The sequence below is a fragment of the Phascolarctos cinereus genome, unplaced genomic scaffold, assembly GCF_003287225.1.
Source record: "Phascolarctos cinereus isolate Bilbo 61053 unplaced genomic scaffold, phaCin_HiC Scaffold_5;HRSCAF=322, whole genome shotgun sequence".
In the NCBI taxonomy this organism is placed as follows: domain Eukaryota; kingdom Metazoa; phylum Chordata; class Mammalia; order Diprotodontia; family Phascolarctidae; genus Phascolarctos; species Phascolarctos cinereus.
Window position 1 is genome coordinate 445066287 of NW_027555958.1, and position 111693 is coordinate 445177979.

The window sequence follows — 111693 nt, forward strand, 5'->3', positions numbered from 1 at the left end:
GTGAGAGCAAAAACATGGAGTCAGGAAATAGAAGGACCAGGAGCTGGGGAAAAGGAAGATGCTAGCTGCCTTTGGAGATCTTGCAGGTTCCAATACCAAAGGGATTAGGATCCAAACAGGAGGCAAACCTGTCCTACGTGTGGGTTTGACTAGGAGGCCATTAGCTCAAGAGAAGAGCCCAACCAGACTCTTCCTGGCACTTCCTGGCCAGCAGGAAGGAGAACTCTGAGGGGATAAGGATGGCCTTTTTCCTAAGTCCCCGGAGTTCCAGCTCAGCAGCCAATGAATGAGGACCCATGGCTAGCAGAAAGCGTGCCTCCATCATGCACACCCAAGGGCGTGCTACACCTAGAATGTCTTCCCTTTCCCCTGTGCCCCAGAGAATCCTTAGCCTCCTGCAAGGCTCACCTCCAGTGCCCCGTCCTCTGGGAATCTTTTACTGATCTCAGAAGTTGGTAATATTCTGTCCATCCTCAGCTGATATGGGTCTTCCTTTCAAGGATAAAGGTTGAATCTCTTCAGTAGAATATAATCTCCTTTAGAGCAGAGTTTCTTTTTCATTTGTCCTTGCATCTTCATTTCCTAATACAGTTCCTCACACATGGGAGGTGGTTAATAAATGCAGGTTGAATTGAACAGAATATACATGAAATGTGTTCTGTCCTCAAAGATTACCATCTCTTCTTGGATGAGAGGGAAGACCTGTGGAATTTGTGGAAAAGCAAATTGGGAGGCTGAAGATGAATTGGAAATGCCCAATCAGAAGCAGGCCCATGACTGCATGGCTTTTTTTCATGCATGGTTGTTGATCAAAGAAAACTGTGACAAAGGTTAGTGCATTCGGAAATTAATTTAACACTCAGGAGGCTCAGAGCAAAGACTACTAACGTGACATCGAATATTGAGATAAGTGTTTAGGCAGATACCACCATGTTTTGTATGTGCAATGACAGATCTTCATATACTTAGAAATGTCCTAGTTTTCAGAGGTTACTCACACTATTTAGACACATCACAAAAGTGTTTTTTTTAGCATCAAAAAAAAAAGAAAGAATACACTTTTGATGTTCAGAAAGAAAGAGCAACAGTTCTCATTTCTTCAAATTTTGTTTGAGGCACACCCGTGATCTAATCATTTCTCTAAAGTCGGTAGGGTTTTGTAAACTCTGGCTATGCTTTCTTTCTCCTTCCCCCAGATATCCATAGCTCCTAGCTGTCAATCACTTTGATTACTGTAGCTTTCCACTCCCCTGCATTCTTTTTCTATCCCCTCTGCACGATTCAATATCCAATTTTTCTTACTTTCTTTCCACTTCGATCTTGACACCGTGCTGCCTTCATCTTTGCATCGGCTTTGTCCACGTCTGGATCAAGCAAGCCTGTTTCATCTTCCCGTTCTCTGAATCCCCCTGTGTCTGGGCCCTTGTCTCCTGAGGCTCATCCTGCCAGTTCTGGTACCTTCTCTTAGCATCTCTTATCATGCAAATTTTGCATTCAGATGTTCCCAGTGACATGATTTTTGTTTCATGTTCCCCCTGAACCAGCATAATTCAGGCATAAGGAAATTACACTTAGATTAGATTAAGAATTTAGTATTGTTGTTTAGTTGTTTTAGGCGTGTTTGACTCTTTGTGACCCTACGTGGGGTTTTCTTGACAAAGTGACTAGAGTGGTTTGCCATTTCCTTCTCCAGCTCATTTTACAGATGAGGAAACTGAGGCAAACAGGGTTAAGTGACTTGCTCAGGGTCACATAGTGTCTGAGGCCAGATTGGAACTCAGGTCTTCCTGACTCTAGGCCAGGTGCTCTATCCACTGCACCACCTAGTTTACCAAAGCATTTATTAAGCACTTACTATATGCCCAAGCTAAACATAAGGAATATTAATACAAGCAAGAAGACAGTCCCTGCCCTCAAAGAGCTTACATTCTAATTGGGCAGTTTACTTGCAAAAGAGAACTAGAAAGCAGACTGTGGAGGGCGTAGGGATACTGGCAGGGGGAGGGACAGCAGAAGGGGAAAGGTTGTCCTGGAGAGCCAAGAGCTGAGCCTGGTTATAGGTGAGGATGGCTGTATGAGGCAATGGAGGTTGCTTCTGTTAATTTTGGTAGAAATGTTATTTGTTATTGCTATGTAGAGGCAGCTCGACTTAGTGGATAGTGTACTGGGCTTGTGGTCAGAAAGACCTGGCTTCACATCCGACTCATACCCTTCTTCACTGTGTGGCTTTGGAAACTCCTTCAGGTTTATCTGCTATGTCCTAAGCAAGTTATTTAATTCTTAAGGGAATTACAGGTGATAGTCTGCTGGTAGAGGGAGTTTGCCTTGCTGATGACATCACACAGGTGCTTCATGTGTTCCTATTGCATGTTTGAGATGTCTTGGGATTGCAATTGGGTACTGAAAAACCAGTCACCAAATTTCAAGGTGACGTGAGAGTTCACCTAGTTCAATCCTTATGCAAAATATAAATGAAAGCGTAAATCTCCAAAGAAAACCCAAGGAAATGGTAACTTGAACTAAGATAGCCTTAGTCATTCATGGGACACAAAAGTTTCACTCTTTTTTACACAGAGAATAAGGTAAGTATTGCAAACAACCCTTAGACAAAAACAAACAAAATTAGTGAATGCTCAAAAAATTAGCTCTGGGTTTTAAAAGGAGAAGAACAGGGGCTCAGCTTCCAGTCACTGAAAAGAATTAACATGAGACAAATAGGCTCCAAGATGGTACCTGCCATCAAGGTCACTTGGCCTCTAAGGAAATTACATACAGGGGCAGCTAGGTGGTGCAGTGGACAGAGCACCGGCCCTGAAGTCAGGAGGACCTGAGTTCAAATCCGGCCTCAGACCAAACACTTAACACTTACTAGCTGTGTGACCCTGGACAAGTCACTTAACCCCAATTGCCTAAAAGCAAAAAATAAAATAAAATAAAGAAAAAAAAAAATATATATATATATATATATATATATATATATATATATATATATATATATACAGATGGGGTCTGGCAAACTGTCTACAACAGAGAGAAAAAAGGCCTGATTGAGGCCTGACATTCTAGGAGCCTGGCACTAGAAGTCTTCTAGGAAGAATGAAATAGGCGACTGTAAGATGAATTCAAAGCATCCTAAGCCCATAAGAGGAATCTTCCAAGCCACATTGCAAAGTGACTTCTCTTAGGAGTCCTGGGCCCAATACTCAGAGCTAAGATTCAAAGAGCTGTGGAAGAATAGTAGTATACAGACAGAATTGATGAAACCTCATTCTTTGGGATAATTAAAATTCTAGGAAAGAATCTGTTGCTGAAATTGATCTTCATCTTGTAGTTGTGCCATCATTTCCCCTCACCATTTTGACAAGGGTGTCATTTCTACTAAGTCAATTAGATAAGATAAACACTGGGTTGTCTTGAGTAATTTCTAGCTTTTAAAGAGTATCATTTTTTTTTAAAGAATAGAAGTTGAAAATTTAATTTGATTATCAATAGATGAATTATGGCTTCCCAATAGCTTAGCTATCACTGCTATTTGTAGTAGTCTCCCTCCTATATATCATGGTCCAAAGCCCAAGCATTTGAGGGGTGTTACTAACATGAGAGTCATATAAAAAAATTAACTACTCAACCAGACAGGAGATAGAAGTAATCACAGAAGATAAAGTAGAGAATTTCAATGATGTGAAATTGAAAAGCTTTTGTACCAACAAAAACAATGCAACTCAGATAAGAGAAGCTTTGAAATGGGAGCAAAATGTGGCATGAAATATCTCTGATAAGGGTTTGCTTCTCAAGATTAATTGGGAATTAATACACTAACACAAATATGTAAGACAAAGAATCCTTTCTCAGTGGCTACTTGGTCAATATATAAACATATCAAAAGAAGAATTGCAAACTATTCCCAACAATGAGAAATTGCTGTAAGTCAAAACATCTCTGAGGTTTTACCTCACACCCATAAAAGTGGCAAAGATGACAAAAGAAGGGAATAATTAATGTTGGAGGAGGTGTGGAATGTGTTGTTAGTGGTGTTAGGAACTAGTCCAACCAATCTAAAAAGCAATTCTTAATTATGCTACATACTGTATACTAAAACCCCCATAACCTAATTTGACCTGGAGTCCAGACAGAAAGATTGTGCCTGCACCAAAAGATTCATGGTAGAACTTCTTGTAGTAGCAAAGAATTGAAAACAAAGCAGCTACCTACTGATTAGGGAGGTGCTAAAGCTATTGTGGCACATAAAGGTAGTGGAATATTACTATTTCATGAGAAATAATGTGAATGAAGAATTCAGAAAAGCATTGAAAGACTGATATGAACCGATGCAGGATGAAGTAAGTAAAACCAGGAAAATAATGCACGCAGTGTGTGTAACAATATCAGTGGAAAAAAGAAACTGAAACCTGCAATTATATTGACCAAGCTTGACCTTGAAAAAAAGGATGAAAAAGGCAATTCTCTCTCATGGAACAATGAATATATTGTCAGATTTGATTAATGTGTTGGCTAATTTTGATAAACTTTATTTTTTCTCTGTCTTTTTCATTCTTTGTTTTGGAGGATAATAATATAATGATGACAATGACGATGATGATGATGATGATGATGATGATGATGATGATGATGATGTGGTGGTGATGATGATGATGATGATGGTGGTGGTGATGATGATGGTGAGGATAAGCACAATAGATAGAGCATAGGGACCTGAAGTCAGGAAACCTGAGTTTAAATCTGGCCTCACATACTTACACTGGGCAACTCACTTAACCCTGTTTGCCTCAGTTTTCTCAACTATAAAATGGGAATAATAATAACATATACCTTGCAGGGTTACTGTGAAGATTGAGTGAGATAATATTTATAAAAAGTGCTTAGCACTGTTCCTGGCACATAGTAGGTGCTATATAAATGCTTACTCTTTTCAATATAAATAATCATAATAACATAACAATAGGTAACCTTCATACAGAATTTTAAGGTTTGTGAATAACTCTACATATATCATCTTCAGATGTATGGGGGGAGGGATACACATAGAAATGAGGTGTTAGAAAAACAAATTTTAAAAAAGAAAATGCATCTCCACCAAAGTCCTGCTTGAAAAATCATCATGATGTGGATGTGACCTTGAGTGGTCATGGGTTAAACCCTTGGAGCACAAGCTTTGAAAGGTTTTGCCAAGATGGGAAGGCTTTGTGTTTATGCTATGGACTGTAAGTATCATTTAAAGATAGGTTTATATCAATGCCAGCAGGCTGGCCACTGGATGATAAACTCTTTGGCCATAAAACATTTTAAAAAGAGATTCACTTTTAATTTTCTCTATTTTTAAAAATAAAGATAAACAAATAAGTAAAATAAAGATGAATCTGTGTTAAAGTATAAGACTTCAAGGCACTCAGCGGCACAGTGCACAGAGCGCCAGATCTAGAGTCAGGAAGATTCATCTTCTTGAGTTCAAACTCAGCCTCAGACTCTTACTTAGCCATGTCCCTGGGCGAGTCACTTCACCCCATTTGCCTCAGTGTACTCATCTGTAAAATGAGCTGGAGAAGGACATGGCAAACCACTACAGTATCTTTGCCAAGAAAACCCTAAATGGGGTCATGAAGAGTCTCACAGACTGAAACAACTGAATAACAACAACAAATATAGAACTTCAATGAATAATGTTGCATTGTACAATTCACTGACCTAGTGTCTCCAAATCTTCTCTCCAAATTCCCTTTTAAGATGCAAAATGCAAAGGAAGTATGAGTCCTTGGACCTTGTGGTGAAAGGAGAGGAATCCACATGTTTCTCTACTGAGCCAGTTTTGAAATGTAGAAAAGGCTGCAGGTCAACTGAGACCACCAGACTTCATGTTGGTTTCCATTGCTTCCCCAGAGGTATGTATTTCCATTGTCTCCTTTGAGGAGAAAGAATGCTGGAATCACACAGATATTGGCATGAGAGGCAATACTATGTAATGGAAAGTGCACTGACCTAAAAAAGATCTCTCACTATCCATGCAAATTGCTTTATCTCTCTAAGACTTTGTTTCTCCACCTGTAAAATAGGGAAATTTTAATTTGCATACGGTGTTTCATTTTTACAAAGTAGTCTCCTCCCAACAGCTTGGGGAGGTAGGCGGTAGAGGTGAGAGCTGGTTGATCAGCTCAGGTACCTTGGATAGAGACTGTAAATGGTTAGTGAGGGAATAGCCTAGCAGCAGAGGGCAGGAAAGTTCCAAAGCCAGAATATGAATCCAGGTTTTCTGAATCCAAGACCAATATTCTTTTTGTAGTACCATGCCTTTCCTTTGGGTAATAGAGGTAATATTTGTATGATCTACTTCTCGAGGTTGTTGTGATGGCCAAATAAGAGCAAAGTGTGAAAGTGTTTTGTATCCATAAGTACTATGGATATGCAAGCTATTATAACCAAATCCTAATATTCTGATACTTAAGTTCAAAGGACCATAGATTTAGAACTAGAAGAGGTCATCTTTTTACATCATTTTACAAATGAGGAAATTGAATCCCACAGTGGTTAAGTGATTTGTCCAAGGCCAGACAGATAGCAAACAGCAGACAGAGTTGGGACCCCCAACTCTAAATCAAGCCCCCTTCCCATTGTATCACATTAACTTTTGAGAATCATTTTATTTGTGAGTTAATTCACAATATGATATCAAACTTTGGTTTTAATTGAGCTAGAAAAATAAAACATAATAAAAATGACTTTTGTATAGTGCTACACATTTTTCAAAATGCTTCACACACATTATCTCATTTGAGTTATACTGAAAACACCAGAATTATTATCATCGCTATTCCTCAGATGGGGAAACAGAGGCACAGAGTCTAAATGACTCACTTGCCTGCAGCCACAGAACTAGTCACAGAAGTGAGAATCGAACCCAAGCTTCCCTGACTCAGAGTCCAGCCCTCTCTCTCCTATACCAAACCGCTACCCCAAGATTCCAGTGAGTACGGCCAGTCAGAGTTGCATCAGTGATTGAAGTATTTGGTTTCAATATTATTTCTCCAGTGGCTGCCTCAGAAACATGGGCATTGAATTATTTTCAGACATTCTTCCACTCCCAAATAGGTCACTCTCTCCTTGAGTCATCTTTGGTGGAATCCAAAACATCTTTAAGAATTATGCGTTATGGGGAGGGGAGGGGAAGAATCTCATCTGAAGGTCTTCAGTTTTAAATTTTACTCTACTCTGCAATTTTCTCCCTGCTTCTTAATGCTTTTTACCCCCCTGGGTGTCATCTTGTAGGAATAGAATTAACTATGATGAAGGAGGCATGGCATTTTGAAGACTGTGAAAGAGGAAGGTGTGTTTGGAAGGGCACAGCAGACTCTCCCAGGACCCTCTGAATTACATATTGCCCAGATGATTAGCACCACTTTGTGGTACCAGGAGAATCATATTTGAATCTTTGAGGCCCTGTAGATTTAACTTCCCAACCAGAGGTGGGGAACCTGCAGCCTCGAAACCACACGTCTAGGTCCTCAAGTGTGGCCCTTTGACTGAACTCAAATGTCACAGAATAAATCCCCTTAACAAAAGAATTTGTTCTGCAGATCAATTCCTCTACCACGATACAGGCATGTGTGGGGCGTACATATGGTGTACATGGATGTAGGTTTAGGGTTAGTGTGCGTGTGGCGTGGTTCTCCTCCCAGCCTGGGAAAACCCTTCTCTTTCTTCGTCTAAGGTTCAATTCAGGCTCCACCTTCTCAATGCAGTCTTTCCTGATCAGCCCCCAATATAAATGTTTGCTCTCCCGTCAAACTTCTGGCTCTTTAACCAATATTCTCCTTTATCTCTATTAGATTGTGCTTTATACCATCAATACTAACAATATCAATAGTGTTGTTGCTCAGTCGTTTCACTTGTGTCTGACTCTTTGAGACCCCATTTCGGGTTTTCTTGGCAAAGATATCAGAGTGGTTTGCCATTTCCTTCTCCATCTCATTTTACATAGGCAAAACTGAGGCAAAAGGGTTAAGTGACTTGCCCAGGGTCACACAGCTAGTATCTGAGGCCAGATTTGAAGATGAGCCTTGTTGACTCCAGGTCCAGCACTCTGTGCACTATGGCGCCACCTAGTGGCCTTTACTTGTACCTATTTTACTTTTGCGTTATAATGCAAGCTCTTTCAGGGCTGGGATTGTATGATTCCCCCCCCCATTTTTTTATCCCCAGTATCCGAGTAGATGTTTAATAAATGGTCGTAGTAGTTATTGAGGATGAGACCTTTTATCTAGGTACTTATGTTCCAAAATGGAGCAGTGGTCTTAAATGTCCTTCTCTGGGCACAGTCCTCAAAAAATCAACAAGAAAGGCATTGCTGAATTAAGAGATAAGAGGTTTTTCAAGGGGGCCTAAATGCCTTTCCTATGGAGTAAAGTGCATGGTCTTTATGACAGCTATTTGAGATTCTCCAAAGTCATTATGTGCTCTGAGGATTGTAACTGTGTGAGATTTCTGCAAAGCTGTCGGCCGGATGGGCAGCAATGGCTCTGGAATAGTTTTTGTTCACAGAAATCACCCAGAGATTTTCATTTAGGCATTACTATCTACTTTGCCCCTTAAGAGCAGAGAAGAAGTCCTGGAGACATTGACAACTCAAAGAAACGCTAGCCTAGTACCGTACTAAGCCATCAAACAAAAGGAAAAAAATAACAATTAGAACATAAGTACAATTAATCTGGCAGCTAGGTGATGCAGTGGATAGAATATTGGGCCTGCAGTCAGGAAGACTCATCTTTGTGTGTTCAAATCTAGCCTCAGACACCCGCGATCTATATGTCCCTGGGTAAGTCATTTAACCCTGTTTGCCTCAGTTTCTTCATCTGTAAAAAGAGCTAGAAAAGGATATGGCAAAGCACTCAAGTATCTGCCAAGAAAACCCCAAATGGGGTCATGGAGAGTCAGACATGAGTGAAAACAACTAAATAACAACAATAGCAATTAACCTGGGTAAAGGCGGTAACTGAAGCCATTGGAGTGCACGAGATGACAAAAGCGGAGAGCAGAGAAAAGCAGAGGGTCAAGACAGGGGCGACAGGAAGAGTACTTCCCAATGGCGACAGAGAAGGAGAAGTCACAGCTGAAGAACAGGCAGAAGAGTGCAGTGCCTGGCAGATGGGAGCAAGGCAGAAGGGCAGGGCCCTGCGATAGAAGATGGGCCCTGGAGAGGGGCAGGACCAGCACGGTGATGATGGCCAACTTTCAGGAAAATGTGAAGAAGAGGGGGGACTCACCCCCGTGTGGAAGTTGGAGGGGCCAGAATGGGACCCTTCTGGTTAAAGGAGGGCTTGGCAGGAGAGGGAAAGGATACTTACATAAAAAGAATATGCCCTATGAAGAACAAGATAATGTGAGAATGGGAGCTGGGAGGAAAGGTTTGTAGAGATTAAAGGAAGAAAAACCAAAAAGGTAGCTAGCTGGTGTATAGTTCTACAACACGGCCTTATTCTTAAGACCAGAAACAGTTGCAGTTTCCTGAGGTCCTCGTAGGAGGTTTTCCCATAGCCAAAATGGCAGAAGGTACCAAAGGCCATCCAATGGTTTGCCATTTCCGTGTTCAGCTCCTTTTACAAATGAGGAAACTGAGGCAAACAGGATTAAGTGACTTGCCAGAGGGTAGTATCTTCATTTCATTCACCCAATCCTCATATGGCGTTATCTAGGTCTTTTGTCATCTCAGTTGCCCTGTTCCAGACATTCCCCAGATTTTTAAAGTCCTTCCTAAAATATGACGCCTTAAATTGAACACAACACCCTCAATGTTCTACCTGTGCAGAATAATGCAGGACAACTGCCCCCGTTATCTGCCTGTGTTTACTATACAGCCATCTCACCGGAGCTCTGTGTTGTTGGAGGCCTTGAGACACCAACATACCTGATGCCGTTTTGTTTGGTGGGAAAGTCTGGCATTGCTCCCTATAAATGGGATTTTGAGAGGAGTTAAATTGCCTGGATGCTAAACCATGGTTACTTCATTTTTTTTCCTCATAGATTTGTCAATGAGTCTGGCCCAATGGGAAGACACAAGGGACAAGCAAACCCTTGCAGAAGACGAAGTGGAAGCCGTAGATGCTGACCTCAATTGCACATGTATGAATGACCGTCCTCTAGTGTGAGGCCATGCCAACATCCCCAAAATACACCCTGACTTATGAAGGGAATAGGGGACATTGAAAAAAATAATTTTTAAAATATGCTTGAAAAGCCATAAAAGTTGGTGCAGTTCTATAGAAATGAATGCATTCTGTACGGTCGTCGTTAATAAATGTATTGCTAATTAAATGTGCATTCATAAGTCCTTCGCTCCTTATCAATAACACAATAATATGAGAATATCCAGCAATTCTGCTACTTGCTCTTCAAATGTACATCCCATCCATCTCTCATGATGAAAGATGAAAGCAAATAGAACCTCAGTTAGCTTTAATAATGCCTTATACAAGGTTGTTCCTGTTCAGTCAAATGAAAAACACTATAATCATGTTTTTTCTTTCATGTTTACCAAAAGAAATATAGAATTGCTGAGGGTGGGGGGAGTTAATGTGCTTTTTATACCAATAGCTCTAGAGCAAATTTTAAAGCACAATAGAGAATAGAGGTTAAATCTGATTAGTCAGAGGGTGAGAGAGATTATGATGTAAGAATGGCTAGAGATCCCACCTTGGAGGCAAGAAGACCTGAGTTCAAATACTTCCTCTAACATGCACATCCTGTGTAACCATAGACAAGTCACTTCTCAATGTTATGATGTTCTAAAGCTATAAGTTTATGCTAAACCAGGGATTGTATCAGTGGAATAAATTTCCCATTCCAGAAGTTCCTTGCTTATAAATAATTACAGTCTTGAACCAAAAAATAGTTAAAGCAGTAAAATCAATATTGTAACAATGATAAATTGTGAAAGATTTAGTTACTCTGATCAAGAAAATGAGCCAAGAAAATCCAAGAAAATGATCCAAGAAAAATCCAAAGAAAAATTCCAGTCACGAAAAATGCTGTCCACCTCCGGAGAGAGAACTGATGAACTCTGAGTACAGATTGAAGCAGACTTTGGTCACTTTCTGTGTGCGCGTGTGTGTGTGTGTGTGTGTGTGTGTGTGTGTGTGTGTGTGTATCTCTGTCTCTGTCTGTGTGTGCATGTGTGTGTACACACACACAAGTACACATACAGGTTTTTCCCTTTTGTTCTGATTATTTTTTCACAACACGACTAACGTGGAAATATGATTAACATGATTGTACATGCATTACCAATATCAGATTGCTTGCTGTCTTGAGGAGGGAGGAGGGAAGGGAAGGGAGGGAGGAAGAAAAATTTGGAACTCAAAATCTTGCAAAAATCAATGTTGAAAACTATCTTTACAGGTAATTGGAAAAAATAAAATATTATTAAATAAAAAATCATGAAAAAAATAATAATATACCCATGATGTATATATAAGCATAATTTATACAGAACTTACCGTGTTGTAGGAACCAGATTTTGGTTGCCAGTTAATAGACATAAAATGAATTTCTGAATGCTGAAGGAAGGGACCCGTGAGTTGGGTTGATTGTTTTAACATTCTTCTCTGTGTGTAGGACGATCAAACGGACTCTGCTCCTTTGTAGTGTGAGAAGCCTGGCATAACACCCACTTTGTTCACTGAGAGTTTACTCAGAGCCTTTCTGGAGGATAGCCCCAGAATTTTCACCTCTGAGTGAAGATTTGATTGTGTGTTTTCATACAGATACATTGATCTACCAGTTTCTTCTAATCATTCTTTCTTTCCTCCTTGGAGTCTTTGACCTACTTAATAGAACTTATGCACCTTTATTCCAGCACTCAACTTTATGCCTCTTCTTTGTCCACGTCCAAAACCTGGAATATCAATGTTCCTTATCTCTGCTCCCTGTCTCCTTTTTTTTTTAAGCAGTCAGGGTTAAGTAACTTGTCCAGGGTCACACAGCTAGTAAGTGAGGTTGGATTTGAATTCAGATCCTCCTGACTGTGGAAGGTGGGACTTTAGCTGAGGCTGAACAAACCAAGGAAGCTAGAGAGCAGAGATGAGGAGGAGGTGGAGAGTTCCAGGCATGGAAGATAGCCAGTGAAAACACTAGGAGTTGGGAACAAGAAGGAAGACCATGTTTTTAAATGGCAGAGTACTTTCAGGAGAGTAAAATGTAAGAAGACGGAAAGGGCTTAAAAGCCAAACGGGATTTTATTTTATCCTGGAGGTAATAGGGAGCCCCTAGAGTTTATCGGTCATAGGGGTGATATGGTCAGACCAGTGCTTTGGAAGGTGAGCTTGACAGGTGAATGGAAGATGGATAGGAATAAGGAGAAACTAGAGGCAGGGAGACCAACTCACAGGTCATTGAAATAGTCCAGGCATAAGCAATGAGGACCTATACCAAGATGGTGGCCATGTTAGAAGAGAGAAGGAAGAATGTACAAGAGATACATCCAGGGTAAAATCAACACGACTTGTTGACAGATTGGACATGGTGGGGAGGGCAGGTGAGAGAGAAGAGTTTAGGAGGACACCTAGGTTTTGAGCCTGGGTGACCAGGAGGATGGTGATACCCTCCCCTGCACAGTAACAAGGAAATTAAGAGGAGGGAAGAGTTGTGTGTGCAGGTGGAGTGTGTGGAAGATAACGATTTCAGGTCTGCACACGTTGAGTTTAAGATGCCTACAGGACATCCAGTTTGAGCTGTCCAATAGGCAGTGGCAAATGTGAGTTTGTAGGTTAGTAAAGAGGTTAGGGCTGTATAAACTGGACCGTCTCCAGTCGTCCTGATCTACATCAGGCCACTGGACCCAGATGGCTCTGGAGGAGAAAGTGAGACTGGTAACTTTGCATAGACCTCCTTAACTTAAATCCGATTCACTTACAAATCACGGCATCATCTCCCCGATATCATGGTCCTCCTCTGAGAATGAAGGAGAAACCCCACACACACAATGGCTGGATAAATAAATCTGAGAATCATCTGCTTAGAGACGATAGTTAGAACCATGGGAACTGATGAGATTGCCAAGTGAAATAGTGTATATATATATGTATGTATGTGTATGTATGTATGTATGTACACACATACATATACTGTATATGTACATATACATATATACGTATACATATGTGCATATGTGTGTGTGTGTGTTTGTGGAGAGACAGAGAGAGAGACAGACAGAGAGAGAGAGAGAGAGAGAGAGAGAGAGAGAGAGAGAGAGAGAGAGAGAGAGAAAAGAAAAGAGGGCCCGATACAGCCATGGGGGATATCCACAGTTAGAGGGTGTGATGTGGATGAAGATTCAGCAGAGAGGACAGAGGAGGAGTTGTCAAACAGGAGAGGAGCAGTCAGACAGGCTTGAGAACTGGGACAGAGCAATGCCATAAAAACCTAAAGAGAAGAGAATATTGAGAAAAAGAGGGTGATGGACAGCATCAATGGCTGCAGATAGGACAAGGATAGGAAATGTATTACATAGCTATCTGAAGGTTATCTTCTTTCATCAAAATGTGTGCCTTTCACAGGCAGGGACCTTGTTTTTTCCTTACCTTGTAACCCTAGCATTTAGTAACCATTTGTTCAGTGCTTGCTGTGAGCTTACATATTATGCTAGAGCAGCTAGGTGGTGCAGTGAATGGAGCCCTGGGCTTGGAGATCAGGAAAGCTCATCTTCCTGAGTTCAAATCTGGCCTCACACACTTACTAACTGTGTGATCCTGGGCAAGTCACTTAACCCTTTTTGCCTCAGTTTCCTCATCTGTAAAATGAGCTAGAGAAGGAAATGGCAAACCACTCCAGTATCTCTGAGAAAAAACCCAAAATGGGGTCAGAAAGAGTCAGATATGACTGAAAACCACCCAACAGCAACAAACAGGAAGTATGCTGACTGATGGTCCGTGTTTAGGGGAAAACCCTAAGCTTCTAGTGTTTAGTTGGCAAACACTACAGATACTTGTAGACTCTTCTGTCAAGTTCTGTCATGGAAAATCCAGATCCTGGGATTGGGCCATCTGATATTAAGAACTTTTGAAAGTGAATGGTATAGGGGCAGCTAGGTGGCACGGAGGATAGAGCACTGGCCCTGAAGTCAGGAGGACCTGAGTTCAAATCTGATCTCAGACCAAACACTTGGCACTTACTAGCTGTGTGACCCTGGGCAAGTCACTTAACCCCAATTACTTTTAAAAAGGGAAAAAAAGAAAGTGAATGGTATCTCTTGGGTTATTTGGGGGCTATCTCCCCCACTTGGAACACTGCCAGGCTCAATCCTTTACAGTTAGTCCCTGATTAATATGAAAGATGAATCCTGTGAAGAATCTACATGTATTTGAATTAGTACTATTCAAAGTTATGATTATATAAAATGTGATCACTGGTTCTAACCCAATGCAAATGTGCAGTACAAATTTGAACAATTCAATCACTTCACGGGAAAAAGAAAAGAAAACATCCTTTTGTTTCCAACTCAGAGATTTAAAAATTATCCTTGGATAAGCATCCCACTTGTGATAAGGATATTTGGTTTTATCTGATTCGTGTAGCCACATACTGTATGTTGTTGAGTGCAATATATGAACTGTTCACAAGATGGTGGTATACAAATGTAGTTGTGATTGTTCAATTGTGCCCGAGTCTTTGTGACACCATTTTGGAGTTTTCTTGGCAAAAGTACTGGAGTGGTTTGCTATTTCCTTCTCCAGCTCCTTTTACAGATGAGGAAACTGAGACAAATAGGGTGAAGTGACTTGCCCAGGGTCACACAGCTAGTAAGTGTCTGTGGTCAGATTTGTACTCAGAAAGTTGAGTCTTCCTGACTCCAGGCCAGGCTCTCTGTGCACTATGGCGCCACCTAGCTGCCCCACACAAACTTTCCTTCTCCATCTATGAGAATGCCCATGTTTCCCCATCTGCAATATCCCAAATGGCCAATAGGAGGTGATGGAATCCTGAGCTGCCATTTCTTCTGAATGGCCATATGGACTTGTCCCTTTTGGTTAAAGGGTGTCTACCTCAGGCTAACAACCTCATCTTGAATTCTAGTCTACCACAAGAAATATTAATATTTTTTAAAAGAGAGGCTGCTATCTCAACCTCCCACCCCTTGGAAGAATTTTCTCACTCTCAATTTCCCATCCCTCATACCTGAAATTTTCAGAAAAATGGCACAATAGTGTTAGCATAGGTGAGGTGACCGTGAGAACAGACAAATGCTCCTTCTTCCCTTGTGGGGGCCAAGCTTCTGTATCTCCTCTCCTCCTTCACATTCTCTCCCTGCATTCTGCAGGGGGTTTGAACCTCTCAGATAAAGCAGTGCCTGGCCTCCAAGGAGCTCACCATTTCTGCTTCAGCAGCTAAGTTGTGTTGGTCAGAATCAGGTTTAGAACTGCAGCATCTCTTGGGCTTTCTTTCACCTTTTCTAAGGATGGAATTATCATCTCTCTTATCCTGTCTGCTGCTTTTAACACTGTTGAACATCTTCTTTTCCCGGAAATTCTCTCCTCTCTAGGTTTTTGTGATAATATTCACCCCTGGTTTCACTCCTGCCTTTCTGACTGTTCCTTGTCAGTCTTCATTATTTGCTCCTTATCCAGATCAAGTCCCTTAACTCCCCAAGGCTCTGTCCTGCCCCCCCCTCCTGTCCTCCTCCTCCTCCTCCTTCCTTTCCTTCTCCTTCTTCTTCTTCTTCTTCTTTTCTTCTTCTTCTTCTTCTTCTTCTTCTTCTTCTTCTTCTTCTTCTTCTTCTTCTTCTTCTCTCTCTGTCTCTGTCTCTCCCCCCCACTTTCTCTTTCTCTCTCCCCTTCTCCCTCCCTCCTTCCCTCTCTTCCTTCCTTTCCCTTCCACATACATGCTTTCTCTGCTTCTCTTTATCCCTGGGGCAGCTAGGTGGCAAGGTGGATAGAATACGTCTCCTGGAGTCAGGAGCACCTGAGTTCAAATCTTAACCCCAATTGTCTCACAAAAAACCAAACAAATAAAAGCCTACACACACACACACACCAAACCCAAGTCTCTTTATCCCAGTCTCTCTCTTCTCCTCTTTCTGTCTCTTTTTCATTATCAGCTCCCCTAGGGTTAATTATTAGTTCCATGCAGATGACTCCCACATCGATATCTCCAGCCCCAGTCTCTCCCATGAGCTCCAAACCTACACCAACAATTGCCTATTGTTTTGGCATGTATAATTAACAGCATATGGCTTGCTTTCTCAATGAGTGGGGAAGGGCTGAAGGGAAGGAGAGATTTCAGAACTCAAATTTTTAAAAAATCAATGTTAAAAATAAATCAATGAATGATTTTTTTAAAAATTGCCTATTAAGCATTTCACACTAAAGTCTCAGAGACATCTCAAACTCAACCTGTCTAAAACCAACCTCGTTATCTTTCTCCCTAAATTCTCCCCTCTTCCAGATTTCCTGGAAGGCAAGGCACCACAATCCTTACATTTTTCCAAGATCCCAACCTCAGCATTATTCTTGATGCCTTACAACTACCCTCATGTAGTCAAATCCTTTTCTGCTTCCACATTTTCTACATCCAACTCCTCTCTACTCAGATAGCTACTGGCTACCATGTTAGTTCTAGCCCTCATCACCTACTGCGTAGGTCTTACAAAAGCTTCCTATTTGATCTCCACAACTGAAGTTATCTCATTGCTCCAGGAGAGCCTATACATTGCTGAGTCATCTTGACTTGTGTCTTGCCAATGGACCTCCATGACTCTGGAGGAGAGAGTGAAGCTGACACCTTTGTGCAGCTTTGCCTCCCATAAATCCACTCACAGGCAAGTCAAGACATCATCCTCGTGGTGTCATTTGTCCTCTTCAACAACAAAGAAAGAGCAGCAACAACTTTCTGAAAGCACAGATCTGACCAGGTCTGTCCCTCACTCAATCAACTCCACTGGCTCCCTACTACTTCTAGGATAAAATATCACCTCTCCTGTTAAACTTGTAAAGCATTTCACAACCTTTCTTTCTAGCTTTTTAAACATTACTCTCCCTCCCACATCCTCTGATCTAGCAGCACTGGCTTTCTTCCTCTGCCTGGAATGCTCTGTTCCCTCTCTTTCACTTCATTTAAGACTCACTCAGACCCAGATGCCCAAGGATGGGGCACATACGAACCATAAGACCTGTAGGGGCTCATCTTCCCTCAATGCAGAACCTGCCCCTTCCTGGCACTGGCCAAGTTGGGGGGGGGGGACAGGCCAATTATAAGTACATTCTTCTGCCCGAAACAAAGAAGCTGGCAACCCAGGGAAGAAAAACAGCCAAGCCTATACCAGGGTCCCTCCAGGCTCTAAGCCCTTTGGCACAAGGCTGCTAGAGCCCAAAAAGAGACTTCCAGAGAAAGACTTCATCTTGGGCACAGATGGAGAGAACAGAGAGGCTGCCTCCACTGCCAGACTGCCTTCAGGGATTCCCCATCCTTCCGAGAGGTTCATCTGCACACCTAGTGGAAAGATGGCCTGTAGCCCTACAAGGCTTTCGGGGCTTCCAGGAGGAGAAAGCAGAGAAGAAGGAATATTCCCAACTCTCTCTTTCTCCCCCTCTTACCCTCTTTCTGCCTCCTGGTTTCTGTTCCTCTTGCCTTCTTTTTGCAGCTACACAGGCATCAAACCTCTCTAGAGAGTCCTTCCCCTCCCCCTGCCCCAGAAAGCCATTGTGGGGCTCAGCCCCCACTGGGAGACTGGCTTCCTGGATCCTGCTCTAGACAGTGGGTCAAACTTGCTGAGTGACCCTCAGTCATGCTGGTTCCCTCTCTGGTCTCAGGGTCCATCTCTGTGAAGAAAGTGGACCCTAACCTCACAGAAGTTACACTGGAAGGAGGGTCGGGAGGTGGGGGGAGGTGAGGGAGAGGATGTTAGAGTGTTTAGAAGGATGTAGGGCTTGGACTTTCATTACCTCAGATCTCAAAAATCTGCATAGGACTGAGGGATGGTGCTGAGGAAAGGTTTGGGGAGGGGGGAGTTCTCCAAGGTTCTTATGAGAAGATAATTTTTCTGTATTTGCTTTATGACCACAATTTCCTTAAGAAAGTTAGTCACATAATCAGCTGGAGCTTGAAGAATTTACTAACATCAAATTTTGGCTCCAATGATTAACTGGTTGGTGAATAGAGAAGCTCTGGCTCGGCTTTATTACCTCTGTTTACTTAAGACATGCATACGAAGTAACTCCTGTAGGGATAGCTCCCTACATGTTAAAATGGTTAGCCTACAAATTCCAGCTTTATCCATAGGGTTTTCTGACTAGTTTGTTATTTTACCTGACATAGATCTTCCCTTCTGCTATCTGGTTTCTGATGTGCAAATCTTTATATTCCCTTCTACCATTAGTGGAATTCTATTGTATCCATCCCGCCCTATAACCAAAATCCGTATATGGGATGCTGAAATGGTTGCTCAGGTTCTAGTGATTTTTGCAAACCATGGGACTATGCTGATCATATAATAAATTGGTTATTAAATGTTTCTATGCATTGATAAGTATGATTGGCAGTGTTTACCAGGGGTTTGAGGCAGTTACTAATTACCAGTAGAGTCTGGACTACATGAAGCAGATACGGTTTTATTAGAGGAAAAAAATAGCCATACGTACCAGGGCAACCAAGTATACAGTACACTGGAGGCCTTCAGAGAGAAAGGTCTTTTATGCTCATAGGGCGGAGAAGGGGAGAGAAGAGAATGGGTGGTCTCTTCTTGAGATGGGTGGAACATGGAAGTAGGGTGCTGCCTGAAACAGTTGACCATTTGTTAGGCCAGTTTGGGCTGCCTCAGGCAGGTCTAGAGGCAAACACCCCAGTAAGGTCAGGCCGTGATCATCTACAAGGGTATCTGAGAACAAGCAAGACCAAAGCAGAGATTCTTGGGAAATGAACAGGATACAAGTTCAGCTGGGACAGTTCTGACTGGCTCATTTTGCTGCTAGTACAGTTTCAACTTCTTCTTGACATCTAGGGAAAGTAACTCAAGGAAAACAGGTTAGACCCTGGTGTGCTTTCACAATAGTAGCACCTATCAAAGAACCATTGGACTGTTTTCTATATCATTCTCAATTCTGCAAAGTTATGGGGCCAGAAATAGATGAAAAGTACTTGGGCAGGGAAATTCACACTTGGCTCACTAACAATAAGACAAGAAAAAGAAATTGAAGAAACAGGCAGAGAAGAAATTAAAGGAAGAGAAAAAATTTGAAGGAAAGAAAATAAAATGATCACTGCAGATGATATGATGATATCAGAAGAGTTTTTTTAAATTTCTTTTTTGGCTGCAGTATAGTCATTAGGAAAACCACATAACTGGCTAAAGTTTCCTTATAGGATAGAATTCAGCAGAGACCTCCAACATTCAACTGGTTAGAGGTAAAAGACTTTCTGGCTCAGTTTTATGATAACCATTACTCTAGTTACAAATTCCAGGGTAACTTTTTTCTGTGTCTGCTGATCAATTTACAGCTTGCTCTGATGTAATTTGTCTTTTCTGCATCTTTGATATGTAAACCTCCTTCTTCTCTATACATTTTATAAGTTTACGTTTGAAATGTAAATCTTTCCCTTTTTTTTTTTTGGTGAGGCAGTTGAGGTTAAGTGACTTGCCCAGGATCACACAGCTAATACCTGTCAAGTGTCTGAGGCCGGATTTGAACTCAGTTCTTCCTGACTCTAAGGCCAGAGCTCTATCCACTGCACCACCTAGCTGTCCCATCCCTTTCCCTTTTGACATTTATAAAATCCTATTGTATCTCTTTTTAAAAATTTTATTAAACTGGAGATTATATGGGGTGGCTAGGTAGTGCAGTGGATAGAACCACAGGACCTGCAGTCAAGAAGACTTCTTTTCTTGAGTTCAGATCTGGCCTCAGACACTTACTAGCTGTGTGACCCTGGGCAAGTCACTTAACCCTGTTTGCCTCAGTTTCCTTATCTGCAAAGTGAGCTGGAGGAGGAAATGGCAAACCACTCCAGTCTCTTTGCCAAGAAAGCCCCAAATGGGGCCACGGAGAGTCAGACACGACTGAAAATGATTGAACAACAAAAAGAGACTACATAAATCTTATAACAACTTTATTTGGTGCTTGGTAGCCATTTAGAAACCAAGTCTATGTTCTAACCATGTAGTAAAACCAGTTATAAAATCTTTCTGTGTGTTTATAAGAATGATTGGCTGCAGTACCTATCAATGAATTCTGGGATGTTCCTACATCAGACTGGCAGACCACAAAGGGACAGGAATAGGTTGGAAAGACTGGGTCTTTCAGTTTAGAAATCCTCAAGCACACACCAGCTAAAATTTCCCTGAGGAAGCTCCTAAGTGGAAAAACTTGACTAAAGACAAATTTTCTAGTTCTAGAAAATTGCAGTGATACAGAGCACAGTGTTCTGTGTACCTCTTCCCGTTGTCTGGTATCATCTGTCTCTTGCACCTGAATAATCAACTAAACAAAATGTTGAACTCTGGAGTGCTCAGTCTGACAGCTCTACTGATGTTCTGATGACTGTAAGGCATAGGAGTCAAAAGCCAGGATTAAATTGAGAAACTCTAAGGTCTTAACTGGAGGTATCTCGTATTTTTTTCAAATGCTATGCCCCTTTACTTCATTTTTCCTCAGACAAATGAGCAAGACGCTGTTCTACCTGTTGTTTGTTATTACTGTATGGTCTGGGCTATCATCCCCGAGGCCCCGGTCTAGTTAAAAAAAAAACTGACCTAAAACCCTGATTTGAGTGGTCAGTGGGCAATCTCCTGCTTTTGGTCTGGTTTGATTTGGTTATAAGAATCCAAATCTGACATAAGTCTCAGTCCTAATGGGAGTGGGGATGGGGGGAAGGGGTCAATCATTTGTCTTTGGGAATCTCTCAAGTTACTGTCTGATATCTGTCTGTCAAATTACTGTGTTGTTGTCATAAATCACACAAAAAATTTCTGGTTGCCCATTTTTTTAAAAGGGATTTCTCCGACTGTAGTGATTCCAGGCTGGTAATTTGGTTCAGAAATCATTTTTTCATTCCTCAGGTTCTGCTCTAATTATCCCTGATTGAAATAGCTCCCGATACGGGATATGGTCAGTCTGCCTTTAGGTTGTCTCTTAGCTGTCTGATAATTCTGATGCGTGAGAATCGCCTACAGATTCAGAAATTACAATTACTCCTGGATGAATTTACTCCTGATCTTGGAGCTCTGGTTTAGTTAAATTCTGAGAAAAGAAAAAAAAATTTAAAGGCTGAACTACAGCTTCCTTGACCTCCCCACCCCTACCTCCCCCCCCCACCTCCCACACGTCAGGGTATTTTTTAAATTGAAATCTTGCTAATGCTTAAGTTAAGTAAAGACCTTCATATTTAGGTTATTTGGGATTGTCTGTCTTCACTACAGTTTTAAGATTTTAACGACAACCTTTCCTGTTTTCAGTCGTGTCCGTCTCTTCATGATGCAGTGGGATTTTCTGGGTAAAGACAGTGTAGTGTGTTTCTCCAACATGCCCGCAATTTCACAGATGAGGAAGGGAGGCAAATCGGGTTTAACTGACCCAAACTGGTAGGTGTCTAAGCGCGGTTTGAAACCCTATGTAAAAGGCAACTCTGACCCCGACGTGATTTGAACACGCAACCTTCTGATCTGGAGTCAGACGCGCTACCGTTGCGCCACGAGGTCGTCTGTGATAGTAGGTCTTACTTTCCCATCAAACTGGGACTTCGACCATTTCCCCCCCCCTCCCCCACTTGAACTTTAAGTTACAGAAAAATCTCAAGAAGTGGCTGGAGTGACTTAGGGATTTCCCCTTTGTCCTCCAGCTTTTAATTCTAGTACGCTAACGGGAGGGTGGGGCAATGAGATAAGATTTTCCCCTTTGCCTAACGTACCTTAAAGAAAACTCGTTTACCATATATTAATTATTTATGAAATGTGGTTTGAAAGTGCAGAAATATCTCAGTGGGGCTTTAGGGGCAAATAGGACCTTTTGGTTATTCAAACCACCCCTCTCACTCTCTTTATTGCCTAGAGATCTTCTCCTAGTGGACTCTCCAGAGAATGGAAAAATAATAATAATAATTCTCTAGTGAATACAAACTTTGATTCTAAGGAGAGAATGTTTTGCTTACCACTGTAAATGATTTAACAAAGCAAAGTTGTCTAAATAAATTACAAGCTAAAATAGAAATTGGCATGAAGTTTTGCTTCTGTAAGAAAAAAAAAAGAAGGAAAATATTCTGATCTAGTGTCTGATTCTAGACGCTTCTGGGTTAATTTCATTAGAATATCCAGATAAGGCAGAGGATCTCTTAAAACAGTAAAGATTTCCTTTGAGTTAGGAATATGGTGTAACTCACAACCTGTAACAGTCTCTTTGCACCAGCTCTTTGATCCCTTAGGAGTTTCCATTTTGATCTGTGGGAAACAATGTTGACAGTTTTAGTACAATTGATATGCTCCTTATTTGCAAAGAAGATTTATTCCGGAAAAATATGTTTAAGATATGTTTGGGATGTGAGGGGTGGAGAAAGTGGAGTTTGGGATCAGTGTGGAGAGAGATGCACTTTGGAAGTTTAAATAAACAACATTAAAGGAAGTTGGAAACATTGGAATATGCCAAAGGCAAAGCCTGGGATTTAGTAAAATATTGCAGAAAAGTTTAAGAAAGTTTTAGATCTCTGTAAGATAATAAGAGAATGGGAAGATTTTTATGCTTGTAAATTTGTCAACATTATTTAAAGATATATTTATTACAGTTAATTTTGAAAGGTCTCATAATCTCTGAATTTTATTTCAGCTATTTAGATATTTCTGTTGATAATATGAAAAGAACTGAAATTGTAGCATGATCTATATTTGGCAGAATTCTATTTAGTTATTACATTTGCCAAGTGAAGACTTTAGAAATGTATTTGCAGCATGGAATTACTTGAGTCTAGGGCAGGAGTGGAAAACCTGTGACTTGGAGGCTACATGTGGCCTTCCAGGTCCTCAAATGCAGCCCCTTGAATCTAAACCTTGAAAAACAAATCCCCTTAATAAAAGGATTTGTTCTGTAAAACTTGGACTCACTCAAAAAGCCACACCCAAGGACCTAGAAGGCCATCCTGGAGGCCACAGTTTCCCCACCCTGCTCTAATATTAAAAAAAAAATCTGTCATTGAAGGATCAATAGAGGTTATAGTTCTATCTTTATGAGGGGAATACGTAATCATAATTTCATTACAATAGACCAGAGGCTGTGCTTGCAATTCATTTGTTTGAGAAGATGCCCTAAAATTTGTCAATGTAACACATACTTCAGGAAAGGTTTAAAAGTGTAGGCTGTTGTCTTATCTTTATCCTGTCTGATGAAGAATGTTCAGTTTCTTTTGGCCTTGAGTAAATAGCTATGCTAACTAAAGACAGAGTGGCAGTTTCTTGCTTCTGTCCTCTCCGGTCTAAATGAATATCTGCTTTGTAGGCTGCTGTGACTTTCTCTGGCTCATGAAGCTTCCCATAGGGAAAAAGAAGGATGTTATCTGTGAAATTAAGAGGCATGTCATTGGTGAAACTAAGGATAGGGTTTGTTGTACTGTTTCATGAATAAACTTTGGGTGGAATTTTTTGTTGGCTTAGACAGAAAGCTGCATCAGAGAAGCCAAGTCAGTTCCCAGCAACAGCTTTGCTTATATGGGGCAATGTACTTCATTACTTGTGTTTTCCCTTATTATTGTCCTTTACCCTTTCTATTGTTTGGAGTGTTTGTAAGTTGAATATTCTGCTCACTTCAGGGTTTTTTCAATTAATTTTTTTTTTCATTTTCAACATTCACTTTTATAAGATTTTGAATTCCAAAAATATTTTATCCCTCCCTTTATTTCCTCCTTCCCTCCCTTCCTTCCTTCCCCTCTCCCCAAGACAGCAAATGATCTGATATAGGCTCTATATGTACAATCATATTAAACATATTTCCACATTAGTCATGTTGTGAAAGAAGAATCAGAACAAAAGGGAGAGATTAGTTGTTGTCATTTTTTTTTCCACTGCAGGAACATCTCAAATTCCTTCCTTTTTTTGAATGTCTATATTCTTTCATTGATGATTCTGCTCACATTTGCAAAGTGAACCATTTTGAATTGCAGACTGAGCACCTTTGGTTTTTGGAATATACAGTTATCCTTTCCATTTCATGACTTTTCCCACCATGGTTTCCGTATATCATTGGTCAGCATAAGAAATTAAAAGGAATTTGGGGGGTATTTTGGGGGAGCTTCAGATGACTCACAAAGGCCAGCAGATGACACAGAAAAAGTTTAGAAACTCAGAAATGCATAAGACATATATGTATAGTATTGTATAATAGCAATCTAAATTTTACAACAAGGTATTGTTAACACATCAAAAAAGAAAAAATTCAGACTTCTCTGGTATGAAGGAAGGGCCAAAAAATTTTACATGGATTTTCCAAATCACACACATGGGGTGGGGTGGGGGTGGTGGAGGTGAGAGGGTGAAGGGAGAATGGGGGGAGGGAACTACTCCTAATTCCTAACCCCCAAGATGTGGAAGGGATAACTGTAGTATTCCATTTCTTCCTGTAGTTTCTAGTGAATGCAGAATAATCTTGTGTTGTTTGATTACTTTTCTTCTATACTCAAAGTTCTTCCTCCAGCTTTTAGCTCAACTGAAGGCCTTAGCTAGGGTACTACAATACATTTTTATAAACAGCAGTAATCCTTATCTGGCTTTATGTTCCAAGAAAGATGCTATGCAGGAATCACGTAGACTCTCATTTCTTCTTCCAAAGGACGGAAAACAACAGGAAAGATCTCTCAAATATAGAAGCTGTTGAACTTAGAATCACCCAAAAGGCAACCTTCAGAGCTGATGCTGCCCTAGAAATCCCTTTCCTGCTAGAAGACTGGATTCTGGGATCATGCCATCTAGGGAATTCAGAGTCCCCTCTTATCTACACAGAAGGCTGGAATAAGTGAAGAAACATCTTCTAATCCCCCTCTCAGGACACATGCATGCATGACCATCTGCCATTCTCTCTCCTTTCTCAAAGAGTGCCTCCCACCCTTGGCCTTCCATCTCATCCCACCTTCATCCTGAAGGATCTACCCATCCCCAGTTCATCACCTCCTACTTTTGGCTGGCATGGAAGACCATTTGAGGAGCAGGAGTAGAGAAAGAAAGACTTGAGATGAATAATAAATATGACACCTATGAGATAATTTCACTGGTTCCTAATCTAGATATGTGAAGAAGGCCAGAGATTGAATTTGGAGAGGAGAAATATAGAAAGAAGAGAACATTCCCTATGCCCAGAAATCCTACTTTTAACTTCTGTGACATTGACTTGGATGAAGGAGTCCTAGGACTGAAGGGAAGGACTCAAGATGAAAGATAAGGAGAAGGTATTTGGCAAGCAAGGTTAGCAAGAAAAGTAAGGACAAATGAATTGGTGAATAGATCATATCTGTCAAGCGTTAAGCAAATACACTAGCATGTTAGGGCAAGAAGGAAAGGAAGTGTTATTGAGTCATTTCTGACTCATCTTGAAGCTATTTGGGCTTTTCTTGGCAACAGTACTAGAGTGATTTGCCATTTCCTTTTCCAGCTCATTTTACAAATGAGGAAACTAAGGCAAACAGGGTTGTGGTTTGCCCACAGTCACACAGATGGTACTCAAGTCTGAGGCCAGATTTGAACTCAAGAAGATGAGTCTTCCCAACTCCAGGGCTGGCACTCTATCCACTGTACCACCTAGCTGCCCTAAAGCACCCATTAGTCATTCAAAAAATAAAACTGAGAGTCTCAATCACTATAAAGAACAAGGAATTACATTGTCATTTCTGCCACAGCCTGGTGAACTATCTCAGACTATCTGTCCAAAATAGAGCTCATTATCTTTTCCCCTAAAACTCTACCCCCTTCTTAACTTCTCTATTTCTGTGAAGGGCAACCATCATCCTGCTAGTCACCCAGGCTCATGGCCCTAGAGTGATCTTCAACCCCTCCTCTGCCTTCTGCCACATGCCCCATAAGAGATGCCAAATCTTGTCACCATCCCTCCTGTCCATCTCCTTTTCACTCACCGTGATCACTCCGTACTTGAGATCCTCATCACCTTTTGCCTGGACTATTGCAATACCTCCCAATAGAACTTTCTGCCTCTAATCTCTTCCATCTCCAATTCATCTGCCATACAGATGCCAAAGGGATTTTCCTAGAGCTCAGTTCTGTTATTCCCCTGTTCAAGGAGTTTCTAGGTCCCTGTTGCCTCCAATATAAAATACAAACTAACTTCATTTTTAAAGTCCTTTGAAACCTGACTCCAGGATAATTATCCATTATTTCCCTTCGTGAATGCTTCAATCCATTCCAACTGGTGTTCTCCATGTTCTTCACACAGGGTAAAGAATCTCTGGTCTCCGTGCTTTTGCACAGGCTGTTACCCACACCTGGTATGCCTTGGAATCCCTGATTTCCCTCAAAGTTCAGGTGCCATTAGCTTTAATATGCAGCCTTTTCTCATCCTCCAGCCAATAGGGCCTCCCTGTCCCCTTTCATACACAAACACACAAATTACCTTCTACTTCTGCAATGGTCATTTTGTAATTGGAGGGGGGTAGGGGAAGAGTGCTGGAGGAATCCTTGAGTTTTCTGGTCTAGGGTCTCTCCCATGGAACTCTATGTGCTCTCTGGCCCCTTGATGAAGGATGCACCCTTTGCTGAGATGTCGTGACTGTAATTGGTGGTGTTCCTGGTGACTGAGGAGCCATTTCAAAGATGTCTGACCACTGATCCAGAAAAAAAAAACCTGCCCATTCTATGAGCTCTTTGGGAGATGGGGGAGAGAAGGGGGAATCCAGAGGGAATCTCTCCCCTCACTCAACCCCATCTCTAGCTCCAACAGCAATGACAACAATCCTGAAAAATAGACATTTCCCATCCTGGCACTAACCTCTTGGTTTGTGAATGGGGCACTGGGAATGCAGAGGGAGATGATTTCCCCAGCACGACTCTACTCAAGAAAGCCCGTCATGCATGGGCTGGCCCGGAGATCCAGACCCTGTGAGCTGCCCAAACCTTGCATAAAGTAGCCTTTGGCCACTTAGTCATCCAGAAAGAGCCTGGGGGAAGGAGACAGAGCACAGCTTTTCAGCCCTGCTCCCAGCCCCACCACACAGAGACCAATAAAGAGTTGCTGAATTATCTCGACAAAGTACGTAGCATTTAGCAAATACACCTGCCTGGCTCCATGGTTGAGAGGAGAGAACAGGAAATACAGGGACATCTTGTTCCATGGAATTCAAAGCAAGCAGAGTTGTAGATTGAAAATGGACAGTGAGTTGGAAAGTCCAGATACAGCCCAGCATAAAGGAAAGCTTTGGGAGCACTTTAGCATTCCATGCCTCAGTCCTCTAATCAGAACGGAGAGTAGGGTGAGAGAGATAGGAAGGTGTTAAGTAGCTCTCCAGTGCCCCTCCCAGGATAAGCAGTAACCTGAACACTCATCATCGATCCAAACACGCTCCCTTTCCAACAGCATTCCAGTTCATTCAGGGACTTGTCACTCTTTTTTTTTTCCTTAACTGTCTTTATTTTTACTGTTCTTAGGAGGGACTATGAATATGGAGGAGTGGATATTATGAAGTGTTATTACTGTAAAAATATGGGCTTGTCACTCTTAATCTAAAGTCTTGGATTCTTTGGTTTACAAAGACATCTTATCAGGTAAGGAAGCATCTTGTCACTTTAAATGGGGTGGGGTGATTTGATTGATTCACTCAATCACCACAGCACCCCTACAATTTGATGCTAAAAGTAAAAATACTGTGAGCAACATTCCAGCATGAGTGTCTACTTACACAGGGAACCGAGTCATTTATGTCAAGGTTACGTGACCAGTGCTCACTGAAAATACAGCAGGTCAGAAGAAGCAACTTTAGCTAGAGATTGGAGCTAATTTTGAAAGCGTAGACCCACAAATCCTCACGTCCCTAGACAGGACATGGCCGCACCCTGGAGAGGGGTGGAGATGAGAGAGGAGAGCCTGTCATAACCTGCCGGGTAACCACAAACAACATGACATGTCTGCGAGGGTGCTGGTGAGGCTTTCTGTCTTTGGCAAGTGACTAAACATCGCTGCTTAGTGGTTAGAAATGCTTATTGAGTGATTGATAGTGGCTTCAGGCTGGTCTCCCTTCCATTAGAAGAGATTTAAGGAATACCTCTCCACACTCCAGGTTATTAAAAATCATAAAATGCCCGGTAACACGTATCTCTCTAGCCTCACTCTGGAAGGGATGATACATCATCCCCTTAGTGAATGTTCCCCAGGGCTCTGTCCAAAGCCCTCTTCTCCCTGGATGCTACTTCACTTGGTGATCTCATTACCTTCCAAGGATTCAATTATCATCTCTATGCAGATGATTCTCGGTTTTATTTATCTGGCCTTAACCTCATTGCTGACCTCCAATCTTGTTTTTCCAGCTGCTTATTGGACATCTCCAAGTGGATAGATACCCTATTGACCAAAAGTGCCAAATGGGGGCCACCAGACCTCATGCAGTCAGCTAAATTTCCAGAGAACCAGATTAAAATATAATTGGAAAATGTTTAACAAAATAAATAAAAACACAATACAATGCAGATCATAATAATTTGTGGGGTTTTATGTCAGTAAATAACCAGAGTTTCTATTTCAGTTTGACATTACTGCTGTAGACATGTTAAACTCAACGTGTCCAAAACGCAACTTGTTATATTCCCCCCAAACCTTCTCTTCTTCTTAACTTCCCTGTTACTGTTGAAGGTACCACCACTCTCCCACTCAAAAACTAGGTGTTGTCTTCTACCTCTTACTCTGTCTCTCCACCCCCATGTCCAAATGGTGGCCACGTTCTATCATTTCTACCTTTGTAACATCTCTCATATATGTCCCCTTCTCTCCTCTGACGTTGACACTGACCAGTCTGGTCCAGACCACCATCACCTAAAGCCTGGACTATTGCAATAGCTGCTGGTGAGTGGGGGTCTTCCTGACTCAAGTCTCCCCTCTTAATTATTCTAAAGCACAGATCTGACCACATCACCCTCGTACTCAATAAACTTCCGAATCATATATAGAGCCCTCAGTCTTACTCTTAAAGACCTTCCTAATCTGGGCCCTTCCTATGTTTCCAGCCAACGTAGTGCTGTCATTTTGGTCCTCTTTGAGACCAAAGGACAACAACAGGCTGGGGCTGTCTTTTGTCTTACTTTGTATCCCCTAGCACTCATCACAGTGCCAGTAAGCACTTAATAAATGTCTGTTGACTGACTGACAGTAGCTGTCCTGCAGGACTGTTGTGGCAAACTGCTTAGAGGAGTTTTCAAGCTTCCAGCATCTGTCACCCTCCTCACTTCCTTAGCACCCTCCTTTCCTTTCTCTTACTAATTCTTCTTTTTTAAAATTGCTTTGGCAATTGGGGTTAAGTGACTTGCTCAGGGTCACACAGCTAGTAAGTGTCAAGTGTCTGAGGGTAGATTTGAATTCAGTTCCTCCTGACTCCAAGGCTGGAAGCTCTATTGACTTTGACACCTAGCTTCCCCTCTTGCTAACTCTTACTAAATGTCACCAACTACCTCCTGGTCTCATCCTCTTCCACTTTCTCTCCCTCCTCCACCTCTTTTTACCTCTTCCTTATCCCCTTTTTTCTCCTCCCCCTCTTCCTCCCTTCCACCTCTTCTTCTTTTCTTCCCCTCTTCCTCCTCCTCTTCCTCTTCCTCCTCTTCTCCTCCTTCTTATCTCCCCTTTCTCCTCCTCACTTCCTCTTCTCCCCCTTCTCTTCGTCCTTCTTCTCTTCTGGTCCCCTGCCCTGGTCAGATCTCATTTGATCCACTGTGGTCAGTTCTGGGCATGATGGGTTAAGGAAGATTAGGAACTTGGAAAGAGGCCTGAGAAGAGAACTCTGGGTAGGGAGTCCATGACATGTGAGGATCCCTTGAACGAACTGGGCATGTTTAGGTTGCAGAAGAGACTTGGGGTGGGGGTAGGGGTAGGGGAAGGTTTGTTAGGCTGAAATGCTTGAAGGCTTCTGGTGTGGTTCTGTTTGACCCCAGAAGGCAGAGCCAGGAGATGAGGGAAAAAGCTTCAGGGTCCAGCTGAAGTTTGATGTCAGGAAAAACCTTGTGCTAATCGCGCTGTCCCAGAGCGGTGTGGGCTGCCTGAGGGGGTGGTGAGTTACCCTTTCTTGGATCGGACACATTCCTCTTGTGTATTGGCTGGAGCAGATTCCACTGAGGTTCCCCACCCCTCTCCCCCCCTTTCCTCCCCAACCCTATGGGCCTGGAATAGGGTTTCTGTTTAGCAGGTTATGTGGATTCGAGGAAGATTATTTTGGCAGCCCCAAGGAGGATGTGGGTGTGTCCTGGTGACTGAAAGCACCAAAAACAAGCGTGGAGAACCCAGGGAGGGGCTGCCCGAGGGTAGTTTCCTGGGAAGTTTTGAGAAAGGATGGTAGACAGATGGAATCACAAGAAGGGGAAACTGATTCCATGGGAAGAAGGTTGGATAGGTTTGAGGTGACCTCCAAGATGGTTAATCTCTGTGACAAAACTGGCAAGTAGGAAGAAGCATTTATCCAGCCCCTACTATGCGCCAGGCGCTGGGCTAAGTGCTTTTACAAATATGATTTCATTTGATCCTCACAACAACCCGGTGAGGTAGGTACTATTATTAGCCTCATTTTTTACAGTTGAGGAAACTGAGGCAGACAGGGGGTGAGTGACATGGCCAGGGTCACACAAGTAGTAAGTGAGTGAGGCTGGATCTGAACTCAGGTTTTCCTAACTCCAGATCTAGCACTCTATTCAATGAACCACTCAGTTGCCTCTAAGTTAAGGAAATAGGTAGCTTTGGGGGAAGGAAGAAGGGGAATGACTGTTCAGTAACCACAGGGCATAAGGCATTTAGAAACATATATTAAGCAGAAAACCAATCTACTTCCAGGGAGTTGCTTGTATATGGGACAATGTCACAGGGCTTGCCCCTCTTTCCCCTCTACGGACCTTGGGGTTAAGTGGCTTGTCCTGGACTCCTACTTTCCAGATCTAGGGCTGGAAGAGACCTTTAGTCTAACAGAGGAGGAATCTTAGGTCCAGGGAGGAATCTTAGGTCCAGGTAGATTAGGGAGGTGAAGGGACCCCTCACCTAAAATGTCATACAGGCAGCAAGGGACACCCTTAACACCCTTAACACCAGGCCACACTATCTCCTTGCCTGAGGTGGCTCTGGCGGGGCTGTGGTGTACCTGGGCATGGGCCCCTTGAGGACTTAGCAAAAAGCATGCCATGGTCAAGTGATGCTGCTCCTGGCTCCACTGATTTCCCAGCCTCTCTCTCTCGATGTCACCCTCCCCTTCACCCTCCTGGGGGCAGGGACCGAGGGCTGGAGCCCTGCCAAGCCAACTGATTCAGGCACTCAGACAGCCTTTCCTACCCTAGGCTCACTGCCTCATTGGCAGAAAGTGCTTTCACTTTCAGTTCCTAAGAAATGGAAGCTTTTAAACGGAAGTGAGGGATTTGGTGATATTGAACAAGGTCCCAGAGCAGACCTTCCTGGATTTCCCAAAGGCCAGATTGACCCACTGTGAAGCACTTCAGGTAAGAAGAAGGGGAGGCCACGGTAACCCAGGTTGCAGGAGGGAGAGAGAGTGATGGGGCAGATCGTGCTGGTATTGAGGTTTAGAGTTGGGAGAGCTGGTTCAGGGGTGAAAGAATTTACTTAGACCTTCTCTGTAAGTATTGGGAGTTTTATTGATGCAAAAGCAGCGGGCTAGTCCTGGAAAGAGGACTAATAACTTAAAGAGGGACAGGTTCAGTTTTATAACGACGGGATGAGGAAGATGGTTGCTTACAAGATAGTTTTAGAAGTTTTATGGGGGTTAAAGATTAGAGACAGGTCAAGAAAGGATTTTATGACATAGAATGAGGGAGACGAAGGGAATTCTTTATAGTTTACAGGGCATGAGAGCACAGGTTAAAATTTAAAGGACAGAGGGAAGGTAGGCTAAGGGACATAAAAGCAATTCTTTTGGTACCGGTTCACGATAAGAGTGAAAGGACTTTAAAATGCCTTTCAAGTTACAGAATAAACTGGGGTTTCACAAAGTACTGGAAAAGCAACTTTAATATTCTCTTAACCCTTCGGGCACTGTATGTCTTCCGCTTCGTTCCCCATTCAAACACTAGGCAGGAGAAATCTTTCTGGGGGCGTGGGGGGGGAAGGGGGGGAAGGGGGGAAGGGTCGAAGGTCATTATCTTCAGTAACTGCTTCCTGCTGAACAGGGGCGAAGAGTCTATTTCAAGGTCCAAGAATAGGTTGCAAAGGGGTGGTCAGCGTCGGGGTGCAGAATGCGGTGCCAGCTGAGTCCAGGACCAAGAGAGGAAAACCTCTGGGGGAACACCAAGGGTAAGGGCTGTTATAAAAGTGGAACTTCTGCAGGTGAGAAGCCACGAAGCGAACCAGGAAGTTAAACAAACACAGACCAAATATAAAAGCGAGTAAAATGATGGAGGAACGACGACCCAGGAGGAAACAGGGGGAGATATCAGGCCAGAGTGGATGTCTGGCATCCAAGAGGCTGCCTGTGCTCAAAGGGTAAATTCTATGCAAGGTTTTCAGGGAATAAAGGGAGAGCTATGGGGAGTAAGCTAGTATCCTGGGAATGATGATGACACACTCAGCAATTATGTACTCCGCCGCAGAGTTCCCTATTTGAATTAAGGCATCAGACTTCCAATCCCTAACCCTAGGCACAGGGTGAGGTAGGAACAGGAGAAGTGGTTTAAGGTGGGGCCCAGAACAAAGTAGCGCTAGAAAGCATGCAGGCAAGTCCGCAGGTGAAGGGTTTCAATGCATAGTCTTTGATCACTCCTCTGACTGGTCACATCCTGCATCTTATCCCATCTCTCACATCATGCATCCTGCTTGCTCCATCTGCCTCAGTACTCCTGCCTGCCTCACCATCCACCCAAATGCTTTTGAGACAGGGACAAAGGAGCTCTCTCTGCCTGAGTGGGAGTGGGAAGGGGAGTAAAATGAGGCTGAAGCAGCATCCAGGGGATGAGGAGAGTGTGAAACAGGCATCCTTGTTGCATGAGCATCTGTAGGGGGTCGGCTGATAATCTGACAAGCGAGTTCAATAGGCAGAGCCCAAATAGAATGAGCATTAAAATGACATCAGAATAGAGGAAAACAAAGAAAGAAACCAAGAGCCCCATGATGCTATTATTTGCTTTTGGCATACAGGATTATCTGATCTTGTTGTTTCCTCAAAAATTTCCACTCTGATTCCAATTCTTTTAGGAGGATCAGATGCTGTTGAGGACTCAACTCTACACATATAACAACACTTTTGCAGGTAGAAGCTTTCTACCCTTCAGTTCAGTAGTTACATAAATGAATTTCCTTATAAGAGACTGACTTTTATTGACTTTACAATTATCATAAAAGACTTGGGAAGATCCATAAGTAATTAATTCCCAAACAGTACATATCAGTAAATTGTTTATAATAAATTATATTTGTACCACAGGACACACAGAATAAACAGGTATTATTTCCACAAGAGTAGTAAACTTTAAATGAAGTTGACATAATTAATTAATTAATTAATGCATTGATAATTGCATTATTGCAAAAATTTTGCATAAGTTACTTCCCTCTTAGAAAATTGCATTGAAATCTTTCCCCCAAACTGAAGATGTCTCTGATTTTGTTTCAGTAATTAATAGAATAACAGCTAGGTCTCTCAATCAGTTGTACCACTACCCAATTATTCTTACATCATTTTGAAACATTTAAGGACCTTGTCCTATACAGACATATATATCTAGTAACAGGCAGATGACTAGGCCAATACTCATTTGTTAAGTTATTGAAGATGTAGAAAGGAATATAATCTTAGGTTGAATAGCTTAGATCGAAAAGACACATTTTAATATAGTAGCTCAGAGGTATCCCAGACTTAGTTATAACTATTCAACATTGTGTTTGTACCTTTGTTTCACAAATTTGTTTTCCTTTGTCTAATTATTCCCATATCCTTCAGAAAGAATGTTCTATTCCAGGGATTTAATCTTTCACGTGGCTATGCAGGAGTGTTAATTTACCCAACTGTTTGGGATACGGGATGACTGCACATTCAGATTGAAAACAGCAAGATTTCCCATGCTTGCATTGTGCTCACATCTTTTACTGACCATTTGCTTTGATTACAGAAATTTGCCATAAAAAGGAAAGGCAAGGACATGATTAGATAAAACATCACAGTTTTCCAACCATGTAGTATCAAGTCTACCTCATAGCCAGACTCAGGAGTAGTCAGGTGGGAAACATTACTTTTCAAAGGAACACAATGGGGAAACTGAGCCAGGAGGATCCCATCTTAGGCTGAGGCTAAGACTGTCCTCTCAGCTCTTCCAGATGCAGACCTGCACCTGTAACAGTCACATTCTCTCTGAGTAGCTTGTGGCATATCTCTCAGATGGTGGATTATTGACTATTGATTATCGATGGATTTTTATGATCCATCAGACAATTCATAACACAACTCGCTATGGTCCCATGAGTTTTTACCTCAGATGGCAGGTTTCACTAATCAAAAATTTGCCTGGACTCACATCTTAAATGTAAACTTATCCACGTGCAAAAGCCAATCACTAGAGATCATTTCTATATACTATCGAATTCTCATCAAGCCAGATTCCTTGTTTAGGAACTCCATAATTCAAACAAGATCTCTGGCAAATTTGCAAAATTAAGGAGGATCAACAGCGATCCCAAAAAGGGGGCTGCCTTATCCACTCCATGTACCTTTAGAATTTCTATGGGCTGTGTTTTTTGACTAGCCCTGAGGACTGCTCTTTTCCAACACACACACACACACACACACACAACACACACACACACACACACACACACACACGGAGAGTAATCAATTACCAGCTTTAGGTTTTAGCATTAAAACAATAACCAACAATCTTACAATTTTCATAAGTGATAACTAAAGTGTTCTGGCTGTAACACAAACAACAAACTTCAGGTGACAATAATTGCATTTCCAGATCATATAAAAATTGTTGATAGAAGAATGAGCTGGATTACCAAGTGCAGACGCAGACTGGCTGGCTTCTTTACCTTGACCCATCCATCCCCTTTCACTCTCTCCCCTCAGCTGTGTGCTGAAAGATACTTCCTGCCTGTAGCTGCTGCCCTTCCCCCTCCTTCCTTTGGCTAAGTGGGGGAAAGTGAATTTGCAGGTGGGGGAAAGGGTGAAACTCTCTTTTCCTAGTCTGATCTGGGATGAGAGGGGTTAACGGAAAAACTCTAAGGCTGTTTGCAGTCCCCACTGAGATACTCTCTTGACTCAAGGGAAGGGAGTGGAAGAAGGGAGTGACCAGGGTTGTAAGGAGGCTATAACCATCAATCTCAAAACTTCCAGAAACTACTAAGAAGTCTTAGCTGTCCTAACTTTTTCACTTCTATGTCCACCCCTTAAAAACTTAGAGTGGGGGCAGCTAAACGGCACAGTAGATAGAGCTCTGGCCTTGGAGTCAGGAGGACCTGAGTTCAAATCTGGTCTCAGACATTTGAAACTTACTGGCTATATAACCCTGGGCAAATTGCTTAACCCTGATTGCCTTAAAAAACCAGAACAACCTTAGAGTGGGGAATTAAACTTTTCAAACCTACGTTCTCCAGATCAGTGTCTTTCTTCTTCTTCTTCTTCTTCTTCTTCTTCTTCTTCTTCTTCTTCTTCTTCTTCTTCTTCTTCTTCTTCTTCTTCTTCTTTTCTTCTTCTTCTTCTTCTGGCAATAGGGGTTAAATGACTCACCAGCTAGTAAATGTCAAGTGTCTGAGGCCGGATTTGAACCAGTGTCCTTTCTTATGGTACCTGCAGCATGAACCATTGACCCTTTTTCTCTGAAAGCACCTATTTAAGGCTGATCCAAGAACACAACAACCCTAGGAATGAAACTTGGAAAATTCACAGTAGACTTGGACATAATTGTTATCAGTATCAAATTGTTGCAACAAATTAGCTTGCAAAAGGAAATTTAATAGGCCTTCTAAAAATCACATTCAAAAAAATTTTGCAGAACATTTCTTTGTAAAAAGTATTTCCCTTTCTTTAAAAAAAAAAGCTTGCAATTTATCCTGATGTTAAAACAATAATCAGTAAACTTTTTATGAAGTAAATTAGCTGGAAACCTTAAAGATAGGAATTTATCAAAACCAAGTTGGTATAAAATGTCTTTTAAGTATCACAAATCCCCTAAGTGCCATAAAACCAAAATTCTCAATAATCACAAATTCCTAAGTACCAAAAGGTGTTTACTTTGGGAAGTTCAGGTTTTTTTTCTTCCTAAGGCAAGAACATACCCAATTAAATTAGCCTTATCACAATAACAAAGTTTACCAGACACAAAGCTTTCCTTTTCAAGGACTTGGAGACCAAACTTTTTCCAGTTCTAACCCAGAGGAACTTCCCATGGAGTCTGTCTTCGAGGATCTGGTGGCCAGGAGGCCAGGAGAGAAGGGAGATCCCGTAGGAATGAGTATGAAGACAGGGATGTAGAGGGAAGGACATACTTGCAGTTTTCCCAATTTCCTAGTGCTGAGAGAAGTATAAGAATTGACAGAATTGGGCCTATGATTCCAGATAGGGAGTCTGTCCTCTATTTTGTGGAAGGGGTGCCCAGGTCCATGACCTCTAACTGCTGGATTTAGAGCCTGAGAGTTCTGGCTGAGTGTGAGATAGCTATGAGGCTGTCTGACCTAATGGAACCTGAGAAGTCAGCCTTCCTAGGTGCTTGGAGAGCCACCCCAACTGCAGGGTGAGAAAGAGACAGGGAGAGAAAGGAGGCTTACATACCTTCCAGTCTCAGCTGAAGAAGAGCTGTAGTTCCTTGTTTCTTCTTTGAGACTTATCAGATAAGCCTCAAGCATTCCCATCCTCCCAGGAATTTTGAGCTGCATGTACTAGAAAATGAAACCTCAAAAACAGGGTGCAGGGACCCCCCAAAGAAAACCAACCTCAAAGGCCTACAGGGCATGAAGACCCTGAAATGGGGCACAGGGACCCCCAAAGAAAACCAGGCATGAAGGCCCACCTACCCGCCTCCCCAGTGTCCCACAGGGGAGGTGAAAGAACAACATAGGTTAAACCAGGGTTCAGGGGGAATAGAAGTCTGCTCAAGCAGAGCAAGGTGCCTTTTTTGGAGACCAAATTTCTTTTCTTTTTTTTTTGCTAGGCAATGGGGTTAAGTGACTTGCCCAAGGTCACACATCTAGTAAGTGTTATGTGTCTGAGGTCGAATTTGAACTCAGGTCCTCCCGAATCTGGGGCCGGTGCTCTGTCCACTGTGCCACCTAGCTGCCCGATCAAATTTCTTACTAAGCGTGTCTTGTTTAGAAATCCCTTTTACAAATCATTTTTCTAGATTACAATGAGGTCAGTCTGTGTTACAATGGAATACTAGGCGCTTTTCTTTAAGATCTCTTTCCCCGAATTTCCCATCCTAACAGTCTCCTAGCAGCCTCTCCCTTGTCTTAGCGTCCCAAGACACTGGACAGGAAAAATATGTGACTGACCCAGTACAAGGGCATCCCTTTATAGGGGAGTCAACAATCCGACCAACCGCCCAGAGGTCAGTGGTGCGTCAGATGCCGCTGGCACTCCAGGGGTCTCTTACCTAGGGAGACAGTAGGAGCAGAAAACATCTGGGGAAGAGAACAAAGAAAAGGGCGCTTACCTGTTATCTCAGTGGCCAGGAGATCAGCAGAGTCCAATTAATATTTGGATTCCTGGGTTTTGACACCATTTTATGTTGAGATTTAGAGTTGGGAGAGCAGGTTCAGGTGTGAAAGAATTCACTTAGACCTTCTCTGTCAGTACTGGGAGCTTTATTGATGCAAAAGCAGCGGGCTAGCCCTGGAAAGAGGGCAACTTAAAGAGGGACGGGGACAGTTTTATAAGGACAGGATGAGGAAGATGGTTGCTTACGAGATAGTTTTAGAAGTTTTATGGGGCATCCTCAGAGAAAGAACTGATGGTGTCTGAATACAAATTGAAACATACTTTTTTTAACTTATTTTTCTTGAGGTTTTTTTTGTCTGTGTTTTCTTTTACAACATGACTCATACGTATATATTTTGCATGACTGCACATGTACAACCTATATCACATTACTTGCCTTCTCAATGTGGGGGGAGGGAAGGGAGAGAATTTGGAACTCAAAGTTTTAAAAATGAATGTCAAAAATTGTTTTTACATGTAACTGGGGAAAAATAAAATACTAAATTAAAAAAAGTTTTATGGGGATTAAAAATTAGAGACAGGTCAAGAAAGGATTTTATGACATAGGATGAGGGAGACAAGGGAATTCTTTATGGTTTGCAGGGCATGAGGGCTCAGGTTAAACTTTTTTTGGGGGGGCAGTTGGGGTTAAGTGACTCCCCCAGGGTTATAAAGCTAGTAAGTGTCAAGTGTTTGGTCTGAGACTGGATTTGAACTCAGGTCCTTCTGACTTCATGGCTGGTGCTCTATCCAAGCACAGGTTAAAAATTAAAGGACAGGGGGAACATAAGCTAAGGGACATAAAAGCAATTCTTTTGGTACCAGTTCAAGATAAGAGTGAAAGGACGTTAAGATGCCTTTCAAGTTACAGAATAAACTGGGGTTTCACAAAGTACTGGAAAAGCAATTTTAATATTCTCTTAACCGTTAGGGCACTATATGTCTTCTACTTCACCAGGCCTCCCGGAGGAAGGAGAGGGAGAGACTGAGCAGGGACCACAGCCAGGCTTCCGTGGCTCACGGTCAGACCTGCATTTTAGAAAAATCACTTTGGTGGCTGAGTGGAGGATGGCCTGGGGTGGAGAGAGATTTGAGACAGGGACACCCCCCCCCCATGGGTACTTGCCATAGTCTAGGAGTGAGGTGATGATGGGAGCCTGCTCTAGGCCAGTGACAGGGTCAGAGGAGAGAAGGGAGGAAGGGACAGTGCCCCAAATGACAGCCCACCTCTTTGGTTTTTTTTCCTTTTTTTTTCAAACTAGGCAATGGGGTTAAGTGACTTGCCCAGGATCACACAGCTAATATTATGTGTCTGAGGCTGGATTTGAACTCAGGTACTCCTGACTTCAGGACCGGTGCTCTATCCATTGCGCCACCTAACTGCCCCCAGCCCACCTCTTTGGAGGCTGTTATCCGCAATCTCACCTAGCCCTAGCTGAGCTGCCTAAGAAAAGTCTCATGAGGCAACAAGGTCACAAACCAGGCACAGAGGAACCAGATAACAGTGATGGGAAACCTCAGTTATCCAGATACCCACTGGAGCTCTCAATCTAAGGTTATTGACTTGCCTCCATGATCCTTTTGTCCTTCAAAAGGTGACAGGGCCAGCAAGGGGAATCTCATTGTGATCTGATTCTTACTAACAGGACGGGGAAATGGCATCTGACCTGCACAACAGGTTTTGGGAGAGCAGATTGCAGAAGGGTCAGAGGAACAGACTTCCCAAGGAAAGGCAGCCCAGCAGGGATGGGAGACCCCTGAAATAATCAAATTCTGAGGAAACAAAGAGAAACAATTCAAATGGGGAGGAAAAATGAGATTTACCTGAAAAGGCCAATGTGTGGTTGCATAGGGAACTCATTAACCAATTTAGGTTTTTAAAAGAAAGGTACATGGGGGCAGCTAGGTGGCACACTGGATAGAGCACTGGCCCTGAAGTCAGGAGGACCTGAGTTCAAATCCGACCTCAGACCAAACAGTTGACACTTACTAGCTGTGTGACCCTGGGTGAGTCACTTAACCCCAAATGCCTAAAAAAAGGTAAAAAAAAAAAGAAATGTACAGAAGTTGGAAACAAAGCCAGGTAACAAAAGATGAGTGGAGGAATGAAAGAATGAATGAACTAATGAATGGGAAAAATGAATGGATAGAAGGATAAAGGAATGAGTGAATGAATGAATAAATAAATGAAGCATTGAGTAAATTAAATATATAATATCTACTAAGAACAGTGCTAAGTGGTGAGGATGCAACAGAAAAGCAAGATGGTCCCTGTTCTCAAAGAGTGCCCATTCTAACTGGAGGTGGAGAGACAACCTCCCCCCTCCTCACATACACACATCTATGAAGTTTCAGCTTTAAGTCCTGTGGAAAGTCCCCATGGTCCTTAGGGGCTCAGTAGAAAGGCAGATTTCTTTAGCATCTTCTGTGTCACTTCCTTTGTTAAAGCCACAGTCATTTTTGATGTTGAATCACTGTATCAGTACCGAGAACTTCTTGAGATTTTCAGTTGCTGTGGCTGCTGAAGAGCTGGGGATCTGTAGCACCAACAGAAGCTGTTCTTATCTCCAAAAAGGCTGCTTCCCTGGACAATGACCGCTGGTGGGGGGTGAGCTTGGTTGGAAACGGGGTAATCCGGGAGGTACTGCTGTTCCCAGGGCTCTTTATATCAGGGTCTGAGGGGAGGTGGCAATTAAGGTGGTGGCAGGGTTTAGAAAGTGTGGAATATGCCTCTTGTCTCACCTTTAGAGCACCTTCCGCTAGGCTGACTTTTTTCCACAAGTGGTGGCATTTGGTGAGCCATTGGTATCATTGCTGCTGGGTATAGCAGACCCCTTTTCTGCAGTGGGAGTTGTTCCCCGGGTGATGACTTGGGGGGTTAGTGGTCTGGAGAGCTCAACACTGCTGTTTTGGGGGTTTGGGGATTTCCTTGCCCATCAGAAGCAGTTGGTCAGTGACAAATCACTTTTCTGGTTTTTGGAGACTTCCCTGGAGTTTTATCCCCAGAAAGTATAATGATTAAGAGGGAGAAAACCCAAACCTCCCCTCTTTGGGAAAATACCCCCTCCATGACATTGGGTCCTCGTGAGCCCCTTGTGGAAGGAAAAGAATCTTAGGCCACCAGTCACACTTATGATTGCATCAGCCATCACAGATGAGGCCAGAGGAAGGGGAAAAAAATCCCCTCAGCAACACTTACTTGCTGTGCTCCTCTAACCTCACAGGGTCTGCCCCCTTCCTGGTTCTGTGGCTTCAGTCTTCTGAAGAGGAAGCCGCCCTCAGAGAGCACATCCTCCCTGTCTTCTTTCCACAGGATGTCAGATCTAGAGAGGAAGATGGTTGAGGACAACCTTGTCGAGACCTTTAAAAAGAATAAATTGGAAATATCCAAGGCCATAAATACCCCTTCTCCTTTCCTGGAGATACTGCGAGACCACTCTGTTATCTCTGAGGAAATGTACCAAGTGAGTACCCTCCACCACCTGGCTCATGGCACTGTCCACTACCACATCAAACTTACACATTCAATCAATAAACCAATGTTTATTAAGTGCCTACTGTGTGCCAGGCACTATGACAAGTGCTAGGGATGGATGGAAATACAAAGAATGAAATGATCCCTACTTGACATTTTGATGGGGGAGACCAGAAGTATATATAAAACTATGGGTAGTAGAAGTATACTAAGTGAATAAATACAAACACATATCAGGTGGTTTGGGAGGGAGGGCACTGGCAATTGAGAGGGTATGAGGAAAAGCTTCATGAAAGAGGCAGTGGTTGGGCCCTGCAATCATCTCCTCTCTCTCTCTCCCTCCCCCTTTTCCTCTCCCTCTCTTTCCTCCCCTCTTCAATCCCCTCCCCCTCTCTTTCTCTCTGTCTCTTTCTTTCTCTCCCCCTCCTCCACACACATCCAATCTGTTGCCAAGTCTTTGGATTCCACCTCCTAAACATCTCCCTCCTCTGCACTCACACAGGCACCAACCTGGTTCAGGTCCTCTTCACCTCAAGCCTGAACTACTGCAGAACGTTCCTAGTTGATCTCCTTGCCCCACTGACTGTGAAAACAAAGTAAACAGGAACTGTGGGGAGAGAAGGCAGGAATCTCTGGTAATAATTGCTACAAAGTGAGAGGCTCCTTCATAGCAATATAAGCCAGCATTTGCAGAACACTGAAGGTTTGCCCAGCACTTTCCATATGTTGCCTTCGTTGAGCCTCCCAAAAGTCCTAGAAGAAGTGGCTATTATTATCCCCTTTTTATGAATGAGGTGACTGAGGCTGAGAAAGATTGAGTGACTTGCCCAGAGTCACACAGGTCATAAGGCTCTGAGACAGGATTGGAGTGACTCCAAGGATCTTTCCACTATCCTAAGGTGTAGTAAGAGGGGAATCCAGATATGAGAGGGGTGGTCAGGGAAAGAGGTCCAGAGCTTCCCAACCACCACTGGCTTGAAAGAGAGGAGGAGGGAAGAGTTCAAAATGATCCCAAGCATGGAAGCTGAGGATAGTCTCAAGATTCTACACCATGGTGGGAAGTCCCTTTCTGGAACCACAGAATGATCTGATAACCATGACAGTAACTCTCTCTTCTCAACAATTCTTAGTGTGCTCAAAAGAAGTACCAAAAATTGGTGCCTATATGCAAGGGGTCCATATGTACATACAGCATCCTCATGCAGCTGGAGAAGAAATTCAGCTCCAAGATCCTGGCAGCCTTGTTTCATCCCACCAACCTGCAGGAATACCCACTACTAGTCCAAATCCAAAAGCAATTCAGAGATGGTAAGGGGAACCTGGAACCAGGGGGGATGTTGGGAGAGGAGCTCCTATGGGTTCAGGGAGACAGAAAGAGACATCTTCTATTGTCTCCCACTGGCATTCTCAGGGCATAGATGATTGGGTCTGGCTCTGTTGGAGGACTTCTGCACAGGAGTGTCCTTTCCTATGGTCACAAGGAGAGGTGTCTGCTCCTGTCTCCCACTGGCATTTCCAGGCTGGTCGCTCTGGGGGACTCCCAACTACCACACAAAGGAGCTGGCCCATCTTATGGTTGCAGGCACCTCAGCAGCTCCATCCATAGCTGCATCTAGGGCCTAGACAGTGGGCTCTGAAAAAGATGTGAAGAGTCAGGGAAGTGTCTGTCCCTCTGCATCTGCCTCTTCTCTGACTGAAGCTTTCTTTTTGCTCTCTAGAGCCTCTAGATGAATCAACATCAGAAGTCAACATGGGGTCTCCTCTCCAGAGAAGCAGCCTGGATGAGAGTGCATGGATTATAAGCACTCCTCAAAGCTCTGTCCAAGGTACTCAGCTTTTAGGGGACCTCCCACCTCTGCTCAGGACTCTCTTACACAAATCTTTCTTGATTTACCCACTCTTCTCCTTTGTTGTCTCTCCCTATTGTGCCCAGGTCTCCCCTTTGCCCCTCATGCCACATCATGTCTTCATCCTATCCACCTGTGCATATCACATCCCCCCATTGGCTGTGTGTCAGGTCCCTGAGGGCAGTCCCTTTAGCTTTTCATCTTTGTAATCATTATAATATCACAGGAAGTCAAATGGATAATTCGGATTACATAAAATTAAAACATTTTTGCACAAACAAAATCAACGCAGCCAAAATTAGAAGGAAAGCAGGAAACTGGGGGAAATTTTTTATAACAAGATTCTCTGATAAAGGTCTCATTTCTCAAATATATAGGGAACTGAGACAAATTTATAGAAATAAGAGCCATTCCTCAGTTGATAAATGGTAAAGGGATACAAATAGGCAGTTTTCAGAAGTAATCAAAGCTATCATATGTTATACGTAACAACTGAAACAGAAATAACAGCTTACATTTTTGAGGCACTTTAAGGTTTGAAGAATACTTACAGATATTGTTTCAACTGAGCCAGAACAGATAAGGAAACTGAGCAATCTTAGAGATGTGAATTGCCTTGCCCAGGATCACACAGCAAGGATGCTTCTGACATAGGAGTGCTGATTCTGAAATCAGAGCATCTAAATAAATGAGTTTATTCTCCTAAAATTCTTAAGTGGGCCCATGAGCCCAGGCTGATTCTCACAGTTGTTCTCAGACCATCAATGTAGGGTTGTGGGGGGAGACAGTTATATGGAAAAAATTCCGTGGTTTCAAAATAACCAGTGATTTTATTCAATCACTTTTGTTTTCTTTTTAAAAATTAATTTATTTTGATTTATCAACAATCACTTCCATATGCAAATCACTTTTGTTTTCAAAGAAGCGTCAAGGAATAAATACCTTGTCTCTATAGTAGAATTATACCCTGTATAGGACAATCTTGCCCATATTTGTCTCAAAAATTAAGCCATCCATGCCTTCCCGATGGCTGGTTACCCAGAAAGTCATGAGAGGCTGAATTCCCTAACAAATCTAGGCTCACTGAGTCAACAGGTAGGCACAGTAGATAAAGTGCCAGGCTTGAAGTCAGGAAGACCTGAGTTCAAATCTGGCCTCAGACACTCACTAGCTGCGTGTCATTGAGCAAGTCACAACCTCTGTCTGCCTTAGTTTCCTCATCTATATATTAGAAATTATGATAGCATTTGTCTCCTGGGGTTGTTATGAACATCAATGGGATAATGCTTCTAAAGAACTTAGTTAGCATAGAGCCTGGCACACAGTAAGAGCTATATAAATGTTAGCTATTATTATTCCTGGGAAAATCCTATAACTGGCATATTAAAGAGATGGTTTGTGAAGAGCTAGAAAAGGAAGAAGTTCAGAAATCTCTGAGATAGGTTTCATGTCCAAGATATATTGTGAACTAGCAAAAATATGAGACCACGAGTCACTTCCCAACGAATGAGTATTCCAGGGATATGAATAAGCATTTCTCAAAATAGCATGGCAAACTATGAACAACCACAATGGAAAAAATGCTCCAAAATATTAAAAATAAGAGAAATACAAATCAAAACAACTCTGAGGTTTTATCTGGAAAATTCAATTTATTAAACATTTATTAAGCACCTACTATGTGCCAGGCACTGTGCCTTAGAATACTGAAAATACAAGTAAAAAAAGAAAAACAGTCCCTGCCAACAAGGAGCTCACAATTTAAGGAGTAAGACAACACACGCAAGTAAATTGAAAAAGGTAGGGAGCCAAGAGAGACCCAATAAAAGGGAACCAAGTTGAGCTGCTGATAGAAAATGGACAGTTATCAGAAAAGTTCTAAAAGGTTCTGAAAAGCCTCTATTCTGAAAGGCCTCTATAAAGAAATGCTTTGGGAGAAATGTACCTGCTCTCCCCTTGAGAGTCCTCCAATCAGAAGGGAGAGGCAACTGAAGGAACTGAGAAGGTGTTAAGGAGGGGAAGCTAGAGCCAGGGGGGATGTTGGGAGGGGCGCTCCCATGGGTTCAGGGGAACAGGAAGAGACATCTTCTATTGTCTCCCACTGGCATTCTCAGTCTGGATGTGGCTGTCCTGGAGGACTTCTGCACAGGAGTTGTCCTTTCCTTTGGGCACAAGGAGAGGTATCTGCTCCTGTCTCCCACTGGCATTTCCAGGGCTGGCTGCTCTGGAGGACTCCCAACTACCACACAAAGGAGCTGACCTATCTTATGGCTGCAGGCACCTGAGCAGCTCCATCCATAGCTGCATCTAGGGCCTAGACAGTGGGCTCTGAAAAAGATGTGAAGAGTCAGGGAAGTGTCTGTCCCTCTGCATCTGCCTCTTCTCTGACTGAAGCTTTCTTTTGCTCTCTAGAGCCTCTAGATGAATCAACATCAGAAGCCAATATGGGGTCTCCTCTCCAGAGAAGCAGCCTGGATGAGAGTGCATGGATTGTAAGCACTCCTCAAAGCTCTGTCCAAGGTACTCAGCTTTTAGGGGACCTCCCACCTCTGCTCAGGACTCTCTTACACAAATCCTTCTTGTCTTACCCACTCTTCTCCCTTGTCTTCTCCCTCTATTGTGCCCAGGTCTCACCTTTGCCCTTCATGCCACATCATGCCTTCCTCCTATCCACCTGTGCATGTCACATCCCCCCATTCTCTGTGTGTCAGGTCCCTGAGGGCAGTCCTTTTAGTTTTTCATCTTTGTCATCAATGCTGTATCACAGGAAGTCAAATGGACAATTTGGATTACATGAAATTAAAATATTATTGCACAAACAAAAATCAATGCAGCCAAAATTAGAAGGAAAGCAGGAAACTGGAGGGAAAATTTTAAAACAAGGTTCTCTGATAAAAGTCTCATTTCTCAAATATATAGGGAACTGAACCAAATTTATAAAAATAAGAGTCATTCCACAGTTGATAAATGGTAACGGGATACTAATTGGTAGTTTTCAGAAGAAATCAAAGCTATCATTAATTATATGTAATAACTGCAAAAGAAATAACAGCTAACATTTTTGAGGCACTTTAAGGTTTGAAGAGTACTTACACATATTGTTTCATCTGAGCCAGAACACATAGGGAAACTGAGGAATCTTAGAGATGTGAATTGACTTGCCCAGGGTCACACAGCAAGGATGCTTCTGACATCAGAGTGCTGATTCTGAAGTTACAGAGTCTGAACAAATGAGTTTATTTTCCTAATATCCCTAAGTGGGCCAATGGGCCCAGGCTGATTTTCACAGATGTTCCAAGACCATCAATGTAGGCTGAGGGTTGTGGGGGGAGACAGGTATATGGAAAAAATTGAATGGTTTCAAAACAACCAGTAATTTTATTTAATCCCTTTTGTTTCAAAGAAGCCTCATGGAAAAAATACCTTGTATGTATGGTAGGGTTATACCCTGTGTAGGATAATCTTGCACATATTTGTCTCAAAAATTAGGCCATGCATGCCTTCCCCATGGCTAGTGATCCAGAAATTCATGAGAGGCTGAATTCTCTAGCAAATCCATTAAGAAAATTATGAAGATCAATGGGATAATTCTTGTAAAACACTTCACATAGTGCCTGGCACACAGTAAGAGCTCTATAAATGTTAGCTATTATTATTACTGAGAAAATCCTATAACTGGTTCATTAAAGTGATGGTTTGCGAATAACTGGAAAAGGAAGCAGTTCAGAAATCTCTGTGATGGGTTTCATATCTAAGATATATTGTGAACTAGCAAAAATATAAGGCCACAAGTCATTTCCCAATGAATGAGTATTCCAAGGATACAAAAAAGCATTTCTCAAAATAGAATGGCAAATTATTAACAACCATAATGAAAAAAATGCTCCAAAATATTAAAAATAAGAGAAATACAAATCAAAACAACTCTGAGGTTTCATCTGGAAAAATGAAGTTAATAAACTTTTATTAAGCACCTACTCTGTGCCAGGCACTGTGCTTCAGCACACTGAAAATACAACTGAAAAAAGAAAAATAGTCCCTGCCAACCAGGAGTTCACCCTCTAAGAGAGGAAGACAACACACACAAGTAAACTGAAAAAGGTAGGGAGCCAGGGGAGACCCAGTAAGAAGGAACCAAGTTGTGATGCTGATGGAAAATGGAGAATTACTTGAAAAGTTCTGAAAGTTTCTGAAAAGCTTCTATTCTGAAAGACCTCTATAAAGAATTGCTTTGGGGGGATGGAGCCAAGATGGCAGAGTAAAAGCAGTGACTTGCTTGAGCTCTCCCCCAAACCACTCCAAATACTCATAAAAAAATGGCTCTACACAAATTCTGAAGCAGCAGAACCCACAAAAAGACAGAGTGAAACAAATTTCCAGTCCAAGACAACCTGGATGATTGATCGGAAAGGTATACCGCTCGGGCTAGGAGCACAGCACAGCATGGCATGGGTGCGCAGGCCACAGCGAACCTGGAGCAGGCCTCAGAGGACTGAATCTTGGGCAGCTGTGGAGGTTTCCAGACTCCTCAGTCCACAAATGCCAAAGACAACTTAGAAGGTCAGTGGGAAAAGTCTGTTTCTGCGGTGCTGAGACAGGAAGGCAGGATCTCAGCTCAATTCCCCAAAAGCCTGGCCCGGGGGTGGGGAGGAGGCAGCTGCTTCCCAAGCTTCAGGACCATAGACTGTGGGGGAATCCAGTGGCTGATCAGAGAGGTTGTTCAGGGATCTCTTTGCCAGTGCTGAGTCAGGAATCTCTTGCTTTGCCTGTGTTTGGATCTGGGCCACAGATCTGGGCAGTGGTGCTGGGGTGAGGAGGAGCCTGGCTTAGTGAAGCTTGTAGTGGCTGTGGAGAGAAACCCCTCCTCACAGTTACAGGACAGAAAGGAGTACTTGTGGTCACAGGCCAGGAAAGGAGTAAACACCTAGCCCCTTATCATACCACCTTGGAAGAACTGAAAATTTACAGGTCCCTACAAGTATCTCTGAAAACAGCTGTACAAACCCCCTGAAGCTTGGGACAATACATTCTCCACATTGGAAGCAGATTTGTACCTTAACAAAGAGTTTAAACTCAAGTAATTGGCCAAGATCATGAGCAAGCAGCAAAAAAGTCAGACTATATTTTCTTACTTTGGTGAAAAAGAAGATCAAAATATACAACCAGAAGAAGACAACAAAGTCAAAGCTCCTACATCCAAAGCCTCCAAGAAAAATATGAATCAGTCCCAGGCCTTGGAAGAGCTCAAAAGGGATTTTGAGAAGCAAGTAAGGGAAGTAGAGGAAAAACTGGGAAGAGAAATGAGAGTTTTGCAAGAAAATCACAAAAACAAGTCAACATCTTGCTAAAGGAGACCCAAAAAATACTGAAGAAAATAACACCTTAAAAAATAGCCTAACCCAAATGGCAAAAGAGGTCCAAAAAGCCAATGAGGAGAAGAATGCCTAAAAGCAAAATTGGCCAAATGGAAAAGGAAGTCCAAAAGCTTACTGAAGAAAATACTTCCTTAAAAATTAGAATAGAGCAATTGGAAGCTAGTGACTTATGAGAAATCAAGACACTGTAAAACAAATCCAAAAGAATGAAAAATTAGAAAACAATGTGAAATATCTCATTGGAAAAACAACTGACCTGGAAAATAGATCCAGGAGAGAGAATTTAAAAATTATTGGACTATCTGAAAGCCATGATCAAAAAAAGAGCCTAGACATCATCTTTCAAGAAATTATCAAGGAAAACTGCCCTGATATATTAGAACCAGAGGGCAAAATAGAAATTGAAAGAATCCACAGATCTCCTCCTGAAAGAGATCCCCAAAGGAAAACTCCTAGGAATGTATAGCCAAATTCCAGAGTTCCCAGGTCAAGGAGAAAATATTACAAGCTGCCAGAAGGAAACAATTCAAGTACTGTGGAAACACAATCAGGATAACACAAGATTTAGCAGCTTCTACATTAAAGGACCGCAGGGCATGGAATATAATATTCCGGAGGGCAAAGGAGATAGGATTACAACCAAGAATCACCTACCCAGCAAAACTGAGTATAATCCTTCAGGGGAAAAAATGGTCATTCAGTGAAATAGAGGACTTTCAAGAATTCTTGATGAAAAGACCAGAGCTGAATAGAAAATTTGACTTTCAAATACAGGACTCAAGTGGAACATGAAGAGGTAAACAGGAAAGAGAAATCATAAGAGACTTATTAAGATTGAACTGTTTACATTCCTGCATGGAAAGATGATATTTATAACTCATGAGACCTTTGTCAGTATTAGGGTAGTTGGAGGAAAAAATTATATGATATGTATATATAGATAGATAGAGGGCACAGGGAGTTGAAGATTAAGGGGTCATATCTGGAGAATAAAATTAAGGGATGAGAGAGGATTATCTCAGAGAAGAAGAAATGGAGAGGTAGATGTGGTAAATTATCTCACGAAAAGAAACAGAAAAGTCTCTTACAGTGGAGGGGAAATGGGGGAAGGTGAGATGGAATGAGTGAATCTTATTCTCATATGATTTAGCTTAAGGAGGGAATAACATACACATTCAATTGGGTAAAGAATCTGTCTTACCCTACAGGAAAATAGGGGGAGAAGGGGACAAGAGAGCAGGGGATGATAGAGAGGAGGGCAGATTGGAAAGGGGTAATCAGAAGCAAATACTTCTGAGGAGGACAGGGTCAAAAGAAAGAAAGAATAAATGGGAGGGCAGGATAGGATTAAGGGAAATAGAGTTAGTTTTTCACAACATGTCTACTATGGATATGTTTTGCATAACTGCACATGTACAACCTATATTAAGTTGCTTGCCTTTTTAATGAGGGTGGGTGGGGAGGGAGGAAGGAGAAAATTTGAAACCTAAAGTTTTAAAACATGTTTAAAAAAAATGTTTTCACATGCACTGGGAAATAAGAAATACAGGAAATGGGGTACAGAAGTCTATCCTGCCCTACAGGAAAATAGAAGGGGAAGGGGATAAGAGAAGGGGAGAGAGATAGAAGAGAGGACAGACTAAGGGAAGGGATATTCAGAATGCATGCCATCTTGGGGTGGGGGAGGGGTGATATGGGGTGAAAATTTGGAAGTCAGAAACTCGTACAAGTGAATGTTGAAAACTAAAAATACATAAATTTATATTTTAAAAAATTGCTTTGGGAGAAATGTACCTGCTCTATACTTGAATGTCCTCCAATCAGGAGGGAGAGGCAACTGAAGGAATTGAAAAAGTGTTAAGGAGGGGAACCTAGAGCAAGGGGAGATGTTGGGAGGGGAGCTCCTTTGGGTTTAGGGAGACAGGAGGAGACATCTTCTATTATCTCCCACTCCATTCTCAGGACGTAGATGATTGAATCTGACTGTCCTGGAGAACTTCTGCACAAGAGTTGTGTCTTCCTATGGGTACAAGGAAAGGTATCTGCTCCTGTCTCCCACTGGCATTTCCAGGGCTGGCTGCTCTGGAGGACTCCCAACTACCACACAAAGGAGCTGGCCCATCTTATGGTTGCAGGCACCTGAGCAGCTCCATCTATCCATAGCTGCATCTAGGGCCTAGACAGGGGGCTCTGAAAAAGATGTGAAGAGTCAGGGAGGTGTCTGTCCCTCTGCATCTGCCTCTTCTCTGACTGAAGCTTTCTTTTGCTGTCTAGTCCCTCTAGATCAATCAACACCTGAATCCAATGTGAGTTCTCCCGTCCAGAGAAGCAGCCTTGATGAGAGTATATCTGCCAGAGATGTGCAAGGTACTTGGCTTTTAGGAGACCTCCCGCCTCTGCTCAGGACTCTCTTTCACAAACCCTTATTGTTTTACCCACTCCTCTACCTTTTCTTCTCTCCCTTTTGCGCCCAGATCTCACTTTTGCCCCTCATGCCACATCATGCCTTCCTCCTATCTCCTGTGCATATCACATCCCCTGAGACTGTGTGTCAGGTCCCTGAGGGAAGTCCCTTTAGTTTTTCATCTTTGTAATCAATGCTATATGACAGGAAGTAAAATGGACAATTTGTATGATGTGAAGTTGAAATATTTTTTGCACAAACAAAATCAATTCAGCCAACATTAGAAGGAAAGCAGGAAACTGGGGGCAAATTTTTAAAGCAAGGCTCTCTGATAAAAGTCTCATTTCTCGTATATGTAGGGAACTGAGCCAAATTTATAAAAATAAGAGACATTCCCCAGTTGAAAAACGGTAAAGGTATATGAATAGACTGTTTTCCAAAGTAATCAAAGCTATCATTAGTTATGTGTAACAACTGCAGCAGACATAACAGCTCACATTTTTGTGATGCTTTAAGGTTTGAAGAGCACTTACAGATATTGTTTCATCTGAGTCAGAACAGATAAGGAAACTGAGGAATCTTAGAGATATAAATTGCCTTACCGAGGGTCACACAGCAAGGATGCTTCTGACAAGGAGTGCTGATGATGAAGTCACAGCATCTAAATAAATGAGTTTATTCTCCTAACATCCCTAAGTGGCCCAATGGACCTAGGCTAATTCTCACAGAGCTTCCAAGACCATCACTGTAGGCTGAGGGTTGTGAGGGGAGACAGTTATATGGAAAACAATGAATGGTTTCAAAAGAACCAGTAATCTTATTCAATCACTTCTGTTTTCAAAGAAGCCTCATGGCATAAATACCTTGTGTCTATGGTAGGATTATACCCTGTGTAGCACAATCTTGCACATATTTGTCTCAAAAATTAGGCCATGCATAACTTCCCCATGGCTAGTGACCCAGAAAGTCAAGACAGGCTGAATTCCCAAGCAAATCCAGGCCCAGGGAGCTCAACAGCAAGGCACAGTAGATAAAGTGCCAGGCTTGGAGTCAGGAGGATTTGAGTTCAAATCTGGCCTCAGACACTCATTAGAAATGTGTCACTGGGCAAGCCACAACCTCTGTTTGCCTTAGTTTCCTCATCTATAAATGGAAATTGTAATAACATTTGTCTCCTGGGGGTGCTATGAAGATCAATAGGATAATTCTTGTAAAGTACTTCGGATAGAGCCTGACACATATTAAGAGCTATATAAATGTTAGCTATTATTATTCCTGGGAAAATCCTATAACTGGCTCATTAAAGAGATGGTTTGTGAATAACAAGGAAAGGAAGCAGTTAAGAAATCTCTGAGATCGGTTCCATATCCTAGATATATTGTGAACTAGCAAAAATATAAGACCAATGAATTTCCCAATGAATTAGTAATCCAAGGATATGAATAAGTATTTCCCAAAATAGAATGGCAAATTAGTAACAATCATAATGAAAAAATGCTCCAAAATATTAACAATAAGAGAAATACAAATGAAAACAACTCGGAAGTTTCATCTGGAAAATTCAATTTATTAAACTTTTATTAAGCACCTACTATGTGCCAGGCACTGTGCCTCAGCACACAGAAAATACAAGTAAGAAAAGAAAAATAGGCCCTGCCAACAAGGAGCTCACCATCTAAGAGAGGAAGACAACACACAAAGTAAACTGAAAAAGGTAGGGAACCAGGGGAGACCCAGTAAGAGGGAACCAAGTTGAGCTGCTGATGGAAAATGGAAAGTTACTTGAAAAGTTCTGAAAGGTTCTGAAAAGTCTCTATTCTGAAAGGCCTCTATAAAGAAATGCTTTGGGAGAAATGTACCTGCTCTCCCCTTGAGAGTCCTCCAATCAGAAGGGAGAGGCAACTGAAGGAACTGAGCACGTGTTAAGGAGGGGTACGTAGAGCCAGGGGGGATGTTGGGAGGGGAGCTCCTATGGATTCAGGGAGGCAGGAAGAGACATCCTCTATTGTCTCGCGCTGGCATTCTCAGGGCATAGATGACTGGGTCTGGCTGTCCTGGAGGACTTCTGCACAGGAGCTGTCCTTTCCTATGGGCACAAGGAGCGCTGTCTGCTCCTGTCTCCCACTGGCATTTCCAGGGCTGGCTGCTCTTGGGGACTCCCAACTACCACACAAAGGAACTGGCCCATCTTATGGTTGCAGGCACCTGAGCAGCTCCATTCATAGATGCATCTAAGCCTAGACATGGGGCTCTGAAAAAGATGTGAAGAGTCAGGGAGGTGTCTGTCCCTCTGCATCTGCCTCTTCTCTGACTGAAGCTTTCTTTTGCTGTCTAGTTCCTCTAGATCAATCAACACCTGAATCCAATGTGGGGTCTCCTGTCCAGAGAAGCAGCTTTGATGAGAGTATATCTTTCAGCGATGTCCAAGGTACTTTGGCTTTTTAGGGACCTCCTGCCTTTGCTCAGGCCTCTCTTACACAAATCCTTCTTGTCTTCCTCCCTCTTCTCCCTTGTTGTCTCTCCCTATTGTGCCCAGGTCTCCCCTTTGCCCCTCATGCCACATCATGCCTTCCTCCTATCCACTTGTGCATATCACGTTGCCCCACTGGCTGTGTGTCAGGTCCCTGAGGGCAGTCCCTTTAGTTTTTCATCTTTGTAATCAGTGCTATATGACAGGAAGTAAAATGGACAGTTTGGATTACATGAAATTGAAATATTTTTGCACAAACAAAATCAATGCAGCCAAAATTAGAGGGAAAGCAGGAAAGTGGGGGGAAATTTTTATAGCAAAGTTTTCTGATAAAAGTCTCATTTCTCAAATATGTAGGAACTGAGCCAAATTTATAAAAGTAAGAGCCATTCCCCAGTTGATAAATGGTAGAGGGATATGAATAGGCAGTTTTCAGAAGTAATCAAAGCTATCACTAGTTATATGAAATAACTGCAAAAGAAATAACAGCTTACATTTCTGTGGTGCTTTAATGGTTGAAGAGTACTTACAGATATTGTTTCACCTGAGCCAGAACAGATACGGAAACTGAGGAATGTTAGAGATGTGAATTGACTTGCCCAGGGTCACACAGAAAGGATGCTTCTGACATAGGAGTGCTGATGATGAAGTCACAGCATCTAAATAAATGAGTTTATTCTCCTAACATCCCTAAGTGGCCCAATGGACCTAGGCTAATTCTCACAGAGCTTCCAAGACCATCACTGTAGGCTGAGGGTTGTGAGGGGAGACAGTTATATGGAAAAAAATGAATGGTTTCAAAAGAACCAGTAATGTTATTCAATCATTTTTGTTTTCAAAGAAGCCTCTGGCATAAATACATTGTCTCTATGGTAGGATTGTGCCCTGTGTAGCACAGTCTTGCACATGTGTGTCTCAAAAATTAGTCCCTGCATAACTTCCCCATGGCTAGTGACCCCAGAAAGTCAAGACAGGCTGAATTCCCAAGCACATCCAGGCCCAGGGAGTTTAACAGCTAGGCCTAGTAGATAAAGTGCCAGGCTTGGAGTCAGGAAGACCTGAATTCAAATCTGGCCTCAGACACTCACTAGCTGCGTGTCACTGGGCAGGTCACAACCTCTGTCTGCCTTAGTTTCCTCATCTATAAAACAAAGAATATAATAGCATTTATCTCCTGGGGTTGTTATGAAGATCAATGGGATAATTCTTACGAAGCACTTGGTGTAGTGCCTGGCACATAGCTAGAACTATATAAATGTGAGCTATTATTATTCCTGGGAAAATCCTATAACTGGCTCATTAAAGAGATGGTTTGTGAATAACAAGGAAAGGAAGCAGTTAAGAAATCTCTAAGGTGGGTTTCATATCCAAGATATATTCTGAACTTGCAAAAATATAAGAGCTTGAATCATTTCCCCAATGAATTAGTAATCCAAGGATATGAATAAATATTTCTCAAAGTAGAATGGCAAATTAGTAACAACCATAATGAAAAAATGCTCCAGAATATTAAAAATAAGAGAAATACAAATGAAAACAACTCGGAAGTTTCATCTGGAAAATTCAATTTATTAAACTTTTATTAAGCACCTACTATGTGCCAGGCACTGTGCCTCAGCACACAGAAAATACAAGTAAGAAAAGAAAAATAGGCCCTGCCAACAAGGAGCTCACCATCTAAGAGAGGAAGACAACACACAAAGTAAACTGAAAAAGGTAGGGAACCAGGGGAGACCCAGTAAGAGGGAACCAAGTTGAGCTGCTGATGGAAAATGGAAAGTTACTTGAAAAGTTCTGAAAGGTTCTGAAAAGTCTCTATTCTGAAAGGCCTCTATAAAGAAATGCTTTGGGAGAAATGTACCTGCTCTCCCCTTGAGGGTCCTCCAATCAGAAGGCAGAGGCAACTGAAGGAACTGAGCAAGTGTTAAGGAGGGGTACGTAGAGCCAGGGGGGATGTTGGGAGGGGAGCTCCTATGGATTCAGGGAGGCAGGAAGAGACATCCTCTATTGTCTCGCACTGGCATTCTCAGGGCATAGATGACTGGGTCTGGCTGTCCTGGAGGACTTCTGCACAGGAGCTGTCCTTTCCTATGGGCACAAGGAGCGCTGTCTGCTCCTGTCTCCCACTGGCATTTCCAGGGCTGGCTGCTCTGGAGGACTCCCAACTACCACACAAAGGAGCTGGCCCATCTTATGGTTGCAGGCACCTGAGCAGCTCCATCTATCCATAGCTGCATCTAGGGCCTAGACAGGGGGCTCTGAAAAAGATGTGAAGAGTCAGGGAGGTGTCTGTCCCTCTGCATCTGCCTCTTCTCTGACTGAAGCTTTCTTTTGCTGTCTAGTCCCTCTAGATCAATCAACACCTGAATCCAATGTGAGTTCTCCCGTCCAGAGAAGCAGCCTTGATGAGAGTATATCTGCCAGAGATGTGCAAGGTACTTGGCTTTTAGGAGACCTCCCGCCTCTGCTCAGGACTCTCTTTCACAAACCCTTATTGTCTTACCCACTCCTTTACCTTGTCTTCTCTCTCTATTGTGCCCAGATCTCACTTTTGCCCCTCATGCCACATCATGCCTTCCTCCTATCTCCTGTGCATATCACATCCCCTGAGACTGTGTGTCAGGTCCCTGAGGGAAGTCCCTTTAGTTTTTCATCTTTGTAATCAATGCTATATGACAGGAAGTAAAATGGACAATTTGTATGATGTGAAGTTGAAATATTTTTTGCACAAACAAAATCAATTCAGCCAACATTAGAAGGAAAGCAGGAAACTGGGGGCAAATTTTTAAAGCAAGGCTCTCTGATAAAAGTCTCATTTCTCGTATATGTAGGGAACTGAGCCAAATTTATAAAAATAAGAGACATTCCCCAGTTGAAAAACGGTAAAGGTATATGAATAGACTGTTTTCCAAAGTAATCAAAGCTATCATTAGTTATGTGTAACAACTGCAGCAGACATAACAGCTCACATTTTTGTGATGCTTTAAGGTTTGAAGAGCACTTACAGATATTGTTTCATCTGAGTCAGAACAGATAAGGAAACTGAGGAATCTTAGAGATATAAATTGCCTTACCGAGGGTCACACAGCAAGGATGCTTCTGACAAGGAGTGCTGATGATGAAGTCACAGCATCTAAATAAATGAGTTTATTCTCCTAACATCCCTAAGTGGCCCAATGGACCTAGGCTAATTCTCACAGAGCTTCCAAGACCATCACTGTAGGCTGAGGGTTGTGAGGGGAGACAGTTATATGGAAAACAATGAATGGTTTCAAAAGAACCAGTAATCTTATTCAATCACTTCTGTTTTCAAAGAAGCCTCATGGCATAAATACCTTGTGTCTATGGTAGGATTATACCCTGTGTAGCACAATCTTGCACATATTTGTCTCAAAAATTAGGCCATGCATAACTTCCCCATGGCTAGTGACCCAGAAAGTCAAGACAGGCTGAATTCCCAAGCAAATCCAGGCCCAGGGAGCTCAACAGCAAGGCACAGTAGATAAAGTGCCAGGCTTGGAGTCAGGAGGATTTGAGTTCAAATCTGGCCTCAGACACTCATTAGAAATGTGTCACTGGGCAAGCCACAACCTCTGTTTGCCTTAGTTTCCTCATCTATAAATGGAAATTGTAATACATTTGTCTCCTGGGGGTGCTATGAAGATCAATAGGATAATTCTTGTAAAGTACTTCGGATAGAGCCTGACACATATTAAGAGCTATATAAATGTTAGCTATTATTATTCCTGGGAAAATCCTATAACTGGCTCATTAAAGAGATGGTTTGTGAATAACAAGGAAAGGAAGCAGTTAAGAAATCTCTGAGATCGGTTCCATATCCTAGATATATTGTGAACTAGCAAAAATATAAGACCAATGAATTTCCCAATGAATTAGTAATCCAAGGATATGAATAAGTATTTCCCAAAATAGAATGGCAAATTATCAACAATCATAATGAAAAAATGCTCCAAAATATTAAAAATAAGAGAAATCAAAAAACTGTGAGGTTTTATCTGGTAAATTGAAAAGTTACTTGAAAAGTTCTGAAAGTTCTGAAAAGTCTCTATTCTGAAAGGCCTCTATAAAGAAATGCTTTGGGAGAAATGTACCTGCTCTCCCCTTGAGAGTCCTCCAATCAGAAGGGAGAGGCAACTGAAGGAACTGAGCAAGTGTTAAGGAGGGGTACATAGAGCCAGGGAGGATGTTGGGAGGGGAGCTCCCATGGGTTCAGGGAGAGAGGAAGAGACATCTCCTATTGTCTCCCACTGGCATCTTCAGGCTGGATGTGGCTGTCCTGGAGGACTTCTGCACAGGAGGTATCCTTTCCTTTGGGCACAAGGAGAGGTGTCTGCTCCTGTCTCCCACTGGCATTTCCAGGGCTGGCTGCTCTGGAGGACTCCCAGCTACCACACAAAGGAGCTGGCCCATCTTATGGTTGCAGGCACCTGAGCAGCTCCATCTATCCATAGCTGCATCTAGGGCCTAGATGGGGGCTTTGAAAAAGATGTGAACAGTCAGAGAGGTGTCTGTCCCTCTGCATCTGCCTCTTCTCTGACTGAAGCTTTCTTTTGCTGTCTAGTCCCTCTAAATCAATCAACACCTGAATCCAATGTGGGGTCTCCTGTCCAGAGAAGCAGCCTTGATGAGAGTACATCTGTCAGTGATGTCCAAGGTACTTTGGATTTTTGGGGACCTCCTGCCTCTGCTCAGGCCTCTCTTACACAAATCCTTCTTCTCTTACTCCCTCTTCTCCCTTGTCTTCTCCCCCTATTGTACCAGATCTCCCCTTTGCCCCTCATGCCACATCATGCCTTCCTCCTATCACCTGTGCATATCACATCCCCGTACTGGCTGTGTGTCAGGTCCCTGAGGGCAGTTCCTTTAGTTTTTCATCTTTGTAATCAATGCTATATGACAGGAAGTAAAATGGACAGTTTGGATTACATGAAATTGAAATATTTTTGCACAAACAAAATCAATGCAGCCAAAATTAGAAGGAAAGCAGGAAACTGGATGGAAATTTTTATAGCAAAGTTTTCTGATAAAAGTCTCATTTCTCAAATATGTAGGAACTGAGCCAAATTTATAAAAGTAAGAGCCATTTCCCAGTTGATAGATGGTAAAGGGACACAAATAGGCAGTTTTCAGAAGTAATCAAAGCTATCATTAGTTATATGTAATAACTGCAAAAGAAATAACAGCTCACATTTTTGCGGTGCTTTAATGGTTGAAGAGTACTTACAGATATTGTTTCACCTGAGCCAGAACAGATATGGAAACTGAGGAATGTTGGAGATGTGAATTGACTTGCCCAGGGTCACACAGAAAGGATGCTTCTGACATAGGAGTGCTGATGATGAAGTCACAGCATCTAAATAAATGAGTTTATTCTCCTAACATCCTAAAGTGGGCCCATGGACCCAGGCTCATTCTCACAGATGCTCCAAGACCATAAATGTGGCCTGAGGGTTGTGAGGAGAAATAGTTATATGGAGAAAATTGAGTGGTTTCAAAAGAACCAGTAATTTTATTCAATCATTTTTGTTTTCAAAGAAGCCTCATGGCATAAATACCTTGTCTCTGTGGTAGGTATTTCTCTCAAACATTAGTCCATGCATAACTTCCCCGTGGCTAGTGACCCAGAAAGTCAACACAGTCTGAATTCCCAAGCACATCCAGGCCCAGGGAGTTTAACAGCTAGGCCCAGTAGATAAAGTGCCAGGCTTGGAGTCAGGAAGAGCTGAATTCAAATCTGGCCTCAGACACTCACTAACTGCGTGTCACTGGACAGGTCACACACAACCTCTGTCTGCCTTAGTTTCCTCATCTATAAAACAGAGAGTATAATAGCATTTATCTCCTGGGGTTGTTATGAAGATCAATGGGATAATTCTTACGAAGCACTTGGTGTAGTGCCTGGCACATAGCTAGAACTATATAAATGTGAGCTATTATTATTCCTGGGAAAATCCTATAACTGGCTCATTAAAGAGATGGTTTGTGAATAACAAGGAAAGGAAGCAGTTAAGAAATCTCTGAGATCGGTTCCATATCCTAGATATATTGTGAACTAGCAAAAATATAAGACCAATGAATTTCCCAATGAATTAGTAATCCAAGGATATGAATAAATATTTCTCAAAGTAGAATGGCAAATTAGTAACAACCATAATGAAAAAATGCTCCAGAATATTAAAAATAAGAGAAATACAAATGAAAACAACTCGGAAGTTTCATCTGGAAAATTCAATTTATTAAACTTTTATTAAGCACCTACTATGTGCCAGGCACTGTGCCTCAGCACACAGAAAATACAAGTAAGAAAAGAAAAATAGGCCCTGCCAACAAGGAGCTCACCATCTAAGAGAGGAAGACAACACACAAAGTAAACTGAAAAAGGTAGGGAGCCAGGAGAGACCCAGTAAGAGGGAACCAAGTTGAGCTGCTGATGGAAAATGGAAAGTTACTTGAAAAGTTCTGAAAGGTTCTGAAAAGCCTCTATTCTGAAAGGCCTCTATAAGGAAATGCTTTGGGAGAAATGTACCTGCTCTCCCCTTGAGAGTCCTCCAATCAGAAGGGAGAGGCAACTGAAGGAACTGAGCAAGTGTTAAGAAGGGGAACCTAGAGTCGGGGGGGGCGGTGTTGGGAGGGGAGCTCCTAAGGGTTCAGGGAGACAGGAAGAGACATCCTCTATTGTCTCGCACTGGCATCCTCAGGGCATAGATGACTGGGTCTGGCTGTCCTGGAGGACTCCTGCACAGGAGGTATCCTTTCCTTTGGGCACAAGGAGAGGTGTCTGCTCCTGTCTCCCACTGGCATTTCCAGGGCTGGCTGCTCTGGAGGACTCCCAGCTACCACACAAAGGAACTGGCCCATCTTATGGTTGCAGGCACCTGAGCAGCTCCATCTATCCATAGCTGCATCTAGGGCCTAGACAGGGGGCTTTGAAAAAGATGTGAAGAGTCAGGGAGGTGTCTGTCCCTCTGCATCTGCCTCTTCTCTGACTGAAGCTTTCTTTTGCTGTCTAGTCCCTCTAGATCAATCAACACCTGAATCCAATGTGGGGTCTCCTGTCCAGAGAAGCAGCCTTGATGAGAGTACATCTGTCAGTGATGTCCAAGGTACTTTGGATTTTTGGGGACCTCCTGCCTCTGCTCAGGCCTCTCTTACACAAATCCTTCTTGTCTTACTCCCTCTTCTCCCTTGTCTTCTCCCCCTATTGTACCAGGTCTCACCTTTGCCCCTCATGCCACATCATGCCTTCTTCCTATCCACCTGTGCTGTGTGTCAGGTCCCTGAGGGCAATCCCTTTAGTTTTTCATCTTTGTAATCAATGCTATATGACAGGAAGTAAAATGGACAATTTGGATTACATGAAATTGAAATATTTTTGCACAAACAAAATCAATGAACCCAAAATTAGAAGGAAAGCAGGAAACTGGATGGAAATTTTTAAAGCAAGGTTCTCTGAAAAAAGTCCCATTTCTCAAATATGTAGGGAACTGAGCCAAATTTATAGAAACAAGAGACATTCCCCAGTTGATAAATGGCAACGGGATACAAATAGGCAGTTTTCAGAAGTAATCAAAGCTATCATTAGTTATATGTAATAACTGCAAAAGAAATAACAGCTCACATTTTTGCGGTGCTTTAATGGTTGAAGAGTACTTACAGATATTGTTTCACCTGAGCCAGAACAGATATGGAAACTGAGGAATGTTAGAGATGTGAATTGACTTGCCCAAGGTCACACAGCAAGGATGCATCTGACATAAGCGTGCTGATTCTGAAGTCACAGCATCTGAATAAATGAGTTTGTTCTCCTAACGCCCTCAAGTGGGCCCATGGGCCCAGGCTGATTGTCACACATGATTCTACACATCAGTGTAGGCTGAGGGTTGTGGGGGGACACAGTTATATGGAGAAAATTGAATGGTTTCAAAATAACCAGTAATTTTATTCAATCACTTTTATTTTCAAAGAAGCCCCATGGAATAAATACCTTGTCTATATGGTGGGATTATACCCAGTGTAGCACAATTTTCCACGTATTTGTCTCAAAAATTAGGCCATCCATGCCTTCTCCATGGCTAATGACCCAGAAAGTCATGAGATGTATACTGAATGAGGCTGAATTCCCTAGCAAATCCAGACCCAGTGAGTTCAACAGCTAGGAACAGTAGATAAAGTGCCAGACTTGGAGTCAGGAGGACTTGAGTTCAAATCTGGCCTCAGACACTTACTAACTGTGTGTCACTGAGCAAGTCACAACTTCTCTCTGCCTTACTTTCCTCATCTGTGAAATGGAGATTATAATAACATTTGTCTCCTTAGGCTGTTATGAAGATCAGTTGGATAATTATTGTAAAGCACTGATCATAGTTCCTGGAACATAGTAAGAGCCACATAAATGTTAGCTATCATTATTCCTGGGGAAATCCTATAACAGGATCATTAAAGAGATGATTTGTGAAGAGCTAGAAAAGGAAGCAGTTTAGAAATCTCTGAGATGAGTTTGATATCCAAGGTATATTGTGAACTAGCAAAAATATAAGACCAATGAATTTCCCAATGAATCCAAGGATGAGATTAAGCATTTCTCAAAATAGAATGGCAAATTATTATTATTTTTTTTTAAGCAATTTGGGTTAAGTGACTTGACCAGGGTCACACAGCTAGTAAGTGTCAGGTGTTTAGTATGAAGGCAGATTTGAACTCAGGTACTCCTGACTTCAGAACTGGTGCTTTATCCACTGGGCCCCCTAGCTGCTCCTAGAATGGCAAATTATTAACAACCATAATGAAAGAAATGTTCCAAAATATTAAAAATAAGAGAAATAGAAATCAAAACAACTCAGAAGTGTCATCTGGAAAATTCAATTTAATAAACTCTTAATGAGCACCTATGGTGTGGCAGGCACTGTGCCTTGGCACACTGAAAATACAAGTAAAAAAAGAAAAATAGTCCCTGCCAACAAGGAGCTCACCATCTAAGAGAGGAAGACAACACACACAAGTAAAGTGAAAAAGGTAGGGAGCCAAGGGAGACCCAGTAAGAGGGAACCAAGTTGAGCTGCTGATGGAAAATGGAGAGTTACTTGAAAAGTTCTGAAAGGTTCTGAAAAGCCTCTATTCTGAAAGACCTCTATAAAGAAATGCTTTGGGAGAAATGTACCTGCTCTATCCTTGAGAGTCCTCCAATCAGAAGGGAGAGGCAACTGAAGGAACTGAGCAAGTGTTAAGGAGGGGTACGTAGAGCCAGGGGAGATGTTGAGAGGGGAGCTCCTATGGATTCAGGGAAGCAGGAAGAGACATCTTTATTGTCTCCCACTGGCATTCTCAGGGCATAGATGGCTGGGTCTGCCTGTCCTGCAGGACTTCTGCACAGGAGCTGTCCTTTCCTATAGGCACAAGGAGAGGTGTCTGCTCCTGTCTCCCACTGGCATTTCCAGGGCTGGCTGCTCTGGAGGACTCCCAGCTACCACACAAAGGAACTGGCCCATCTTATGGCTGCAGGCACCTGAGCAGCTCCATCCATAGCTGCATCTAGGGCCTAGACAGGGGACTCTGAAAAAGATATGAAGAGTCAGGGAAGTGTCTGTCCCTCTGCATCTGCCTCTTCTCTGACTGAAGCTTTCTTTTGCTGTCTAGTTCCTCCAGATCAATCACCACCCGAATCCAATGCGGGTCTCCTGTCCAAAGAAGCAGCCTGGATGAGAGTACATCTGTCAGAGATGTCCAAGGTACTTTGGCTTTTAGGGGACCTCTCACCTCTGCTCAGGCCTCTCTTACACAAATCCTTCTTGTCTTCCTCCCTTTTCTCCCTTGTTTTCTCCCCTTATTGTGCCCAGGTCTCATCTTTGCCCCTCATGCCACATCATGCCTTCCTCCTATCACCTGCGCATATCACATCTCCCCATTGGCTGTGTGTCAGGTCCCTGAGGGCAGTCCCTTTAGCTTTTCATCTTTGTAATCATTATAATATCACAGGAAGTAAAATGGATAATTTGGATTACATGAAATTAAAATATTTTTTCACAAACAAAATCAATGCAGCCAAAATTAGAAGGAAAGCAGGAAACTGGGGGGAAATTTTTAAAGCAAGGCTCTCTGATAAAAGTCTCATTTCTCAAATATGTAGGAACTGAGCTAAATTTATAAAAGTAAGAGACATTCCCCAGTTGATAAATGGTAAATGGATACAAATAAGCTGTTTTCAGAAGTAATCAAAGCTATCATTAGTTATATGTAATAACTGCAAAAGAAATAACAGCTCACATTTTTGTGGTGCTTTAATACTTGAAGAGTACTTACAGATATTGTTTCACCTGAGCCAGAACAGATATGGAAACTGAGGAATGTTAGAGATGTGAATTGACTTGCCCAGGGTCACACAGCAAGGATGCTTCTGACAAGGAGTGCTGATTATGAAGTCACAACATCTGAATAAATGAGTTTATTCTCCTAACATCCCTAAGTAGGCTCATGGGCCCAGGCTCATTCTCACAGGTGCTCCAAGACCATCACTGTAGGCTGAGCGTAGTGGAGGGAGACATTTATATGGAGAAAATTGAATGGTTTCAAAATAAGCAGTAATTTTATTCAATCACTTTTATTTTCAAAGAAACCTCATGGCATAAACACCTTGTCTCTATGGTAGGATTATACTCTGTGTAGCACAATCTTGCACATATTTGTCTCAAAAATTAGGCCATGCATAACTTCCCCGTGGCTAGTGACCCAGAAAGTCAACACAGGCTGAATTCCCAAGCACATCCAGGCCCAGGGAGCTCAACAGCTAGGCCCAGTAGATAAAGTGCCAGGCTTGAAGTCAGGAAGACCTGAGTTCAAATCTGACCTCAGACACTCACTAGCTGTGTGTCACTGGGCAGGTCACAACCTCTGTCTGCCTTAGTTTCCTCATCTATAAAACAGAGAGTATAATAGCATTTATCTCCTGGGGTTGTTATGAAGATCAATGGGATAATTCTTACGAAGCACTTGGTGTAGTGCCTGGCACATAGCTAGAACTATATAAATGTGAGCTATTATTATTCCTGGGAAAATCCTATAACTGGATCTTTAAAGAGATGGTTTGTGAATAACTAGGAAAGGAAGCAGTTCAGAAATCTCTGAGTTTGGTTTCATATCCTAGATATATTCTGAACTAGCAAAAATATAAGACCACAAGTCATTTCCCAATGAATGAGTAATCCAAAGATATGAATAAGCATTTCTCAAAATAGAATGGCAAATTATTAACAACCATAATGAAAGAAATGTTCCAAAATATTAAAAATAAGAGAAATAGAAATCAAAACAACTCAGAAGTGTCATCTGGAAAATTCAATTTAATAAACTCTTAATGAGCACCTATGGGTGTGGCAGGCACTGTGCCTTGGCACACTGAAAATACAAGTAAAAAAAGAAAAATAGTCCCTGCCAACAAGGAGCTCACCATCTAAGAGAGGAAGACAACACACACAAGTAAAATGAAAAAGGTAGGGAGCCAAGGGAGACCCAGTAAGAGGGAACCAAGTTGAGCTGCTGATGGAAAATGGAGAGTTACTTGAAAAGTTCTGAAAGGTTCTGAAAAGCCTCTATTCTGAAAGGCCTCTATAAAGAAATGCTTTGGGAGAAATGTACCTGCTCTACTCTCAAGAGTCCTTCAGTCAGAAGGGACAGGCACCTTAAGGAAGTGAGAAAATGTTAAATATCAAAAACTCAGTCAATTTGCATGGTGATGAGAATTTAGATGATCAGCTCATCCTGGGGAAAGGCAGAATGTTCCATGGAGTAGACAGCTAGCTGAGCTGCTGATGGGAAAATCAACTGCCACAATCAATGTAGGTGGTACTATGGAAAGACAGGTACACTATGTACTTCTAGTAGAGTACCGAATTAGTCCAACTATTTTGGGAAGTAACTTGGGCTTAACTCAGAGATCTTAACATTAGGAAATTCTATAATTCCATACCCTGTAGAGATTAAAAGGAAAACCTCATAGTAATAATCAAGAATTATAAACAGAGTAGAGGCCCATTGATAGTGGAATGGCTAAAAAAAAATGTTGTGGTACAAGAACATATTGTTATATTACTCTGCAATAAGAAACAACAAATTTGATGAGTTCAGAGAAGCCTAGAAAGACATATACAAACTGATACAGAAAGAAGTAAACAGCACCAGGAAAACAACAGACCAAATGATTGTAACAATGTTAGAATAAAGAATTACAATTTGAATGCTATATATTTTATAAGCTTAGTCTCTGTGAAGATGAGGGGAAAAAAAGCATCTCCTTTCCTTTCTTGAAGAGGTGGGGGATTATGGGTGTGGAACATATACTGCATATATAGTCATACCAAATAATGTATTAGTTAATTTTGGGAAATTCCTTTCTCCCCCTCTTTCTTTTTTATTCTTTGTTACAAGGGGTAAGTCTTTTGGTAGGTAAGGGAGAAAGGAAATAATCAGGTGATAATAATAAAGTGAAAACAAAAGATATCAACACAAATTTTTTCAAGGAAAAAAACCACAGAGAACAAATATAGGTTCAATAAACACAGGTCATGTCGAACTAACTTATTTTCTCTTTTAACACAGTTATTGAATGGAAAGTTCAGAAGAAAGATGTAGATGAGTGTTAGCTATATTTTAGCAGTCTTCGATAAAATTTCTCACAATTTTGTTTTTTTTTTCTTTTCAAAAATGTGTTATTGATGTCTTTGGTTTGTACAATATGGTAATTTGTAGATACACACTCTCTAGAAATGATCTCCCTTGTAACATCATGGTATTAGAGAAGAACACTGACTTGGGAGTCAATGGATCTTGGTTCAAATCTGGACTTTTGTCACTTACTGTGTGTCCTAGGGCAATTCACTTAACCTAAGCTTTTCTCATCTATAAAATGAGAGGGTTGTACTAGATAGCCTCTAAGGTCATTAAGGTCACTTCCAGCTTGAAATTAATCAATCAATAAACATTTATTAAGTATCTACTATGTACCAAGTACTAAGGATACAAAAAGAGGCAAAAGACAGTCCTTACCCTCGAGGAGCTTACAGTCTAATGGAGGAGACAATATGTAAACCAATATATACAAAGTCAGCTGTATACAGGATAAATAGGACATAATTAACAGAGAGAAGGCACTAGAATTTAGGGAAGTTGGGGAAGGTACATGGTGAGATTTTAGTTGGGACTTAAAGGAAGCCAACAAGGGCAGTAGGTTGAGTCAGAAGAGGGAGAACATTCCAGGGATGGAGGAGAGGCAGAAAGAATGCCTAGAGCCAGGAAATGGACTGTCATACATGGCCCAGGTAGGAGACCAGTGTCACTGGATTGAAGAGTGCACATCTATGATCCTACAAAAATCAGTTTTTTTAAAAAAAGGAAAAACAGAAAAATCACACAATATAGTGACTGCATCTGACAATTCATGTAATGCTCTGCTCTCCTAATCTCCATCTCTTGGCCAAGTGGATTGGCTGCATTAATGAAGGTTATTGTCCAGGATTAGAAAGATAACGCACAATTTGTGGATGCACAAATTACTTTTTTGCCAATGTGCTCTCTAAGCTTGAGCCCACCTTCCCTGGCCTCTGTATGTACTTGTGGGAGAGTGTGTGTCATAGACTCTGGGGGAGGGGTGTTTGGTACCAAATATATCACCACAGTGAAAACTTATTTCTAAAAGCTAATTGAACCTGGCTAATTGGTATCAATTCATAATCCTGGGAGGAAACACACTGATGGTATGTTATAAGATTAGGACTAATGGTCATGAGACCACCGCCATAACAGTCTCTTCTTAAGGAAAGCTGTGGTTTATAGAATCTACGCATGGAAACCATCGTTATAAGATTGGGCTTGAGGGTTATCATAACAGTCTTCTCTTAAGAGAGGCTGTAAGCTTATGGAATCTAGGCATGGAAAAATATTGACAATAATAGCTTAAAGGTTAGCACAGCTGTGTGCCCCAAAATAATTTGCCAACCATCAGTTCATCTTCCCTCCCTGCATCCCTCGTGTGCCCTGAACCTTGACATGCAAATCGGTCAGCTTCAGGCAGCCACCAAAATCAAGATTTAAGTATTGTAACCTCAGAAGGGCACTTTGGAGCCCATATCCCCTCTGGACCCATGTCTCTGTGATCCCCACCACAGCCACTGCCCTTATGTGGGTTTTGCTCTGTATATGTCTAAGTTGTATACTGGGTCCCCTTCTCCCCATTCCCCTCTCCTATTCTTCCCTATCACTTGCCAAGAGAACTTAACATTGAACTGATCCCCACTGTTATGATATATTCTTGGCATCCAGATCCAGTAAGGAGTTTTCCTCCCTGATGCCTCCGGCTGGTCACAGCCTTTCCTTAGATCTAAACTGGGTCCCTGAATAAGGACTTCATCTATTGACAACCATACCTACACGGGAGAGTATGACACTGTGGGCCAGTCATTGAAAACAAGGATCAATAGGAAAGACCTATGTCCTCCCAGGAGAGACTCCCTGATGCCAAAGAACTGTCACAAAACATGGGGGCTCGTGAGCTGTATAGAATTAGAAACCTCTAATGCCACCAGCTTTTCAGGGCTGCCCCTAAAATCCAGAGAGGAGGCATGGCAACCATCTCTGGGGCTCTGACCTGCCGGTGAGAGCTGGGGGCTGGGGGAAGGGCTGCAGAGAATGTATCTTAATAGGATCAAAGATTGAGAGCTGCAAGGGACCTCAGAAGCCGTCTAATCCAATGGATCCATTTTGAAGATGAGAAAACTGAGGGCCAGAGTGGCTAAAGGACTTTTCCAAAGTTTCCAGGCACCAAGAGGCAAGGCTGGGATCGGAAGCTAAACCGTGGGACTCTTAAGCCCAGTGCACTTTCCACCATGCCATGCTGTGGCCGTAACATTGTGATGGGGGGGGTGGAAGGTAAGGGAAGCCAGTGTGGTTTGGTATATTAGAGCTCTCCAACTTTGAAAGCCCCAGTGGGTGATGGAAGATATTCTCTCTTCCATTGACTTTTAAAATTTTTTAAATATTTTTCCCAATGGCATGTATAAACAATTTTAACATGTTTGTTTGTTTTTAATTTTCAGTTCCAAATTCTCTCCCTTCCTCTCCTTGAGAAGGCAAGCAGTTTGATAGAGATTTGGTCTGCTTTAGGCCCAGCCACATCTTAAGGTCTGGGATTCTGGGGTAGGGTTTAAAAGAGTGATTTGGCCCCTTTTAACCACCTAGTTCTAGGGAGTTCTGTTTTGGGGGTTTCTGAAGAAAGGAGGCCCAGAATGGTCCTCACTGACCTCTCAATGCTCACTTCACCCCACTCCGATTTTATCCTTTCCAGAAGCCAGTAATAACAACAAACCTTTAAGGGTTGGGAGAATAAGGAATCGTGGAGCCACACTTCGAGTCCACTGGGTTACAAAGAAAGGTAAGCTGAGCTCTGAGCCCAGTCTTTCCATGTTAGCCTCGCTGGGAGCGCTCAAAAGTCCGAGGGCTTCAAACCCTTCTTACCAGATTGTCTCCAGCTCACCAGTGTCCCAGGCTGTGAGCAGAGCGTGAGTGACTCAGAATCAAGGTGTTAAACAAAGCTCTGTTGGCGTTCCTTGTCTGCACCAATCACGGGGAGAAGAGCAGTTTCAGGATCGCTGGGTTAGATCCAACCCGAGGATTGAAGGTGGGGGCTCTCATGCTCTCTCCCCTTCACTGTGTTTCACAGGCAGTACCAGCCTCAGTGTCCTGTGGCATCTTGTGCTTCTCCAGGCTTTTGCTGTCCCTCTGCATCCATCTTCAGCTGCCACTTCATTCCCCTTTGTGGGCACGACCCTTAAAATCCAACTTTCCCCTTTTGGCCCTCTTCATTTCATCAATGGGGCCGTTTCTGCTTAGGACGATCCAGAGTTCCTCTCCTCCCTTTCACAGCCAATTTCCTGGAAAAGGCTGCCTATACAAATTGCCCCCACTTCCTCTCCTCCCCATCGATTCTCAGCCCCTTCCCATCTAGCTTCCCCGCCTCCACTCAGCTGAAAGTACCCTCTCCAAAGCCACCTATGATCTCTTCATCACTAGGGACAAGGGTCTCTTCTCAGTGCCTGTGCTCTTTGACCCCTTGTAGCTTTTAATATTGTCAGTCACCTCCTCCTTTAAGTTCTTCCCTCCTCCATTGACTTTTGTGCCACTGTTCTTTCCTGGCTTGCCTCCTACCTGTCTGATCACTCCTCAGCATCCTCACCCTCATCTTTATCCATGACCTGCTTCCATGCGGTCTTTGCTTAGGCTGCTCCTCCTAGAACCCCTGGCTTCCTCCAAGGCTCAACAAGGGTGATATCTCCTACAGGAAGCCTCTCCTGATCTCCATCTCACACACACACACACATACACACACACACACACACACACACATACACACACACACACACACACACACACACACACACACACACTCCTACCTCCAAATCACTTTGTATTTATTAGTATCCATCTTGTATTTCCTTCTTGTGTCTACACATCGTACATCTTACCACACCTTTCTCAATGAGAGCTAGAACTGTCAAGCTTCTGTGCTCAATGGCTAGCACACAGTAGGTGGTTAAGGAACATGCGCTTTGAATCCTGTTTAGTGCCTACTGTTTGTCCCAGACTGACAAGAGACTACCTTGGTTCCCCTCATCCAGGAGCCTCTGGCTCCCATTACTGGCCATCCTCTCACCCAGTTGTTCCTAGAGTCTATAGCCACATCCCTGGACATGGAAGGTGCCCACCCCCTTCACAGGAAGAAGTGTTTGGAGGGACATCTTCCATTGGTCCCCCTCCGATAGGCTCAGACCGCACTGCTTGGCCCCGAAGGTTCAAGGGTCCCCCTTTTCCTCCTCTGTGCCATGTGGGCTGACTTTTCAGCCTAGGCTTCCTCTCCACCTTTCCAAGCCCTTCCGTTCTTCCAAGGAGTCCTTTCCTTGGAGCCTCCATCGTGGAAAACCTGGAGTAGACAACTCTGGTAACCCTTTCCCAGACTTTGTTTGTTACACATCAGGGTCCTTGGTACCAAAAGGAACACAAACAGTACACTCTCAGCAGCTGCCTGAAACCTGGTCCTTCAGGCAGAGAAAGAAAGAGACAGACAGACAGACATAGAGGGTCAGAGACAGAGAGAGACAGAGATAGAGAAAGACAAAGAGAGAGAGTCAGAGGCAGAGAGACACAGAGAGTCAGAGACAGACAGAGAGACACAGAGACAGTAAGAGATAGAGGCAGAGACAGAGAGAAAGAAAGAGAGTCAGAGATAGAGAGAGACAGAGAGAGACACAGAGAGGGAGCTCAGAAGCCCACCTGAAGAAGGTTCTGGCTCTAACTTACCAGACAAGTGGTCATTCAGCTTCTGTTTGAAGGCCTCTGCTGAGAAGGCTCCCACCCCCTCCAAGGCCAGCCTGCTCCTCTGTGAGAGAGCTGTCATTGTGAGGAAGTCCTCCTTGATCTCACATCTGCAACTTCTCCCCTCCCACCTCCTTGCTCCTCATTCTTCCCTCTGAGGCCAAGAGGGACAAGATCAATCGCTTGTCCATATGAAAGTCCTTCACATGCTTGAAAACAGCTCTCATGCCCCCCACAGGCCTATTTCTTTGACTGAGCCTCATAGGATGGCTCCATTCCCCACCTGTTCTCGGTGGGAGGAAGAGTCCTCCAATCTAACCCCACTGCTCTCTGATCCTCTGATCCTTCTCCCCTAATACTTAGCTTAAACACCCTCTGAGCTTTTAAAGGCTCCCTTCTCTTCCCCCACCACTCTCAGCTCCTGTCTAGCACTGGCTCTCCACAGGAACAATGTTCATGTCAGGCCTTGCCAGCCTTCTGGATCCAACCATTCTCTGTGACTTGCCCCAGCTTGCATCACCCAGGTCGTAGGCATCGTTCACTCTCTTACTTATTATGCCATCAATGTATTCAGACCTGGAGCTCATTTGGCCCTGATTTCAGTCACACAGGAGGCTGACTGGGTGAGGTGGGGGGCATGAGGCCCACCCTATTGTCAGGGTGGCAAGAGACATCTCTTTTAGCCCTGATATCCATTATTCCCAGGAAGTAGACTGGGTCACCACTGTGGTCTGAAGAACCCTCAGCAGAGAGGTGAGAGGTAGCTAAGTGGTGCAGTGAATAGAGTGTTGGGCCTGGAATCAGTAAGACCTGAGTTCAAATGTGATCTCAGACACTTATGACTGTGTGACCCTGGCTAAGTCACTTAACTTCTGTCTACCTCAGTTTCTTCAACTACAAAATGAAGATAATAATACAACCTCCCAGGGTTGTTGTAAGTATCAAAGAGATAATATTTGTAAAGTGCCCGGCATATAGTAGGCACTTAATAAATGCTTGTTCCCCTTCCTGAGAAAATTTTAAAATTTAAAATTTTAATTTTATTTAAATTTTATTTAAAATTTAAATTTTAAAAATTTCAAAATTAACCACAGGGAATTATTTTCACGAAACCATGGGACCATAAGATTTAGAGCTGGAAGGGACCTTAGGAATGACCTTGTCCTACCCTTACACTTTGAGGACGAGGAAGAGGAGGCAGAGGTAATGACTTGTCCAGAATGGCAGCACCAGAACTCAAGAAAGATCCTCTGCTCATTCTTCCATACCTTGCTTCCTGCCTTAAGCACAAGGCTTGGGACTATAAGCCCCCCATTCATTTCTCTGGGCCACCTGAATTCTGATAAATCTGGGCTTAATCTGGGAAGGGCTTTGCTGGGAAGGCTACAGCTGACATGGGTCCAGAGCTTGAAGAGACTTAGTGACCATCAAGTCTAACCCCCTGGTTTTCCAGAGGAGGAAACTAAGGCCCGGGGATATTCAATGACTTGCCCATGGTCATTCATAGTAGCAGAGATAGGATGATAATAATAGTAATAATAATAATAACAACAACTAGCATTTATATAGTGCTTTGAGGCTTCCAAAGCATTTTACAAATATTATCTCATTTGATTTACGCAACAACCTTAGGAGGTAAGTGCTATATTATTATTTCTATTTTACAAATGAGGAAACAGAGGCAGACAGAGGCTTATTGACTTGCAAAGAGTCACATAGCTGGTAAGTGTTTGAAACAGGATTTGAACTCAGGTCTTCTGCTGCCTCAGTGATTTGAGCCCAGGCCCTTTTGCCTCCAGAGTTCCAGGGCTCTGCCTGCTTCCCCACTGCACACTCAAAGGTGAGCATCTCTAGTGCTTTGAGGTCTCAGCTGACCCTCACAAGGACCCAGGAAAGGAGGCATTTACTACTCTGATGCTCTCCAGTAAATTGCATGGCCAATGGACCCAGATGGCTCTAGAGGAGAAAGTGAGGCTGGTGACTTTGCACAGCCCTTCCTCACTCAAATCAAAGTCAATTGCAAGTCACATCACCATCAACCTGATGCCACCATCCTCTTGGAGAACGAAGTGCCATGGCCCCACAGGCAGTGAGCATCAAAGTCAGGGCTTGCACCTCCATGTCCCTTGCCTCAAAGGCTGGCACTCCTTTCCTTACACTACTCTGGAGCCCCTGGCAATGCCTTTTCTTTGGGTAGGTCATGATCAAGTCAAATTGGTCATTTCTCTTCCAGTTTCCAGAAAGGCAGAGGTCCAAAGATTAATTACAATCTTCCTGAGCTTCCTGTCACCTGTAGGAAGGCAAAAGGCACTTTACACAAGGAAAAAATGAAGAATGGTGAGCCTTACATTCTCTGGCTCTTGAGAGAGTCAAGCTCAGAGGCATTGCTGGTGGGATGAGTGGAAGGATGAATGGAGGGATGGATAGAGGGATGGATAGAAAGGTGAATGGAAGGGTAGATGGAAAGATGGACAGAAGTGTGACTGGAGGGACAGGTGGAAGGATGGACAGAGGGGTGAAAGGAGGGGTGGATAGAGGGATGGATGGAGTGTGCAAGTAATCATTAGCTCAAGAATGTCTGATTCTTTGAGATCACAGGACCTTCCTGACCCTTTCTAAATGAGCTTGAAAGCCCAACAAGTGTTCATTAAGAATCTACTACGGATATAGCCTTGTGAAAAGAATTAGAAAAAAAAACCCAGTCCCTGCCCTCTAGGAGATTACAGTCTTGTTGGGAGGGGAGGCATATGGAAACATAGAACTCCAGACACTTAATAGCCATAAACAGGGACCAGACCCTGTGATTTCAATGGTATAAGGAACTCCTGGGTGAGGAAATTCCCTCTACCAGTGCAGGTCACCACCTTCTCTGCAACTTACAGTCTAAAAGATTTGCCTTTTTGTTGTTATTCAGTCATCTTAGTTGTGTCTGACTCTTCACGACCCTATTTGGAGTCTTCCTAGCAAAGATACTTGAGTAGTTTGCCATTTCTTTCTCTAGCTCATTTTACACATGAGAAAACTGAGGCAAGCAGAGTTACATGACTTGCCCAGGGTCACACAGCTAGTAAGTGTCTGAGATCAAATTTGTCTTCCTAACTACAAGCCTGGCTCTCTATCTTCTGGGTCACTTGGCTGCCCAAAGATTTGCCTAGAGCAGCAGTTCTCAAACTTTTACACTCTTAAGAATTATTGGAAGAGTTTTTTTTTCTGTGGGTTATACCTATCCACATTTACCATATTTGTCAATTGTTGTGGAATTAATGTAAAGAGAATTCATAGGGAGTAGTCAAAGACCGAAGAGTTTGGAGAAGCTGGACTCAGGTAAAGAGTACTCCTGCAGGAGCCAACCAGTCAGTACACAAGCATTTAAGAACCCACTGTGTACCAGGAACTGAGCAAAGCTGGGGATTCTAAGAAAGGCAACAGAACAAAACAAAAACAGTCCCTGTTTTCAAGGGGCTCACTATCTAATAGGCAAGACAATTTGCAAAGGACTCTGTCCAAACAAGCTATGGACAAGATACCTTGGGGATAATCAACAGAGGATTCAGCTTACTTGCTTTAGCGGGTGCAGAGTGGCAGAGGGAATAGTGTCTAGCTGGGGTGTTCCCAGAGCAGGCCAGAGCCTAATGTAATTCACGGAATCTCTCTCTGTCTCTGTCACTGTCTGTCTCTGTCTCTTTCTGTCTCTCTCTCTCTCTCTCTCTCTCTCTCTCTCTCTCTCTCTCTCTCTCTCTCTCTCTCTTCTCTCTCTCTCTCCCCTTCTCTCTCCCCTCCCCGTACCCCATGGCACCCCCACCCCAATTCTAGGGTCCTCTGAGAAGTGCATCGAGATGGCAGACGGGAGGTGGCTCACCCCGAGGAGTTTGAAATCGAAGGCGGCCGCGAACTTACCAAGAATTGGAAGAAGAGCATTTGCTGCGGCTGGCACACGCTGCACTACCTCATCCTGGTAAGGCCCCGAGCGCCCCCGGCCCTGACCCGCAGCTGGAGCTGGCAGCGCTCCCCGCGTTCCGTGGCCGCGCAGGGCTGCACCGCCCGGCCCCTTGGCCAGCCAAGGCTTGGCGCTACCTCCCCGGTCTCACAAGCCTGCCGACAGACCCCGAATGAACTCCCCTCGCCCATGCACGCACGCCCATACCCCCATTCACACTCACCTATATCCACACACTCACACCGAGCACAAACAGTCCAACCAAACCCTCTTCGAGAGAAGTCGTGGCTGTCGGTCCGCGCCCCCGCCCGGCACTCGGGTTTCCCATTGGCTGGCTGGCAGGCAGCGGCGTTGGGCCCTTGACCCCTGGCAGCTGGGGACTCACCGTGTAGTCCATTGTGCTCGAGCTGATTTCTGGGGCCCTTTCGAGTTGTCTTCCAGAGTTCAGTTCTCCTCTCGGTGTGAATTGTTCTATTGTCTCACAATGTCTCTCTCTGTCCATGACTCTATGTCTGTGCCTGTCTCCCCACCTCCCCAACCCCCATCTTTCCCCCACCCCGCCTCCCTCATCTTGCCACGTGCCTCTGTGCTGCTCTTGTCCATTTTCTGCTACCTGGCCTTGCTTCTGTCTTTGGTATGTTTCTGAAATCTAAGTTGGGGAGTGCTCAGTCTCTTCAAACAAGCCTCATTTTTCCTCTGCAGCCGAATTGTTTCCCTTTTCCCTTTGGTCCCTTTGTGACTTCAGAATTTCATTCTTGAGAGTTTTCCATCCTTCTTGGCCTAGCTTCCCCTGTAGATTGTTAGACCGGTGGGATCCTACCTGTCTTGCACTCCTAATCTCATAATTGATTTATAGCAACTAAATGTTAAATCATCATTTGCTCATTACCGCTTTTCAAGCCTTTCTTAACCTTGTTAAATTTCTGATGGATGCTTGGCCAATGGAGGCATTCAAAGGCCCAGTTCTGAATTCTTTATCTGGAAAGAATTATATTTTCTAACTTAATGAAGGAAAAGCTTTATTATGATGAGTATACTCAGCTTTAGGGACAGCTAGGTGGCACACTGGATTAGAGCTCTGGTGCTGGAGTCCAGAAGATCTGAATTCAAATCCGGCTTCAGATACTTGCTAGCTGTGTGACTCTGGATAAGTCACCTAACTCCTATTTGCCTCAATTCTTCATCTGTAAAATGGGAACATACTGGAGAAGGAAATTGCAAATCACTCCAGTATCTTTGCCAAGAAAACCCTATGGACAAGTCCATGGGGTCACGAAGAATAGGCTGCAACTGAACAACAAGAAATGCTCAGCTTTGAAGGAAAAGCTGTTTTGGAGTGCAAGCCTACTTGACTTGCTTTCCAGTGAATCTCTTTGCACTTGTCTCTTTCATTTCCTGTTCTCAATAAGTAATTTTTCACAATTAGAATCAGTGCTTTCTTTTTTTTTTAGTTTTTTTTTTTTGGTTAGGCAATGGGGTTAAGTGACTTACCCAGGGTCACACAGCTAGTAAGTATTATGTGTCTGAGGCCGGATTTGAACTCAGGTCCTCCTGAATCCAGGGCCGGTGCTCTATCCACTGTGCCACCTAGCTGCCCCTAGTGCTTTCTAAATATGTGAATTTCTTCCTTCTAGTTGTTGGTAAGAGACTGCCTTTGCTATTGAAGCATTCTGGATTTTGTGATTACATTACTGGGTGAATTGTATATGGTGTTCCTCTCTGTTTGGCTCCTATGAATAAAGTACAAGCTCTTCATCTTGACAGTTAATATTACACAATCTGGCTTCAGCCAGATTGATTTCACATTACTCCCTGTTATGTGCTCTATGTTCTGTCCAGCTGGCCTTGCTCTCTCCTTATATAACGTTTCATCTCCCACAGTTACACAGGCTGTCTCCCTGTTGCTCTCCCTCCTCTCTTCTACCTGTCCCTTGGAATCCCCAGCCATCCTGGATCAGCCCAAGTGCTACTTCCTATACTAGGTCTTTCCTGATAACTCTGGTTTTTCATAGCACCCCCACCTCTGCCCCAAATTTACTTTGTATATTTTTTATGTTTAGTTTATGTGTATATATACTGCTTCCTCCAAGCAAAATCTAAGCTCCTTCAGGACAGGAACTACTTAGCTTTGTCTCTGGATCCTTAGCATTTAGCACATAGGGATACAGTAGGCATTTAATAAATGCTTGTTGAATTGAGTCAAGTTGAATGGTCATAGTCCAGATGAGGTGATCACCACGTTCATTATGGTGGTGTCAGTGAGTATGTAAAAGAAGGAAAGGATAGCAGAGACATTGTGAAGGACCCATCCGCAGGACTCACCACTCACCTTTGGGTGGGAAGTTATGGAAAGTGAAGCATGTGGGCTGCCCCTGAGGCTCAGATCCTGAGTGGACAGAGGTTAGTGGTGTCCACCACAGGAAGTGCAAAGTCAGAAGGAGGAGCCTTTTGGGGGGGAGGGAAGAGCAGACTGTGAATTTTATTTTTGGTGTCTAGAACTTGGTATAATGAGATTTGGAGATGGAGTTATTAGTGCAGATTTAGAAATATGGAACTTGGGTGGGGGTGGGGCAGGAGAGACCACAAACAAAGAGACCCTATTCATTAACTCTCTGTCCTTTTCAGAAAAAAATTCTACCTTGTCCTCCTAGAAGATACGGCAGGACCACAAAGGTAATTATGATCTGACCTTACCCAGGCAGCCACCTGGTGGCTGTTCCTGCTCCAAGTATTGCCTAGATCAGCAGTATCAAACTCAAATAGAAACAGAGGCCATCAAACTGTACCTAAGAATCTTGCCAGCTGCATGTTGACTTAGAAAACCACACATTAACATTATCTATGTTCTATTGTATTTTTATTCATTTTGTTAAATATTTCCTAATTACATTTTAATCTGGTCATGCTAGCAGTAGACCTCACCATGCTCTGACCTAGGGGTCCCTGAGGGCATCAAATATGATGAATGCCCACTCCTGGGGAAAGTCTCTTGTATTTACTTTCAATATATTTGTTTTACACTTGTTTTCTCTTCTTATAGAATGTCAACACTTTGAGGACAGGGCCTGTTTCATTTAGGTCTTTATATTCCTAACACAGAACACAAGGCCTATCACAGTAGGTACTTAATAAGTCACAGCTTACAGAAAATACTTTGTGAATGTTGATTTCCTAGGATCAAGGAGCCAGTTACGAAAGGGCAGAACTGGAGTAATGAAGATGTGGTAGAAAAATATCTGAGTGTCATAGTGGCCACCAAGCTAAATTGTGAGTCAGAAATTTCAGTGCTTCATGCCTGCCATTGGGATGGACATCAGGAATATGACACACAGGGAAAATAAGATCATCTTGCTTTGAGTTTTTACCTCAGTTTTCACATAAATATTTCATCTTCTTGCCCTGCTGGTCACAGTAAATGAGCTCAGAATTGAACTAACAGACACTAATTGAGTGTTGTCTCTATAGGACTTCGCTACCCATCAAACGAGAAGACAGCCAAAAGTCCAGAAAAGGACACCTGAGTGTCAGGCTCCACTTGCTCAGGTAAGTCCTTTCTTCATGCTTTGTTGGTGCTGGGAGGGATTCAGAGTCTCCACTTTTTTTTCTAAGCTGTCAGTTCCCAGGTTTCTCCTTTTCTATTCTTCCTTCAACTGTTCTATTTCCATCGTTGCAGATGACTGAATTTCCTTTGAATCTCAATGAATTCCAAACTTCTCTGAAGGTTCTCATGGTCAGCCCTTTCTCCTTTGGAGAGGCTCTGCTTCTTACAGGCTTGCTCTTTCCTTTTAGACATCTTCCCTCCCTTTCTCCCACTGTTCATTGTGTGGGGGCTTATTTCTTCATTCTCTCTGTTCGTTTTCATTCTTTCAGAGGTTTTCCCAGTAGTGTTTCTTTCCTCTCCCCTTGTTTTCACTCTTTTATCCTGTTCACAATTATTGCTCCTTAGAGGAGAAGCCAACTGTACTGAAGTGGATGTATTGTTCTGTGGAGTGGAAGGCAAAGAGAGCTGCTGGTGGAGAATTGGGTTCTCTGTGGCTTTCGAAGCCCAGAGGAAGCATCCTCTAGGGTGGCCCCACTTAGGATAGGCATACATAGGGCCCAGGTTGTCTGAGGTATGAGTTGGCTGTGACATGGTTACTGAGGAAAAGATCACAGATCCTCTGGGACATTGAAGCTCATGAGATAATATTTATAAAAAGGCTTAGCACAGTGCCTAGCACTTCGGTGCTAGATAAATATTTATTCCCATTTCTTCCCTTTGAAGCTTCAGCCATATCAGAAAACACAGCTGGATGCTTCAGAGCCACCTACAGAGGTTCATATTGGTGGAGCAGAATAGACCAAGATGGTCTTCTATCAGGTAGTTAGATGGTATAGTGGATAAAATGTCAGACCTGAAGTTGAGAAGACTTGAGTTCAAACATGGCCTCAGATATTTACTAGTTGATCATGTGACCATAGGCAAATCACTTAATCTCCCTCAGCCTCAGTTTCTTAATCAGTAAAATGGGGCCAATAATAGCACTCATATGTTGTAAGGAATAGATAAGATAAAATTTGTAAAGGGCTTTTAAAAAATCGATATATAAATGAAAGTTATCATTACCATCAGCATTATTATTGTTCCATCCCATCACAAAAGGATAGTTTATTACATAAACTTTTTTTTGGTAAGAGATCTCCTTTGGCATTGAAGCACTCTGAATTTTGTGATTACATTACTGGGTGAAAGCTCAAAGGACCAATTGTATGGGACTCTCTCCTAATTAGTAGAGATAGATGACCCAACTCCCCATGCCTCCTGATGGTGAAGGCTGGAAGCCAGAAGAGCTGGGATCTGTCTGCTCTGTGGCTGTCACCAATTCTAGTCCCTTGACATGGGTTGGAATATCGAGTAATCAGTCTCCACCAATGAGGAGAGAGTTCTGTACAATTGGCCCTTGGAATGATTGACCCCCCTCCTGGTAAAAAGGAGTTTCCCCTTCTTCATTTTACATGTGACTCAATATACAGCAACCTTTGGCTCTACTCACTATATTTCAAGAACTTGATGATTGCATTGTATAAAGCTCACCTCTTGGGCCAGATGTCCAACATCATGGCTGGGTGATTTCTGTCCGCGTCATCACTCTCCTTCTTTAACAAGGAGAAGTAAGAGCTGGCTGCACAAAGAAATAGCTGGACCTCTAGTGCCACATGCACTGTGCTGGGCAACGGGGAGGGCGAAGGGAGGGACACAGGCCCTGTCCTCCTAGAGCTCACTTTCATTCAGGAAGATGGAGCCATTTGCAGAAAGAATCCTAAGGCAAAACAGGGGATGCAGGAAAGTCCAGTAGGAAAGCAGAGGCAAGCCTGGGGCAGACTTCACGCTTCGGCCTTGTATTTCAGTAGACAGAGCTGAGAGACTAAAGGGAAGTCTAGGCAGAGGGGATGGTTTCAGACAAGGCGTGAAGGTGGGAAAGGTCATTGCATCCTCAGGGAATGGTAAGTTCACACAAGTTGTAAAGTTGTGACCTTTTCCTGACACCAATCCCAAACCCACCCAGTGTCCACCTGCCCTGCTAGTCAGGCCCATAGTTAGTCATTTTGTTTCTTGGGAAAAGCCTCAAGAGATGCTAGTGACAAGCCCCTGGAATAATGGTTGGGCAAGCATGCCCTCACTTAGCTTTGTGATTCGTGATTGAAAAACACAAGTAGTTAATGAGGAGAGGATTCCAGCTGGGGAAGGTGACTTTCCCTTCTGAGTGAGTGGGACTGTGGTAGCCGGACCTTGGGGAGAATCTGCACTGAGGGGGAAGGAGGGGGAAGGAGGATGGATAGCTGAAGAGAAATGCTCCGAAGGGGCCCAAAGGCGGTGATGAGGAGGATGCAGGGGCCTGAATGGCTTCTGAGTGTCCCGAGGATAGGGGTGGCCACACCAGGAAGTCCACAGCCGGGGGGGGGGGCAGGATGAGTTTTCCCTTAGATGTGCTGAGTTTTCATAATCAGGGGGCAGGGAGATGGATATCTCTACTTCTTCTTCTCTCTCTTTTTTTTTTTTGGCAGTTGGGGATAAGTGACTTGCCCAGGGTCACACAGCTAGTAGGTGTCAAGTGTTTGATCTGAGGCCAGATTTGAACTCAGGTCCTCCTGACTTCAGGGCCGGTGCTCTATCCACTGCGCCACCTAGCTGCCCCGGATATTTACTTCTGAGAGACCATTGGAAATATGTGTCTAGAGAGTAAGAGAAGGAAGCTCCAAGGGGTCCCTGCTCATGAAGTGTTTTTCCTTTTCAGAATGCATCTCTACCTCAGCCTAAAAGAAGGTGCTTCCAGAGAAGGAAGGTAATTTTATAATGACTTTCCGCCATGAGGTGTTACTGTGTCCCCGAGCTCAGAAGCAGCAACTCTCACCGGGGGAGGAGGGATGTGGTAGCTAGCCCCAAGGCTCTCGTGGGAGGGGGGACTGCCCTGCTTGGCCCCCAAGGACAGAGCCAGGAATAGGGGTAGGGGAGGGAAGCTGCAGAGAGGGTTACATTGAGGCTCAAGTCAGCAGAAGCTCTGAGAGCCGTCCCTGGTGGGAAGGTGGCCATAATTAGGTTTAGTGGACTCTTGTTTAGGTCTAGGTTGGACTGCCTGGCTGCTGAAGACCCCCCAGCTTTTATTTCTGTGATTCTTTGAAATCTGATGTGTTTCCCCTTGCAGGCAAAGTCTCTTCTTCCCGGAGTTTCATTTTCAGGAAAGGAGAGGGTGCACTCTCTTGTCTTAATAATTAGACCAATTAGGACCAAGACTCAAAGATGAATGTGTCCCTCCTCCACCCCTCCAAGTCCCCTCACTCCCCACCGAGGGCCACGTGGAAGCCAATTACCGCTCCTGAATGGGAGAACCTGGCTAGCAGCAGAAATAGGGTTAGAGATAGGATGTTCCTACTCCTAATTCCACCTCATTCATCCCAGAACTCTGCTAGGGATCAAAGTGAAGTTCATTGGCCCATCCTCTTTGGAAGACTGCCCAGGGGCAATTCGGAGACTTTCTGCCTCCAATTCCAAGCTCACACACAGATCACTGCTGGGCAAGGCTCAGCAGTCACACCTGCCAGGCCCTCCCAGCCCAGTGAATCTGTGACCTCCAAATGGCGGGTGATGACTTACCCAAGCCCACTCCCACTTGCCTTCTCAGGGAGATCAAGGGCTCCATCTTGGCAAGACCTGCCCACCTCCTGGTCATACTGTACATTTCTCTGATAATATCTTTTGGCTTATAATTGGTGTCTTTTGTTTACAACACCATAATGATGTCCCAGTGTTCCTCCTCCCATTTCTTTATCAGATGACACATGCAGCCCACTCGTGCCCCTGGGCAGGATTCCCTTACCCCTACTGATGATCTGAGACATTGCCCCTTCAGAGACTGCCATATTCCATGGCTCACAGCCATTCAGGGCATCCCTAGGAGAATGTTGGTGTTATATGTACAAGAATGAATGAAATAGGCGCAAAGTAAGGATAGGTCTAGAGTTAGAGACTGGGCTAGTACTGTCACCGCTATGGGGACCTCTCAGAGAGGAAATTCCCTTTACCAACACAAGTCAGCTCTATCTCTGAAACAGATGGTCTTAGAAAATTGCCCAGAGGCCCAAGAAGGGGAGTGGCTTACCACTCGGCCAGCAGGTCTCAGAGAGGAGACTCGAATCAGGACTTTCCTGGCTTGAGAACCAGTTCTTATATAACATGCTACCTCTGTACAAAATAAATACAGGGTTATTTTGAAGGGGGACCTCAGGGGCGAGGGAGAGAATGAGGAAGCAGATAAAGAAAGACTTCACACAGGAAAGTGCATCTAAAGTGAGCTTTGAAGGGAGCCTGGCAAACTGGCAGAGGTGAGGAAAGAGTCTGGAGGACAGACGGTCCGTGAGTGCAAGGGTCAAGAGATGGAGACCAAGTGCTGTGTTCGAGGACCAGAGAAGGCCCATCTGGATGGACCTTAGAGCGTGGGGAGAGCAATAATGTATGTTGAAAAAGTAGGTTGAAGTCAGGCTGTGAAGGGCTGTAAACTCCAGGGGAATTTATCTTTGCTCCTGGAGGTAATTGTCTTATTTGGCCTCACAGATCAAGTTAAGGTGAAGACCTGAGTTGAGGAATTTCCGAGAAATTGGTACTCAGGAAGTGGGTATAAAGAAGTGTTTTGTTATTTTGTGGCTCAGCCAGCAGGCAAACAAAAGAGTGCATGCACACGCACACACACGCACACACACACACACCATATCGCAACAGAAGCAAACAGATTCTCCCCACAGATGCAAGAAACTCACCCAGTTCGAGCGGGAGGGAGACGTATCAGGGAAGAAACATACTAAAAGTTGGGGTTCAGGTTACGTACCCTAAGAATGGGTATTGGTTAAGAACAAGTAATGGGGGCCAGATGTGGGAGGGGGCCTTCCTAATCACCAGATTTGCAGAGAAGTTTTTGGGGTTACTTATTGATAACAGTTTTGGGGTGAGGCTTGGATAGGGGAGTTTCTTTATTTGGACCACAAACTGGGTTATCTTTCTAGATCAGCAAGAGGAGAATGACTCAAGGTGCCTGCAGCAGGTCAAGGGTTCCATCTGATTGAAATCTGTGAGCATTATTTGCCTGACTCAGAATTAACAGATCAGAGCAGTGGGAAAATCCAAATTGTCTGTCTTTGCCTATCTGCTTTAATGGGCATTAGGACCATTTAGCCTAAGTGACTCCATCTTGGAGTCCTATCATTTTAACTATAAAGTCTACAATGATCACAGGAGTCCCTGGAGTTTCCTGAGCAGAGGACGGGAGGGGTGGGGCAGAATGATATGATTGTACCCACCCCTTAGAGGAATAACTGGGTAAGTGGAGGATGGATGGAGTTGGGAGAGACTTGAGGTGGGCAGACCCACCAACTGCCATTTCGATAGTCCAGGAATGGGGTGATAAAGCCCTGCACCACAGTGCGGGCAGTGTCAGAGTAGAGAAGGAGGTCCACATATAAGAGATGTCATGAAGCAAGACTTGGCGATAGATTGGCTAAGCTGGGGGTCAAGAAGGACACAGAAGTTACTTGTGCCACCACCAGGTGGGAGAGGGAATGTTCCGAATGTTGCTTCTAGCTTGGAACTCTGGTGTGCCCTGCTTCCTGGACCAAGGAAGCCCCTCCACTCTGGGTGTAGGCTTGTTATAGACCTAGCACACGCACTAAAGGATCAGTTTGTTTTCCCCAATGTTTCCCTGGCCAAGAAGGGAAGGACAGAGCTGGAAGGCCAGTTCCCAGTCGTTGCCTAGTGACCTGCCTCATCACTGGTTATTGGTAGAGATTAGGGATGTTTCATTCTGCCAGGCTAGAACGGGGGGCCAGAGCCAAGGGCGCTTGAGTCTTTTGTCCTGATGGGCAGTGGGCCTGAAAGCTTTGTCTTGTTTCTTCAGCAGTTCCCCTGGCAACCACCCGATGCCAAGATACCAGCCCCAACAAGGTCCCTCTTTTTGCCCGGCTCCCTGACACTGGAGTGCGTGTGAGCACATGCAGGCACACAGTCACACAGGCAGCCTAGGAGGTCTTTAATCTGGAATAGAAAGGACCGTTGTGGGCTGGACTCTGTGAGACTCTACTGGGTGGAAGGAGGTCCAGCTTCTCAATGAAGTGATGGCACATACACAGCTCAGGGCTCCTTCCCATCCTAGGGAAATACAGAACCAGCTGGTATCACCATGCCCAGATATTCCAAGGCAGCCCTTGGGACGGTTGGCTTATGCCTTCCATGTTGTTTCCAGCATTGAGGAGGAGAGGACAGAAGGTCCTGGCATTCTTGGGTCTATTCCCTAAGGAAGACTCATTCTGCATTGTGAATGAACACACCCTGACTGGCATCTCTGTTCTCTTGTTTGCCACAATAGGTACCAGGAAGGACTTGTCTGAGCAGGTCCCAGTTACCAGGTTAGTACCAATTTTTAACTCTGTGTAAGGTTTATAATTTACGAAAGGAACAGATTTGGGGCCATGATAATAATACATGGATATTCCCTATTGGAGGTGCTACATATGGTATGAAATAATAATAATAATAATAGCTAGCATTGACATAGCGTCTTAAGGTTTGCAAAGCACTTTATGCATATTTACTGATTTGAGCTTCACGACAACCCTAGGAGGGAGGTGCTATTATTGCTCCCATTTTGCAGATGAGGAAACTGAGGTAGGCAATGGTTAAGTGACTTGCCCAAGGTCACACATAGGATTTGAATTCGGGTCTTCTTTACTCCAAGTTCAACATGTTATCCACGGGTCCACCTGGTTGCCTATGTAACATAGATGCGTATTTGTGTATATGTGTAAGCCACAGCAGCTGAACTGTGGGAACAGGGAGACAGCAGCTTTTGTCAATAACACTGATGATCACACTGGTCTCTCTCTTTCCAAAACTTCCTGTGTGACAGGAGAAAAAGCAAGGAGTTTCTGTGAGAACTTTTTTGTGGTGCAGTAATAAAGCTCTGCTAAGTTCTGTTTACCTAGATGCCTTTTAAAAAATATATTTGAAAGAAATTAAACTTGTAAAAAATTATTAAAATTAAATTAAACTTCAAAAACATACTTAAAATATATTAACCCCTTTAATTAAAGATAAATTAAATCTTTTAAATTATTAGAAATAAATTTAATACTTTGATTTATTATAAAACAAATTAAAATTTTAAAAATTATTAAAATTAAACTTTAAAAATTCATTTAAAATATTAACCCTTTAATATATTAAAATAAATTGAAATTTTTAATTTGTTAGAATCAAATTAAATCTTTTAATTCATTAAAAACAAATTAAACTCTAAAATTTATTCAAAAATAAATTAAACAAAATTTACTGAAATTAAACTTCTGAAAATTTAAAATAAATTAAATGTTTTTCGTTTTTAATTTATATTTTAATTTTATTACTCTGAACTTGACAGTCATCGACAAATATGAACGTTTTTATATTTGTCATGCACAGAAGAACAAGGAAAGAGGATTGTGCAGGAAACCATGAGTCAATACATTTTACGTAAAGCTTGTTTTTAAAAAGAATGTCATCAGTTTCAGGCTTGGCCTGCTTGTCTTCATCATCTGAACTTCCTTTCGATCTCTTTCGCGTGTAACTAAATTGGTGACTTTCCCTGTGTGAGGCTGTTTTCCTTCACTGTCAGTCTCTGGAGACTGTCCCAGCTATCTCCTTTGCTGTTCATTTTCGGGTTCTCCTCAAGACCCATTTGGAGGTACCTATGATCATGTCCTGCTCCCCTCTCCCTCAAGAGTCCCTCCACTGGGCATGGGGAGAGGGGGCCCAGGACCATGGCCTCAGGAGTGCCCTGCCTGGAGCACTTGTAAACACCATCATTGTTCCCACTCTGTGCAAAGTCCAAGGACCAAGGAGGGGTCCACCCCAAATTTTTCTCTGCGTGTCCCCAGAAGCACTCAGGCCTCAGGCAACACTCAGGCCCCAGAATTGGCCCTTCCCAAGTGTGTTGTCATTTTCAAAGTGGATTCTTCAGAAAAGTCAATGGAGGGCAGTGTGGGGAGTGGTAAGAAGAAACATTTATTAAGTGCCTACTGTGTGCCAGGCTCTGTAGTAAGTGCCAGGGATACAAAGATAGAAGATAAATAGGCTCTGCCCTCATGGATCATGCATTCCCCTAGGGGAAATAGCATGATCACAAAAAAAAAAAGTAGAAGGGGAAGAGGAAAGGGAGGAAGAGGAGAAAGAGCACAGACACCCAGAGGGATCCTTAAGTGCTAAGTTGTAGACTTTTTTGGAGGCAACCAGGGTTAAGTGACTTGCCCAGGGTCACACAGCTAGTGAGCGCCAAGTCTTGAAGAGAGCCAGGCATTCCAGCTCTTGTCAGTGTGGGGGCTTGTGTTGTTGAGATCCCCTCCCTGCACTGGATAGACAGCCCTGACCCCCCTCATTTATCTCCCCCCTCTCTCCTTTCTCATCCTCTCTTTTTCTCTCTCCTTTCTGTCATTTTTCTTTTTATTTCCTTTCTTTTTTCTCACTTTCCTTTATTTCTCTCTCTTTCTTTTCCTTTTTTACCCCCATTTTATCATCAGACTATCTCCCTGCAACCTTACTCCTGACTGGGTTTTTTTTTCAGTTGTGTTGGGCTATGTGGGGGAGTTAAGGTAAACTTTCACTTGCTTCATCTATTTCACGGGATTTTCACTGGATTTACCAGAAGGTGGCCACCAGTTTTGCCTTTTGGAAGGACCGGTTTCACTGTCACTTTTTGGTAATGTTTCCTAGCCTCCTTTCTTCTCTGGTAGTTTCAGTGAAATCTCACTCCCAGAGACACGTTTGCTTCAGTTTTCATCCCTGGGAGAGTGACCTGTCCTCTTGACCCTGGTCTAGTTAGGGGTATGGATCAGTAGGGATTATTTTGTGCCTTGGAGCATTGAACAAACATCCTCACTTTTACTTTCTTGTGGCAGGGAGAAGACAAGTAGTTTCGCTGGCCAACCGACCAAAGTATCGTGCCCAACTCCAAGCCAGGGAATGGATTCACGTGGCATGCAGAATGGGCACTGGGCGCCTGTACAAGAACCGATTTGCCACAGGTGAGTTCTCAGAGAGGCAGCTGGTGTGCCGTTTGGAGCCTTCCTGGCTCATTACACATCACAGCCCTTGGCTCTAACATCGTCCAAGGGACTTCACTCACCCAACTGAACAGTCTCCCTAATTTCCCCCAGTATATCTCCCCTTCCTTCTCCACTTTTCTTAGAGCCTTCTCATATAACAAATAACATTTTTATAAAGACCAAGAGGAAAAAGAAGAGGAGGAGAAAACCCAGCATAACACCTGAAAATATGTGTAGTTTACGTTTATGGACTTCCCACCTTCCCAAATAGGTGAGGTGAGATTGTGTCTTCTTACATGAGAAAGGAGAAGAGAATAAGCACCGACTAGGTGCCAGGTACATGCTAAGCACTTTACAAATATTATCTCATTTTTATCCTACCTTGGAAGTTGGTGTTATATCATTTTACAGTTGAGGCAGCTGAGGCAGACAGAGCTTAAATGACTTGCCAGGGTCACATGCCTTGTAAGTATCTGAGGTTGAACTTGAACTCGGGTCTTCCTGACTCCATGCCCACTGCTCCAGTCACTGCACCACCTAGCTGCCTCCAGTCTCTTCTTTGGAGCCATGCTCGTACTTTATAATTCTGCAACATTCCCTTTTGATTGTTCTGTGGCCGTTCTTTCCGTGTTCATTGTTGTTATCATCTTGTGTGTCGTTTTATTGGCTCTGCTTACTTCACTATGCATCAGAGCTGTGAATCTTTCCATGTTTTCCATTAATTACATTCATCAATTCTTATAGCACATAATATTCTATTACATTTGTCACCACCATTGGTTTTGCTGTTCGCCAATAAATGGGTATGTACTTTGTTTCCAATTCTTTGATATCACAAAAATTGCTGCAGAATAGGGGGACCTTCTGCTTAGCAATGGCCTCTTTTGGGGTATAAGCCCAGTAACGGAATCTATACCTTAAAAGATACGGACATTCTAGTCACTTTATTTGCATAATTCCCAATAGCTTTCCAAAATGATTGGAAGTCCACCAACAATACATTAGCATGCTCATCTTTCCACAATCCCTGCAACACTGAATATTCCCATCTTATGTCATTTTTGCCAAATTTCAGAGTGTGAGTCGAAATCTGCAGGGTTGATTGTGTTTGCAGTTCTTTTTTTGAGAATTGTTTGTCTGTTAATACCTATTTCTCTTCATTTCTGAGGGGCAGTCTCACATTTGATTTACTTAGGTTAACGAATTGAGTCTTCTCATAAGAATCCTCTTCATCCTCTTCCCAAGATAAAGGTTACATATAGTAAATGATTTCAGAAAGAAAGATCCAGCCATCTTCCGTGTCTCTATTCTTTCTCCAAACATGGCAAGAAAAAAAACAAACAAACCCCCCCCCTCAAAAAACCAACATGACAAGAAAACAGTGCTTTTCTCAAGCACTGATAAAATTCTCTTTATAACATTTCTTCCTAACATAAGACAGTTCTCCCAAGGAAGAAATTTCTCTTCACCCTCCTCTTTGTCTTCTCCATACTGATTTTTTTTGATAATTAATTAATTTATTTTTAGTTTTCAACATTCACTTCCATAAGGTATTGAGTTTTAATTTTTTTCCCCCTCCCACTTCTTCCTCCTCCCAAGATGTCATAAAATCTGATATAGGGTGTACATATACATTCATGTTAAGCATATTTTCTCATTAGTTATGATGTAAAGAACAATTAGAACCACTAGAGAAACCACTAGAATGAAGCAATAAGACAAAACAACAAAGGAAAAGGAAAGAGCAAATAATATGCTTCAATCTGCATTCAAACTCCATAGTTCTTTCTCTGGATGTGGATAGCATTTTCCATCATGAGTCTTTTGTTGTTGTTTTTTGTTTTGGGTTGGTTTTTTTAGGCAATTGGGGTTAAGTGACTTGCCCAGGGTCACACAGCTAGTAAGTGTCAAGTGTTTGGTCTGAGGCCAGATTTGAACTCAGGTCCTCCTGACTTCAGGGCCAGTGCTCTATCCACTGCGCCACCCAGCTGCCCCCTATCATGAATCTTTTGTTCTTTCTCTAGATGTGGATAGCATTTTCCATCATGACACTTTTGGAGATGTCTTAGATCTTTGCATTGCTGAGAAGGGCTAAGTCTATCAATGTTAGTCATGGCACAATGTGGCTGTTACTGTGTACGACATTCTCCTGGGTTCTGCTCACTTTACTCAGCATCAGTCCATGAGAGTCTTTCCAGGTTTTTCTGAAGCCCACCTGCTCATCATTTCTTGTAGCACAATAGTATTCCATTACATTCATATACCATAACTTGTTCAGCCATTCCCCAATTGATGGGGAGGCAGCTGGTGTTCATATCCTTTGACCATTTATCAATTGGGAATGACTGGTATTCTTATAAATTTGACTTGGTTCTCTATATATTTTAGAAATGAGGCCTTTATTGGAGACACTGGTTGTAAAAATTCTTTCCCAGTTTTCTGCCTCCCCCCTAATCTTAGATGCATTGGCTTTATTTGTGCAAAAACTTTCCAATTTAATGTAATCAAAATTGTCCATTTTGTATTTCATAACGTTCTCTATCTCTTGTTTGGTCATAAATTCTTCCCTTCTCCATAGATCTGAAAGGTAAACTATTCCTTGCTCTCCTAATTTGCTTGTAGTATCAGTCTTTATATCTAAATCTTCTACCTATTTTAACTTTATCTTGGTATAGGGTGTAAGATGTTGGCTTATGCCCAGTTTCTGCCATATATTTTTCCAGTTTTCCCAGCAGTTTTTGTCAAAGAGTGGTTTCTTACCCCAGACATACTATATTTCACAGATCAAAATTAAACACATATAATACTCTCTCTGACTCCATAGGGTGAAATATCTCATAGAAGGACATCTAAAATGCTAACTCTTAGGTTCTCTGTGTCTTAAAAAGACAATAACAATCTTTATAGCAGAGATTCTTAACATGGCATCTGTGTACTTGGTATATACATACATACATACATACATATATGCATATATATATATATGGAACTGTATTTCAATTTAATTGATTTCCTCTGAATTTTATTTTATACATTTAAAAGTATTATTCTAAGAATAATTCTTTTTATGAGAATAATAGAGAAATAATAAATCTAAGAAGCATTCCATAGGCTTCCCCAGATTGACCTAGGGGAGGTCTATGACACAAGAAAGATGAAAAATCCCTTGTTCAGTGGCCTCTGGAAGAAAGGGTTTTGGAACACTGTTTGAAAAGGAATCAGACAGATAAAAGACAGAACAGCATCTCCAGTTTTCCATATACTGTTTCCCCAATCTTGCATTCCCAACTGCCTGTTGGACATTTTCAAAATGGATACTGGACCTTACCTTGGGTTCCACCATTCAACTAGTTCTGAGAAAGTGCAATTGATATCAGCTAACCCACATCTCCATTGTGTTCCCAAAGAACCCTGTGAGAAGCTGTTGTATGCTTCACCCAAATCGTAGTAAATTCTAGAGCATTCTCCTTGTCTAGAGGTTTCGAGCCTTGCATCCTTAGGATCAGAAGAGATGGGAGGTGCCTATCAGGTTGTTCCTAATCACTCACTTGTTTCAGGTTTTGACTTTGTTTCAGGGCGTGACTGAAGAACCCACTCAAACAAGGATGTCACCTCACTCAGGGCCAACTTAAAGGGATGTGCCTCAAGTCCCCATCTTTGGCATTGTCTTGGCCAATGTTTTATTAATAACCTGGATGAAAGAAAGAATTCATGGGTGGGAGGGATAGGTAATTCAATGGATAGTGAGACTAAGCCTTAAAAGGATGCCCACAAGCTGAAAAGGTGAGTCCAGAGTGTAGTGAGTAATGGGAAATCTTACATTTAGGTCCATGTACTCAATGGTATACTTATAGCTTGAGCAGGACTGGCCGAACAACCTTCCTGAGGAAATTTTTCTTGACCACAAGTTTAGCGTGAGCCAACATTGTGGGGGGGGATGGGGGTGGGAGGAGATGCTGGGGTAGGGGAGTGGTCAGTGCACAAGCGCTTCCTAAATTGAAAATTTTGAAATTTAAAAATCAAAAAATTGAATTGAAATTGAAAAAAATTGAAAATTGAATTGAAAATTGAAATTTAAAAAATTGAATTGAATTGAAAAATTGAAAAAAACTACATCAGGTAGTGAGCTCTCCATCATGGAAATATGTGTTAGTAGTAGCTGGGTATCCAACTTTTAGTCTTGTTATAGAAGGGACTGCTAGGTAACCTCTAAGTAATTTCAATTATTCTGCAATGTCTTATTCCTGATGGAGTCTCCCCTTTCTGGAAAGCTCATGAACAGCAGGGTTCAGAAAGGCCATGAACACTGAAGATTGAGCTTGAGGCAAGAGGGCTGCCATGTTTTCCTCCTCTTGCTAGACTCTCCCTCTGTTTTTTACAGTCTATCAGGGGAAATGCATCCTAACAGAGTCAGGGTGGTACACCCCACTAGAATTTTTGGCCAAAGACCCTGAGATCGATATTACCACCTGGACCCACAGCATCCGCAGTGGTGGACTGACCCTGCAGACCCTGATTGAGGTAAGACCACAGGCTCAGGGCTGGGCCCCCCCCCCCAGAGTTCCAGGCAGTCCGACACCTTGCATGTTCATAAGGAGGATAGTTCAGATGACATGAGGTCACAGGAAGGTCAAGAGTGGTCCACAAGAATCCAGTGCCCTGGACTTCGGCTGAGGCTCTTGTCCTCTCTCAACCCCTAGTCAGAATTTATCCACCTTGTGTTTCTCTCATCCCCCCTGGCTTCTGCCTGCTAAGCGGAAAACAGTATAATCTGATCCACTAAGCCAAGTGAATGTGTTTTAATGGGAGCTAATGGGTTAATAAGACAGGGCAGTTCCATCATGGTATAACCCACTCTTCTCTAAGCTACGTATTTCATCATGCAGTCTTCTCAGTGGAGAATCGTACCTTCCTGCCCTAAGCAGGACTCCAACATAAACTATTGGCAGTAGAATGTAAGCACCCTGAGGGCAAGGGTTACTTCACTTCTGTTTTTGTAGGCCCAGCACCAAGCACAGTGCCTGGCATATAGGAGGTGCTCAATAAATGCTTGAGTTGAGTTGAACCAGAGGGCAGGAGCAAGAGCAGGGCGAAGACAAGCCGGCCAGAGAAGGGCAGAGTTTCAAGCACAGGGGAGGGACCTTGGGATTCAGATCACGGATCACAGGTGGCTGCCTTCCCCACATAGGCTGTGGGCCGCAGAAGCTCCCTGGGAGCGTGATTGGTCAGGAGTTGGAGGGAAACTGGACCAAGGGGGACAGCCCCAAAGGGGGCTGGAGGATAAAGGAGCATGCAGTGACCGAGTGCTGAGCCAACTTAACGCACATGTAGCCTGCCCTCCGCTAGGCTCACGAGGAGCTAAAGGCTATCTTCTTAACAGATTGAGGCTGGATGTTGGGGAGGAGAGCTCAGGCCCTCCAGTGTTGGCGCTGGAGGAAGCTACCACGTCTCTGGCCTCCAGGAGCTGTGCAGGACGACCTTTACGTGCCAATCTCCAGTTCCATGATTCTCCCTCAGTAGCCTAGGGAGGTATAACGAGGATGCTTCCTAAAATGAAGGAGACTCATCCCCTAGCCATCTAAATCTATAAAGGGCTCACCAAGACAGCTTCACACATTCTAACCTCTGATGGGAGCACTGGTAAGGATGTTTAGTCAATCCAGCAAGCATTTCATGAAGCACCTTCATGTGCCAGCTACCACGCTAGGTCTGGGTACACAGCAATGAAACAATTCCTGACATTCTATCAGGGGAAGCATGGCCAGGGTCCCCAGACCGCTGGAGGCCAGGACCCTATGGCCTCTACAGCAAGAAATCAACATGCAAGTGCCTGCAAGATCTTGTCACTGACCCTTTGATATAGCACTATGCTACTCTGCCCTCTGGTGTGCTTCTGCTCACCACCCCAAGGAGCTCTCACGCTCCAATGTGAAAGACTTTATCTCAGAAATACACACCACCCAGGTGACACTATCACACGCACTCAGGGCCAGCCACCAGTCCCTGGGTCTCCCAGAGCACTGCTACTGTCTTGCTCCCCTTCCTTCTGACACCATCAGTTTCATAGCCGCAGGAGCAGGACCAGATGCAGGATGTCAGTGGAGGATTATTCCTGGGGTGACGGCTTCGTGCAGCCTGGCTGCCCTGCCTCTCCCCATGGAGCCCCCTCGTCCTTCAGATGTGGTTCTGACTTTGCACCACAGTGGGGTAGACAGTTTCAGGAGCTACATCTGAGGGACATTAGAGCATGTCAGTCAACACAGGATCGGCTGTTCCGCCCACCCCTGGGAGAAGTGATCTGCCCAAGGAAGGGCTCGGTGCCCCAAGCGGGCACCTCCATCAATGTCTCTCCATCTTCTTCTCTCTAACAGAATGACATTTTGAAGCTTCACACAAGCGACTGCTCCTGTATCATCTGCCATGAGGAGGACCCCTTCGTGAGTTCTCCCTCTCTTGTCCTGTCTTGCCTACATCCGTCTCTTAGCAGAGTAAAGCTAGGCTGGAACTTCCCCACCTTCTCATTTACCTATGAGGACACTAGGGCTGGGAGAGGGTCTTCTGCTTGCCTAAAATCACCCAGGGAGTCAGTGGAGGAGCCAAGGTCAGAGGCCAGTCTTTCCACTACACCTCAGGGCCCACCTCATGTCATCAGATGCACTCATTTGTTTTGCTTTTGTTTTCATTTTGCTTTTCGCTAGGCAGTTGGGGTTAAGTGACTTGCCCAGCGTCACACAGCTAGTACGTGTTGTGTGTTGTGTGTCTGATCCGGATTTCAACTCAGGTCCTCCTGACTTCAAGGCCGGAGCTCTATGCACTGCGCCATCTAGCTGCCCCACTCATTTGTTTTTCATGAAGGGATTAGCAGCATGCATAGTCTTTGTTATTGCTGTCTGACTCTTTGTGATTCCATTTGGGATTTTCTTGGCAAAGACACTGGAATGATTTGCCATTTCCTTCTTCAGCTTTTTTTATAGATGAGGAAACTGAGGCAAAAAGGAATAAGAGACTTGCCCAGGGTCCTAGAGCTAGAAAGTGTCTAAGGCTGGATTTCAGCTTGCTCTATCCGCTGTGCCACCTAGCTGACGAAACATGCATAAAGAGCCCCTTAAAGTTTGCAAAATGCTTTACAATTATTATCTCATTGGCTCCTCACAACAATTGTAGGAGGTCAGTGCAATGATTATCCTCATTTTACAGATGAGGAAACTGAGGCAGATAAAAATTGAGGGCTTTGTCCCAGAGTCATGCAATGACTGAGGTAGGATTCAAACTGAGGTCTTCTTATTTCCAAATCTAGCTTTCTATCCACTGCCCCCCACCCCCGGACTGAATTCTAAGGTTGTTTAATAGGATCAGTGTTGGAAGGGAGTGCCCTCACTGGTGAAATCACCAATCTCTGAAGAAGTCAGGAGGCACCATTCTATTGCTACTTACTGCCATGTATGTGTAGCCTGAAAGCCCTGTGTAAATGTGAGTTGTTATTATTACATCTACATACACACACACACACACACACACACACACACACACACACACACACACACACACACATATATATATATATATATATTTAGCAGAAGCTCACAAAAACTGCTAATTTGTTTCATGCCATATATGTTGATTTAAAAAAATGCATGAGGCAGCCAGGTAGCGCAGTGGATAGAGCACCAGCCCTGGAGTCAGGAGGACCTGAGTTCAAATCTGGCCTCAGATACTTGATACTTACTAGCTGTGTGACCCTGGGTAAGTCACTTAACCCTAATTGCCTTGCCAAAAAAAATGCACCAAGAACTTAAAAATTGGATAAATCATTTGGCAGAGAAGTCGGTGAGACTGCTGTGGTGCACTGAGGATCTGGGTTTGAATCTGTTGCTTATTCTCTATATATCCTTTTGGGGGGGTTGTCTATATATATCCTTTTGAAAAAAATCACAGAAGTTAATTTGATACCTATTAGGGATCTATGGCCTCATAGATGTCACTGGGCCTTGGTGGGAAAGGAATCCCTTATTCAAAGGGTGAGAAAAAAAGAGGGGAAAGAGTTAGCATGGTATATTAAGAAGGTATACTCATATGGAGGGAGTGTATGGTGAAAATTAGTGAAGCAGATACATAAGTGATAGTGTCAATGAAGGATACTACAGACCACTGGGACAGAAAGAGGATATAGATGAGGAGTTGGAAAAACATCACAAGCTTACAACAGAGGCACCCATTCCTTTCCTGTCTCATCCATCTGTGTGGTTTTCCCTGTATTTCCTGGGTCATAGATTTATTCTTCACAGGAGATGTCAAGTGCTTCCATGAGTATAAAATCAAACAGATCCAAGATCCCCCAGGATCCATAAGTAATACTTTCTTCTCTCTCTCACCTTTTCAGCCAGAGAATAATGATGAGTGTTTCATGTGCGTAGATGGAGGCAAGCTATTCTGCTGTGACTCCTGTCCCAAATCCTTCCACAAGGACTGCCATATCCCCAGTGTTTCACCGGAGAGGTGAGATCAGACTCCAACATGCAGAGTGTCTGGATGGATGGGGAAGTGTGAGGTGGGGCCACCATAAGTTTCAAGCTTCCAAGGTCCTTGGCTATGTTTTAAAGAGACAGCCACCCTTTAGGCATTTCCTGAAATTGATGACTCTGTCCCCAGTTTCCCAGAAATGAAACTGTGCTAGCCATCAGGGATAGTACAGGGACTCTTGTCTGCTGGAGAGGGGGACCATATCAATGCACGCAGCTCTGAGTTTGATCCATAGTCATTCAGGAAAGGTTGGGAGTACTAGGTTCTTGCCTGTGACAATCATCAGAATAGGATGGTGAGGCCTCACATGCCACATTTGGCCAACATCAGGACGCTGGCTCCATCAGGGGACCGATGCCGCCAGCCCCCAGGACTCAGGGTAAACTTACTCTAAGTCCCTTTGGAGAGAGAAGGAGGGGAGAAGGAGATGCCCATTGTGCCCTTAATGTGACTGATGGTATCAGCCAAGGACACAGAATACACATTCATAGACCCAGGGGCATGGTAGAGCATCTACAAAGGTCCTCAGTCATTACTAGAATAAGAAATGTTGACTCAGGGAGTCCGGAGATTATGCCTAGCCTGCCCAGGGGACTAAAAGCCCTCTCCCTCCTGTCTTGTCTCCCCTATTTGATTGAGGGTGATCTCCTGCAGGGCAGGAACTGTCTTTTGCCCCTTTTTGTAACCCTAACACTTAGCATAGTGCCTGGCATGTAGTAGGTGCTTAATAAAGTTTATTGACTGACTAACGGACTGACTGTTTCTCTGACCTCTCAGTGCAGAGTGGAACTGCACCTTCTGCATCATAAGGAAGAATAAGGAGAAGGAAGACCCAGAAAACAGCCACTGCTGGCAGGAGTTTGAGGTTCTAAAGCAGCGGATGTACCCCGTGCAGCAGCTGGTGAGTTAGGATGCCATCCTTTGTGAAGATCAGGCCCTTTCTGATCGCACAGTGAGCACCACCTCTCTGCTGCTGTGCGCGTGCACACACACGCGTGTGCACATACACAGAGGCTGGTCACTAGGAAAATTATTGGAATGTTCCCATTTCACTTAGACCCCATGTCTTTAAGGGCAAAGGAGACTTTCAGTCCACTTTCTGCATCTTCCAAATGCCAACGATTCTTGTGTTGTAGACAGAAGGCGCCCCTCCCCGATTACACTTTAGGATACAAGTTAATGAAAGGGTTCATTTTGGCCACTGTTTCAAGCCAAGGCAGAGAGAAGCATCATGAGGCAAGTGAAAGTCAGCCTTCAAGCTGCTTTCCACAAGCACTTAGACTGTTCAGAAAATACAGAGTTGTTCTGGGGCCCCAGCCATTAAGTCACCAGCCTTAGAGATAGTCTGTTGAGGTTCCAAGCCAGGGGAAGAATACGTCCTAATCTGCTCACCTATTGTTGGTCTCAGGGTCCAAGATGGGATGGCCTCTTTCTTTTGGTCAGCCTGGCTTGGTAACTGGGGCAAATGAAGACAAAGAGGATACCCACTCATATGGAAATAGACGAGGCTTCATGTCCAGTGAAGTCACTCGTGTCAAGTAAGGGAACACCCAGGGGCTCCTGCCCTCTGCTACCTCACTAGCATGTTCAGCCTGACAGTGAGTACATCAGGTCCTTCACTTTTTAGAGACGCTAGGAGAGACCCCCCTGTCCCCAGCTGGCCCGGTTTTATCTCACACACAAACTCCATCTTCTGCAGAAATGTGAGTATCTCCTGATGAGAATGTACTGCTGCTCGGAGAGCTTCCTGTTTATTAAAGATCCATGCCGTGTAAGTAACAGTGATATTACCTCTGAGGGCCAATTTGTTAAACATTCATCAAATTCCTACTGCCTGCCAAGCCTTGTGCTGGGCACTGACCACCTGGACAGTAGAACAGAACGGGTACCCAGCAACTGGATGTGTCGACCGATGCCTTGGGTCCCCTGGATTCACCTGGTTTCCATGTGGAACTGCAGGAACCAATTGTTTCTTCAGTAACTGATGGAAGCAGCTTCTGCATTGGAGCTGATGTCCTTTCCGTGTCTTTGCCAACAGTATAAGGTATATTCCCAGCGTGTCAGAGAACCCATGTGGCTGGACCAGGTGAAGGAGCGTCTGAGTGATGAAACTTACAACACAGTGGAGGGCTTTGTCCTGGATATGCGCCTGATTTTTTACAACTGCAAGAAATTTAACAAGGTGAGTGGCACTGCCTGCTTCCCAATGACCTGGCATCCTGATCCTGGCTCTAGATTCTGACTTCTCTACACTGCGTCTGCCCTTCGTTTCTTATCATCTTCCCTTTCTCTACTTGGATAACTCAGTGTCTGACTTGTCCTACCCTCCATATTCTGTGTCCTTTTGGCTGCCTGGATGCCCACCTCCTGGCCCACTGCTTTCCTCACCTGGGTAGGGGGTGTCTACTTGTGGGATTGCACTGTGATTCTGGTGAATTCCAACCATCCTTTACTAAAGAACCCTCAGCACACCAGGCTCTGGCTTGCCATCTTGTTCTGTCCTTGGGCACCTGGGTAGTGCCTGCTCTGGGTGACTCTCTTGACTCCCCAGGCCAAAGTCCTCCAAGATCCTTGATTTTTGGATTCTTCTTCCCAGACAGCTCTTTCCTAGGCTCATCCTCCTCACTTCCCGCCACTTCAAATCCAGTGTTGTGGTCTACCTGGTCACCTGACCTGGATCCCTCTTGAACCGAGCCACTCATAGGAAGCTACAGGCCTGGATTGGCCATGCTCATCAGAGGATTGTGGCCAGTGGACCAGAATGATGTCATGGCCAGGAGCCTCAGAGCTCTCAGGAGGGAAGAACGGGTGCTCTCTGTGAGCCTGAAGACCCACGAAGTCTCATTTATGCTAATTATTATTATTGTGCTCATCCCTGAAGACAGAGGGGAAAAAAATCAAACTAGTCAGACAAAATTCTGGATTTCTTCTACAATAGACTCAAGTGCTAGGAAATCCATCCAGATCATAGTATTCATTCATGTTCATGACAGGATAGAAAAGATTGATGGGTGAAACATTCACAATAATTCACAGAAAGGCCATCTGTTTGGGGTCTGTTGGCTATACCTGCCAGCTGCCTTCAGACCTCAGCACACTCCTTGTTCCCTCCCCATTTTCTTCCTCCTCCCTAGCCCCCCATAGTTGAGGAAGTTCATCATTCCAGACAGACACAGGGTACTGCCCTCACTGACTCCAGCTGTGGCCCAATCCTAGACAGGAGGGCTAGATCATTCCGTGGAAACCAGGATCCTTTATTCAGTTTTTATTTTAAAATTTTAATTATTTTTCTATTAAAGAAGCATTTTCTTTCCTCTTCCATTGAGAAGGAAGGAAGGAAGGAAAGAAAGAAAGAAAGAAAGAAAGAAAGAAAGAAAGAAAGAAAGAAAGAAAGAAAGAAAGAAAGAAAGAAAGAAAGGAAGGAAGGAAGGAAGGAAGGAAGAAGAAAGGAGGAAGGAAGGAAAGAAAGAAGGAAAGGAGGGAGGGAAGAAGGAAAGAAAGAAAGGAAGAAAGAAAGAGAAAGAAAGAAAGAAAGAAAGAAAGAAAGAAAGAAAGAAAGAAAGAAGGAAAGAAAGAAAGAAGGAAAGGAGGGAGGGAGGAAGGAAGGAAAGGAGGAAGTGAGGGAGGAAGGAAGGAAAGAAAGAAAGGAGGGAGGGAGGAAGGAAGGAAGAAAGGAAGGAAAAAAGGGAGGGAGAGAGGGAGGGAGGAAGGAAAGAGTAAAGAAAGGAGGAAGGGAAAGCTCTTATAACAACTAAGCAAATATCCAAACATATGTGTCTCATTTGGAGCCCATCATCTCTGTTAGGAAGTGAGTAACACACCCCTTTAGCTCTCTGGAATTGTGGATTCTCATTGCACTGATCAGAGTTCTCAAGTCTTTCAAACACTGTTTGTCTTTGTAATACTGTTGTTATGGTATAAATCGCTCCCTTCATTCTGCGTCAGTTCATACAAGTCCTCCCAGGATTCTCTGAATCCATTCCATTCATTATTTCTTACAGCACAATAATATTTCATCATATTCATATGCCATAACTTGTTCAGCCCTTCCCTAACTGATGGCCATCTCCTCTGTTTCCAATTCTTTGCCATCACAAAAAAAAGAGGTGCTATCAATATTTTTTGACATACGATTCCTTTTCCTCTTTTTTTTTCTTTCAGGCAATTGGGGTTAAGTGACTTGCCCAGGGTCACACAGCTAGTAAGTGTCAAGTGTTTAGTCTGAGGCTGGATTTGACCTCTGGTCCTCCTGACTTCAGGGCCGGTGCTCTATCCACTGCGCCACCTAGCTGCCCCTCTTTATTTCTTTCTGACATAAGCCTAATAGTAGTATCACTGAGTCAAAAAACATGCATAGTCTAGTGACTTTGGGGTAAAGTTCCAAATTGCTTTCCAGAATGATTGGATCAATTCACAGCTCCACTAACAGTGTATCAGCGTTCCTGTTGTCTCTTGTCTAGGGCGTAGGTAGCACAGTTGATAGAATGTGGTAGCTGGAGTCTGGAAGACCTGAATTCAAATCCTGCCTCAGACACCTACTATGTGACCCTGGGCAGTTTCCTCATCTATAAAATGGAAATAATGCTAACACCCATCTCCAAGGGTTGTTGTAATGATCAAATTAGATAATATTTGTAAAGTGCTATGTAAACATTAGCTTTTTTTTTTCTTTCAGGACAACCAGTTTGGTCATCTGGGAGCAAAGTTGGAGGCAAAGTTTGAGAGGGATTTCAAAGAGGTCTTTGATATTAAGGAAGCAGATGAAGTGGACCAACCAATCTTTCCATGACTCCCTCCCTGGAGGGAGGGTCTTCATTCAGATCCTCATTGTTACAAACCCGTCCAGTCCCACATGCTACTTCCTCCTTGGTCAGGACTGGGAAATTCTGGATTTGTCTCCAGTCCTCCATGCCAGAGGCTGCAAGACTGATCTCTTCCCTGGCCTTCCCCATTCTGGCATGAGGAAGCTATCCTCTGCTCTGTGCACACTTTCTGTTTCAATTCAAGACTTTTCTGGCTGGGTCTACAAGCAGTTATCAGGTTACTGTGACACGTTCAATATTCCCAATTAAACATTTCCCCTGCAGAGTTTACAACAGTCAAATGCTTTTTGTTACACTCCCAAAATGCCAAAACAATTCCACGGGAGCCTGTTGGCCTGAGATTGCTGCTTTTATTGGCACAGTTGGTAGAACATGGTAGCTGGAATCTGGAAGACCTGAATTCGAATCCTGCCTCAGACAGGCACGAGATTGCTGCTTTCATTCATTCATTTATTCATTCATTCCTGTACCAGACACTTATTTACAGGAGCCTAGGAATGATTGGGAGCTGGAAGGGACCTCATAGGCCATCTTAGCGCGCCCCCCCCCATTTTACATATGAGGAAAATGAGATCCAGAGAGGGGAAGGAGCTGGACCTAGGTGCCATGAGTAAGTAGTGAGAGTCAGAGCCAGGATTCTGACCCAAGTCCTGTGTTCTTTCTACGACCCCATACCACCTCGCTGCATACCCACCCAGGCAGGGTCCTGCCCTCAGAGGGCCAAGCACTCCCCCAATTCACTTGCTCTGTCAGCACATGCAGCAAGAAAACCAGACTTGGAGTGTCTTTGTGGGCCCCTAGGGGAAACAGTTTCCAATTCCTAGTCCACACAGACACTGAGCCACAGCCTTTGCCCTGCCCCAGATTTGCCTAGTGAGTGAGCCAGGTAGGGACACATGATAGCAAATGCCCAGGGCCAAGGATAGCCTAGGGACCCCAACGCCTGAGTTGGGTTCTATCCTTCCCTGTGCATCACATACCCTGGAAAGTAAATGCCGCCTTGGGGACTGAAGGAAGCATGCCTCCAGGAGGGGCCTGCTCTCCAGGCATGCTGGGCATGGCTCCAGGGAGAGGGCAGCGCAGCCCCTGGACGGTCAGTCCTATACCAGGCAAAAGAGGTGGCAGTTGTGTGGTTTATCCATAGGGTGACTCCCAAAGGGATAGGAGAAACTTAATAAATCCTTGTTTCCTTCTTCCTCTTTCTATACTTCATGGAATTTTTAGGATGCAAATATATTTCCTTTTTAAAAATGAAATGCTGCTTTTATTTAGTTAAAATATGTTTAAATACAGGGGTCCTCTCTTACTCTGCCCTCCCCAGACTCAGGGCAATTCAAGTTGCCAGCACCTTGGGGCAAATTCAGGATTTAGCAGCCAAGCCCCCCGAAGGGCATTTACCTAAGCAAGGCCCGCAGAGGACAAAATGCTGTAGTATTGAGAGTCAATCCAGTCCAAGCCTCTCATTCTACTGATGGGGAAACTGAGGCCCGGAGACTTTCCCAAGGGACTTTCCCAAGATTCCACTGGGAGCAACGGTCAGGCCCAAATCAGGAGAGTGAGGCTGGAGAAGGAGGTAACAGGAAGTCAGGGAAAGGAAAGTAACTGGACCACTCCAAGATAGGGACCTGCGAGTTCATATCCACAGAGCCAGGTCCCAGGAGGGGATGGGCCACTGAGGGCCAAAGTATTACGGGTAGGAATAAAAGTGGGGGAGAGCCTTCATCTTCCCCAGCAGGGAGTGTTGAGATGGGTGAGTGCCTCCCCCCCACTAACATCCTCCTCTGCCACAGATTACCTGGGTGGTCTGAGGCTCACTACCTCCATTCCTCTCTGTGAAACGCACATTGTACCTACTCCCTCCTCTTTCCCAAGGCGGAAGCCAAAATTCACTGGATTCCTTAAAAGGCAAACCCTGATATGTGTCTGTGTGTGTGTGTCTGTGTGTGTGTATGTGTGTGTATCCATGCTTAATTACTTAATTATAGCCTTCTTTGGGGGAGAGAATGAGAAAAAAATAATAAAAATATAAAAAAATTTTAAAAATCATAAAAGGTAAAAAGCACAGCAGAGAACAAAAGAAAACCAACAAGGAAGCAAAGAAAAGCTGAGCAGCTTTGACAACAATGTGTAGCGTTTATTATATAGGTTTTCTTGAGATGGAAATTTATTGTCTTGAATCCTCTTATGGTCTTCTGTGCATGTGGTGATGTTTTCTTTTTTCATTTTGTATTTAAGTTCAAAAAAAATTACCAAAAAAAAAGGAAACCCTGGAGCAAAGTCAGGGGAAAACTGGCAACCTCTGCACCAAGGGAAAAAGTAGGCTTCATTTTGGCTCCTCCAGCATGAGGACTTCTGTCTTCCACAGCACAAATACTATTCCTTCCATGTGTGTTTTGGCAGCAAATGCCCTACTTTTCTGGAAACCTCTCCTGCCATCTTTGCCCGTAAAATAGAGAACATTTTAATCATCGATAAAGCATGAGCAAGAGATACAAATGTTCTCTCCTTATTCCCTTCAGGGAGGCTTTTGAGACATCAGTGAAACAGTCATTCAACAAGCATTTATTAAGCACCTACTATGTACCGGGGGAGGAAATATACATTTATATAGCACCTACTAAGGGCCAGGCACTGTGTGCTAAGCACTTTTACCAATATCTCATTTGATGTGCCAGGCGCCATGCTAGTGACAGGGGATACAAAGAAAGGTGTTGCCCTCAAGGAGCTTATTGTCTAATGACATACAAAAAGCTATGTGCCAATAAGATGCATGCAAGATAAAGTAGAGATCATTTCAGAGGGGAGGCATTAAGGCTAAGGAGGACTGGGGATAGAAACAAGATGTCAGAGTATGAGGAAGAAGTACAGCAAGCACCTTGACCCCCCCTTCCAAACTCCCCCAAACATATCTAGGTAATGTGCCAGACTGAATCCTGATGGGGAAACCCGAGAAAAATATCAACGGGTGTCACTTCTCCGCTCTAGATCAGCACAGGGAGATAAAGAGGTCTGCAGGCCCTGGTGATGGAGTCTTACCAATATTATGCTCCAGGGAGCACTCCAGGACCCTGGTAAGAGTGCTCATACCAGAACGCTAGGGGACTGGAATAGCTGTTGTCTGGCAGCTTTGTTGTTGACTAACCAGTTCTAGGTCATAGATCCAAGGCAGACTGAGAAGGTGACCTGTGCCCAGGTTGGGGTGGGGCACTCAAGGGTGAGGAGCCACAGCAGGGGATGAGCTGTGGAATCAAGCTCAGAAGCAAGCTCCAGGGTAGCTCAGACCTCTGGAAGAGAGGGGTCTCAGTTCCAGTTTCTAGCCTAGTCTGAAGACTGCAAAGGAATAACCAGGTCAGGAATCCTAGGCCAAGGGGAGATTATAGAATCTGTCATTCTAAAGCAATCAGCCTCCCAGGTGACTGATGGGGGCTGAACGCATCCGCAGGTTCCTATTGCTCAGACCCAGACCCAGGTCAGACATGTGCAGAGCTCAGACCAGGGGCTAGTGATCAGACTTTACCCTGGATCAGACTGCTGGAGCAGTACTGAAAGCCCGCGGGTCCCCAGCCTGTCCCTGAGATTGTAGAATAACTCAACACTCAATACTCCCAAGAAAGGAGCAGCAAGGCTAGCCCAGAAGTATATAGAAGTATACTTTCCTTCAGAAATGTACAGAATCCACCCTTCACACCAAGTTCAAAGTCAGGAAGTAAGTTAGAAGAATGGGCAAGCAAAAAAAAAATAATCCCACCTTAAAAAGCTATTACGGTGACAAGGATACTCCAGATGCAATCCCAGAAGAAGAGGGTGACTACAAAACACCTACAAGTATAGTTTCAAGGGAAAATGCAGCTTGGCCACAGATTCAGCTAGAAGTCCTGGAAGAGGTGAAGCAAAAGGTATTTTTTAAAGAGTTAAAGATAACCCACTCTTTGAAAAAACTGGAAAAGAGTATGGGAGAAACTAGACATTAATCCAAATCTCACACCATATATCAAAATAAAGTCAAAATGGGTTCATGATTTAGATACAAAGGCTGATACTGTAAGCAAACTGGGAGAGCAAGGAATAGTGTACCTGTCAGATTTATGGAAAACAGAAGAATTCATGACCAAACAGGAGATAGAGAACATTACAAAAAGCAAAATGGACATTAAATTGAAAAGTTTTTGCACCAACAAAGCCAATGTGACTAAGATTAGAAGGAAGGCAGAAAATTGGGAAAGAATTTTTACAACCAGTCTCTCAGATAAGGTCCTCATTTCTAAAATATATAGAGAATGAAGTCAAATTTATAAGAATACAAGTCATTCCCCAATTGATAAATGGTCAAAGGATATGAACAGGCAGTTCTCAGAGGAAGAAATTAAAGCCATCTATAATCATATGAAAAAAATGCTTTAAATCACTATTGATTAGAGAAATGCAAATCAAAACAATTCTGAGGTACCACATCACACCTATCAGATTGGCCAACATGACAAAACAGGAAAATGATAAATGTTGGGGAAGATGTGGGAAAATTGGAACACTAATGCATTGTTGATGGAGTTGTGAAATGATCCAACCATTTTGGAGAGCAATTTGGGACTATGCCCAAAGAGCTATAAAACTTTCTATACCCCTTGACCCAGAAATACTTTGACTAGGTCTATATCCCAAAGAGATCAAAGGAAAAGGAAAAGGATCTGCATGTACAAAAATATTTATAATGGATATTTTTCTGGTGGTAAAGAATTGGAAATTGAGGGCTGGGTTCCCAATGCTCACTGGGAAATGGCTGAACAAGCTGTGGCATATGAATGTAATGGAATACTATTGTGCTATAAGAAATGATGAGCAAGCAGACTTCAGAAAAACGTGGAAAGATTTGTATTGTCTGATGCTGAGTGAAGTGAGCAAAACTAGGAGAACGTTGTATACAGTAACAGCCACTATGTGCGATGAATAACTTTGATAGACTTAACCCTTTTCAGCAATGCAAGGATCTAAAATATCTCCAAAAGTCTCATGATGGAAAATGCTATCCACATTCAGAGAAAGAACTATGGAGTGTGAATGCAGATCAAAGCATACTATTTGCTCTATTTCTTCTATTTTGTTTCGTTTTCTCTTTCTTGTGGTTCCTCCTATTGGTTCTAATTCTTACTTACAACATCACTAATGTGAAAATATGTTTAATAGGAATGTATATGTATAGCCTATATCAGATTATGCACCCTCTTGGGGAGGGTGGTGGGGAGGAAGGGGGAGAAAAATTTTAAACTCAAAAGCATGTGGAAGTGATTGTTGGTAAATCAAAATACATTTAAAAAAAAGCGTTAAAGATATCAATGAAATGAGAGCCCTAGAGGAAAAATTTAGAAGCAAAATGAGAGTTATGAAAGAAAGAATTGAAAAGGGAATTAAGTTTGGCACAAGAGCTGCAAAAGAGTGCCAAAAAAAAATAGAATAGAATAGACCAAACAGAAGTCAATGATTCTTTGAAACCACCAAAAATATTTTTCTTTTTTTATTAACTTATTTTGATTTATCAACAATTACTTCTATAAGCTTTTGAATTTAAAATTTTCTCCTCCTCCCACCCCAAGATGGCGCACAATCTGACATATACTATCCATATACATTCTTATTAAACATATTTTCACATCAGTGATGTTGCAAGGAAGAATTAGAACCAATAGGAGGAACCACCAGAAAGAGGAAACAAAACTCAACAGAAGAAAAATAGCAAGCAGTATGCTTCGATCTGCATTCAGACTCCATAGTTCTTTCTTCGGATGTGGATAGCATTTTCCATCATGAGACCTTTGGAGATGTCTTACATCCCTGCATTGCTGAGAAGGGCTAAGTCTATCAAAGTTAGTCATCGAACAACATGGCTGTTATTGTGTATGACATTCTCCTGGTTCTGCTCGCTTCACTCAGCATCAGTCCATGCGAGTCTTTCCAGGTTTTTCTGAAGTCAGCCTGCTCATCATTTCTTATAGCACAATAGTATTCCATTACATTCATGTACCACAACTTACTCAGCCATTCCCCAACTGATGGACATCCCCTCAATTTCCAATTCTTTGCCACCACAAAAAGAGCTGCTATAAATATTTTTGTACATGTGGATCCTTTTCCCATTTGTATGATCTCTTTGGGATACAGACCTAGAAGTGCTATTGCTGAGTCAAAGGGTATGCACAATTTTATAGTCCTTTGGGTGTAGTTCCAAATTGCTCTCCAAAATGTTTGGATCATATCACAATTTTCCCCCATCTTCTCCAACATTTATCATTGTCCTGTTTTATCATATTGGCCAGTCTTATAGGTGTGATGTGGCATTTCTCTAATCAATAGTGATTTAGAACAATTTTTCATATGACTATAGATAGTTTTAGTTTCTTCCTCTGAAAACTTTCTGTTCATATCCTTTGACCATTTATCAATTGGGAAATGATTTGTATTCTTATAAATTTGACTCAGTTCTCTATGTATTTTAGAAATGAGTCCTTTATCAGAAACACTGGTTGTAAAAATTCTTTCAGTTTTCTGCTTCCCTCCTAATCTTAGGTGCATTGGCTTTATTTATGCAAAAACTTTTCAATTTAACATAATCAAAATTATCCATTTTGCATTTCATAATGTTCTCTATCTCCTGTTTGGTCATGAATTCTTCTGTTATCCATAAATCTGATAGGTAAACTATTCCTTGCTCTCCCAGTTTGCTTACAGTATCAGCCTTTGTATCTAAATCATGAACCCATTTTGACTTTATTTTGGTATATGGTGTCAGATATTGGTCTTTGTCTAGTTTCTGCCATACTCTTTTCCAGTTTTCCCAGCAGTTTTTGTCAAATAGTGAGTTATTATACCAGAAGCTGGGGTCTTTGGGTTCATCAAATAGTAGATTACTATAGTCATTGACAACTATGTCTTGCATACCTAACCTATTCCATTGATCCACCACTCTATTTCTTAGCCAGTATCAAGTAGTTTTTTTTTTTACATGAATCTCTTGGAGGTGGGGGGGGGGAATGTTTTATTATGTCACCAGGAATCATCTCAATCCAAAAGCACAAATGTTTCTAAAGGTCCAGGTGTTCAAAATGTTGCAAGAAAGCATGTTACCGTGGCGCTTAACATTTAACTACTATTCCAATTTCATGTGATTTTGAAGATAGAACTCATTGCTCTCAAAGGCACAATCACAGGGAATCGTCTGGAGGACAACACTCTTTCACTGGGCCATAGAAGGCAAATGGAGCTGGGGAAGCCCCGCAAACGAAGCCGGCTCAGTCCCCCATCTGGAGCAATGGTAATTTTCACATGGGTGATGACATTCTGCAGCTGGAGGACAACACTATCAAAGAGATGCTTCTTGTTGGACGACAGCTTTGTGACAGAAAGCAGTGGTTTCCACTCAGTATCAAGTGGTTTTGATGATTGTTGCTTTATGATACAATTTAAGATCTGAAACGGCTGGGCCACCTTCCCCTGCACTTTTTTCATTAGTTCCCTTGACATTTTGGACATTTGGTATTCCAAATTAATCTTGTTATTATTTTTTCCAGCTCCATAAAATAATTTTGGTGCACCAAAAATATTAAAACAAAGTCAAAAGACTAAAAAAATTAGAAAAAGATGTAGCAAGAAAAAACTGACTTGGAAGACAGATCAAGAAGAAAATCTAATTAGACAGAACTCCATAAAGGTTCTGTTAGATCTTAATGATCTTAAAAGGAGAATGGAAAGAGGGAGGAAGAGGAATACATTGCTGAGGAAGAAAAAGTAAGATTAGGGGAAATTATCTCAGGCAATCAAGGTACAAAAGAAGACATCCACATAGACAAGGAAGAAGGAGTTGGTGGAATGGTTGACACTAGGACCTCACTCTCATCAAAAGTAGTAAAGGAGGGAAGAATTCACAGTATTCTCCATCTGTCTGTCTGTCTGTCTCTCTCTCTCTTTCATGCACACATTAGGTACAGAAATAAATCTCACTATGAGGGAAGTAGGAGGGAAAGGGAAGAAGGGAGCCAGGGAAATTCTGCTTCATGCAGAAAACTAGAATTTGGCTGAGACTTGAAGAAATCCAGGGAAGCCAGAAGGTGGAAATGTGAGGAGAGAGTATTCTAGGCATGGGTGACAACCAGTGAAAATGACTGGAGTACCAAGATGGAATGTCCTGGACAAGGACCACCAGGGATACCAGTGTCATTGTATCCCAGAGTACAAGGCATAGGAAGATAGGAAAGGGAGTGAAGGACTTTAAAAACAAAAGAGGATTTTCTGTTTGATATTAGAGGTTGATAGGAAGCCATTGGAGTTGATTGAAGGGGAGGCGAGGTGTGATATGGTCAAATCTATGCTTTAGGAATATCAATTTGACAGCTAAGTGAAGGGTAGACTGGGCTAGGGAGAATCTGGAAGTAGGGAGACCAACAAACAAAAAAATAAATAATGGTATAGGTGTGAGGTGATAAAGGTCTGCTCCAGGATGGTGGCTGCATTAGTGGAGTTAAGACTGCAAGATTTAGAAGGCAAAATCAAGAGGATTTGACAACTGATTGCATATGGGACCAGGAGGGTGGTGGTGGGTTAAGAAAGAGAGTGAGGAGTTGAGGATGACGCTGAGATTGGAGCCTGAGTAACTGGGAGGATGGTGATGCCCTCAACAACACTAGGGAAATTAAGAAGAGGAGAGGGCTTTGGGGGAAAGATAATGAATTCAGTTTTTGGACATGTTGAATCTAGGATGTCTACAGGGCATCCAGTTTGAGACATCTAATAGGCAGTTAGAGTCTGAAGGTCAGAAGAGATGTTAGGATGAGACAAGTAGATCTGAGAGTTATCTGCTTGGTGATGATAATTGAAACTGTGGGAGCTAATGAGATCAGTACACGAAAGAGTCTGGGGAGAAAAAGAAGAGAGCCCAGAACAGAGCCTTGAAGGACATTCTCTGTCAGCAGGAATAGTGCAGATGAATATCCGGCAAAAAAGACTGAAAAAGAATAAGCAGACAGGTAGAAGAACCAGGAGAGAGCAGTAGAATGATAACCTGAGGAAGTAGAATTTGAATGATGGTGTCAAAGGCTCCAGACAAGCTAAGAAGAATAGGGACAGGGGCAGCTGGGTAGCAGTACAGTGGATAGAGCATGTCAGGCCCTGGAGTCAGGAGGACCTGAGTTCAAATCCAGCCTCAGACACTTACTAGTTATGTGACCTTGGGCAAGTTATTCAACCCCAATTGCCTTCAAAAAAGAAAAAAGAAAAGAAAGGAGAGGAGGAGGAGGAGGAGGAGGAGGAGGAGAAGAAGGAGAAGAAGAAGAAGAAGAAGAAGAAGAAGAAGAAGAAGAAGAAGAAGAAGAAGAAGAAGAAGAAGAAGAAGAAGAAGAAGAAGAAGAAGAAGAAGAAGAAGAAGAAGAAGAAGAAGAATGCCATTAGGCACTGGGGTTACAAATACGAAAAAGAAAGATAGTGACTTCCCCTAAAAAGCTTACAATCTAATGGGAGAAGATGACACATTAAAAGGATGCTGAAAAAAGTGAGGGGAAGAAGGTACCCCCCTCACCACAGGGGCATAGAGGAAAAGTCCAAAGGAGTTCAGTTTGGTGGGGAAAAGAACAGACGGGTCTGAGCTTCCTCACTCAGGGGATCTGGGCTTGACCATTCAGGGTATCTCAGTTGATTCAATCAGGGGCTATGAGCTAGGTCACTTAGGGGCTCTGAACTAAATCGGGGCCAGAGCATCTGTGTGTGGTCACTTAGTGGAGAGTACTCAGTTTCTATAGCATCCTTGTTAAATAATAAAAAACCCCTTAGACTCTGTGGAAAGTCCATAAATTCCACAGGTGGCCCACCTTAATCACACCAAACAGTGGGAGGCCTTGGGTCTCTATCTCCTGTGGGCAGATGGATTACACCCTCTCTACCAGCTGAGTTTGTGGAATCAGGGCCCAACTGAAGAAGTCGTTAATTAAGTGAAACTCAATTAATCGTTCCTGATTTCAGAAACCAGTGTGTATGTTTAAATAAAAAATGTGAAATCTAGCCCTGCCATCGGGTCCTGTTCTCCCTTTGCTAATGTCCCTCGGGCTTTGCTGTCACCATTAGCATTAATTAACCCAAAGCTAGATAGAACAGAGAAGGTGTCGGGCAACCTGAGAACCAGAAATAGATAGCCAACAAAAGTTCTCTTGTGAGTCCTGGGCCTTGAGAACTGTGTCACGTGTCCCAGCTACTAGAGATTGCTCTCACACTTCCTGACATCCACACTGTTAAACAAACCTAGACAAGGGTAGTAGGGGCTGCTGCACCCAACCCCCTAGGTCAAGGGGAGCATCACTTTGAGCAACTCAGGGGAGCATGGCAGCAGGCTCATTTGTTGGAGGTTTTACTTTCCTTCCTTCCTTCCTTCCTTCTTCCTTCCTTCCTTCCTTCCTTCCTTCCTTCCTTCCTTCCTTCCTTCCTTTCTTCCTTCCTTCCTTCCTTCCTTCCTTCCTTCCTTCCTTCCTTCCTTCCTTCCTTCCTTCCTTCCTTCCTTCCTTCTTCCTTCCTTCCTTCCTTCTTCCTTCCTTCCTTCCTTCTTCCTTCCTTCTTCCTTCCTTCCTTCCTTCCTTCCTTCCTTCCTTCCTTCCTTCCTTCCTTCCTTCTTCCTTCCTTCCTTCTTCTTCTCTGTTTCTCCTTTCCTTCCTTTCTTTCTCTCTCTTCCTTTCTTTCTCTCTCTTCCTTTCTTCCTTTCTTCTTTCTTTTTCTCTCTCCCTTCCTTCCTTCCTATTTCTCTTTCTTCCTTTCTTCTTTCTTTCTTTTTCTCTCTGTTCCTTTCTTTTTTCTCCCTAACTTCCTTCATTTCTTTTTCTTCCTTCCTTCCTTCCTTTCATTTTCTCTCCACAGTTCTGGAAGGCAATTATTATAGAGAGAAAAGATTCCACTGTGCTGCTCATTTCCGCAGGAAAGAAGTCTTGTCTAAGTTTCAAGGTTAGCTGGATTCCATGAACCTGAGAGGCAGGAACATTGCAGGGAGAAGGGAGAGGAAG

General features: G+C 43.2%; 1 protein-coding gene, 1 long non-coding RNA gene and 1 other non-coding gene across 3 annotated transcripts; 1 reads left to right on the forward strand and 2 right to left on the reverse strand.

The window, feature by feature from the left end:
* Window positions 1–21616: 21616 nt before the first annotated feature.
* Window positions 21617–21688, reverse strand: TRNAW-CCA (transfer RNA tryptophan (anticodon CCA)). Its single transcript has one exon. It is a non-coding gene; the product is annotated as a tRNA-Trp (tRNA).
* A 10092-nt stretch (window positions 21689–31780) lies between these two features.
* Window positions 31781–35829, reverse strand: LOC144457851 (uncharacterized). Its single transcript, XR_013487407.1, has 2 exons — window positions 35151–35829; window positions 31781–33170 (listed from the first exon to the last, which is right to left on the reverse strand). It is a non-coding gene; the product is annotated as an uncharacterized LOC144457851 (long non-coding RNA).
* A 4464-nt stretch (window positions 35830–40293) lies between these two features.
* LOC110200199 (nuclear body protein SP140-like protein) lies at window positions 40294–100942 on the forward strand. Its single transcript, XM_020975422.2, is given in 22 exon segments — window positions 40294–40453; window positions 41159–41309; window positions 42451–42628; window positions 43039–43146; window positions 45580–45687; window positions 68766–68852; window positions 71567–71574; window positions 73030–73126; window positions 74603–74647; window positions 74650–74744; window positions 77352–77399; window positions 78192–78269; window positions 81002–81049; window positions 84617–84656; window positions 87180–87305; window positions 91708–91847; window positions 93698–93763; window positions 95707–95822; window positions 96624–96747; window positions 97546–97617; window positions 97885–98028; window positions 100522–100942. Coding segments are annotated over 22 exon segments (2010 nt in total). The 5' UTR covers window positions 40294–40436; the 3' UTR covers window positions 100636–100942.
* The last annotated feature ends 10751 nt before the right edge of the window (window positions 100943–111693 follow it).